This window comes from Diceros bicornis, chromosome 31 (genome assembly GCF_020826845.1).
Source record: "Diceros bicornis minor isolate mBicDic1 chromosome 31, mDicBic1.mat.cur, whole genome shotgun sequence".
In the NCBI taxonomy this organism is placed as follows: domain Eukaryota; kingdom Metazoa; phylum Chordata; class Mammalia; order Perissodactyla; family Rhinocerotidae; genus Diceros; species Diceros bicornis.
The window spans coordinates 39,701,012-39,845,190 of NC_080770.1; positions in this window are offsets into that span (position 1 = coordinate 39,701,012).

Below are 144,179 nucleotides of genomic sequence, written 5' to 3' on the forward strand. Positions count from 1 at the left end.
GTTACATGAGCAAGAATTAGTTTAAACATGTAAATAATTATTCCATTCATAAGAGCAATGAATTATTTAAGATGAGTAGTGAAAATAATTGGAACTACACATTAGTTATATGAAGAAGATTATAAAAAGATACAAAGCGTGTAAAAGCTCTGATTAAATGGAGAGATATACTATACTTGTGATTGAAAACATTGTTTCAAAGATATAAGTTTAATGTTTCCAAACATTATTCAGATTCCATATGCTTCAAATCAACTTTTAAAATGATGTAGTGTTTGTTTTATAGACTAAAAGATATCCATTTGTAAAATAAAACACTGGACCATCAACTAACATTATTCACAAGTAAATCATTCCAAATGGATTATAAGGGCTAAAATTAAAAGTAAAAATCCCCTGCGTATAACAGTAGTGGATGACAATATAGAAGAATATCCATAATCTTAAAATTAGTGAAGATATTCTTAATATATATGCTTAAAGATGTCTGGTTGAAAAGAGGAAGGAGAAAAAGTAAAATGGAACGTGATATTGTCTCTGATTTTCTTTCAGAGACTTAATCTAGAGAAGAATATTCCAGTCTACGATATTGGATAAAGAAATAGAAATCTGTGATAATTACACAAATAATGAGATGACATATATAAATGGTAGCATAATGTATCAGTTAGCTTTTGCTGTATAACAAACCATCCTAAAATTTGGTGGCTTCAAATAAGAATAGTTTACTTTTTCTCAAGATACTGTGGGTTAACTGGGCAGTTATTTTGATCTGGACCTATTGGTTGCTCAGCTAGGATTGGCTGGTCTAGGACGGCCTTACTCACATATCTGATTGTTGACTTGAAGTCACCTGGAGTGATGGAGATGTGCAGTCTATCTAGACTCATTCACATATTGATGGCCTCAGGCTTCCCAAGGGCAGCCAGAGAAGGACAAGTACCAACAATGAGCAAGTGTTTTTCAAGCCTTTGCTTATGTCATTTGTTAATGTCCCATTGGCCAAAGCAAGTTACAAGGCCAAGTTTACACAGAGTCAACGTGGGATGGTACAACCAAAGAGACAGTGGGAGAGGACTAATGTGTGGCCATTTTTGCAATCTTTAACACATAAGTTTAGAGGAGAATTAGTATGAATGTTTTTGTATTTGTTCATTTGAATGCCCGAGGAAAATTGCACAAAGCCAAAAGAAACATAAAGCAAAAAATTAAGTGGAGATGTAAGGTAAGTTTAGTTGGTACTTAAAGTAGGTCTGCACAAATGTGGTAGTTTATTTTTCAAGTGTAGGCAAGTTCTTGTGACCTATGAAAATAACTTACATTTCGATTATTTTCTCGCTGAATGTGTTTTATTCATTAACACATTTGATGTGTTTCTCTCTGGCCTTAGGAAAATAACGTAGCACTTGGGAGCAAAGATGCAGCCTAATAGCCCCACACTGGAGGCCAAGATAGAGCAGACATCCATGGCCACCATGACCTTGCCCTTGGTGCTGTGGTAGATTGGGAGGAAGGTGACCCAGACACTGCAGAACACCAGCATGCTGAACGTCAGGAACTTGGCTTCATTAAAGGTGTCAGGCAGGTTCCGTGCCAGGAAAGCCACAATGAAGCTGCCCAGGGCCAAGGAGCCCAGGTATCCCAGGACACAGTAGAAAGCAGTGACCGAGCCCTTGTTGCACACGATGAAGATGTGGCCGTGTTGAGAGTGTGCATCTGTGTCAATGAAGGGAGGAGAGGTTCCCAGCCAGATTCCACAGAGACTCAGCTGGATAAAGGAGCAGATGGGAAAGATGAAGTTAGGTTCCTCTGACACCAACCACTGCCTCATCCTTCTCCTTGGTGCAGTGACCTTGAAGGACACAGCCACAGTCATAGTTTTGGCCAAGACACTGAAAACTGCCACAGTAAATACAACTCCAAGTGTGATTTGTTGAAGACTGCAGGTGGCTGTGTTGGGACGACCAATGAAGAGTAAGGAGCAGAGGAAGCAGAGGGTGAGGGAGATGAGCAAGATGTAGCTGAGAGTCTGATTATTGGCCTTGACTATGGGAGTGTCTTGGTGCTTCACAAAGACCCCCAGCACCACAGCTGTGAGGAGAGAAAAGCACAGAGCTGTGCACCAGGGCCATCCCTAAGGAGTCCTCCTAAGCCAGAAAAGTCACAGCTTTTTTTGAGGCAGCAATCTCACCCTCTGTTGGCATACTGATGATCTGGACACTTCACACACTGATCCATGTCTGGGGAGAGATGCAAAGTGTCCTCAGCCCAGGTTCAGTCATTCTCTCTCATTCGCATGCTCCCAAAGAAGGCATGGGGTAAGCTTAGCCAATTGTCTTCCTTTGTTGCTCCAGGCACCAAATAACAGAATGCTCTGCAGAGAACCATTCCCAGTTAATACTGCCCATCTTATTTATGGTTAAGTAAAGCTATTATCCATCTCAGTATTTATCTTGCATATTCATGAAAGCACATTTTTCTCAGCTGAAAACCAAACGTCCTCCCTGTCTCTCTGAGCTATACCCCTGTAAACTATGGCCTAGATTTACTCATTCAATGAGCAAGCAGTTATTGGAAAACCTCCATGAGGCAGATAATATGCTACATACTAGGGAAACAGAGATGACCAAGTCATAGACCTCACTCCTCGGGAGTTTCAAAATGAGACCATTTCTACCATCTAAAATGATCTACAAAACATTTCATCTTAATTTCACTTCCACCACTTCTGTTAAGATTTTAGTCACTTCTCTCCTACGTTATCATAAGATCCTTTTACTCTGGTTCCCTGCCCTTGTCCTGCATCACAAGTGATACGTCTACATGTAAGTGGGATCATGTTTATCCTCCATTAAAAAATCCGACAAAATCGTAGGAAGACCAAAAAGACTGTATAACCTTGGTCATGCCTACCTCTACTACCTCTGCTCTGAATTTTAAGATTCCCAAATCTTCATGTGGTTCTGAAAGTGTTCCGTGCCCACTCATCCCTGCAGGTATGAATACATGCTTTTTCCTTCTACAGGGGCATTGCTCCTTCCTCTTTACGTCCTCTTAAATTCTCTCACTTTTCACGTTTAGAAGTACAATCTGCCTGATAACGTTTTCTGTGGATGGTGTGAGTTAGGGTTGGTGAGTCATTGCCTTCTCCATGAAGACAGCCAATTTACCCAACATGGTTTATTGAAAAGGCTTTCATTTTCCCACTCCTCTTCAGTGTTTCCTTGTAAATCAGACGTCTATACGTGAGTCCCTATATGAGCAGCTTTTATCTGAACTCACCATTTGGTTCCGTTGATTTTCTTGTTTATCCTCTTGATGAACCTCCTGTATTGTGATGATATAATACTTGATGTCAGGTAGAGTAAGTCCTCCCACTCTATTCATTGTTTGCAAGATTTTCTTAGCTAAGTTTTTCCTTTATCATTTCCATAAGAATTGTATCAATTGTAATTTCCACAGAGCAGGTCAGCATTTTAGCTGCAATTTTGTGGAAGCTGTAGATTAATTTGGAGAGTTTTGATATCTGTAGAATTTTGAGTCTGTTCAGTCACGAATTTGATTTATCCCTCCAGTTCTTTCAGTTTTCCTCCATTTATCTAAATGCTGTTCTATAAATTAATGGGCAGAAATCTTTTGAAAGTCTCATTAAAGTTATTCTAGGTACTTCATACTTTAAGATGTTGTAAATGTCATTTTTTTAAATTTAAATTTTGAATGCTTATGACGGGTAGATGGAAGCAAAACTTTCTATATTAACCTTGTATTCAGCCACCAATAAACTCAGTTAATACCTTAATTTATATGGATTTTACATTTATACCATAATATCATCTGAAGATAACATCAATTTTACTTCTTCCTTTGAAGTAAATTATTCCTTTTATTTCTTTTCCTGCCAATATTTTATCAAGCAAGACCTCCAGCATAACGGCTTATAGAGGCAGTGATGTTGAACATTCTTCTCTTATCCTTGCTTTCATCAGTGTAAGATAAAGTTCCATTCTGTGAATACTGTGTATGGGAGTAAGAGAGTTTCGTTCTGTTCCTGATTTGGTAAGTGTTTTTTTTCTGTTGTTGTTGTTTGTTTTAAAATATGAATAGGTGTTTAATTTTACTAGTTTTTCTTACAGTTATTGAGATTATTATTTCTCTTTTTTCAGAGATTAGTGTACTGAATTACATTGCATGAACCTAACTTGGTCATGATATGTTCTTCTTATAAAATATAGCTAGATTTGGAACCTTGATTTGATTTGATTTTTTTTTTTAGGATAAATGAATTTAACCCAACAAAGAATGTGGCCTGTAATTTCCTTTCCTGCAATGATTTTGTTAGATTTTGGTACCAATGTTAATCTAGTCTCTCAAAGTGAGTCAAAAAGTTTTCAGTTTTTCCTATTCTCTGGAAGAGTTTGAGTAGATGTATATTATTTTTTTCTTGAATATTTTGGCAGATTCATCAGCTTTGTACCAAATAAATAGCTTACAATAAAATTTTGTAGAAATGTTTTAAAGGATGGTCTCAATTTCTGTAATAGGTCTGGCAATATTCAGATTTTTCATTTTTTCTTGAGGCAGTTTGGTAACTTTTATTTGCCAGAAATTCGTGAATTTCCTCTAAATTTTCATTGTATCAACATGATGTTATTTATGTTTTCTTCATGTTAAATATTTTCCATGTGATCTGCACAGATTACTCCCTTTTCAACCTTGGTATTATTTTGTTGCAATTTTTCTTTTTTTGAACAATAGTACTAGGATTTTATTGAGCATATTTGTCATTTATTAGAATCTAATTAGTTTTATTTATCCTTTTGATGTTTGTCTTTTATTTTGTTAACACTTCCTCTAATATTTATCACTTTGTGTTTTCTCTTTTCCTTGTGTTTACATTTCTGCTCTTTTTCTAGTTTGTGATGAATGCTTAGAACTTAGAAATTCAACCTTTCTTTATTTAAATATACACAATAATATATAAATATATATAATCTAGGATTATACATTTCTCTTTAAGGATAGATTTAACTCCACCCCATAAGATTTGATGAATAATATTTTTAATTGGAAATACATTCTAATTTCCATCATAGTTTACTCATTAATCATCGGTTGTTTACAAGTGTATTTATTAATATCCAAGCATGTAGGAATTGAAGCTAGTGGACGTAGTGTTCTTTAGATGTGCATATGGAACATATACCCAAACTCACCACAGGCCAAATGTGCACGTGGAAGCTTTATCCAAATTGACGATATGCCAGACTATGTCATCAATCTCAGTACATTTCAAATAAATTGAAATTATACAAAAGATGTTGTGAAATTAAGCTTCATATCAATCACAAAAATAAAATTAGATAATGCCACCATTGAGGTTATTTCAACATTGCACCGTTTAATATCATAAATCTGAGTAATTCCAAGATGTTAATTATTGTATGAAAAATCTTCAGTGTTGGTTTTCTGTCCCTCTTCTATTTCATGACCCAACTCCCAAACCCACATTGTCTGTGTTCTAGTCATGTTGAACCTTTTCTAAGCTCCCTAGAATATTAAATGCAGGGCTAATTTGCCAGTTTCTGCCATTTCTAAGAATTCCACCAAGAATTTAATCTGCTTACATTAGTCTGATATAATACTAATGCTACTGCCTCTATGAAAAAGTCCATGACACTTCCCTCCCCACAAACATATATGCTATCACTTATTTCATCCCATGGGTCTCTGCATACCTATATTGCAGCCCTATGTCACCACCTGGAATTTGCATCACTGCATATTGTCTCCCCTACTCACCTGTGAACTCGAGGAGATCAGAAACCAAGCAGTTCCATAAGCTCATTGTACACCATAGAAATACTTACTTCTTAAATCAAACACAACCTTCTGAGCTCCTGTTCTGTGCCAAGAACAGCACCAGACACTGGAAAAATAAGGATTTCTTCAATGTGATCTAAATGTAGCTTTAAAGATGATGAAAAGTAAGGACTTACAATACCATGTGTTAGATTCCATGAGAGAGATTTAAGTTAGTTACTGTGGAGTGGTCATAAAGGGTTTCCTTGAGATCATAATGCCTGCAATGATGCTAAAATGAGACAAGTAAGCTAGTTCAAGGTAGAGAGAGAGGGTATCATTTTGGGAGGAAATATTATTGGCTATAAAAGTTAAATTACTAAATGGAGGAAGGCAACATTTTGACCCTGCAGTCCTCATCAGAGTTTTTCCATTTCTTTGGGAGAACGGTGCATACAAAAGAGAGGTGGAGAGCCAGCCCTGATAGCCTAGTGGTGAAAGTTCAGTGCTCACCACTTCGGTGGCCCATGTTGGTTTCCTGGTCATGGATCCACACCATCTCTCTGTGAATTGCCATGCTGTGGTGGTGGCTCACATAGAAGAACCAGAGTGATTTACAACTAGGATATAAAACTATGTACTACGGTTTTGGGGACAATAATAAAAGAGCAAGATTGGCAACAGATATTAGATAGCTCAGGACAAATATTTCCCTTCAAAAAAAAATAGAAGTGGAGAATGTCGCTGCAAGGCATATACTCACCTATTTCATTGGAAATCACATTCTCTGGGCTGGGAATGCAAGCAAAACAACAGGCAGCCTTGCTCTCTTGAGGGCTCTTCCTGAATCCCGGACTGCAACTCTCACTGCATACAGAATGTGGAGTCTGGAGAAAATCAGATAACACTTGGTAACAGTTGTGACTTTTACCTAATTTTCAAGTAGCTAGAGTGTTTAGAGTATTGGGCCTTAACAAACTTAATCTTGAAATATCTAAATCCAATTCATTGGTTGGACGCCATGCTTATTGTATGATATAAAACACTGGTACACCTCAGAAATACTGTGGGTTTGTTTCCAGAGCACTGCAATAAATCAAATATTGCAATAAAGTGAGTCACACCAATTTTTTGATTTCCTAGTGTATAAAGAAGTTATGTTTACACTATACTGTAGTGTACTAAGTGTGCAATAACATTATCTCTAAAAATCATGTACATAACTTAATTTTTTTTTAAAAATTATTCCTGAAAATTACTAACCACCTTCTGAACCTTCAGCAACTTGCAATCTTTTGCTTATGAAGGTCTTGCTTCCATCTTGGATTGTTGGTAAATGAAAAAATTACTTCAGTTGGAAGTGAATTGTTAAATTCCCATATGTGGCCCTTTATGAAGCTCTGAGGGGGCACAAAACCCAACAAGATTTTGGTTATTCATGTGTAGTGTAAGTAATTGTGATTGGGTTCAACCCACCTCAGTAATTCCCGTGTCCCACTCAATCACCTCCTCAGATAAAGACAATTCTTGACCACGTGGAGCATGTTGGGAATATTCTCCTACTTTCACCTTAAGTCCAAGACCTTCGGGAAAATTCCAAAAGTTGAGAATGGTTTACTCTGAATCTGATTTTCCTTCATCAGCCAAATTCACTGAGTCACCAGCAGGATTGTTAAATTCTATGTTCCTCAGAAAAGGGTGCAGCTAAAAGAGACACATCATCCTGTGGTGAAGTGGGCCCGGGTGTTAAAGAGAAAAACCCTGAATTGGGGACAGCCTTTCATTGTCTGTAATCTTTGCTTCATAGTGTACCTTTATTACAAGTATCCAATGAAGTAAAGCAAAGGAAATCATATGGAGAACTAAAATATCATAATGTTTCTAAAATATCAGTTAGTTTCGAGAGAAAATGACTAAAGACAAGAATATCAAGATGATCAGTGGTGATAGGATTCAGACAAATCTCGAGTACAAGGTACAATCTAGCCACCCTCATGCACTCTCTGAATTTTCCCAGACCATCAATCTGCAAAATGATGTTAGCAATACCTAAAGTTGTTACAGAATTAAATGAGATCATTTATGTAAAGTATTCACTATGATGTTCAGCACCAGATAGGCACATAAAGGACAAGTTCTCTTCTTGTCATTGAGGAGCTTCATGGGAGAAGACAGGATATTCCCTATTGAAACGTTAGGCAGGCAGGATGTTGGGATCCTTTGTAACACAAAGCATTGATATTGACTCATAGCTCACTTCCTCGTTGCCACTAGAACCTTCTTGTAGATGACTTACTACTCAGGACTAGATATACCTCCTAGAGAGTGAAACAAGTATAGAAACTCTTGTGCTTTTCTTGGAGAAAGAGTCCTAACTGCTTGGTTTGAGCACCTGTGGAACCATAAGAAAGTCACTTTTGCGAGTATACATTCTGTTAAGTCGAAGAGACTTTACCTGCCAGGGACAAAACACCAGACCTTCCCACTTCGCATTGGCTGCATTTCTGCATGTTGAAGAAGCAGCTTGTGAAGGTTCCAGGCCACAGCATACACAACATTTTACATACTGTAACTCCATTCAGTCGTGCTTGTGTCAAACATCTGCCAAGGCAGCCATCCTAAGGAGGCATTAGGTGGACAATTCTCCAGTGTTTTACAGTAAGACTCAGAAATCGTGCAAGGAATAAAGGGAAACCACAACATAGTGAAGTAAATGTCTTCTGGATATTTGGAAGGGTTAACTATCTGGATAAAATTTTCAAAGCCAGGGACCTCACTATGGTGGTGTGAAAAAATGAGAGTCCCATGGAATGAGTCAAGGATGAAATCTCTCTCACTGTGGATAAAATCCCACTGTGATGTCGTGACCCAGACTTTCCATATCACTAAATACTCCCAAGTAGAAAAGCTCAAGCTTATGAGAGAGTTGGCATCACCAGAAATGATAACCACATTCCCTTCTGTTTCCTCTACTTGCAAATCATATGGCCATGTCCTTGAGTAATATGACCTTTCAGTCACAGGAATCTTTTCCAAACAGGCTGCACAGATTCCATTCCTGTCCATCTCTCCTCTCAAGTCTGAGAGAAACACAACACCTTTCTTGTCTTCTGAGATGACCAGCCCCACTCAGCTCAAACTCAAATGAAGCAGCAAAGAGTCCATGCCAATGGCTAGAGATGTGTCCCTGGGGGCCATCTAATAGAGAGATGGAAACTGCTTATCATCATTCAGGGTAAGATCAAAAGGACCATAGGTAAGCTAAAAGGAAAAGACAACTGGAAGTAATATTAGGAAGGGGATTGGCAAAAATCACACTCTCAGTCCTGAAGGCTGTTCAGCAACACCTGCAGTGGTAGAAGAGGACAATTGCTCATTTCATTTTCTAATCATTTTGCACTCCCTGAAAGCTTTCTATAAAATAAGATCAGCCAGAGTTTCAGGAAACTGCTTTGTCTCCTTCCCCCTCAAACTTCCCTCTACTCCAAAGAAAGGAAATGTCATTCTCCATCGAGGTCCTGTACACGGATCCTTTGAGATCATATCCTTTGAGAGATGCACAAACCCAGTCTCCTCCTTTCTTCCTTTTTAGGCCCCTGAGAATGGCACCAAAGGAGACGTGGTTTCATCTCTCCCCATCCCATGCAGTCTTACCTGTGGAAATTTGTACAGTTCTAGCAGTGTTCCAATCTGGGCAGAAATTGCCCAGGTGGTTCCTGTAAGGACCGCTAGAGACTTACTCTCTCTCCTGCAGTCGTAATTAGGGATGTCCTTGCCCAACCCTGAGAGCCAAATCAGGGAACTCTCCAATGTCCTCCTTTCACTGGGTAGGGCATTATAGAGAGCAAATCCCAGAGACATGTTGGGCAATATATGAGGGTCCTTGTTGATTTCCTCAATGGCAAAAACCAAGGACAGAACATACTAGTAGTTCTTGTACTGAAACCTGCATAGAGGGATAAGGATCCTTAGGGAAAATACTCAAAATGATTTCCTTCAAATGCAATACAATGACTTTATTAAAATGAATTTGCTATTGACTCGAATGTCTGTGGCAACAGATGACACTCTTGAAGCCTTAGAATTTATAACTAAAGAAAATAACATGACTCCAGCTGTGGAACGTCCTTACTGAATTCCACACTCATGAAAGAAACTGGTTAAATACACAGAAGAAAGTACAATGAATGGAAAAACAGATCACATTCAGAGTAGACTTGTAAATGGCTCTTTGGTTCAGGATCCAAAATGCTTGTTTATATGAGCACACCATTAAATCCTTCCTAGAAGAGCAACAATATTAGCATGAGATTGGAGAAAGCCCTGGGGAGGAAGAATAATTGCAACTGGAAGATACGTGACAAGCATAGACGCGTGACATGTGCACGTTGAGAATGGTGCAACAGAAGGCTGTCAATCAAATTGCCTAAACCTCTGTCCCCTCAAACCTGTGCGTCTGCCACCATCAAAACCAGGAAACTAAGGTGAACTTCAGAGATCCAATGAAGGAGGAATCATCAACAGGCAGGAACAATTGAAAGAATCAAGAAGGACTGAAGGGACTAGAAACACTTAGGAATCTAAGAGAGAGAGCATTGTAAAGTTTAAAAAGCTTCTCATCCATTTCTTATTTTAAAAATATAAAATTAAAATTAATCATTAACATCTTTAACGGTACCTATTCCTGATAGCCCATATTGTCTTCATCTTTCCTACAGACATTCTGCACACAAATAACACCTAAGCCAAAGAAAATTCTCTGCATTTCTATTGCCTGGGATTTGTAATAGCATCAAGAATAAAATAGAGCAGTCTCTTATACTTATTTCAAGTGTTCTATTATTTGAGGATTGATTAGTACCCTAGTTCATGCTCACTGCTTATTAATGTTCCCCATGTCCCTGTGAAGAATAGGTGTTCTTCACTTGTTGGGTATAGGGTTCGATGTGTATCCATTAAATCAAACTTGCTAATTTGTTTTTCAAATACTCTATTATTAGATATGTTATTCTTTGTCTCAGAGGAAAGTTGAAATTCGTCACTATGATGATATATTATGTCTACCTCTCCTCTTCCTCTGCCTCCTTCTCTTGTACTTCCTCCTCCTCCTCCTCCGACTTTTTCTTCTTGTCTTCTCCTTCTTCTCCTTCTCCTCCACTTCCTTCTCCTCCTTCCTTTCCTAGTTGAGGCTATATTATCTTCACAGGACATCGTGTGTAGTATAACAACTATATCTTCATGATAAGTTGAACTTATATACCATTGGGGATTAACCACTTAATTCCTAATGATGCTTTGTTCCGCATCTGTTTTATCTCATATTATTATAGCTACCCTGGGTTGATTTTTGATTGATTTTGTCCTAGCATATCTTTATATCTTCTATTCTGTTTTGAATTTCTAGTTTTCCATGTTTTTTAGTTTTCACAAGTCTTGTAAACAAGATATAGCTAAATTTATCATTGTCGCATCAAATTTAACAATCTGTATTTAACTGGAGAATTTATTGCATTTACATTTGTTTTATTTATATCCTTCTTTTGCTCCCACTATCTATATGTTTTCCTATTTTTTCCACAAGTTTTATTATGTTATTTCCCTTTAAAATTTATTGATTTATACTTGTTTTCCATATTCTATTGTATCTCCTCTATTTGGGTGAGAGTTATAGTCTCTACTTCTATTTTACCACCAGCCCACATTGCCTGAAGTGGATATAGTTTCTCATCTCCTGAGAAATTTATAGACCCTTTAACTTTCAGTTTTACCCTCATGACTCACTTGTTTTTGTTGTACAGTACTTTATTTCTCCTTTTTCTTTACTCTCTCTCATCATCTCCATATCTAAATTATCTTTCATGTTTTTTAGTTCCTTGTCTTTCTATGCTGCATTCTATTTCCTTCAGAATTCAAATTTGGTTTTATATTCTCTCTTCTGTTGTAGAACCCATCTATGAAGTTTTAAAACTCAACAGTTATGTATTTTTCATCTCTTAAAGTTCTATAAGGCCCTTTGCCAAATATGTCATATCATTTCTAGAGTCTCCTGCTTGATTTTGTTATTCCATTTTTTGTCGTTCCATTTTTTATACACAGTTATTTTATATCTTGAAGTTGGTAAGTCTAATAGTGAAGGTTTTGGTGTTTAAATCTATTGTTTTATTTTTAATTTTCTTATGTCTTATGACTCTTATCGACAATGGCATGTATTCCTTATTTGTTTGGAGAACTTTGATTATGAGCTCATATTTGTCTGATTTTAATGTGTACAGAATGTAAGGCTTTAGTTTAGATTCTTTCCTCCAGAGAAGAATGTCACTGGTTTCTGCTCACAGTCATGTGGGATGACACCAAGCTAAGTGCCTTTTTTGTGTGACTCACAACTAATCTGTGAGTCCCAGATTCATTCCCTCAAATCACTGGTGACTCAAAGACAAATCCTTTCATTAGAGGATCATACTGGCCTTTGACCACTGGGTGAATCCAAATTTGTCTAGTGCTTACAATTTCCTTCTTCTGTCCTTTGAGACTTGGCTTACATCTTGTGAACTCAAGAATGCAATAACATTATATTTTATGGAAGATAGCGTTATGTGGAGGGAAACTCCTTTGAGGTATCTAGTCCTCCATACTCCTAGTATTTCATTCTTTTGGATACTTCTTTGCATTTCTTTCTTTTAATAAAAATTCTTTCTTTAACTTGAAAAGAAAATAAATTTTAAAATCAAATGTGTGAGCTTGGGAGTATAGAAATAATTTACACGCTATTCAACAAAATAAGTTTAAGATATAGATAATTTTCCAGTAATATATGTATGGATTAGGTACATTTAAGTGACACTAAGAACCTCTATTTAGAACATATTTAATCAAGTTTTAGGAGAAGAATCATTGAGATGCACACTCCAGGAACATTCTGTTTCTGTGAGGTGCACACATACTACACATATACCTGATCGTCATGTGACAAGCCATGATATGGCCAACTTTAGTTCAACTTAGTTCAGGTGTGATGTGATCAATTAAACTTGAAGAAGGGAGAGTGTCCAGAATGTCCAGAAGCCCCATGTGTTTCCAATGTTAGAGCATTAAATACTGAGAACAAGGAAGAATGGTGCAGGTGTTGTATAAATATATTACAATGTCTAAAGAACAGAGAACAACATCCACATTAAACTTATTGCTGATTGTGCCACATTTCTGAAAATAAAGCACACCTTTCAGAGGAAAAATGAAGAACGTTTTTGTGTCAGTTGGGGCCTCAAAATGCTGAGGTGGAGTTAGGAGTACAAGAAGATTATTGTGGCATAACACCTGTGAAGAATCAAAGGCTTGGGTAGGAACAGCCCGCACACTCAGATACGGATTTTACTCCCTCTGAAATGAAAAAAAATAAGGAATGTTAGGCAGAGGAGCTTTGAATCACAATGTGGAGATGCTAGTCTCCACCCGAGACCTACTGAATCAGAATGTTTGGGGTGGGGTACAGCAAACCTGTGTTTTAACAAGCCTTCCAGATAATTCAGATCCATAATCAAGTTTGAGGTTGACTGGTTTCAAAAAAAAGCACCGTACCAAAGAAGTGAACACTGAAAAATTAAAACAATTGTCTCAGTACTTTGTGTTAATGTGATTTTTAAAAAATGCAAAACACAAACTACTTTAAAGAATGTGCATAAAATTTAAAACCATCCTGAACCAAGAGCTTAATCTATACCTAGAGACACTGGATTTGGAGAAAAAGAAAAGAAGTAGAATACTAATTAATTTTTCACCTAACATTGAGGAGGCAGTGAGGCAAGACTTCAGATTCTGGGTTCTTCTTATTTCTCAAATTAAAAATATTGTAAAATAGGGGCCACCCTGGTGGCATAGTGGTTAAGTTTGCACGCTCTGCTTTGGTGGTCTAGGGTGCGTGGGTTCGGATCCCGGGTGCGGACCTCTGCACCACTCATCAAGCCATGCTGTGGTGGTGTCGCATATAAAGTAGAGGAAGATGGTCATGGATGTTAGCCCAGGGCCAGTTTTCCTCAGCAGAAAAAATAATTCTAAAATAGAATGTGAAAAAGATGTATATATCCAACATGGTGAAGAAAAGTTTAATAAGGAAAATTACTTTAAATGGTGCAAAACAAGGAAAAAAGAAAAAAAGCAAAGTACAAAATTTAAAAATAAAACCACAGAGATAATGCTACATATAGCAGTTATACTATACTGAAGTTACTTAAATCACTTTTTCAATATTGAATGTTACTCTACATTCCACAAAGACATAGGAAACTAACATTGAACATAGATGCTGAAAGAAAGGGGATTGTCAGTGATATTCCATACACGTGCTCACAAAAGTAAAGCCACAACTAATATGAAACTTTTATATATGAATGTGTATAATGGTACATATATCTGAAGGCAAAATATTTAGGGGCTAAAAGGTGGTTAGCAGTCAAAATGTATATGTTCAATTATAGTATCATATATTTTAAAAAGGATTTAATAATAGGAAGTAAAGTGAACCTAACTACAACCAAAGTAAGGGTATTCAATTAACTTCTCAGTATTTGTCCAAAAAAAGTCAATATAGCAATCATATATATTGTTAATCTTGATTTATCATTAAATATGTTTGGAGCATACACACACACGTGCCTGCATATAAATATCAAACATCCTACTTCAAAACAAAGAAAGCATATTATTATAAAATTAGGTCTATCCTTGTCCAGCAAGCAATTTCGACATAGCAATCAATTCCTGAAGCCGCCAGAAGAGAGATACATGGCCAACCATAGATATTCTGACTCAGTAGCTCATCAGAGGAACGGGCAGAATTGAAATCCAGTTCCTTAACCAACTTGCACGCAAAAATGCTCATTAACTGCCAACATATCTTAAACAAATCAGACAATTTATAAGCCAATAAACACTCTCATGCATAACTGTTTGGTCAAACAGGAAATCAAACCAATGATTAGAAAGGAGTGGTGATGGTTTGTAGTTGGTATTTGAGTGGTGAACACGATGTAATCTATGCAGAAATAGAAGCATAATGATATAAACCTAAAATTTATACAGTGTTATAAACCAATGTTACTGCAATAAACAAAAATTAAAAATAAATAAATAAATAAATGAAGGAGTAGCAAGGAGCCCTGGAGAGAGAGGAGAGAGAAAGGAAGAAGAAAAGAAAACTGTCTGTTCTGAGAGAAAATATCTCAGCAAGGGAGGGGGAGAGGGGAATCACCTCCCCCAAACCTGGAGGAGGAGAGAGAGGGGGAGGAAAGGGGGAGAGAGAATCCCCCTCTGACCGTTCCCTGCAGGATCTTAGGGCTGGCCAAATCCTTAACAAGACAGGTTGGCTGGAGAAAATCAGACCCAGCTGAAGAACATGTGTCCATGGGAGAAACCTGGGAAACTGAGTTTCTCCACACAGGGCAGAGATTCTCATCTTGCATCCTCTCCTGAGCTAATGACAAAGGTGTATGTCTTGGGTGGGCCTGGGGGATGGGAGAGGGGGAGAAGGCCATTGTCATGCAGAGGGACATGGAAAGGCTTGTCTGAACCCTTTCCCCTGCACTGGGGTCAGGTCCAGAAGGGCCAGCACGGAGGTGACCAGGAACAGGCCTGTCTGTGGTGTGGCTGGCCCCAGGGCAGGCATGGGGGTGGTGGGTGGAAGTGGGATGGCGTGTGAGTTGGCACCAGCCAGCGGTGGAGGCAGCGACTCAGAGGTCAGGGGTCTCTCTCTCTCTCCCTCTCTCTCTCTCTCCCCGCCTCGGGGACCTGAGGAGAGTAAGGTGCTGCGCCCTGCCCACCTCGCCTACCTCTCCCATGGGCCCTTCTTTCTCTGACCGCTCCAGGAGCCCTGCGGGCTTGGGTTCAACCCTCCACACCCCCGTACAGGCCAAGGGCGTGTGCGCGATCGGCGGGGCCTAGGGCTGGCCTCGGGGGTCCGCAGTGAAGGCCCCGCCCACCCGCCAGGCTCTGACCGGCTGGCGCCACCCAGCTGCAGCGGTTTCATCGCCGCCCTTCTGGACTTGGCTTCAGCTGCTGTCTCCCTCCCCTCCCCCACTCCCACTCAGCTTGAAGGCCGCTTCCCTGCCTTGAAAGCATTGCTCTGGCTCTGATGGCCAGAGGCGTACCGGGCTTCAAGCTCAAGGCTCTGCCTGGCCAGCTGCTTCGTCCCCTGGCTCATTTCTTCCTGGAAAGACAAAGCTATTGCTTCACCCCACACCTCCACTTTGCGACTGCAGCCAGGCCAGGTGTAGGAAAGGCTCTTGAAGTCAGAAGTGCCGAGACAGGCGTATGGCACTGCAGGGCTAGGGAGCCAGGGCCCTACTGGCCCTACTGGCCCTACTGGGCAATCCCTTCCCACAACAGCTCCCAGCCTCCTCTCTGGAGTCGGGAAGGTCTGGCCTTCCTAGTCCTTGGCCATGGCTCTAGGGAGAAATCCTCGCCAGAGTGTGGCATGAGGCCCTCTGACTAAGGGTGCATGTGCCACACCCAGGGCGACATGAAGGCTGGCGCAGATCGCGTGCTCTTTCCAAAGGAGGCTTGCCTATTGGCTCATCCATCTGCGCCGGGCCCCTTTCCTTGTGGGATCATGTCCGGTGGAAAGAGCCTTGGTGCCTGCTGCCAATTTTTTGGGGTGTGTTCTTGCCCCCTTCTGCGAAGGGAACCACTTGACAACTGCTGTGCCACACCTCGGGTCTTTTAGCCTCCCTCAGCTGTGTCCCCGCCATGCCCATTCCTACCTCCATGGAGAGACTACTAAGGTCTTGGCACTTGCCAAGTGGAAATAGTCATTAGAGACTTAACTTGGAGTTGTAGTAAAAGAGCATAACATAACAGCATTGAGCTTGGGCTCTGCCATTTATGAGCTGTGTAACCTGGATGAGTTTTCTAGCCACTGCACCCAGTCTCTTCATCTATATAATTGTGAAAAGACCAACATCTACTACGTCGGGATATTTTGAGGATTATGTGTGTTAATGTATCTTCAAGCACAGAATTAACATTCAGAGTGTAGTGCCTGGCTCAGTAGAAGTGTTTGCTGCTGTTATTATAATTATCATTATTTCATGTCCTTCACTTCCTCGTGAGTTCCCTGTCAAACCAACCATGGTCCATGGTGTCAACAGTTTTATTCCAGGCTCCTGCTTAATGGCCTGCAGAGGGATCCTCCCGCTCATAACCTCTTATTTTTATCCCAGTCTCTGGAACTCTTTCTTCTTGGCACTGAGGCACTGAATGGGGTCCCACACCCAACCCTGCATGTACTCCTTTTAATATCCCATGCTTTTGAAATACTGTTTAGTGTTTACTTGGTGGAATATACTCCCTGACATGAACAACACACGGGAGATAGGATTTAGGAAACATTGTTCCATGTAGGGCTCTGATTTTATCATAACACAGAGTACAGATGATCAAGGGCCAAGGTAGAGTTCCTTATTGCAAAAATCTTCAGAGATGAGGGTGTTCTAATGTGACACCACCTGAAAATAAAGCCAGCACATAAAAGCAGTTGTAGTTTTAAAAGGAAAAGCACACAACTGAAAGAATTGATCCCATTAAATACACTATTCTATTTGTTTATGTATCAAATTACTGATAGGTAATAAGCAGGTGTATAGATAGTAGAATTATCAATTTCACAGAGAATTCTTTTAACAGTTGTTCATATCTTGTGTTTTACATCATTTATTAAGGTAATATTTTCATCTTTACTTTTCCTTGTGTCTCTATCTTTCTCAACTTTTCCAAGAGATATATTTATATTATCTTCTCAAATTTTAGGGAAAGTTAAAAAAAGTTATGAAACATTTGAAGTTGTTGATTTTGTATATTGGAGGAGGACTAGATTGCAAGTGAATTAGTGATAATTAGAGTTTTAGTTTGGTAAAAGATGGTAGCTGGAATTGATACCAGGATGTTTGTAAGCTAATTTTTACTTCATTATTTGATATAGTTTCTAAAATGCCAGAACCGGTAATTTTAAATTTAACAACTTGTCTCATTTTAAAATATGTGTTCTTGGAGAGGGTGACTGAGGTAAGTAGACAATAATTTACTGTAGTGACTTGTTTTTCTCCTATTAATCTGTTATAAACCCAACAGGCATATAGCATTCTTTTGTCCAAATGACCTGATGGCACTTTCTTAACTTTTCTTGCTGTGATTCTAGCAATCTAGGGTCACACCACCTTCTCTCTCCTAGTCATGATTTCAGTTGTAAGAGTCACATTGTCAATAATATGGTGACAAATTTGCACACAGTCTACAATTTACTAAAATATATATATCAATTGCAAGCTTTGATAACATGATTGTTAAGGAATGAACAATTTGCAGTGCACTTAACAGCTGATTGCTACACATTATTGTGTAAGGACATCATGGTTAAAACCATTATTTGCAACATGGGGCCCCTTTCAATTTTATTTTAATGGAAAGTGTTCAATGACATTTTTCTTTTGAAGAAGAAAGACTTGCATTTCCATCTTAGAAAATTATGAACTTGTTTTTAGCCCTTTTTCTTGTCTTCAGCTCTTCTTTATATTGATTACTAATTCACATGTCCAGTTACTTCAGATTCATGGTGCTATCTCCTCTGCCTTTTTCATGGCTCTCACATTAATTTTTCCATAATCCATTCTGTGAAAGAGGTTTATCTCCACCTTCATATATTGAGGAAGGAACCGACCCTCCTTTATGTGAACTTGGAAAGAAAGGCCAAGGTGATGCCACGGTGTCCTTCCCCACCATTGAGCTGCAGAATGGCTGCAGAGTCCTGTGAATCTTTTGCTCACCTCCTGGCTCCCTACATACTTGGCATTGTCTGCGCGGAGAACCCCAGCTTGTTACAAGTGAATTTTTGAAGTCTTTAGAAGCCGGCTGAAGGATAAGACTGGCTAGAAAGGACATCAGCAAGCAGTGTACTCCAAAAGTTGTTGACAGAAACATTAATAAGGAAAAAACCTTTCCATTTATCTTGTTTTCTCTTTATCTTCTCTCTCTTCATTTTCCTTTACTTATATGGTATAAACCCTATCCACCCCCCATAGTGTTTTTCTTTTTTCCTCAAAGCCCCAGTACATTGCTATATATCTTAGTTGTAGGTCAACCTATGGTGGTTCTTTTTCCTGGAGTCCCATGGCATTTTATTCATATCTCTTTCAATCAAATTATTTCTATAGAGTAATTTATCTGTTTATACATATCTGTCTTCCTTGCAGACTCCCAAAATTTCAAGACCTTTGGGCACATAATATATACTTAAGTATTTGAGTGAATCAATGACGATCTCTTGTTGAATAAAATCTAAATAAATACAATACCTACTCAGCACATGAATTCAAGCATTTGAGAGAGAGTTTTGTGTCTGCTGAAGCAGGCTGTGGACCAATTTAGGGGTTCAGTGCCAAGGTTACTCAATAGTTTGAGACAAAATGAAAGAGATAATTAACTTTATTTTTAAAATTCATGGAGAACTGGAGCAGGATATCTAGGTATGAAGCAGCACTTGATCATTCTTGTTGCATCTTTGTAAAATCCAGTCCTTTATTTTTCTATGAAAATGTGACAGGCCAAGAGGTTGAACAGAGGACTGGTTTTTAGAAAGGCAATTTTGTCACAGGAAATCCTGGAGGAAAATATATGGAAGGAGAGCTGGTAGAAACATGGCAGAAACTTTTTGCGTAGAAACCCTAAAACTTGAGTTTACATGCTGGCTGAAAGATATGTAACCCAACATTTCTCCAATATAGGTTAGAGCAGATTTTAAATATCTAGGTATACAAAAGGAATACAAAGGAACATAGATCAAACTGAAAGGAGTTTAGGATAGAACAAAGAAATGAAGCTAAAGTAAACCAGCACACTAAAATGTGTTTCAGAAGGACCTGCAGTTTTTAAAGGTAGTTGGACATTTATCACTCAGGTTTAAAGTAGAAAGGGAAAGGGGAACAATTCTCTATCATTTCATGTCCATGAGATTAAAGCTACAGTCTGTCAGAAAAGCAAAACTTGTATGGACTCTAATGTCCAAAAAAGTGTTTTGAATCGTGCCTAATGAAAGAGAGTCTGTGTCATGTAATGCAAATACAGTATCATCAACTCATTTCCAAGTTTATTACAAACACTTTAGCACACGTTTAATTGAGGTAATGCAGAATTCTATTAGGGGCCAAGGAAGAGGCTGATAGTATTCTCTCTTTCAGCTTCTCACTTGACCAAGGGAGAAAATGTTCTTGAACAGATTGACCACGTCTCCTAAAGACAATGCTCATTTTCAATTTTTCTTTTTATAAACTCATCCTGCATTTCCCCTTACATATGCAAGCTAAAGCGTGTGTGTAGACATCCTTCATTGGCAATGAGGAGCAGATCCATACTATTAAATAATCAAATAAGCAGAACATACGGTTGGTGTCTTTTAGGAAAATTACAGGTTTAAGCCCACCTTCATTGGTGGGAGGACATGGCATACCCAAATTAAAATATCTACCATTTATTATGCAGCTAATCATGTCATGCTATTTAAATGAAACTTAATGAATTCTTCTTCTATAAAATTGATTATATTTTAGTCAAACTGATGTATAATTTTATATAAGTGCATTTTTACTTAAAATGTAAAACGCTTTAGAGTCTGCTTCATTCAGTTTTAGAGGCATATTTTGTATATTTTGGTGTGATTTTATTTATTATCCTTCATAGCAGAGAGGCACATCCTACTCTTTTTCTTGCTGTCCTCTCTCTACAAGATAAAACTCATCCAAGTTTATTTTGCTTCATAAGGTATAGGCTTACTTTGTGATGAAAAACAGATCATTTCTGAAACATATTTGGAACTGTAGGGAGCCCAGAATTTTAGACTATGCTCAGAATGTTGTGAGGTAACTTCAAAAAAGATGGAACATTTAAAGTTTACCAGGAAAGTTTTCTGCTACTTTGCTTAACAGTAGTTTTTATCTTTTTTAAACAGTTTAGTTTGTTAATTCTTTGGAAGGATGAGTGAAGGAGTTGGCAGGTTTAAATGTACACTTTGATAGAGCTCTCTCTGGGTTACTCTTTCAAAACAACCATCCAGTTGATGAATATTTAATGGGGACTCTGTCAGTCCCAGAGCTGAGAGAGGCAGTTCTCAAAGCTCCAGCAGGTCCTTGGAGAGGAGAGCGTTGGTAACCAGTGCCGTCCGAGTTTAGATGAGGCATGGTCTTTCTCAGGATGTTAGAACTGAGTGGAGTTCTCAGATGCAGCCCAGTGACTCTAGACCTGAGCCCTGCTCAGAAGCCAGTTGACTTGTCATTCGCTCTGAGCCTGGTGTCCTCCCTCTGCTCGTGCCCCTTTCTGCCATTTCTCATGCTTCTCCTGACTCTCTTTCCTACACCTTCTTTCTTCTTTTTTCTCTTTTTCTTAGTTTTACTCTCTATTATATTCCTTCTCCTTATCATTTTTTCTGTCTCTTATTGTTCTCATTCATTTTCTTTTTATTTTGTAGTACAGTTACTTTGTACATCATTGTCATCTTAAAATCTTGACCCTCTACAACTCCTATACTTCAGCTAGCTATGTTTTTTAAAGATTTTATCTATTTTTTATTTTTTTCCCCCAAAGCCCCAGTAGATAGTTGTATGTCACAGCTGCACATCCTTCCAGTTGCTGCACTTCGGACGCTGCCCCAGCATGACCAGTGAAGCAGTGCATCGGTGCGTGCCCGGGATCCGAACCCGGGCCGACAGCAGCGGAGCGTGTGCACTTAACCGCTAAGCCACAGTGCCGGCCCTCAGCTAGCTATTTTGAAGAGAGTATTTTGATAAATTTCTCTTAGATGTTATAACATGCTGATTCAAGGAAATAAAAACTATCACAAATGGGATGGGGATGAAGAGTGAATTCAGTTCAGGTAGCCATGGAATTAGACAGAGGGAAACTGAGAGCTTAGGTCTAGGTGTTCAAAATATTTCCTGATACATATTTGTAGTTCATTGTTGTGGTAAACTGCACAGAGTCTTATTTACTGCTGGAGCCCAGATGTTTGCTCCTTGGGGCAACTCATCAGACCTCGGCCTATAGAAAAGAAGCTAGGAAACATTGCATGCATATCTAATGTGAACATCTGTTAGTGTTCCACCAGGAGACACCTTGGGCTCTTCCCTGAACTATCTGACTACAAAAAGAGGAAGAGAAGGTTTTCTCCATCTGCACAAAACCAAGACCTTATCTTGAGTTTGAGAGGATTGGAGGTGACTGAAAACAAAAGTGTTCCCGAGTTTGGATTTGCTTTAACAAGAACTATTGGCTGGCTTTGATGTTAAAGGTCTTTATTCAAAATTGACTACCTCTAATGCTAAGTTCATAGTGGAGATTTGTCAGAAGAATCCCTTTTTGATTAAGTCACTGAAATACAGTATTTGGGAGAATGGTTATATTTGAAGGTCACTTGTTCCTATTCTGTTGCCACAGTGACATCTGTTGGTAAGTGACTACTTCATGCTATTCTCGATGATTTCTGTTTGAAAGACATACTGAGCTTGATAAATAAATGGCAAGCAATAGGATATATTGGAACACATGAGGAAGCCATTTGGGGTAAAGCTAATTCAGCCTGAATTTGTTTTTCCAAAAGGGTCTGTCGCCTGCACTGTGTATCTGCTTTGCCACGTCCCAAAGAGAAGAGTAAATGCCCTTAAGATAAGAATGTATCTTCCCCCTCATTGGCATTTCCTTAAGGATAAGCATTTCTCCCTAGGCTAGGATTTGATTGCTGCAGTCATTCTGTGACCACCCAGCTCCAGACAACAGACGTGACACCAGCCGTGACCATCGAGACAGCAGATCTGCTCCCCCGCTGTGTCCATCAATAGCTGTTCTGGCAGGGCAATCTGGCAGGGCTGATCTCATGGCTATTGTAAAAGGGACATTGCAATCACTTGCAATAAATGCTCTTTGACGGTATATAACTGCTCTGTACACCCCAATTCTTCGGTGCTCTTCCTTCCTTAGGGAAGGAAGGCCACAGGTCATGGTTCTCAAAAGTTGGCTCATAATAAACTCACCCCAATTTTGATTTATAGATTGATTATGGATTATTTACGTCGACAAGCTGATGTGCAGGAAGTAGTAAAGGCACAGTGGTACCCGTGTTGCCTGACATAAAATCTTTCCTCCCTCTTTCCCTTCCCAGGATACCCACTCTTCATGGTGGCACCTACTTCCATGGTGTCATCATTCTTCTGATCACTCCTTTCATTCCCTCTTACAATTACTCAACAAATATTTAAACACCTACTCTATGCCAGGCTTGGGATACACTAAGGAAAAAATTTTCTACAAAATCTCTGTCTTCACAGAACTTGTTTTTGTTGGTTAAGTGAGATAATGGATAAGTAGGCAGACAAGTGAATTACATAGTCTATCGTGTGATGATCTGTGTCAAGAAGAAGGTAAGTGACAGGCAATGGGGAGAGCTAGAGAGTGAGTGGGTTGCTACTTTAATTAGAGAGGCCAGGGAGGCTGGAGCAAGGCCCAGAGGGAAGGGACAGAGCAGGAGGACATGCAGATATCCCAGGGCTGCAGAGATGCTGTGGAGGAATTGTGACTCGGATGTTGTTGGGCAGCAAGAAGCCAGTGTGGCTGGAGCACAGTGAGCAAGAGGGGAAAGGCAGAGAAGGTTTGAGATGCCAGGGAGGGTGAGCAGATGAAAGAAGGCCCCTGGGCCCATCAAAACTGTGCTGTAAGTGAAATGAAAACTTTCAATGTCATTTAACTATACGTTATACAATTTAAGTAGTAAATACCTTTTGTTTTTCTATAGTCTTGTCAAGTACATAAACTAAAATGCTGCTAAAATGGGAATGTCTAAATTATCCCCAGGAGTGACTGCTGTATCTTGTCAGGCGTCTGGTCTGCACAGCAGTCGGGTGGGAGTGATGTGACAGTCAGGAGACGAACTCTAGTCTTCAGGTTGTCGCCAACTGTTTGTGTTATGTTTCATCTGTAAAATGCGGAGGACGGAAAAGATGAGTGGTTTTCAGACTCCGATCCATGGAGCGCTGGATATTCCTGAAGGCTCTTGGTTTTTGTTTGTTTGTTTTTGTGAGGAAGATCGGTCCTGAGCTAACATCTATCACTCCTCCTCTTTTTGCTGAGAAAGACTGGCCCTGGGTTAACATCCATGCACATCTTCCTCCACTTTATATGGGATGTCACCACACCATGGCCTGACAAGCGGTGCGTCGGTGCGCGCCCAGGATCCGAACCGGTGAACCCTGGGCCGCTGCAGCACCGCTTGCCCCACCCAGCTGGCCCTGAAGGCTCTTTGTTTTTTTTCTTATGTTTATAAACTTCGATGCAAGCTTCACGTAGAAGAGAGTGTCCCCTAGCTTTAAAAAGATTCCTGGACTTGGTCCTCACTTAGGTTTTCCAATATGAAGAATTTGCTGTCTCACAGACTCCCAAAGGACAGACAAAAGGAGCAAGATCCCTTTTTTCCGAGTGTCTCTTGTGACAGTGCTCATTGTCTCTCATTCAAACCAGAAGGTGATTTGTCAATAGTGAGATATAGCATTTGAGACCCCATCCTTCAAGATGGCTGAGTTGTCGTCCATCATTTTACAGACTTATTCTAAGTGAATAATATAAAAAGTGAATGTCTCAGCAGGTAGTCTCTGACACAAAATAGAAACTAGGAATTGAGAAAAGTAATTATGATTGATGTCTGTCAATAAGGGCATAGGGCTAGTCTAATTCAAAAGTAATTAAAGGCATGAGTGTTAGTCACTGTACATATTAAATATATTGAAAAGTATTCATGTTCTCATAACACAGAATTATAACTGGAAGATAAACTGGATGTTTTTGGTACTTATGGTTAAAGATATATTTTATTTAATTTTGTTTTCCGATTGAGGAAATGAGAAAATTTATTTTTTTAATATATTGACTATCTTCTTCCTTTCCAACTTAGAATCTCAATCTGCTATTTTGGAAACTCTGAAAAATATGTTCAGATGCTGTTCAACAGGTAAGAAAATCTTGTTAGGATGTCAAATCCTTTTCTCTCTTATTTATCATAAAATTGTGACAGACTCTCATTTACCTTCCTGTCTGCCCATCTGACTAGGCCACCTTGTTTCTCTAAGCCTGCAGGGGAATCCAGTCAGGTGGAAGGGGATGTTTTCTTCCACTTACACTTTGCAGAGAAAATCAGCCTTGAAGTGGAACTGAGGACATGCTTTTCAGAAGCTGCATCATTCTCTACCCAGCCAGAACATTGGGCCTGACAACAGCTGGATCCAGTAGAAAACTGGACACTCTAGGAGATGTCATGTGGAGATGTGCCTGGCTGGACTAATAGTCACATGGATATGAGTTTTAAAAAAATCTCTCAGAGCTTTTCCAAAATCCAATAATATTCTTAAGTTGCTGTAGTAGATGAAACATTAGTTAGTGTCTTTTTAATTTCAACAGAAGCTTTTTTTGGGGTTACTAAAGAAGCCAAATTTCATGTTTTTTTTCTTGTTACCAAAGTGGACTTACTATTAAAAACAAGAAATCTTCAAGAAAGGAAACACTCATATGGAATAGAAATTGTGGGTAGCAATTGCTACTTTTTTATACAAAATCATCTGTTTTATTTATTTACACTTTCTCCCAACTGCGCTTTTGAAAATACCTTAGTATTAGAAATTACCAGTAAGAAGAGGGTGTGCGCCCTTGAGTGTGGTCCAGTAGAAGTCAGGTGACTCAGACCTGAGTTCTAGGCCCAGGTCTGTTTCTGGTTAGTGTGTGACAACGTACTTAGGCTCTCTGGAATGTAGTATTCATTTCTGTAAAATTAAAGAATTTGATGATTTTTGAGAACTTTCCCAAATATTAAATGACTTCTCTTTTAAAAAGTAGAAAGATCCTTCTCAAACTTATAAATTATCAAAAATTTTTTGTGACCTTTCACTTACCAAGAACAACTGATGTCCCTTCAATTGTATTGATTGAAAATAAAGATCATAAAAGTATATATTTGGTAATCTAATAAATGAATTAGCATAAAAATGAGCCAGGAATAATTCCTGATCAATCAAGATAGTACATTATGAAACTATTACTGTTTGTTACAGTATACAAAATTATGACTGTAAAATAGTATCTTTTTGCTGTCTGTAAGTTTATATTGTTACTCATATATCACCATTAACCCTATTATGTTTTACAAGTAATAAAATGTCTTGAAAGGAAAAAACAATAAACCAACAGCCCTGTATTACACATGAAAATTGTGCTCCCTCTGGAAGGAAAATGAGGATACAACATTGGTCGAGTACTTCATTTTGTAATCCACTGGCGCCTTTCAAAAATATAGCTATTATTGTAAGAGTAAAGATATTCTTAAGAATAGTGCCACAAAACAGGTTTTCCAGCTTCTTTTTGTCAGAGCTGAGACCTACATCAGGCTGGGGCACTTGAAGAGGCATGGGGGACTCAGCTGGGGGTGGTTTAATTACTGTGAGATGATTAGCCAATAACAAATAAGACGGAGAAAGATTAAAAAGAGGTGAAGGGAAATAAAGTTGGAAATAATTAAGAAAAATAGTGCCTTCAAAATATCCTCTCATTATTTTTATAGCTTTTTATTTATTTTACTTTTTTTTTTGAGGCATGACTAGGATAGTATGTTAGATTTTTCTAAACCCTTATCTCCAGGGCATATATTACTGAGTTCTTCGTTATAAATGATAATGCCAAAGAAAACCTGGACAAAAGTATTCTGTACTATCCACAAGGACAAAACATGTACAACATTGCTCTATATATTAAGAGTCGAGCTGTAATAGTCAAGATATATATTCATGTGTGTAAAATTATAATGATTTTCTAATTTTCTCGGGCTGTGAACCGTGGTAAAATATACAGGAATAAGCAGGAGACCTGAAAAACCAGGTGATTTAAAACACCTAATATTACAGCTGGACCATCCAAGGGTGAAATCAATTTAAATTTCACACCTTCTCCTTTCCTCGTAGCCAGTGATTTGTCTGGAAGACAGAAAACACATAAAATTAATTGAGAGTTAACAGTATTTGGAGGCAGTTGAGGTTAAGCACTCAACAATGATGTCCCTTACTTCAGGAGCCATTGACTTTTTGTCATACGTTTACTTTATACACGGGTTCTCTTCTTAGATTATTTCTGTATGTTTCTTAGAAGAGAGACAGGGAAGGAGAATTAACTATCAATCTACTGTGCGCCAGTTCCTTTACTGTATTCCCTTATGCAATTCTTACAGTAATCCTTTAAAGTAACTGTTATAATTCATATTTGATAAAGAAAACCATGTTTACAAAATTGATCAAGGGTAAGAGGGAAGATCTGAACATAAGTCTGTTGGGCTTATGCCTCATATTCTCTCCACTGTGATAAAAATGGTGCTTCAACATGGGTACTCACCATCTGGCTATTTAATACCGGATCCTGCAAACAACATTGGATGAGATGAGATGAGAAGTTATTTCCAAAGATAGTCTATTATATTTAAACTGTACTATTTATGAGTCAGATGTCAAGACATGTTTTAGAGGCATAGAGAGCAACTGATTAGTTCACCTACACATTATTAGTGTTTACTATAACTTTCGTGTGCCACATCGTGTCAACTTTGTGTCAACTTTACCAACTTTAGTGCTTCACTGTTCTTTTTGAAAAAACTCAGAATGTCACTTTTCCTGTCAAACACCTTGCTGTTTTCTTCTTATTCACTAGATGACAGTTCTGTATCTCTGTAAATTACCACTGCAGCAGGAAACGAGAGGTCTTAAGCCAGTTTGCTCTGCACAAATGATGGACATAGGAGGACTTCTGCTCCATCAAGGCTGCCTGTGTTATTCCGTGGCTGTAACGGGGATGTCCAGGACTGCTTAGTCAGAGGCACGAAGCAGAGTCAGAAAGCATCCTCTAAATTCTTCTTCAGATGTGAGTTCAGGCGTCTGTCCTCTCTCCTGAGCACACTGGAGTTTATTGACTGTGTTCTGACTCTTACTCTCTCCCTGTAGTTAATAAGTCTGGGAGCTCCATACCCCTAGAAAAAACATATGACACATAAAGCCTTTTCTCAACTAAACGGAGTTGAGAGCTATGGTGTTGCCCGAGAGTCTGATGCTTAAAGAAAATACAGCTGGGGCTCATGTGAAGGGAAAGAGCGTCAGCCACTCCCGGAGGGCTTTTATTGATGCTCCCATGGAATGAGCAAGTTTAAAGTAAAACCACATTGCTTAAACCTCACTAACTGATTGTTTTATTTTCAAGTAATATGCTCTGAAATCTGCTATGTCTAAAAAACCATTTCAGGCCTGCCCCATGGCTTAGCGGTTAAGTGCACGCGCTCTGCTGCTGGCGGCCCGGGTTCAGATCCCGGGATCACACTGACGCACCACTTCTCCGGCCATGCTGAGGCCGCGTCCCATGTACAGCAACTAGAAGGATGTGGACCTATGACAGACAACTATCTACTGGGGCTTTGGGGGAAAAATAAATAAATATCTTTAAAAAAATCAATAAAAAAATAAAAAAACATTTCATAAAGCTTAACCTTCTGTTTTTCATTCTCTGGTATTTGAAAATATTATTAAGACTGTAAATCCTTTAACATTCTACAATATACAAATAGGCAAATATCAATTATATTCTCTAAAATGGTTTGCTCCCATGTTAAAGATTAATATATGGTAGTAAAACTGGTTACCATCTAGTTTTTAACTCATTTTTTGCTTTTGAAATTACATATAAAATTTGTGTTTTGAAGTATTTTCCTAAAACTCAACAACTTTCTGATATAAATCGACTAGATGGAAGGTAACTAAAATGAAATTTGATCTTTAAAACTCGAGCTTTGTGTAAGAATTTATAATATCAGGCAGCTGAAAGTTGGGTCTCTCCACATTATGATATTTATTAATTGTGAATAGCCACATCTATTACAAAGCGCTGAAAAATAAAAAGAAATTGAACAATATCAACACTCTCTTTCCCCACATGTTGTACAGTTTATATGCAAATAAATTCTCAAAGGTCAGAAAAATGTTTATGATTTCAGATAACTGTTAAAATACTATCTCATTCCAGTTTTAACCTCATTTGAAATGGACTGAAAACACTTCTCTTAGGATTTTGCTCTGATCAGTGCCCCCAGGTCCCCTCAATGCCTCATTTGATTGTAAACTTATCTGAGGAATTGAATATTCTTTTTCATTTGTTCTCTTTAAGGTATCTGTGATAGTGCTTTTTATGCAACGACCACTTGGTACAATTTATTATTAGTTTCAGAAACATGCTTATTTAGGAACAAATCAAGAAAACAAATGTGAGGGATGTGGGGTCGCCTAGCTGATGGTGTTCTAGGGATTCCTCATGTGAGTCTTGGCATAGAAACGTTCAAAGGGTAAAGCAGCATTTGTCAGGTAAAAAGTGTGGGGTGAACATAATTCTGAAGGAATAATGATGGAGACGTAAAAACAAGAAACCCCTTGAATTGTGTTGGAAGGTATTAGACACATCAAAGAGCTGGGAAAAAACATTGTTCAATGTAAGTTCTTTCTAAACTCTAAGGCAAAAAGTAACATGAATTTACATGGTAATTATAAACCACAAAACAACAATTCACAAGACAAGTAAACAACTAAAGTAGAAACCAGAGTGAGAAAAATAGAGGTTAAAGGAGAGATGGAAAGAGATGGTTGGGGTCAGAAAATATGGCTTAGTCATCCTTGAGGTCTCCCTCAGACTTTGATCATTCCTAGTGCTCAGTAAACACTTTGACCCCATGAGCCTGGGGAAGAGCAAAGTGACACGTGGTTGGGAGGGGAGATAATGCAAAGATACCCTTGTGGAGGCACTGACATTGAAAATCAGTTACATTTTGCAAAGGTGTTTACCATAATATATTAAGGATTATTCTGGAAAGATAAGGATTTTTCTGGAATGTACGTTTTCATTTTATGGAAACTCCAACAAGCCCAGTGAAAGATTTAGACATTTCAGCTTTAGAAATAAAGAGAGGGGCCATCCCCGTGGTGCAGCAGTTAAGTGAACACACTCCGGTGTGGTGGCCTCAGGTTCACAGGTTCGGATCCCGGGCACGCACAGACACACCGCTTGTCAAGCCATGTTGTGGTGGCATCCCATATAAAGTAGAGGAAGATGGGCACAGTTGTTAGCCCAGGGCTAATCTTCCTCAGCGAAAAAGGAGGATTGGCATCAAAAGTTACCTCAGGGCTGATCTTCCTCACACAAAAAAAGAAAGAAACAAAGCCAGAATGGGAAATTTTTTCTGTCAGTTTTACAATGAAAACCAGTTAGCATTTGGAAATCGGTTGCAATTTGAGATGAGAATGTGAAGAAAGAATTAGATGTCACATGTTGTTTTTCCTTTTCTCTGAGGCAGTAAGGCTTGCAGGGGGAATGAAATTCCATCTTTGCTCTATTGAGTTTGAGAAGGTGTAAAATTCATTTGTGCTGGGCAACACTGTTGACCTGTGGAGAAAAACAAATGGTTTAAGCAGCTGATCTAAAGGAATAACTGAGCTCATAAAAGTTCTTAGCTTATAAAGGTTGCTTCTACTTTGCTCAACTTTACTGGACATCCATTGACCTATATGTGTAAGGTATTTGTGGTAGGTATTGAAGGAAATACAAAGAATTATAGGGTTCCAAGCTCCTCCACATACATGACATGGTTTGCAAGATGTAATTTGACTCTGCCAAGGTATTTAGTGTATGTTGCATTACAGAACCTAAAAAAAATGGCAATGTTATTGAGAAATTGTAATTAAAGACAGCTTCTTAGGAGAGATGGACTAGATCAAGTCCTCAAAGGGACCACTTTTGGACAGGTGGAGGGAAGAAAGAGTGAGGATTTCAGATGGGGGAAGGGAGGACAGGTACAGAAGTGGAAAGAAACATGGCATTTGGGCATGGGGGTGGGGAGGCCATGACAGGCACAGTCTTCCCGTGACTGAGAGGCAGCTCAGTTTCCTCCTGCAGGAGCCCAGCACTGCTTGCCACCTCCTGGCCTCCTCCACCTGCAGACCCCACGCCTGAGCCAAGGCCTATCTTATCTGGATCGCTGCCTAGTCTCCCAACAGGTCCCTTTACTTTCAGTCTTAATTTCTTCTAATCTTTCCTCCACCTTGCCTGCAGAGTTACATTCTAGAATCCAAATTTGCTTAAATCTGATATCTGCTTCGACTCCATCAATGACTGTTCAGAGTAGCCTAGAGAACATTCAGACTCCTGAGCTGGACACGCAGGCTTTCCCTTGTTGTCCTCATCTTTACCCTCATCACCCACTCTGTCCTACATGTTTGCTTTGTTCCAGCCTTAAAAATACCACCCATTTTCGGAAAGATTTAGCATCCTTTATATCTGTCTTTTTATATGTGCTTCTTCTGTCCTCCTACCCAGTTTGTTAATCAACTTAATTCCTATTTCTTAATCTAAACTCATGTCAAATGTTCCTTTCTCTTGGAGACTTTTCCTGAGAGGTCTCCACCTAGAGACCCATTTTGATGTCCCCACCCTGGGACCATATACTTATCTACTTTTCCATAACTGTTGTTTTATTCATGTCTCATAGACAGCGAGCTCCTTAAAGCTGAGACTATCCTTCTTCTTGATAAATAAATGACCAGCAATAGGATACATTGGAGCATATGAGGAAGCCATTTGGTGTAAAACTAAGTGGGCCTGAAATTGTTTTTTTTTCCCCAAAAGGGGCCTGTAGCCTCTGTTCATCCATTGTATATCTGCCCTAAGCAATTAACATGTCCCAAAGACAAAAGCAATGCCCTTAAGTTGTAAATGCAACTTCCCCCACATTGGCATTTCCTTAAGTATAATCATTTCTCCCTAGGCTAGAGTTTGATTGCTGCACTCATCCTGTGACCACCCAACTCCAGACAACAGCCACGCCCATGGAGACAGCAGACCTGATACCCACTGTGTCCATCAATGGAGGTGCTGACAGGTCAAGGTTGCGACTATTGTAAAAGGGACATTGCAATCACATGTGGTACATGCTCTTTGATGGTATATAACCACGCTGTACACCCCACTTCTTTGGAGTGCTCCATTTCTTTGTGAAAGGACTCTCCCGGACCATATGGTCCTCAAAGGTTGGCTCATAGTAAACTCATCCCAAGTTGATTTTATAGATTTTTTATGGATTATTTGTGTCGACATTCTATTTGTCCCTCCAGTGTCTGAACACAGTACCTGACACCTTGGGGGCACTCAGAAAATGTTTGATGAGTGAATAAGTATGTGGGAGACCACACTGGCTGGAGCAGAAGGGGCGTTTTGGGGAGTGGTAGAAAATTCACTCACGTTCCTACCATAGTGGTTGAAGCTGTGGGCTTTGGACCAGTTTGTCTCGGCACCAATCCCAGTTATCCCGCTTTTAACTGGAGAACCTGTGCAAAGTATTTAGTCTCTGTGCCTTAGTTTCCTCATCTATAAAATGGGGCTACTGAGAACTCCTGTCTCATAGGGTTTTAGTGAGATTTAAATGCATTAACTTATGTAAAGTGTTTAGAAGAGCTCCTGGCGCATAGTAGGCATTAACATGTTAGCTGTGGGGTTATCATTATTGCTCTTATATCTAAACGATACTCTGGTTTTGAAAAGATGCTTTCATAATATAGTTGATCCTCATTATTTGTGGATTCCGTGTCTGCACACTTGCCTACTAGCTAAAATGTACTGGCAGCCCCCAAGTCAACACTCACAGGGCTTTCATGTCCATTTGCAGATAAGCGCAAAGTGGTGAAAATTTTGATTCACTCGAAGTGCACGTTCCCAGCTGAGGGGAACAAGGTGACGCTCTGCCCTGTTGTTTCAGCCCATGCTGTAAACAAGTGTCCTTCTTGCAGTCTATTTAGTGCCTCATTTATTATCTTTTTGTGCCTTGTGTTGGTGACTGGGCTGTTTAATATGTCCCCCATGTGTAGTGCTGCAGTGCTGCCTGGTGTTCCTCAGGGCAAGAGGCTGTGACGTGCCTTTACAGAGAAAGTATGTGTGTTTGACAAGCTTCTTTCAGACACGAGGTACAGTGCTGTTAGTCTAAGTTCAATGTTAATATATCAACAATATATATTAAATAAGGTGACTTTAAAGAGAAACACACAGAGAAAAAGGTTATGTATTGATCAGTTGAAGAAAATGTGACTAAGGTTTGCAGGAACCTAACCCTGCATTTCCTGTAGGGACAGTGGGTCATATTCACTGATTCATTGTTCACAGTGACTTTGTAGAATGTCACACTGTGCATAACGAGAACTGACTGTATCTTATGTAATCTTCACATACTCCTTTATAACAGGTAGGGTAGGGAACAGGGTGTCCACATTCTACGGGCTATTACAGACCTTATGAGCCAAGTAGAGAATTTAAAAAGTCGTGTGTTCAGCATAAGAGCCATGAGATTTTGAGCAAAGAAGATCTATGATAAACTGATGTTTAAGGAAAAATTACCTGGCAAGAGACTGTAGTTTTGAGAGGAAGAGGGAGAACTGAGCCAGAAAGAAGGACCAGTTCTTAAACTCTCCAAGTATTCCCATTGCTTGGTGAGGAGATTCGGAACTAAGGTGCTGATGTGATAAAGGAAAAGTAGCAGCCAAGGGATAAAATAATGGATTTGGTAACCATATATAGGGTGTAAGTTAGGCTGTGGTTCTCAAAGTGGGGTCCCTGGACCAGCAGCATCAGCATCACCTGGGAAGTGGGAAGAAACGCAAATTGTCAGGTGCTGCTGCAGACCTGCAGAACTGGAAATTCTGGAGTGGGGCCTGGCAATCTGGGTTTCAACAAGGCCTCCAGGTGCTTCTGGTGCCCATCAAGTTTAAGAGCCAATGAAATAGAAAAATGATCCCAACACGTCACCATGCTCAGGTAAGCCACAGGGCAGGGAGGTGGTATTTGTTTGGAGGATAAGACACATTTTAAATTTTAGGAAAAAGTAATTCAGTGTCTGTTTCATCATGAGGATTCCAGAGATGCCATTTTATCTCTCTGCATGTGAAGCTCTTTTTTCCACAATATGTTCTCCTTTAGAGAGCCCTTGGTAAGTTATTTACCAATTACCGCATGTTCTGAGAGTCCCTTATTTCTTGAAATCCCCTTTCAGACGTCAAAATATACTTTATTTTTGTGCACAATCTCCTCTATTTAAAATCTGGAATTCTCTTCCTATAGGATCATGTATCGCACATGCAGCCTTACTGTCAATTTGGAATGCCATTGGTTTCTTCCAAAAGCTTAGAATGTTTTAGAATTTAGAACCTGATGAATAGAGAATTTATATGCTTCTGTGTAGGTTTCATATTTTTCAGATGTCCAGAGGTATCCCAACTTGCCAGTAATGTGGCCTTAAGAATTAGCAGAACTTGAAAATCTGAATATAGTAGAAAATGAATTCCATCTGTAATGTTAACATTTACAAAATAAATGATCACATTGTTAACGTAGCAATAAACACTTTCTATATTCTAGGCTCTGAAAGTATCTTGCTTACACAGTAAACCTGATAAAGTTTCAAAGATGATCCAATTAACTTTTCAGCAAAAGCTTTGCTTGAGTGTATCTTGGCTTCCTTTTTGACAGTTTTAGCCTTAAAGTCACAGTAATGTTTTCTTTTTCTGGGAATCAGATAATCTTCTATTTGGTGAACACTTTAATTTTTAATGGTCACCTGTATTTTGTGATATGCACGTGTTCAAATAATCTATAAGAACTAACCATTACCACCCACATATAAGATTATACAGGAATGGAAGAGTTTTGGCTGACTTACTGTATATAATTGTTCAGCCAAAGCAGATGGTAGACTCTACCACATACAATGATTTAGGGGTTTGAAGCAGTATCTTTAAATACAAATAATCTCAAAAATGCTAATATGTAAAGTATATTACTTACAGTGTTAACTAACCAAAATAGTTAAATTTGTTATCTTTCCTCCCTTTATAAGGATGCACCCATTATATGGATTCTGTACAAATCTGCAAAGATCACTTTTTTCCTTTTCAAAATTTATTTATTTTAATTTTTAATAGTGAGAACTTTAGTGTTGGGAAAATTGCTGCACAATTACTGGAAATGCTGAGAGTCTTTTGAAAAAGTCTAGAAGTCTAAAGATAATGAAAAGTACATTTCTACAATGTCAAGTCCTTTGAGCTTCTGTCTAGTTGTACTCTGAAGAGATGGAAGATTAAGTACCAGCACAAGACACAAGGGAACAGGCTGCCAACTTGAGGGTTTCCCATGGACAACAGAGTGCCTGGCAGACACATGGAGGTTGAATCTGGGCTTCCTCCATGGCTGGGCCCTGAGAGGAGGATTTTGCTTAAATGATCAGAGAATAGACCACCTTTTTTCTTGTTAATAAGTAATATTTACCATGTAAATTTCTTTATAAATCTCTGAATAAAATAAAATTATAACCAGTATAGAAATGAACTCTTACTGACATGCCCCACAGCCTTCTTTAGAGAGCTCAACAGAAAATGTCTCCGCTGACTGTGAATTGGTCTTCTCTGAAAGCCAGCCAGCCCTTCATTGATAGCCCTGGATAAGGAAGGCCAGATACAACTCTTTGAAGATGTTGAGCTGAAATCAGAACCAAAAATCCTACCTCCAGTTGGCTCCTCTGTGAGAATGGATGGCCGGCCTTATTTCACAGGCTGGGCAGTTAAGGTTTCAGATGAGCTTAATTGCTCTGTTACACAGGGATGGAAAAGGAGGAATGTGACATTGATTCAGTGCTCAGATTTTGCAGGTAAAGATAGGGTCAGAGAAGGGAATAAAGATTTCAGCAAATTGGTTTTTTGTTCTCTACAGTGGAAGTAATTTAAGAAACAGATAGTCTCTCACTCCAACTTCTCTTCCCTGTTATCTATCTGTAATATCGCTGTAAAAATTCTTTCTTTAAAGATTTCAGTCTTGGGCCAGTCCCGTGGCTTAGTGGTTAAGTGCGTGTGGTCCGCTATTGACGGCCCGGGTTCGGATCCCAGGTGCACACGGATGCACTGCTTCTCCGGCCATGCTGAGGCCGCGTCCCACATGCAGCAACTAGAAGGATGTGCAAATATGACATACAACTATCTATTGGGGCTTTGAGGAAAAAAAGGAAGAAGATTGGCAATAGATCTTAACTCAGAGCCAGTCTTCCTCAGCAAAAAGAGGAGGATTAGCACAGATGTTAGCTCAAGGCTGATCTTCCTGACACACACACGCACACACAAATTTCAGTCTTTTTTCTTTGCAGTCTGTTTTTTATCATCTTTATGAGTGCTTTGATTTCACCATCTTCTTGGCACCACAACGGTAGCCATTGAGATGTTATTATAGATTCAGTTTTGAAATTTTATCATCTTATCTCTATTTCCTCTGCCATTTCTCAGTTTTAGTTCTTATTGCATCTTATGCTTGAAAATATTTGAAGCTTATAGTGTGTATCAGTTCTTATTTTCTCAACTTTTTATTATCTAAGTGCCCTCAACTATCGCTTTCTTAAAAAAAGAAGTGAAATACATAACAGAACAATACACTGTAATAAATTGACCAATTATAAAATTAAGTTCAACCTGAAATCCCTCCCCACTTAACAGAGACCATTTTTCATAATTCATCATGCTTTAGTTTGGGCAGGGTCAGTTTATCAATGATTTTTGGATGTTTTAAACCACACGAGATGAATACAATATGGTAAAATTGTTAATCTTGCAGAAGTTGTAGAATTTCCTGATGGTTAGAGAAGTTGATGGTGGAGAACCTGAATCATATGAAAAGTAGTTGATTAATTAGCACCTGACAGAGTTTGTTAATTTGTTAAAGATGATGATAAGACATACATGTTGAAAAGATAACTTTGCATATCAGAACATTGTCAGAGACCACTGGGAAAATTCATAATGTTCTCAAATACTACAAAAAATGACCATTTTTTCATGAAAGATGTCATACGTGATGGCATCGAATACTTATGTCAGAAAATTTGCAATGAAGAAAATTAACATTTGAGTCATTTTAATTCTAACAATTTGTTCATGCTTACTATTAGGTTAAAAACAATTTTTAGAAATAAAGTGATAAATGATGTACTTGCTTAATTTTTAATTATTTTAGGAAAAGACTTTTCCACATTTAAAAAAATGTTTATTTGTATTTATTTTATGCTGAATTTATTCCTAGGTCCAAAGACTTTTTTTAAATTAACTAACACCAATTCTTTTCAAACTCTTTAAAAAAGTTGAAGAGGATAGAATACTTCTAAAGTCATCCTATGGGGTTAGTACTACCCTGATATCAAAGCCAAAGACACTAAGAGAAAGGAAAACTACAGGTGAATACCTTTCATGAATATTGATACAAAAATCCTCAATAAAATCGTAACAAAGCAAATTCAGCAGCATATTAAAAGGATTATACATCATTTTTAAGTGGGATTTATTCCTGGAATACAAGGATGTTTCAATATATGAAAAGGAATCAATGTAATTAACCACACTAACAGAATGAAGGAAAAAAAGTGATCATCTCAATGGATGCAGAAAAGGCGTTTGACAAAACTAAACATGCTTTCATGTTAAAAACACTAAAAAACCCTCAGAGTAAAGGGAAGCTACTTCAACATAGTAAAAGCCATATACAGAAATCCACAGAGAACATCGTATTCAAGGATGAAAGACTGAAATCTTTTTATCTAAGATCAGGAGAAAGGTAAGAAGGCCCACTTTCACCACTTCTATTCAACATGGTATTAGAAGTTCTAGCCAAAGCAATTAGATAAGAAAAAGAAAGAAATAGCATTCAAATTGGAAAGGAAGAAGTAATATTATATTAGTTTACACATAATATTTTATATGTTGAAACCCCTAAAAATTCCACAAAAAAATTTTAGAACTAATAAATTATGCTAAGTAGTGGGACACAAAATTAACCTGCAAAAATTAGTTGTTCTCCTATACATTAATAACAAGTAATCTGAAAAAGAAATTTAAAAACTTTACATTTTTATTTACAATAGCATCAAAAAGAGTAAAATACTTAAGAATCAACTTACTCATGGAGGTAAAAATTCCAATGATTTTTTTGCAAAAATAGAAAAATCTATCCTAAAATTCCTATGGACTCCCAAGGGACCCTGAATAGCCATAACAATATAGAAAAAGAAGAACAAAGTTAAAGAACACACACTTCCTGATTTCAAAACTTACTACAAAGTAATCAAAACAGTGTGGTACTGGCATAAATACACACAATATACTTATGAAATATTATAGAGAGCCCTGAAATAAACCTTTGCATATATGGTCAAATGATTTTTGACAAGGGTGCAAAGATCATTCATTGGAGAAAGGATAAGTTTTTCAACAAACGGTGCTGGAAAACTGGATACCCACATACAATAGAATGATGTTGGACCCTTACCTTACACCATATACAAAAATTAACTCAAAATGGATCCAAGATATAAATGTTAGAGTTGAAGCTATAAAATCCTTAGAAGAAAACACAAGGTAAAAGCTGCATGTCATTGGGTCCAAATGCCATTGCCAACAATGATTTCTTTACTATGACACCAAAGACATAAGCAACAAAAAAAATAACAAATTGCACTTCATCAAAATGAAACGTTTTCTGTATCACAAGATACTAGCAACAGAGTAAAAAGGCAATGGTTGAAAAGATTTGCAAATCACATATCTGATAAAGGGTTAATATCTAGCATATATAAAGAACTTCTACAACTCAACAATAAAAAAACAACCCAATTTAAAAATGCACAAAGGACTTGAATAGACATTTCTCCAAACAAAATATAAAATGGCCAGTAAACACATGAAAAGATGTTCAACATCACTAACTATCAGGAAAATGCAAAATAAAACCACAATGAGATACATGTTCACACCCATTAGCATAGTTACTATCACAAAATCAGAAAATAACAAGTGTTGGCAAGGATGTTGAGAAATTAGACCGCTTGTGCAATGAAGGTGCGAACATAAAATTGGAAAACAGTATGGCAGTTCCTTCAAAAATTAAAACTAGAATTCACCACATGATCTAGCAATTCCACTTATGGGTTCTGAAATAATAGAAAATACATTTATCAGTCTCTGCCTCCAGTTCCTGGCACAAAGCTCCTAAAACTTTGTAATTTCCTAAATGATAAGAACACTAGGAGCAACTCTTATTCTAATATTTGTCTTTGACACCATCCCTGACACAGAGACCCTAAAACCCTTGTAATTTCCTTTTTTTTTTTTTTAGGAAGATCAGCCCTGAGCTAACATCCGTGATAATCCTCCTCTTTTTGCTGAGGAAGACCGGCTCTGAGCTAACATCTATTGCCAATCCTCCTCCTTTTTTCTCCCCAAAGCCACAGTAGATAGTTGTATGTCATACTTGCAGATCATTCTAGTTGCTGTATGTGGGACGTGGCCTTAGCATGGCCGGAGAAGCGGTGCATCATTGCACGCCCGGGATCCGAACCTGGGCCGCCAGTAGCGGAGCATGTGCACTTAACTGCTAAGCCACGGGGCTGACCTCCTTGTAATTTTCTAATTGATAAGAACACTAGGAGAAGCTTTTGTTCTATTGAGGCAACTCTGGATGGGCTTCTGGATGGCTCCTGGATGGGGGCTGGTCACCAGGAAGACCAAGCCCTGATTAGAAGATTCGAATTTTTAGCCCTACCCCTTATCTTGCAGAGAGGGGAGGGGGGCTGGAAACTGAGTTAATAATTAATCATGCTTACGTGACAGAGTCTCCATTAAAATCCCAATAGAAGGAGGTTCAGAGAGCTTCCAGGTTGGCAATGACAAGGAGTGCTTGGAGAGTGGTGCACTTGGATATGGCATGAAAGCTCTGTGCCCCTTCTCACATACCTTTCCCTATGCACCACTTCCATTGGCTGTTCTTGAGTCATATCCTCTTATAATAAACTGGTGATGTAGTAAATGTTTCTCTGAGTTTTGTGAGCCACTCTAGTAAATTAATCAAACCCAATGAGGAGGTTGTGGGAACCTCTGGTTTATAGCCAGTCAGTCAGAAGTACAGGTAACAGCCTGGGCTTGTAACTGGCATCTGAAGTTGAGGTGAGGTAGGGTGGGTGTGCAGTCTTATAGGACTAAGCCCTCAACCTGTGGAGTCTGATGTATCTCTGGGTTGACAGCATCAAATTGAGTTGAATTATCTGACGACTAGCTGGCATTCCAAGAATTGCTTGTTGGAGGTGTGGGGAACCCTCCCACGTGTGAAAAAATGAATCTCAGAAAACCATTTATGGGCATACACCCAAAGTGATTGAATGCAGAGGTATAAAGACATAAATAAACACCCGTGTTCTTAACAGCATTATTCAAAATAGCCAGAAGCTGGAAGCAAACCAGGTGTCCATCAACAGATGAAATAACAAAAAAAATGTGGTGTATACACAGAGTGGAATACCATTCACCCTTAAAAAGGAAGAAATTCTGACACATTTTATGACAAGGAGGAATCTTGAGGACTTTATGCTAAGTGAAATAAAGCCATCCACAAAAGGAAAAATACTGTATGATTCCACTCATATAAGGCACTTAAAGTACTCAAATTAATAGGAATAGAAAGGAGAATGGTGTTTCCCAAGGGCAAGAGGGAAGGATAACAGGGAGTTGTTGCTTAATGAGCACAGAGTTTCAGTGCAAGGTGAAAATAGTTCTGTGGATGGTTGGAGGTTATGGCTACACAACAATGTGAATGTACTGCATGTCACTGAACTGTACACTTAAAAATGGTTAAAATCGTCAATTTTAGGTTATGCATATTTTATGACCATTTAAAAAAATTAATTATTTTCAACAAATGAACAAACACTAACTACATGCAATAACATAGATGAATATCACAACCAAAATGCTGCATAAAAGAAATTATATTCAAAAGGCTATAGATTTTTTAATTCCATTTATATAAAATCTAAAAAAGAAACAAAACCAAGGTCTGGCTTCCAGTAATGGTGGAGTGGCTTGTTGAACTAACACTCTCACATATAACAATGATAAAATCTGAATACATATTATATGTATTTATATAGAATCATGTATTTATATGTAATATACATATAATAAATGTGTATATGTGTGTATGTATAAATGTCTTCCGAAAGCAAGCAGAACTGACAGGGAGCCTTCCCTTAAATGATGGGAATTGTACCAGGAGGTATTTGCAAGCTTGAGTCTTTTGCCTCAAAGCATTCCAAAATCTGTACATGGCCGAGACAGGGGAAAAACTACAGTCTTACTTGTAAAGTTAGAGGATGTATTTTGGGGCTGACAGAGTAGCTGGAAAGTTAAGGGAGAAATTCTGGAAGGGAGGGAGACACACAGAGGAAAATCTCAAAATATGTACGTAAGTCTCCCCCCCACACACACCAAATTGGCAGATCTTTGAACAACACACATGCAGGGTAGACCCCAGAGGGCTTAGTGTAAAAACAGCAATTGGTAGATGAAAGAACTGAATGAGGATTTCAGCTATGCTCACGGTAAAGGAGAGAAGATTGGAGTTTCAGTCCAGCCAAGTTAACTCCCTGCTAGAAAAATAACAACACTCTTCAAAGGAATACAATAGAATCCAGAGTCTCTATAACTATCATTCATGGTTTCCAGTACACAGTTTAATTTTTTTTTAATTTATTTTTCCCCCAAAGCCCCAGTAGATAGTTGTGTGTTATAGCTGCACGTCCTTCTAGTTGCTGTATGTGGGACGTGGCCTCAGCATGGCCGGAGAAGCAGTGACTCGGTGTGCACCCGGGATCTGAACCCAGGCCGCCAGTAGCAGAGCATGCACACTTAACTGCTAAGCCATGGGGCCGGCCCTCCAGTACACAGTTTAAAAAATCATGAGATTTGAAGAGATGGGAAAATGTAATCCATATATGACCAAAAGCAGGGAGGAGAAACTCTCCCCATGGTGTTGCAATTAGCTGACAAGGATAAGACAGCAGCTATTATAAAGATGATCATGGTGGTATGAAAAATATTCTCATAATGAATGAACATATCTGGAAACTCAGCAGAGAAGTGGAAATTACAAAAAAGAACCAAATAGGAAGATTAAATAAAAAAAATACTTTTGAGTTTACATGTACATTAGAAACAGTAGAAGAGGGCAGGCCTTGAGGCTTAGCAGTTAAGTGTGCGGGCTCCACTGCTGGCGGCCCCGGGTTCGGATCTTGGGCTCGCACGGATGCACTGCTTCTCTGGCCATACTGAGGCTGCGTTCCACATACAGCAAATAGAAGGATGTGCAGCTATGACACAGAACTATCTACTGGGGCTTTGGGGCAAAAAATAAATAAGTAAATAAAATTAAAAATAAAAAGGAACAGTAGAAGAAACATGAAGATAGAGCAATAGAAATTATCCAGTCTGAACAAAAGAATGTAATAATTTTGAAGAAAAATGAAGAGAGCCTTACCTGTGAGATGAGTGAGTCCCCAGCAGAGAGGGGAGAGACAGAAAAATTAAATGAGGCAGAAAGACAAATCAATAAGTAATAGCATAAAACTTCCAAAATTTGGCAGAAAATCTAAAATTTTAGATCCAAGGAAGTCAGCAAACCCAGAAAATAAAATACAAAATAAAACCATACCTGGGCACATGATAGTCAAGCTGCTAAAATCCAAAGATGAAAACAAAATCTTGAAAGCAGTCAGAGAAATACATATATACAGGGGAAGACATTACATACAGGGAGGAATAATGTCATTGATGGATGATATATTATCAAAAACAAAAGAGACAAATCAACAACAAAATGACATCATTCAAGTGCAGAAACAAAACCCAAAAGTCAACACGAGATTCTATATTTAGCAGATCTCACTTTCAAAAAGGAGGCAGAAGCCACAATAATATTCCGCACACCCATTAGGTGGCTGAAATAAAAAATAAAATTGCAAATATCAAGTCCTGGTGAGGACAAGGAGCAACTAGAACTGGGAATGCAACATGATAGTTGCATTCGGATAACGATTTAGCAGGTTCTTATAAAGTTAAACATACACTTATTATATGACTCAGATATCCCACTCCTAGGGATTTACTCAAGCAAATTGAAAACTAATGTTTAAACAAAATCTTTGGGTGAATATCCATAACCATGTTATTCATAATTGCCACAAGCTGAAAACAAACTAAATGTCCTTCATCAGGTGAATGGAGAAAGAAATTGTGGTGAATTGGGACATTAGAATACTACTTGGCAATAAAAAGGATAAACTCTTGATTCACACAACAACATGGATGAATCTTGGCTGCATTTCTCTAAGTGAAGGAAGCCCGATTCAAAAGGCTGTACAGTATGTGGTTTCATTTGTATGACTTTCTAGAAAAGTCAGCATTACAGAGATGAAAAATGATCAGTGGTTGCCAAGGGATGGAATGGGGGAAGGGGTTGATTACACAGGGACAGTATGAGAGAATTTTGGGGAGTGAAAAAAACAGCTCTGTATGCTACTGTGGAGGTGGATACATGACCATAAAGTTGTCAAAACCCACAGAACTGTACACTACAAAGAGTGAATTTTACTCTGCAAATTTTAAAAATCAATCAGGATGCTGGGGAACTCAGATGAAATGCAGTGACAAATGAATCTCACTGTATTACAAGCATGTGACATAGCCACACATAATGGGTGGGGATGAAAGGTCCTGACCTAAGTTACATTGGAAGACAGTGTTTTGATGGGATACTGTAAAACTAAAGTAATGTACACAAACACTCTACTCTAGGTGTTAAGTTTGTTTTTCATAAGGGTATGGATTAGCAATTCTGAAACTAGTTGACACATTAGGAAATATATTGTAGCTAACTGGAGTTAAATTTCTCACTGTTGGTCAAAGAAGTTAAAAATAAACAAAAGGAGAATGCTAGAATAAACTCTGTGGTGCTGGATAGGAGTTGGAAGTATCAGTATGAATCCATGTCACTTCTAATATATCTATCCAGATAGATGGATAGATTGATAGATGAATAGATAGATGTGTATAGCTGTGTTTATATTCCTACATACATTTCCAGGCTCTGCTGAGAGGGTCCAGAAGCACTGACACCCTAGTATCAATGAGCACACTTAGCTCCCAGATCTTGGTTTCTAAATATCATTCTCCAATAAAAAGAACCAGGTTTTCTTGGAGAAATGGCTAATTCTAGGGTGGAGATGGAAAATACAATATGAGCCTGGACCATCTTGTAGTGCCAGAAAGTAGAAAAGTGCTTTAAATAAAACACAGCAAATGATGAGATGTGTCAAAAGGAATCAATCTGAAAGACTTCTCAATGGCTCAAGCTGGAAAACTGTGAGCAACATAATAAATAATGGTAACATTGGATTATTACACAGAGAATAAAATAAATATCCATGAGTCTATACTGACATAAAATAGATTAAATAAGAAAGGAAGAAAGAAAGAGGCATAAAAAAGAATAAGAGAAAGAAAGGAAGAAGGACGGGAGAAGGAGGGAGGGAATCTTCCTCACAGAATTCCAAATAATAAATGTGGCTGGATAGCATGAAATAGAGAATCACCACTAGAACACCACAGTAATAATTATTGTGGGTAAGGCTGACTGATGAATGCAAAAACTGTGGGTGAAATTAAAAAAAAAGAATACATTTGCAGAGCCTCAAATCATCTGCCTCAAAATATATAATTTTTAATGTTAATTACTTTAAAAGACCTAGGACTATTGAAAGCAAAAATTATAACACTGTATTGTGGGATTTATAACATGAGAAGATGTAAAATTTATGATAACAATAGCACAAAGGACAGACAGAGGTAAATGGAACTGTTCTGTAGCAAGTCTTCCATATTTTACATTGATTAAACTGGTGAACTATTAAGTCTAGGTAGGCTGTGATATGTTAAAGATGCATATTGTAATCTGGACCAACCACTAAAAAATGCAAAGGTGTGTCACTTAAATGCTAATAAAGGAATTAAACAGCATACCAAAAAACGTTTGTACAAGACTGTTCACAGGAGATGACCTGCACGTCCCCAGGAGGAGATGAGCCCACTGCGGCGCATCCACAGAGCAGAACGCCCTCAGCCGTGCCGAGGAGCAAACGCTGACACACACATGCTGGGAGAGACTCATCAACCTCGTGCCGAGGGAAGCAAGCTGGACAGAAAACAAGACACGTGGGATGATTTCAGCCAAGATGACCCTATGCTGAAAAAACCAGAACAGCGGTTGCCTCGGGGGAAGGATGAAATTGCCTAGAAAGGAACAGGAAGGGGTTTTCTGGGGGTGATGGAAATATCCTGTTCTTAAAGGGGTGAAGGTTATATGGGCATGTTTATTTGCCAAAAATGTAAGGTTGAGATTTGTGCCTTTCAGTGTGCGTACTTCTTACCCCCCCCTACACACAAAGGACTAAAAGAATAATAAAGTGATGTGGGAGTGGGATGGAGTGTGGAAGAAACAAAAATGGCAGATGATTAGTAGTTGTTGAAGCTGGGTGACGAGGCTACTATGCTGTTTTGTATATTGTGTATATTGTTTAAATTGTTCTGTAATAAAACACTTGTATAAGAAGACAAACTCGATATATAGTGTTCGCTGGTAAGATGTCAGCTACCTTTGGGGAGGAAGGAGGGAGAAAGGGATTGTCGGGGCCTGAGTGAAGCTGGTGCTAGTTCTTGGTCACACAAGTGTGTTCACTTTGTAATAATTCTTTGAGGTTCACATGGATGACATCTGCGTATATTTCTATACGCATGTTATACATCAATAAACATTTTAAATCTGGCATATTTGCAAAAAGATCCTAACTCAATATCTCAGAATAACAGCAGTGTTTTGTTTTAAAGTGGAACACATTCACTCATGATATCATCAGATGGATTTAAATACTCCCAAGTATCTAGTAATGCCCTCACCCTTGAGTGGCCCCCCTGGGTGGTTCCATTTTTGCCTCAATTTGGCAAGTGGCATGGCTTTGAGTTTTTATGATGGGTATGGGCCCTTAAGGTGGGTGGGTTCCAAGGGGAGGATCTCTGCAGCGACCCTGATCACGAGGTCCAGAGGGAGGAACATGGCAGGCTGGATGGATGGAAGGGATGGTAGGACAGATGGCCTTGAAAAGGCAAATTCCAGGATCCCATGCACCTGGTATTTCCATTTTAGATATTGAATTTACATTTCAAATACTGGCCAGGGAGCTTCCACCAGGGCTGCAAGCAACCTCAGCAATAGCCAGGCTGGTGAGCCCCACCCCTACCTGAGTACTGGCCTCAAAGGATGCAGCCCAACCACACTGCACAACTCTGGGGGATTGGCAAGGCATGGAGAGATGACATTGTATAGAGAAGAGGCGGAGTAGAAGGTGGGGTGTAGAAGCAGAGGGGCGTGGGCCAGGGGTGGAGGGACAGGTGGGAGTGGGGTCCCCTAGCTGTGTATGCTTGGTGCTTTTGTCTCTTAACCATTCCCTGCTGGGAGCTTGCAGGACAGCAGGACTACAACTCCCAAGATGCTCTGGGCACGGGGCGGTGTCTAGCCCTGGGGGGAGGAGCAGGGCTGTGAAGGCTTGCCTCAGGGCCAAACCGCCATTGACTCAGGACTCTGGTCCTGCACCCGCTCCAACTGGACTGAGTCCCGGAGGGATGTGACGGGACGAGAGGGACCAAGGAGTTAGGAGGGTGTGGCAGCTGCATGGGCAGCTGCGGGCCTGCAGTGTGCAACTGCTTTTGTCCAAAATTGAAGCTGAACTCATGCCTCTTCCCCATCGCCTCCCTCCGTTGCTTGATTCCTCCTCCCCCCTGTGTGCCTGTGGGTCTTTCCACAGCCTCCTACCTAGTCCAAGGCCAGGTGCTTCTCTAAAGTGCTTATGGGAACTGGTTTGACATCCCAGAAACTTTCCACTTTGCCTGCTGCCCTCTGCCTTCTCCAGCCAAAGTGCCATCATTTCATCAGCTTTTGGGAGACATTCGCCCTTGTGGCCCCTCTTGCAAGCCCAACTGAAGAGTTTGCAGGGTGGTAACATTGGCTGTTGCTTGCCTTTTTTGCAGATGTGGAAGTTGAGGCATCTGTGGGGTTACTCACTGGTTTCCCCACAATCCACTAAGAGCAGAGGAGAACAAATCAATTCCCAGGCAAGTATCTAGTAGACCGTTTTCACCAACCCATTCCAGTGCAGAGGCCTCCGAAACAACATCCTTAAGATGAGAATAGCTTAAGTATTTTGCCCTTTAGATTGACCACCTAATCTCAGCTCAGGCCTGAGTGGCCAGTCTCTCAGGGACATGGGTGGTGATTCTGGTCCCTCAGGAAGAGACCGGTGGTCCAGCTTTGCGAGAGGGATGTTCGTGGTAGACAGCACCTGGGCAGCATTTGAAACCCATCAGCTTTAACATCTCTGTTTTGGATTCAGGCAAGTTTCCCAGATAAACACAGCTTGGGATAGTCAGATGTACCGTATTCTTTAAAAATTGATTACATCAGTGAAAAGAACAGAACATAAAATATCCTGCTCATTTGCAAAAGATAAAATGCAAGCAAGACTTTCTTGTTAATTTTTTTCTGCTCATTCTCTTGGCTGTACTGTACGCTTGAATGCAGAAACAAAAAACTTGAATTGCCGTATTCTCTTTTCCTGAGATTAGTAAATTAACTTAAAAGTCTTATGGAAACCTGTGGAGGAATGATTAGCGGTTTTTCTGATTTATGTCATCCTTACAAGTCTGGGCGTTGATTTAAATGAAAACAAGTCCTTGTTTATATCAAACACCCCAATAGGTTACATTTCCGATTCCTGAATGTGTAATATTATCAAAACAACTGGAAAAGCTGGTCATCGAAACTAGACCCTGTCACTTTGTCAAGAATTTGCCTCTTTATGAATTAATGACACATGAATTCTTCAACATTTTTGTAAAGAAAGGATGAGAATCTCTGCAGTGTCTCTGAATGTGGCAAGACGGGGAATTCTCGTTAGACCGCAACCTCGGGTTCTTCTCTCGTGTTCAACAGGCCCGGGTGGTAGTCCGTGTGGTCAGGTGCAGCACCGCTCCCCAGCCCCCAGTGTTCCATCCTACTCTGGCCTGTGACCTCTTCAGGGGGTTCTGATGACACTCGTCCACAAGTGTTGGAAGGAGACATTGTAACGTGAGGATATTCCTCATCTTGAAACAAGAATTAATTGAGAGGAAAGTCTCTGGGTCTGTGTGCTCCGATGCACTGCTGTTGGGGTGTGGCTGCAGTGACCACTGTGCTCCCAGCAGTCCCCACAATGGCTGCCTCAGACATTTGATCTCCTGGTGCAACCACAGCAGCTGTTGACAGAGCTGGGCGCTCACCATGGTTAAGTGTCTTCCATCAATTTTGTGACTCTGACCCTCCTCTGATCAGCCCCTTCCCATTCCTAACTGCTGCATTGATTGCTTTGTAGTTGTTTCCTAGGAGCCACTGTGTGTAACTGGATTTCACAGTGTCTTTAGGGACCCACCTTCACTACACGAGTCACTGTACAACAGCCACTTATCCTGGTGTAGCCCATGTTCGTCCTCTAAAGTGGAGCTGTGAAGAACCCTGCTTACTCGGAGCTCCTCTCATTCTCATGCTGCTGGGGCTGCTTATGAAGCTGGGCATCTCGTCTTTGGTCTCATCACATTATACTTTTCATCGATTATTCTGAAGTCGGATACGACTTTGTTAATAATGTGACACTGGCTGTCACAGGCACTTCTATGTATCTTCCCCAACAGCTCTGTGAAGTATGCCTGTGATTCCCATTTTACAGGGGGGACACTGAGGCTCAGAGAGGTCGAGTAGCTTCCTTCACACAGTTTCTTGGTGCATTTTGAGTCTCCGCCTGGAACTCCGCCTCTCAGGTGTGTGCACTTAGCTGGTGTTCCACTTTGTCCCTCTCTGCCAGCCTCACCAAAGGCACACGGTCCATCCTGAGTCCATTGTCTGCTAGTTGGCAGTCACCCTGCACAAACAGGCCCTGGATGGGTAGTGGACTAGCAGGGCGTGGTCGTCCGGCCTACCCTGGGCAGATTCTAGGTTTATTGCAAGAGCTGGAGCAGTGGAAAATACTGACCATCACTCACCTGCAAGGTTTCTTATGTAGAAATACTCCACTGACTTTTTAGAGATGTCATGTCTTTTTGTCTTCATTGCTCCTCTGGGCTTTCTCCTACAGTCCATGCTGTGCAGTAACATACAGTACAGAGACTGGTGAACATCATACTGTTGCCCTGCACCAAACGGTCACATCATTCATTTTTCTAATTATGAAAGAATTACATACTTTGTAAAAAAAGGCAAATTACACAGATCTATGTAGAGTAAAGTGAAACCTTCCCCTTCCATCCCCTTCCCTGCACACTCACTCCTCTACTCAGAAGGAACTATTGTTAAGAGGTGGCAGCTTATTCTTCTGGACATTTCCTATGAATTTATAAATACACATAAAGATTTTTTTAACATAAATAAATTACATAACTACATCGTTTTGCAGCTTGCTGTTTCCCAAAACATATATCATAGACGTCTCTCCTTATCAGTGCACGTCCCTCTAACTTAGCTTTTTAGAAGTTTTAGAGCTACTCCAAAGAACAGGAATACCACGATCTGTTTATTTCTTCTTTGATAGAGATGGGGTTATTTCCAGTTTCACTATTATACATAATGCTGCAGTAAGATCCTTGTATGGAATTTATTACACTGCTATTCAACTGCTCAATTTGCTTTGTTCCCTTTTAGTCAGAGACTATGATATATTTTTAACAATTTTATGGGAATTATTTTATAGGGAAATTAATTTTATCTCTGAATCAAGACATTTATGGGGAAACTGGACTTCAAGGTCATCCATCTCAGTATTGTGGAGAAAAATCATGAAACTTAGAAGATATTATGCTAGCTGCATCACATTCTAACAAGTCACGTTAACAATTTAAAGTTGAATGTTTGGGCTGGCCCGGTGGCGCAAGCGGTTAAGTGCGCGTGCTCCGCTGCGGCGGCCCGGGGTTCGCGGCGGCCCCAGGTTCGCGGGTTCGGATCCCGGGCACTCACCGACGCACTGCTTGTCAAACCATGCTGTGGCGACGTCCCATATAAATTGGAGGAAGATGGGCATGGATGTTAGCCCACGGCCAGTCTTCCTCGGCAAAAAGAGGAGGATTGGCAGATGTTAGCTCAGGGCCGATCTTCCTCACAAAGCAAAAATAAAAAACAAAATAAATAAAATTGAATGTTAGTATAGCCTCTACAGTCTTTGTTCAGAAGAAGGATGACATTTTCTTGTCTTGAAAACTTCTGACTCCAGGGGCTCTCAGTTGGGCTTCAGAGAGGATAAGATGTTGGTGTTGTATCTGTTTCTTTTCAGCTGTAGGCTGCATCTTCTAAAGATCATAGAATTGAACATGGTCCAATCTGTATATATGATTTGGGTCAAAAATTCAAAGTAATGAACCCAAGATACGAATCTATAACTTTGGTTCATTTTTAAAGTTTTTTTTTATTTATTTATTTTTTCCCCAAAATCCCCAGTAGATAGTTGTATGTTATAGCTGCACATCCTTCTAGTTGCTGTATGTGGGACGCGACCTCAGCACGGCCGGAGAAGCGGTGCGTCGGTGCGCACCCGGGATCCGAATCCGGGCTGCCAGCAGTGGAGTGCTCGCACTTAACTGCTAAGCAACTGGGCCGGCCCTATAACTTTGGTTCTTAATGAAGAATTTCCTTTGATATCCTCAAGTCTCTGTGATTACTAGTAAAAACTCACCTGTGGATGAAGAGATGTGGTTCTGCTGGCAATGTCTGGCTTGAACATCTATAGTTAAGGCTGCCACATCCCTAGGTAGATTAGACTTGACCTCTCTATGACCTCTGCCCTTGTTCTTTGACGTGGGAAAAATAAGAATTTAAAAAAACTGTTGTTACTAGCACTGAATGCTAGAAATGCCCATTAAAGAGTGAGTTTGATTTGGTAAACCAAAGGGAGTATAAGCAGAAGAAAATCTTTAATATCTATGAAATTTCAAGAAGTTCTAAATTTTTTAAATGTAACTCTATTTTTGCAACAATGCAAAATGTATATATATGAATGAAATATCCCTCTGTCCATTTCTTAACTTGTTTCCATTGATTTGATGGATTTATCCTCTAATCAGGATTCCAAGTGTGAAAGAACATCTTGGTATTTCAAAGAAAAGAAGCCATTGATATTTGATTTGCTTTTAGCTCGGCTTCCTACAGGTTTGAGGAATAAATTATCATGTAATGATACAATGATTCTGAAATCTAATTGTTAATTAGAGGAGTGTAAGGGATGATTGAATGGTGGTTCATCCCCATGGTCAGGGGTATTGTACACATGGACATGTAAACACGAATCAGGAAGCTGCTTCAGCCCCGTGACATCGCTGAGAACCACAGTGCAGGAGGATCTAGGGGCACAGCCCTTTGCCTCGATCTCCTGGGTTACATGTAGATCCAGAGGTCTTGACAGTGGCTTCAGAGCAGCTAACTTTTGTCTATTTCTCCCTTTCCTTCTCTCCAGCTTATCTCAAACAGTCCTGACTACCATGTTTTAAAGTAAGGCCAATTATAGTTATTTACATGAGCTTCTTGTTCATTATTGAAGAGTAATAATCAGGCATAACATTAAATATCATTTAATCTACCTAAATAAATTTGTTGTACCTTTTAATTGATTAGAACACTAAAGTTGGTTCAGAGTTTGATATTCACCAAGTGCGTTAATCTGCTTACAACTGCCATGTGCCTCACTCCTCTTAGAAGTGTATCATTGGCCCATCACAAGATTTTAATGACTCAAATCATCGTAAATTAAGATAATGCACTCTCTTTTTGATGACCGGGAAGCACATGGGTCCATTTTGGAAATATGCCCATCTGTCTTTTCTCCCCATGGGAAGTTTCTTGTCACTAGGTCTCCAGGTGGCTTGCACAAGCCCTAGGTCTGTAATAGCTTGGTGCCTCTCCTTCTACTTGGGGTAGAAATAAAAGAGGTCAGAGAGACTTATTAAAGTTTTGGTTGCATGAAGTCTTCTATGAAGACCATCCATACATATTGTTCTGGATAGCTCTCTGTTCCTAAGACTACTAGTTATTTTAAGGGCTTGTCAGAAACCGTGAAAGATCTGATGTTTTACCTTACCTGCAAACCAATAAGTTAGCCTACAATGGTCTTACAGGTGCTGGCAAAAGTCAAGAGACCCATGCGTCAGAGACAAAGGACTTAATGACACAACAATAGCGGTGGCCAGAGTATCAGCATTTGCACCAGTTCAATAAATCTCACTTCCTACAGGGTGATACACAGTGGGCCAGGTGACATGCAGAGAGATGCAAGATCTCAGAGCCTAAGGAACTCAAATCTTTGATAACGGGCAGGATGTCTGCTAACCTTTGCCCTGGGGGCGGGGGGTGTTGTTTTTATTATACTGGGCAGTAAGCAAGGCTGCCCTTTGCTCCAGAGGAGGCCACTATTTCTATCTTCCAAGGCTGACAGCTCTACGCACATCCTTGAAAAGACAGCCTGGTTTTACTGGCTTTCAAAGATAAGCTTGAATGAGACTTGATCATCATTCAGTTCTTCTGTTTCCTGTATTGAGATTGTGCAAATATGTTCTTTTCTCTGTAAAGTTCACTAACTTTATTCATACATAAGAGATGCTTTTGGTTCTACTTATTAAGTTGAAATTTTCTTATTAGAGAAAATGATGAAACTATTATGGGTTGGATGTGAAAGTATGTTTTTTCAGGAAAAATGTGAAAGTAGATCGGTGCTCGCAGAACTTTGCCACAAGGAGCTGATAGCAACTTAAATGATTTTAATTTGAATACTGTTTTGTACAACTTTCTTCCATCTTACATCATCCTCTCAGCTTCCTGTAATTCCCATATTGGAATGGGGCAGTTTCAGGGATTCACTGAACTCATATACAGTATTCAAATGGTTTTGTCTGTCGTGGTTTTTTAATTGAGATAAAGTTGACATACAACATTAAATTAGTTTCAGCGGTACGACATAATGATTCAATGTTTGTATATATGTTGAAATGATCACCACAATAAGTCCAGTTAACATCCGTCCCCATATAGAGTTACAAATTTTTTCTCTTGTGATGAGGACATGGCATATTTCAAGGTGCAGAAGAATCAACGATGATGTCATACTTTTCCATATACAGCTTGATGAATTTGGACTTAAGCATACACCCTTGAGACTGTCACCACCATCAAGGCCACAAACATATCCATCATCTCCCAAAGTTTTCTCTCACCTCCTTTATTACTATTATTCTGTTGTAAGAACTCTTAATATCTACTCTATTAGCAAATGTAACGTATACAATACAGTTTTGTTAGCTGTAGGCACTATGTCGTATCCTAGATTTCCAGAACTTATTTATCTTGATAACTGAAACTTTGTATCTTTGAACATCAGCTCCCCATTTCTCCATCTCCCCAGCCCCTGGCAACCACCATTCTAACCTCTGCTTGTGTGAGTTTGACTATTTTAGCTTCCACAAATAAGGGAATATTTGCCTTTCTCTGTCTGCCTTATTTCACTTAGCACAATGTCTTTTAGGTGCATTCATGTTATCAAATATAGCAACAATTCCTTCTTTTTTCAATGTTGAAGAATATGCCATTTCTTTATCCCTTCATCCATCAGTGACGTTTAGGTTACTTCCATATCTTGGCTATTGTGAATTTGCTGCAATGAACATTAGAGGGCAGATATCTCTTTGAGACCCTGATTTCAATTCCTGTGGGTGTCTACCAGAAGTGGGATTGCTGGATCATAAGCTAGTTTTCACTTTTGGAGGAAATTCCATACTGTTTTCCATAATGGCTGTACTAGTTTACATTCCCACGAGGGTTCCTTTTCTCCACATCCTCACCAACATTTGTCATCTTTAGTTTTTTTGATAATCGCCATCATAACAGGTGTGAAATGATAGCTCATTGTGGTTTTGATTTGCATTCCCTGATTTGTGATGCTGAACAACTTTTCATACACCTTCTGGCCACCTGTATGTCTTCACTGGAAAAATTTTACTCTGGTCCCTTGCCCATTCTTTAAATTGATTTGTCTTTTTGTTTTTGAGCCAAACAAAAAAAGAGAACAAAATTTCCAGGCATTATGGGTGCTTCCCAGTTGATGCAGATGGCTTTGTATTTACAGTGGTACAAAAAGATCGTGTTTCGTGCTTTTTCTTCAGCTTGTCATAAGACCAGCAGTAGCTGCGGCACGGCAGATAATCGGGATCTTCTGGGTTTGGAGGTTTACAAAATAAATGAGTGGTAAGGAATTTTTTATTTTTCCAAGGAAATTATTGTGATCATAGTCCATGGAATCCAGGATTGATAGGTGTAGGAGGAAATTAAGGTGAGAATCGTTGATCTGGCATTACTACTGATCTTGAGGGACAGGTACCTACTGTATGAATGTTTGAATAAAAATATTAGAGATCAGGCATCTGTGATGGGTGAATATGTTTTCTGAGTTATTTACTTTTGAACATAACCATTTGGATTATGTGAACATCTAGGATATGGGAGTAAGTTGTTAACGGGGTGGTTGATAACATCACTATTGATTTAACCTCTATGAACACAAAGTGGTCAATGGATTAAGCAAATGAGTAGACAGAAAACACAGAAATGGTAAGATTTGGGATTTAGTAAAGGACTGGGGGCCGACTGTCCTGAGAGGGAATGCCAGGACCTGTGCGGTTGAGAGTGACAAGGAAAAGAAGAGAATAGACTAACACTCAAACAAGGAGGGCGTGTTAACAGGATGGAGGGGGAAATGATCTGGAGGAGCCTTGAGTTTTGACCTTGAGCTTTCTGTTCTTGATGCAAGTCTGCCTGATGACATCCCAGGACACAGGTCAGATATATCCCGAGTGCGTAGAGGGAGGGTGGAAGTACAAAACAGCCAGGATAATTGTCCTAAAAAGGCAGGCCTCTTTTATCATTTGACCCAGTTTCATGGTTTGTTTTTATAGGGTAAGAGGAAAAGAAGGATGATAAGTCACGTCTTCACAGAAGAAGCAGCGTAACTGTGGGAACCAGTCCAAACCAAAGCCTGGTTTAAGCATTTCCATTCTTTTGAGGTTGTCCAGTGACATATTCAAGAGGCCAGTTACTAGAATCCCATCCCATCCTGGCAATTTCTGGTCTCTGAGAGGACAACTTGGACCAGCCCCACCAGATCTGCTGGCCCGAGAGACCGCAAGGACTCCAGGCCTGCAGCAGTGCATGACAACGCGTAAGTCCTTTCAATCTTGCCAAAACGTTGTAAAAACTTGCACCTAGTCACACAGGTGAATCCCTGCCAGGTGTGCTCGCAGGTGGTCTCCATTCCAGGTCCCATTCCCACTCCTGCTGGTCTTCAGATTTGGCAGAGATGATTCCAGGAACTGATCTGTGCATTCCACAGCTCCACTGTGGAGGTATCAGGAAGGAGGAAAGGGCAGTGAAGAGCACAGGAGCGAGACTGGTGATAGCACTGATGGCGGACACACTTGCTAGCAAGGCAGAGAAAGTGAGGGTCTAAGAAGGCCATCCTGACAGCAGATGAAATGGAGCAGGCACCTCAGTGTGGTCTCTTGGCAGCGTCCCTAATGTTTCCTTGCTTTGAGCTCTTGAAACTTTAAAATATATTGATACTTTTCTTTTATTAAACTCTGCTTCGAGACATAGAAAATATAGACAACAGTTTCTTTCTGAGGTGAGAGGTTGAGTTTCAGGGGAGGAGAGAAAGATCTTCCTTTTTCATGCTGTTCTCTCATTTTCCTTTACTATGTATATTATTTATTTGTACTTTAAAGTCAGCAGCGAATTATCAATGTCACGGGATGATTCAGTTTTTCCCCTCACAGTCACAGTAAAACCTACTAAAAATGGATTATTCTTTTTGTATAATATTCCAATAGACTCCAAAATATTATTTCAAACGCACTTTTGTGTCTATGTTCTCAAATTAGATATTTACTTCTTGGTCTCCATTTTTCTGTTCTCTGTTGCATGCCAATTCAGAGTTGCATCTAAGGAAATACCAGATTTCCCTCAGTTTTTTAGATCCATATGTGTTGGAAATTTGATTCATGGAGATGAACATGGCAGTTGGGGGATCGTGCGATTATCAAAAGAGATCTTTTCAGCATCAATAATGCGGAAAGAACCCACTGCTTGTTGGGATTTAATTGTCTATTTGAGGGATCAAGCTTTCACTGTTGGCTCTTCTCTTTCTCTTTGGAGGGAAAGTACAGCCTTCCCAGTCTTTCCGTTACCAAATCACTTTCCTGGGTGGCTGTGCCATGTCAGGAAGGGCTTGGGATGCTGGGAACCAGGATTCATTTTCAGCTTCTGGTTGTCCTGAGAAGGCTTCCCTGGCAGAGTGCAGCCTGTGTGTCTGGGTGACACTTGCAGCCATCAGAAATGAGGGGATAACTCACAAATGCCAAGCGATTCATCTGGTCCTTGTCTTACAGGGTGTTCCCAAGGGATGAGGTTCAAAATGCCACTTGGTAACCATTTGAAAGCTCCTAGTCATGGGGTGGGTTCTCGGTGCGAGCTCAGAGCAGTGTCTGTTCACCACCAGATGGGAAGCATTTCAGTATTTTAATTGGTAAGGCTGTGTTCATGCACGTCCATGGACCATCAGTTCAGTGGCATTCCCTGCTGTAGCCCCCCACACCTCTGTCGTGCGTCATCTTTGAAAGCTCCAAACAGTGTTCACACCCCAGCAGGTGGTGGTAATGTAACCACAGCACAGGACTGGGGACAAAAACACAAAAACCCAGGGGCAACACAGTTTATGGGCTCAGGCCCAATTGCCCCATTTGGACGAGTTGGTAACACCAACACTTAGTGTGTAAACTGGAGGATTGTCCAAGACCATGGACCTCAGAATGACACGGGCTCAGAAGTCACCTTGGACAGCAAGGGACAGTGTGAGGTCACTCACTGACAAGGATTATGGTCCCTTATACTGGCAAAGTAGAGCTCACCCGGGATCCATCGAGGAAGGAGGCTTGGGGCCTTCTGGGGAATTTCTGCCCTAAAGGGAATTGCTTAAGGAAGGCAGGGGTGCTGAAAATCCTAGTTCACAGGGAGCAGTCATGTTTATGGAACGAGACCCAGCAGTAGCCTTAAAAGCTGCGTCACAAATCTTTCCGCCTGGATACAAAACAAGCAGGAGAAGGAATTCAGAGTCCTGGACAAGGATCCCAGCAGGATTCAAATCCACGTCAGGGGTGAACAGGGAGCCCCTAGAGGGGCCTCAGGAGCGAGGTCCTGCCTGCCTTTAGTCCATTTGCAAATGAGCTTCCTTGGGCCTTGTCCTCTCAACGTGCACGTTTTGATCTTTTTACATTGTTTTCATCACTTAGAGCTGATGCAATTCCAGAGATTGAACTAGAAAACTACAAGTTCCTAAAATTTAGTCAAAAGAAATCTCAAAAAGAGAAGCAGAAAAAGTTCCCTGTTCCTCAAGAATGGAGAAAGGCAGCCCCTGCCTGTGGCACGACGTTGTCCTGGGTAGTGCTGTTTTAAAGACACCCACATTTCAGTGGTTGTTGCTCTGCCTGTGAAAGTACCTTCAACCTTAAAATCCCAAGAGAAAGGGCGGGGGCCATGTCTGCTCCTGGAGGAGCTGAATGATACTGAAATGAACTGATCTTTGGAATTATGGGGACTTGGGAGTGTCCCCACTAAGCAGGGAAGGGGCTGGCCCTTCTCCCTTCGCCCACAGACAATAAGCTGACGAGCCAGAAGAGTTCGTGATTCAAGGAGAAATGTGAGATTCAGTGTCTCACTTACATGCCTACAGAAAGCGACAGAACCACACCACAACTCCCAGCTTTAAAGGGAACAGGACTTTAATATAATATTCAAATATGGCATTTATTATTTACAACAAATAACTACTGTCCCTCCCCAATGGGTGAATAGGTGGTGGGGTAGAGACATCAGGGAGCTGGGGTGGGGTCGTCCCCTCTCTCTTGGGTTTCAGGGGACCTCAGAGATCAGCTTACAATGCTCCCCTTCCCGTCAGGTGGGAGGAGCTGGCCCAGTGCATCGAAAGCCTCTCAGCTGTGTCCCCGCTGCTGAGGATGGGGCTGTGATCGGCCACTGGTACAGGGCTCGGTGTTGGGACCTGGGGACTGAGTAGAAGAGTCGGGTTACCCTGGGGGGCCTCCCTCAGAATCATGGCCCCCACCCTGTCCCCACTGCACTGAGTGCTCCAGACTCTGTGCTCAGTGCTGTCAGCCACCAGTACCCCATTTGTCCCTGCCACGCAAGAGACCATTTGGTATCACCTATTTCACAGAGGAGGAAATGGAGTCTCAGGAAGCTGAAGAGAGTCACCCCAGTCACAGGACTGCTCAGTAGTGGAACTGGGATCCCAGTGCCAGCTGTCCAACTCCCCAAGGGCACGTTTAGCCCGAAGCTTTACTGAACCCCTGGGAGTCAGTCACCACGGCCCAGACACTCACTCACCCCTGACCTTAATGATGGCGGGTTCTTCTTATCCTTGAGTATTCTGCTGGCCAACTAGGTCTGGGGGGTCCACCTGGCAGGACAGGCTGTAGCTCCAGGACAGAAAGGCACCTGTAAGCCTACCAGGAGACACACCTCAGGTGTCTCCCCACTGCCTGCCCAGCAGCTGGAGTCTAGGAGTCCCAGAGGTCGCCATGCAATAAGACCTGGGGCTGAGTGGGGGGCCACGGAGACAGGCTCTCTGGACTGGCCAACAGGGAGCGTCCACCCCTGCCCTCACCCAACTCCTGCCCGGCCTCACCTATCATTCTCGTTGAGCAGCTCCATGTCCTAGAAGCAGGCCCCAAATCGCTCCTCGGGCTCTAGGTTGTAATTCCTTGCGGCCACCTGGAGCAGAAGGATCGCCCTCATGACTGGGTATTCCTGGGACCAGAGGGAAGGAGAGGATGCAGATAGGGCCTGGGTGGGGGATGCTTCATGGACCTTGTGGGTGGTGAGGAGTGGGGCAGGGGACAATCCTGGGAGCCCTCCTTCCCTCCAGTTCCATCCAGGCTCTACCTGTTCACAGAATGGGAATAATCAGCCCCTCCTCCAGGAAGTTTTCCTTGATGCCATCCTCCCCTCAACCCACCCGCCAATTGGTTGGGTCTCCCACTTCTCTGTTATCAAACTCTTCCACTAAATGTAAGATACAGGGGGTGGAGCCAGGGACTGTTCTGCCCAGAGGGTCTCTGATTTCCTCCTCCTTCCCCTCCCCTGCAGGCAGTGCGGCAGCTGTTCACTTCAGTCCTCTTCTCAGGTTGATCTCATTCCCCTGGAAGGCAGAGAGCCAGAGTCCATCAGACAGAGCCCTCTAGCCTGACTAGAGCCCTAGGCCCACCCCTTCTCATGTTGCACTATTGCCAGGTCCCCAGAGGGGGCCGGGCATGCACAGAAAACAGGACTTGGACCTAGGCTGGGATCTGGGCTCCAGAGAAGCAGGACATGGGGGAGAGGCTAAGGGACCTGGCAGCACAACCCTCTCTGATGACAGACTTGGAGGCTGAGGCCTCAGGCAGAGGGGACTGCTCAGCCACCTATGTGCTGCCTGACTTGGAGGGGTCTGACATCTCTCTCCCTCCATGGGCAGCGTGGGAGGGAGAGGCTGCGTTCAGCTCAGATAAAACCTCAAGCAGCTGTGCCGTCAGGCAGCTCTGAGCTTCCCCAGCCTGAGGAACCGGAATGGGTGTCTCAGGTGGAGCCTCTGTTCACTCATCCCTAAGATGGGCCTCATGCCCCAGCTCCCAGGGGTGGCTGAGAGGCTCTTATGACAGGAGATGTGCCAAGTGCTGAGAGCTCAGAGCTCAGTTCGGGGGCTCCCCATCCCAAGGCTCAGGATCCTGGTCCTCCCTGCCTGGTCCTCAGGTGCGCCCATCTCGAGATTATCACCCATCAACAGGTGCAGCATCAGCAGGTGACCAAGGAAAGTGCCAAGATATGGGACGACACTTTGTGACATCGGGGTGTGGGTGGGATGAGTCCTTGCTCTCAAGTCGGCCCCCTGCAGACCCTCCCCTGAAAAGTCCTCACCCTCAGCCTCCTGGCCCACCTCAGGGTTCCCACGGGAGGCAGCCAAGACCCTTAGCAGCCTCCCCTCAACTCCTCCTCCTTTCACAGCCCAAGAAAACCACACTCCTCCTCCTCACTTCCCAGGGCCGGCTTCTGGCAAATCACAGGGTGTGCGGTCCCTGGCCCTCCCCACAACAAACCCATCCTGCACCAGCTCTTCCAGGCCCTCCTCCCGGTCACTTCTACTGGGGGATTCAGGCACTGTGGCACCAAGAGGAAGGGGCCTCCTCTCTTGATTTGAGGGCCTCCAGCTGGGAGGGTAGAGCCCCTCCCCCACAGGCACACTCACCTGCTGCTGCTGCTGCTTCTCCTGCACTCTCTGGGGGCTGATCTGTGGGGGGGCAAACGTGGAGGGCCTCTGCTGCCAGGGTCAATGTGAGTGTCAGTAAGGCCATAGTCCCCTCACCCCATTTCTCTCCAACACCACTGTCCTCTGACCGTGGACATCTGACTCCAGGCATCTGGTACCAATAGCACTCCATCCTCCAAGGTGTTGTGATCCTAGAACAAGCCAAGCTCCAACTCTCACTCTGGGTGTGAGCTTGGGCTTTGGGCCAGGCCTCCCCGAGCCTGTTTCCTCATCTGGAAGGTGTGAGAATTCCAGCTACCTCACAGGTTCTCCTGAGGACTCAGTGTCACATGACACTGTTCTCGCCCTCACCTTTCCAGGTGGATCAGGCAGAAAGCTCCCACAGTCCTTTCTTCCCTCTTACCTAATCACCCCCCTGTGTGGCCTGCAACTGAGGCTCAACTTGGGGAGGACTGGCCCCCAAGTTCACTCTCAGCTTTCAGGGTTCAGTTTGGACTGAGAGCCTGAGTTTCTTTCTGTCTGTTGGCCTGGGCAATCTCGTGCTTCTCTCCTCTCTAGGAGTCCACATTGGGCAGCCCAAAAACACTGGTATTTGATTCCTCAGTTACAGGGATTCGACAGAGTGAGAGAGAGAGAGAGGCAGAGATGGAACATGAAAGAGGGAGTAAGAGGAAGTGAGAGACTTTTTTAGTTAAAATTTAGACAAGACATCCCATCACTTTGGCTGTTATTATGTTAAGAAGCCAGTTACTAACTACTTAGTGGTTCCACTGGGATGGCTATACCATGGGTGGGGCTTACTGGGTACCACTGTGGAGATTGCCCACCTCGTAGGCGAAGATGAGACACTTGGGTCACATTCTCCATTAAACAGGAAACAATTGAATGGTTTTATGCCACAGGATGGCAGTATCTAAATTTCCATTAGTTTCAACCCCCTCATGATGCTGACCTGGAAATGAGGCCAAGTTGGAAGCGACTGTTCCAATATCACATTGCTAGAACCCAGGCCTGTTTTGAGTGGTGTTCTGTGCTACCTGTCACCCCTTCTTGTTATTCTTCCATCTCTAAGTTTGTGCCTTACGTACATGTGACACCAGCCCACAGGGGTAATAGATATTATGTCATATACACCGGGTGACATCCCTAGGAAGTAGATTCTAGCCTGATCCCCATGGTGCAGGTTTAGAGACTGAGGAGGACCTGAGAGGTACAGGGACTTTCTCAGGATGAAGAACTGGTAAGAAAAAGGAGGTCTGCATTCGTCTCTGTCTCCTCAAAGCTAAGACCCGACTTAGGTTTCCAGGGAGCTGTGGCTAGGGCTGTGTAGGCTCCTTGTGTACAGTTCAGGAGATGACATGGGGGAGGAGGGTTAGCAGCCAGGGCACAGGGGGCAGCTCTGGACAAGTCTGATTGAGGGAAGGGGCCCAGGTAAAGGAATCTTGAAAAATGACCTCACTTCCTTGGTCATAAACCTCAACAGATCTTAGAACTCTGGTAACCAGGCACTCACAGCCCCCCATCCAGCTCACTTGACTGGAGACAGTCAACAGGCAAAAATATTTTGTTGTTGTATCCCAACTTTTGGAGGATCTAGGCTCAAAAAAATCCCAGAAAGAGAAACTTTTTGGTCGTTGCCGACGTTGGCTCAGCCCTCATCCCCGACGCCTCTGGACATCTGGCAGGAGGCAGTGAAGGGTAACACGGGGCAGCCCAGGAAAGGCTAGTGCAGGCCAGGACACAACTGTGATCCCACCTGATCAGCCCCACACCCCTTACACTTCATCGTGTGTGTGTGTGTCTGTGTGTGTTTGTGTGGAGGGGAGAAGGCAGGGTATGAGGGGTAGGCCATTCTTGGGCAGGAGCTGGTTGTTAGGTGTCGGAAGCATGGTGGGCCTGTCATGTTCATAGCCCAGGTCATGGCTGGCAGCATGAGAAGGTGAGCTCCTCTACTCTTAAGTTACTGAGCCATAGAGGTTTCATCTCTTTTCCTGCCTGACCACAGTTCTTTGCAGGGATGTCCCTCTGTGCCTGAACTGAGGAGCAGACTTTCTCTTGGGGGTTGACCCCAGTGGCAGTGTGCAGGCAGCCCCTGATTCCTTCTGGCCCAGCTCCAGAGCAGTCATTGCAGAACTCCAATCAGAAGGTCATCGAGGAGCTGCCCAATGGTTTCAATTTCACCAACTCACTAGGCAAGGGGAAGGTGCCTGAGGCCACAAACACCATCCAGTGCTGCTCTGAGATGAGAGCAGGACCAGAGGGTCTCCACACTCAGGACCTTGAGATAACCAGGTTGGAGCAGAACTAGGGCATGACCAGACTGGGGCTGTCCCTTTTTCAAGCTAAAGGGGATGTACATGCAGGTAACCTTGCCTGGTTCGGAGCTGAGCTACCATGACCCTCTTACCTTTGCCTGGTGTGAGCTTCTGGAGGTCACTGAGGCAGAGGCAGAGGGTAAGGGGGACTGCAGGCTGCATATTCCTGGAAGGGAAGTGGGATCTTTCCTGTGTTTAGAGGGACACATGGACAGTCAGCTATGTGGGTGAATCTTTCTCTTTATCCCACTGTAGCGCCAGCTGCAGAGCTCTAGCCAGTGGCAGAAGCAGAGCAGTGGGCAGTGGTGGAGGTAGAGCTGGCTACAGCTCCGTTGACATCACCCCTTCTAGCGTTGGAGCCAGCGTCCCCTCCATCAGCAGTGTTGGAGCTGGAGCAAGGGCCAACATCGGCTCCAGCAGGAGTGGGAGCTGCTGAGCTGGAGTCACCTGGACCATCATTTCTAGTGGGAAGTCTGTCTCCACCTGTGGCTGTTAAGGAGCGTGAGAAGAAGCCCAACCTCACGGCCTTCTCTCCTAAGCAGGTGGTAGAGCGGTTGACCGTGATGGATGCGGTGAGCAGCTGGGCTCTCAGGGCGGGGTGGAACAGGCCTTCCCTCTGCCATCGTTGTCCCAGACCTGATCCAGACTCCCATGATCTGGGCCCAAATCCCAGCTCCACCCCTTACCAACCATATGACCTGGGCAACTTCCGGAACCCCCAAGCCTTTGCTGTCCACCTGCAGATCGTAGAGGTGGACACTAACAGGACCTGCTGCACAGAGTGGCTGTGCCAGCTCCATGAGGTAGAAGAGATGGAAAGCTGGACAGGGCCTGGCCCATCAGTGGTGGAGGGGAACTCACTGTGTGCAGCCAGGTCTACGGTGGCCCTGCCGTCTCCTCAGGAGGCTCAACAGCCTCAGGACTTGACACCTGATGTGTGCTTCACTACAAGGGAGACAGACAAGGCCAGTGGTTGTAGCTGCCATGGGGGAATGTGCATCAGAATGGGGAGTGGGATTAGAGAGGAGATCAAGGTGGTGGAAGATGCCTCCTTGACATGAGCAGAGTTGAGCCACCATCTGGAGCTTGGAGTTAGCCAGGATGGGCTGGGTGCAAATGCCCCTCTCCCTTCCCTGCCGGGATTGGGTCCTGGGTCATCCTGTGCTGGGCACCCTCGGTGGACAGAGAAGAAAACCCAGGGACTCTCACAAGGCTCAGGCCACATCCTGAGCTTCCTGAGCTCCAGCTCTAAACTGTGACACCTGTGTCGGACTTTAGGGGCTGTGGACACAGAGGTGGCCTGTGGCAGGGCTGGATGACATTCCCCCTGTTCCCCAGGAGCTCTTCTGGAAGGTGGTGCCCTCTCAGTGCCTGGGATCCACCTGGCACAAGAAGAACAAGCCTGGCAGTGAGCACTAGACACCCACCATCCAGGCCACCATCGACCAGTTCAGAAGGGTGGCCAGCCTCGTCATCACCACCTGCCTCAGGGACGTGAGCATGACAGCCCAGGACAGGGCGAGGGTGGTAGAGCACTGGGTCCAGGTGGCCCAGGCGCGCCGTGGGAGGCCCAGTGGAGCCCCTCTCTGGAGACTTGGGAACTGCCTCTCCACCTTTATCAGCTCCCAGGATTGCAGTGTGTGGTCTAAGCTCCTGCAAGTCCCCAGGCCCTTCCTGCCAGGGGCCCACTGACCTTGACTCCAGGTCCCAGTGGGAGGATGCTCACTTCCTACCTGTCTAATTCCCTGGGTTGAGCTAAACTCCTCCTCCTTGTGAGTGTTACTCTCTGAGTCCTAAATGTCCTTCTGGGGCTCCCTGAGCATCTGTCTCATCCAGGAGGGGAGATTTAAATAGAAGGGACTGAAACTAGAGCAAGCGGGGCTCCAGTGCCCAACCTCACACCTCATTCTTTTCCCTTCCCCAAGAGTGCGAGATCTGGAAGAACTTCTCCTCGCCCTGCACTGTCATCTCTGCTCTGCAGAAAACTTCCACAAGCCACCTGAAGAACACATCGGGGGAAGATTCCCCGTGGGTAAGCCTCTCTCCATAGGAGGACCAGGATGGATGGGGGATCTCCTGTATGACTGCCATTGGCACCTCAGTCAGCTGGGAACTCCTGGGAGGCAGCAAATGCTGGGGACAGGGCCTGGGCATCGGCAGTTGGTCTCTAAGTCTCCTGGTGTCCTTAGTGAACCAGTTCTGCTTCAGGACTCAGTTTCCCTAAATGTCAGGTACTGGGTTGAGCCACATTGGAGATTTTCAAGTGTTTATAGCAACAGAACTCTATGGTCAGTTGAAACTCATAGTGGTCAAAACAGAGCTGCTCTGTAGAGCTGGGGAGTGGAGACCCCAGTGACCAACAGGAGAGTCCCCTCTCAGTCCCATGAGACCTTAGCGCTCAGAGGAGCCCAGTGAGAACACTCCTCCAGGCAGGTTGAATCTCTTGGGTTGTCAAAGAAAAGGGATTTGCACTCAGACTCCTCACATTATCCCTAAATTTATCCTTCCCTCTTTCCCCTCCCCTCAGGTAAAGCTCTGAAAAACTTAAGGAGCTCTATAGCCAAGACGAGTCCTTGAGCAGAGAACTGATGACCAAGATAGAGTGGAGGCTGTGGGTCTGGAAAGAGAGGAGAGGAGTGCGTGGCAGGGGGACTGAGTGGGCTGTGGTTTTGATAGTTTCTCACTTGAACTTTCTCTGAAACATTCCCATCTATCTTGTCCAGGTTAACAAGCAGAGGGATCTGTTCAGCCCATGGGCAACAGGGTGCCATTTTTGGGCAGGAGGCCCTGGTCATGGGACACAGTGGTGTTGGCTGGGCTGTTCCAGGAGGAGTTGCCGAGCTGGTGCCATCAGCAGGTCTCTGGCTTCCGTGCTCGTCTATCCTGCTGGATGTAGCTTCTTCCAGGCTGTTGCGGTGGGTTTAGCCCTCAGCCTAAACCTGTCCTCAGGAAGCCAGGCCCCTGCTGCTCCTTCTGTGTTCACCACGTCTGCGAAGACGTGACTATCATCCTTCTTATCATCTTTCTTTTCCTCTTACCCTAGATAAACCAATCATGAAAGTGGGTCAAATGATAAAGGAAGCCTGCCTTTTTAGGACAATTATCCTGGCTGTTTTGTACTTCTACCCTCCCTCGATCCCCTGGGGATAGATCTGACCTGTGTCCCAGGATGTCATCAGGCAGATTTGCATCAAGAACAGAAAGCTCAAGGTCAAAACTCAAAGCTGCTCCAGATAATTTCTCCCCCTCCATCCTGTTAACACCCCCTCCTTGTTTGAGTGTGATTCTATTCTCTTCTTGTCCTTGTCACTCTCAACCGCACAAGTCCTGGCACTCCCCCTCAGGACAGTCAGTCCCCAGTCCTTTACTAAATCCCAATTTTTACCATTTCTGTGTTTTCTGTCTACTCATTTGCTTAATCCATTGACCACTTGGTGTTCATAGAGGTTAAATCAATAGTGATATTATCAACCACCCCCTGCTAACGACTTACTCCCATATCCCAGATGTTCACATAATCCAAGTGGTTGTGTTCAAAAGTAAATAATTCAGAAAACATAGTCACCCACCACAAATTCCTGATCTCTAATATTTTTATTCAAACACTCATGCAGTAAATACCTGTCCCTCAAGATCAGAAGTAATGCCAGATCACCATTCCTGACCTTAATTTTCTCCTCCACCTATCTAATCCTGGATTCCATGGACAATGATCACAATAACTTCCTTGGAAAAATAAAAAAATCCTTACCACCCATTTATTTTGTAAACCTCCAAACCCAGAAGATCCCGATTATCTGCCATGCTGCAGCTACTGCGGGTCTTATAACAAGCCGAAGAAAAAACACGAAACATGATCTTTTGGTACCACTGTAAACACAAAACCATCTGCATCAACTGGGAAGCATCCATAATGCCTGGAAATTTTGTTCTCCTTTTTTTGTGTTGGCTCAATAACAAAAAGACAAATCAATTTATAAAATGGGCAAGGGACCACAATAGACTTTTTCCAATGAAGACATACAAGTGGCCAATAGGTCTATGAAAAGGTGTTTGGCATCGCTAATCATCAGGGAATACGAATCAAAACCACAATGAGGTATCACTTCACACCTGTTAAGATGGCGATTATCAGAAAAACTAAAAATGACGAATATTGGTGAAGATGTAAATAAAAGGAACCCTTATGGGAATGTAAACTAGTACAGCCATTATGAAAAACAGTATGGAGGTTCCTCCAAAAAAGAAAACTAGCATATGATCCAGCAATCCCACTTCTGGTATATACACACAGGAATTGAAATCAGGGTCTCAAAAAGATACCTGTACTCTAATGTTCCTTGCAGCTAATTCACAATAGCGAAGATATGGAAGTAACCTAAACGTCGCTGATGATGAATGGATAAAGAAATGGAATATTCTTCAACCTTGAAAAAAGAAGGAATTACTGCCATTTTTGACAACATGAGGGACCTAGAAGATATTATGCTAAGTGAAATAAGGTAGACAGAGAAAGACAAATACTTATATGTGGAATCTAAAATTGTGAAATTCATACAAGCAGAGGTTAGAATGGTGGTTGACAGGGGCTGGGGAGATGGAGAAATGGGGAGCTGATTGTCAAAGGATACAAAGTTTCAGTTATCAAGATAAATAAGTTCTGGAGATGTAGGATGTGGCGTAGTGCCTTCAGCTAACAAAACTCTATTGCATACGTCACATTTGCTACCAGAGTAGATACTAAGAGTTCTTACCACAGAATGATAGTAATAAAGGAGGTGAGAGAAAACTTTGGAAGGTGATGGATATGTTTGTGGCCTTGATGGTGGTGACAGTCTCAAGGGTGTATACTTATGTCCAAATTCATCAAGCTGTATATAGAAAAGTATGACACCATCGTTGAGTCTTCTGCACCTTGAAATATGCCATGTCCTCATCACAAGACAAAAACATTTGTAACTATGTATGGGGACGGATGTTAACTGGACTTATTGTGGTGATCGTTTCAATATATACTCAAACATTGAATCATTACGTTGTACCCCTAAACTGATATAATATTGTATGTCAACTTTACCTCAATAAAAAAAACACAAAAAACAAAACCATTTGAATATTGTAAATGAGTTCAGTGAATCCCTGAAAGTGCCCCATTCCCATATGAGAGTTACAGGAAGCAGAGAGGATGAAGTAAATGGAAGAAAGATGTACAAAACACTATTCAAATTAAAATAATTTAAGTTGCTGTCAGCTCCTTGTGGCAAAGTTCTGTGAGCACTGATCTTCTTTCCCATTTTTCCTGGAAAAGCATACTTTCAGATCCAACCCATAACAGTATCATCATTTCCTCTAATAAGACAATTTCAACTTAATAAATAAAACCAAAAACATCCCTTATTTATGAATAAAGTTAATGAACTTTACAGAGAAAAGAGCATATTTGCACAATCTCAATAAAGGAAACAGAAGAACTGAATGATGATCAAGTCTCATTCAAGTTTATCTTTGAAAGCCAGTAAGACCAGGTTATCTTTTCAAGGATGTGTGTAGAGCTGGGAGGCTTGGAAGATAGAAATAGTGGCCTCCTTTGGAGCAAAGGGTAGGCTTGCTTACTGCCCAGTATAATAAAAATAACACCCCCCCAGGGCAAAGGTTAGCAGACATCCTGCCCGTTATCAAAGATTTGAATTCCTTAGGCTCTGAGATCTTGCAACCCTCTGCATGTCACCTGGCCCACTGTGTATCACCCTGTAGGAAGTGGGATTTAGTGAACCAGTGCCAATGCTGATACTCTGGCCACTGCTGTTGCTGTGTCATTAAGTCCTTTGTCTCTGACCCATGGGTCTCCTGTCTTTTGCCAGCATCTGTAAAACCATTGTAGGCTAACTTATTAGCTTGCAGGAAAGGTAAAATATCAGACCTTTCACAGTTCCCGACAAGCCCTTTAAGTAACTAGCAGTCTTAGGAACAGAGAGCTATCCAGAACAATATGCATGGATGGTCTTCATAGAAGGCTTCATGCAACCAAAACTTTAATAAGTCTCTCTGATCTCTTTTATTTCTACCCCAAGTAGAAGGAGAGGCACCAAGCTATTACAGACCTAGGGCTTGTGCAAACCACCTGGAGACCTAGTAACCAGCAACTTCCCATGGGCAGCAAAGACAGATGGGCATATTTCCAAAATGGACCCATATGTCTCCCTATCATCCAAAAGACAGTACATTATCTTAATTTATGATGATTTGAGTCATTAAAATCTTGTGATGGGCCAAAGATACACTTCTACGAGGAGTCAGGCACATAGCAGTTGTAAGCAGATTAACACACTTGGTGAATATCAAACGCTCAACTAAACGTAGTGTTCTAATCAATTATAAGGTACAACAAATTTAATTAGGTCAATTAAATGATATTTGATGGTATCCTTGATTATCACTCTCTAATAATAAACAAGAATCTCACATAGATAACTATAATTGGTCTTACTTTAAAATATGGTAGTCAGGAGTGTTTGAGGTAAACTGGAGATAAGGAAGGGGAGAAATAGATAAAAGTTAGCTTCTCTGAAGCCACTGTCAAGACACCTGCATCTACATGTAACCCAGGAGATCGAGGCAGACGGCTTTGTGCCTAGATCCCCCTGCACTGTGGTTCTCAGTGATGTCACGGTGCTGAAGCAGCTTCCTGAATCGTGTTTACATGTCCATGTGTACAATACCCTTGACCATGGTGATGAACCACCATTCGATCATCTCTTACACCCCTCTAATTAACAATTAGATTTCAAAATCATTGTATCATTACACGATCATTTATTCCTCAAACCTTTGGGATGCCGAGCTACAGGAAAATTAAATCTCAATGGTTTCTTTTTTTTGAAGGACCAAGATGTCCTTTCACACTTGGAATCCGGGTTTGAAGATAAATCCATCAAATCAATGGAAATAACTTAAGAAATGGACAGAGGGATACGTCATTCATATATACACAGTTTGCAGTGTGGCAAAAACAGAGTTATATTTTTAAAAATTAGAATTTTTTGAAATTTTATAGATATTAGTGACTTTGTTCTGCTTATACTCCCTTTGGTTTACCAAACCAAACTCACTCTTTAATGGGCGTTTCTAGCATTGAGTGCTAATAACAGCAGCTTTTTTAAATTCTTATTTTTCCCAGGTCAAAGACCAAGGGCAGAGGTCATCAAGAGGTCAAGTCTAACCTACCTACAGATGTGGCAGGCTTAACTATGGATGTTCAAGCCAGACATTGTCAGCAGAACCACATCTCTTCACCCATAGGTGAGTTTTTACTAGTAATCACAGAGACTTAAGGATATCAAAGGAAATTCTTTATTAAGAACAAAAGATATAGAGTCCTATGTTGAGTTCATTACTTTGAATTTTTGAACCAAATCACATATATCGATTGGACCATGATCAATTCTATGATCTTTAGAAGACGCAGCCTACAGCTGAAGAGAAATGGATACAACACCAATATCTTACCCTCTCTGAAACCCAACTGAGAGCTCTTGGAGTCAGAAGTTTTCTAGACAAGAAAAAGTCATCGTTCATCTGAACAGAGAAAGTAGAGGCTATTCAAAGATTCAACTCACATTGTTAACATGACTTGTTAGAATGTGATGGAGCAAGCATAATACCTTCTAAGTTTCATTATTTTTCTCCAGAATACTGAGATGGATGACCTTGAAGTCCAGCTTCCGCATAAATGTCGTTATTCAGTGATAAAATTAATTTCCCTATAAAATAATTCCCGTAAAAGTGTTAAAAATATATCATAGTCTCTGACTAAAAGGAAACAAAGCATATTGAGCAGTTGAAAGCAGTGTAATAAATTCCATACAAGGATCTTATAGCAGCATTATGTATAATAGTGAAACTGGATGTAATCCCTTTGCTATCAAAGAAGATATAAACAGATCATGGTATTCCTATTCTTTGGAATACCTCTAAAACTTCTAAAAAGGTAAGTTAGAGTGATGTGCACTGATAAGGAGAGAGGTCTATGATATATGGTTTAGGAAACAGCAAATTGCAAACGATGTAGTTATGTAATTTATGTTTAAAAAAAATTTTGTGTATTTATAAATTCATAAGAAATTTCCAGAAGAATAAGCCACAACCTCTTAACAATAGTTTCTTCTGAGTAGGAGAGTGAGTTTGCAGGGAAGGGGATGAAAGGGGAATGTTTCACTTTACTCTACATAGATCAGTGCAATTTGACTTTTTTACAGTGTGTATTTGTTTCATAATTAGAAAAATGAGTGATGTGACCATTTGGTGCATGGCAACAGTATTATGTTCACCAGTCTCTGTACTCTATGTTACTGCACAGCATGGACTGTAGGAGAATGCCCAGAGGAGCAATGAAGACAAAGAAGACATGACACCTGCAAAAAGTCAGTGGAGTATTTCTACATAACAAACCTTCCAGGTGAGTGACGGTCAGTATCTTCCACTGCTCCAGCTCTCGCCATGAACCTAGTACCTGCCCAGAGTAAGCCGGAGGACCACGCCCCGCTAGTCCAATCCCTGCCCGGAGACTGTTTGTGCAGGGTGACTGCCATCAAGCAGACAATGGACTCAGGATGGGGCGTGTGCCTTTGGGGAGACTGGCAGAGAGGCATAAAGTGGAACACCACCTAAGTGCACTCACCTGAGAAGCGGAGCTCCAGGTGGAGACACAAAATATACCGAGAAATTGTGTGACGTGAAGGAAGCTACTCCATCTCTCTGAGCTTCAGTGTCCCCCCCTGTAAAATGGGGATCACAGGACTACTTCACAGAGCTGTTGGGGAAGTTACATAAAAGTTCCTGTGACAGCAAGTGTCCACATTATTAACAAAGTCATATCCGACTTCAAAATAATCGATGAAAAGAATAATGGCAATGAGACCAAAGACGGGATGCTCAACTTCATAAGCAGCCCCAGCAGCATGAGAATGAGACAGGGTACTAGTAAGCAGGGTTCTTCACAGCTCCACTGGAGATGATGAACACGGGCTACACCAGGATAAGTCACTGTTGTACAGTGACTCGTGTAGTGAAGATGGGTCTCTAAAGACACTGTGAAATCCAGTTACACACAGTGGCTCCTAGGAAACAACTACAAAGCAATCAACTCAGCAGATAGGAATGGGAAGGGGGTGAGCATAGAAGGGTCAGAGCCACAAAATCTGACGGAAGACACTGAACCACGAGCGCTCAGCTCTGTCAACAGCTGCTGTGGTTGCACCAGGAGATCAAATGTCTGAGACAGCCATTGTGGGGACTGCTGGGAGCACAGTGGTCACTGAAGCCACACCCCAACAGCAGTTGCATCGGAGCACACAGAACCCGAGACTTTCTTCTCCATTAATCGTTGTTTTAAGATGATGAATATCCTCATGTTACAATGTCTCCTTCCAACCCTTGTGGATGAGTGTCATCAGAACCCCCTGAAGAGGTCACAGGCCAGAGTAGGATGGAACACTGGGGGCTGGGGGAGCGGCGCTGCACCTGACCACAGGGACTATCACCCGGGTCTATTGAACACGAGAGAAGAACTCGAGGATGTGGTCTAAGGAGAATTCCCCGTCTTGCCACACTCAGAGACACTGCAGAGTTTCTCGTCTGTTCTTTACAAAAATGTTAAAGAATTCGAGTCATTAATTCATAAAGAGGTAAATTCTTCACATAGTGACAGGGTCCAGTTTCCATGACCAGCTTTTTTCAGTTGTTTTGATGACATCCCACATTCAGGAATCGGAAATGTAACCTATTGGGGTGTGTAATATAAACAAGGACTTTTTTTCATGTAGATCAGCACCCAGGTTTTTAGGGAGGACATGAATCATGAAAGCTGCTAACCATTCCTCCACAGGTTTCAATAAGACTTTTAAGTTAATTTACCAATCTCAGGAAAAGATAACTTGGCAATTCAAATTTTTTGTTTCTGCATTCAAGCGTATAGTACAGCCAAGAGAATGAGGAGAAAAAAATTAACAAGAAGGTCTTGCTTGCATTTCATCTTTTGCAAATAATCAGGATATTTTATGCTCTGTTCCTTTCACTACTCTAATCAATTTTTAAAGAATACGGTACATTTGACTATTCCTGGGCATGTTTATCCTGGAAACTTGCCAGAATCCCAAGCAGAGATGTTAAAGCTGACGGGTTTCAAATGCTGCCCAGGTGCTGTCTACCATGAACACGCCTCTCCCAAAGCTGGACCACCGGTCTCTTCCTGAAGGATCAGAGTCATCACTCATGTCCCTGAGAGACTGGCCACTCAGGCCTGAGCTGAGATTAGGTGATCAATCTAAAGGGCAAAATGCTTAAGCTATTCTCATCTTAAGGATGCTGTTTTGGAGGCCTCTGCACTGGAATGGGTTAGTGAAAACGGCTTACTAGATACTTGCCTGGGAATTGTGTTGTTCCCTTTTGCTCTTAGCAGATCCTGGGGAAACCAATGATTAACCCCGAGGATGCCTCAACTTCCACACCTGTGAAAAAGGCAAGCAACAGCCAATGCTACCACCCTGCAAACTCTTAAGTTGTGCTTGCAAGAGGGGCCACAAGGGCGAATGTCTCCCCAAAGCTGATGAAATGATGGCACTTTGGCTGGAGATGGCAGAGGGCAGCAGGCAAACTGGAAAGTTTCTGGGATGTCAAACCAGTTCCCATAAGCACTTTAGAGAAGCACCTGGCCTTGGACTAGGTAGGAGGCTGTGGAAAGACCCACAGGCATACAGGTGGGAGGAGGAATCAAGCAACGGAGGGAGGTGGTGGGGAAGAGGCGCCAGTCCAGCTTCAATTTTGGACAAAAGCAGTTGCACGTTGCAGGCCCGCGGCTGCCCATGCAGCCGCCACACCCTCCTAACTCCCTGGTCCCTCTCGTCCTGTCACATTCCCTCCGGGACTCAGTCCTGTTGGAGCGGGTGCAGGGCCAGAGTCCTGATTCAAAGGGGGTTTGGCCCTCGGCCAAGCTCACATTGCCCTGTTCCTCCCCCCAGAGCTAGGCACGGCCTCGTGCCCAGAGCCTCCTGGGAGTTCTAGTCCTGCAGCCCTACGGGTTGCCAGCTGGGAGCGGTTAAGAGAGAAAAGCTCCCAGCCTGCACAGCTCGTGGCCCCAACTCGTGCCTTGTCTCTCGGGCCCTGGGCTCCACGCCTCTGATTCTCCATCCAACCCTCTTCTCTATACCACGCCCATTCTCCATGCCCTGACCACCCCCCAGAGTATGCGCAGTGTGGTTGGGCTGCATCCCTTGAGGCCAGTACTCAGGTAGGGGTGGGGCTCACCAGCCTGGCTATTGCTGAGGTTGCTTGCAGCCCTGGTGGAAGCTCCCTGGCCAGTATTTGAAATGTGAATTCAATATCTAAAATGGAACTACCAGGTGCCTGGGATCCTGGAATTTGCCTTTTCAAGGCCACTGTCCTACCATCCCCCCATCCCTCCAGGCTGCCATGATCTTCGCTCTGGACCCGTGGTCAGGGTCGCTGCAGAGATCCTCCCTTTGGACCCAATCTGCCTGAAGGGCCCATACCTTGGTCAGGAGTCTTAGAAGGACTGCCCTGAGCCATGTCATAAAAAGGAGAAAACATCACATTGGACAGCCCCAATTCCTGCATTATACAGACAGGAAACTCAGGTGCACTGGTAAGTGACCCCTAAGCCACTTCAGGGGACCACACACATGTCCCTTTTCCCACGCTGCACACAGGCTGGTTCACTGGACTTCCTTATCCCAGTGTGGACCTCTTGGCCTCGTTAACATAGGCAACAACACCGAAACTTCCCTTTGGTCCTTCCCACAATGTTAGGCAAGTTTGTGCAGGAAGGTAATATGCAATTTCTGCTCTACTATAGGGCTGGCTCCTTGGGAACTAGTTTTAATATCCTTGTTTAAATATACCCTCAGAATCACAAAATAATTTGTTGCTGTGGGGGGTTATGGTGATAATTCTCTGAAGTCGTTTTTCCATTTAGCTTTTCTGATTGACTCCAAATACTACAGCACCACACACTTCTTAGACTGGTGGATGCACAGCTCCACTTCTTTGCAGGGAGGACGCACAACAGCAGAATATCTGTGGCCTGACTTTCTGGAGCATCGGTATTACTACAAGATTTGGAAGAAGAAATGTTAGGTCATTTCCAAGGTAAGGAATTAAAAACTTAACACTAAGATGAGGTGGGAAAGTCATATGCCATTAATAATTGTCAGTAATCTGTGCCTGAAATGTCAGACTTTCTCTGAGAAAGAACTCTGAGACCCTATTTCCCATTGTTTTAAATAGGAAAAATTAGAAGGCATAGCAAAGCTATCGAAAAACTCTACCAATTTCCTAAGTCACAATATGGCACCTAGACATAAGTTACGAACATCATGAGCTCCTCATTTTGTTCCTCATCCAACCCAGTCTCACAGGTCTTCAGTGCATGCTGTGAACACGGCACTGTGCTAGGTGTCGAGGCCTTGGTGAGCATCGTGGTGGGGGTGGACCTTGCTGGAGAAAGATGGCATCATAAAAACTCAAATCCATGCCACTTACAAAACTGAGGCAAAAATGGAAAGACCCAGGAGCCACGCAGGGATGAGGGCATTAATAGATACTTGGGAGTATTAAAATCCATCTAATGGTGTCATGAGTGAATGTGTTCCACTTTAAAACAAAACACTGCTGTTATTCTAAGATATTGACTTAGTATCTTTGTGCAAATATGCAGGATTTAAAATGTTTATTGATGTATAACATGCGTACAGAAATATATGCAGAAGTCATCCACGTAAATCTCAAAGAATTATTACAAAGTGAACACACTTGTGTGACCAAGAACTAACACCAGCTTTACTCAGGCCCCGACAATCCCTTTCTCCCTATTTCCTCCCCAAAGGTAACTGATATCTTACCAGTGAACACTGTATATCGAGTTTGTCTTCTTATACAAGTGTTTTATTACAGAACAATTTAAACAATATACAAAATAAGCAAAATAGCATAGTAGGCCCATCACCCAGCTTCAACAACTACTAATCATCTGCTATTTTTGTTTCATCCACACTCCATCCCATTCTCACCTCACTTTATTATTCTTTTAAGCCTTTGTGCGTGTGTGGTGAGTAAGATGTGTGCACACTGAAAGGCACAAATCTCAACCGTACAGTTTTGGCAAATAAACATGCCCATATAACTTTCATCCCTTTAAGAATAGGATAGTTCCATCACCCCCAGAAAACTCCTTCCTGTTCCTTCCCAGACAATTTTTTCCTTCCCCCGATGCAACCCCTGTTCTGGTTTTTTCAGCATAGGTTCATCTTGGCTGAAATCATCCCATGTGTGTTGGTTTCTGTCCAGCTTGCCTCCCTCAGCACGACGTTGATGAGTCTCTCTCAGCATGTGTGTGTCAGCGTTTGCTCCTTGGCACGGCTGAGGACGTTCTGCTCTGTGGATGCCCCAAAGTGCGCTCATCTTGCTCCTGGGGACGTGCAGGTCATCTCCTGTGAACAGTCTTGTACAAACGTTTTTTGGTATGCTGTTTAATTCCTTTATTAGCATTTAAGTGACACACCTTTGGATTTTTACTGGTTGGTCCAGATTACAATATGCATCTTTAACATATCACAGCCTACCTAGACTTAATAGTTCACCAGTTTAATCAATGTAAAATATGGAAGACTTGCTACAGAACGGTTCCATCTACGTCTGTCTGTCCTTTGTGCTATTGTTGTCATAAATTTTACATCCACCCATGTTATAAATCCCACAATACAGTGTTATAATTTTTGCTTTAAATAGTCATAGGTATTTTAAAGAAATAAGAGAAATAAGTTAAGTGTTTGGAAGGAAATGCTTTGAGACTCTGCAATTGTACTGTTTCTTCTTTAAGTTTCCTCCCGTTTTTGCATTCATCAGTCAATCTTTCCAACAGTAATTATTACTGTAGCGTTCTAGTGGCGATTTTCAATTTCATGCTGTCTAGCGCATTTATTATTTGGAACTCTGTGAGGAAGATTCCCCACCCTCCCTCTCCTTTCCTTCTTCCTTTCTTTCTCTCTTTCTCTCATTCTTTTTTTTCCCTTTTTTCTTTCTTCCTTCCCTTCCTTTCTTATTTAATCTTTTTTATATCAGTATAGCCTCGTGGATATTTATTTTAGTCTCTGGGTAATAATCCAATGCTACCATTATTTATTTTGTTGCTCACAGTTTTCCAGCTTGAGTCATTGGGAAGTCTTTTAGACTGATTCATTTTGACACGTCCCATCATTTTCTGTGTGTGTGTGTGTGTGTGTGTGTGTGTGTGTGTGTTTGTGTGTGTTTTAAAGCACTTTCCTACTTTCTGGCACTACAAGATGATCCAGGCTCATTTTGTATTTTCTATCTCCAGCCCTAGAATTAGCCATTTCTCCAAGAAAACCTGGTTCTTTTTATTGGAGAATGATATTTAGAAAACAAGATCTGGGAGCTAGATGTGCTCATTAATATTAGAGTGTCACTGCTTCTAGTCCCTCTCAGCAGAGCTTGGAAATATATCTATGAATATAAACTCAAGTATACGCATCTGTCTATCGATCTATCAATCTATCTATCTTTTTTGATAGATATATTAAAAGAGACATGGATTCATACTGATACTTCCAACTCCAAGCCAGCACCACTGGGTTTATTCTAGCATTCTCCTTTTGTTTATTTGTAACTTCTTTCACCAACAGTGAGAAACCTAACTCCAGTTAGCTACAATATGTTTACTGTGTCAACTAGTTTCAGAATTGCTAATCCATACTCTTATGAAAAACAAATTGACCACCTAGAGTACAGTGTTTATGTCCAGTACTTTAGTTTTACAGTATCCCGTCAAAACACTGTCTTCCAAAGTAACTTAGGTCAGGACCTTTCATCCCCACTCCTTCTGTATGGTTATGTCACATGCTTGTAATACAGTGAGATTCATTTGTCACTGCATTCCATCTGGGTTCCCCAGCATCCTGATTGATTTTTAAAATTTGCAGAGTAAAATTCACTCTTTGCTGTGTACAGTTCTATGGGTTTTGACTTTATGGTCATGCATACATGTCCACAGTACCATACAGAGCTGTGTTTTTCACTCCCAAAGTTCTCTCATGCTATCCCTTTGTATTCAACCCCTTCCCCTACTCCATCCCTTGGCAACCACTGATCATTTTCCATCCCTGTAATTCTGCCTTTTCTAGAAAGTCATATAAATGGAATCATATTCTATATAGCCTTTTGAATCTGGCTTCCTTCACTTAGAGAAATGCAGCCAAGATTCATCCATGTTGTTGTGTGAATCAAGAGTTTATCCTGGGACCGACCCATGGCTTAGCGGTTGAGTGCGTGTGCTCCCCTACTGGCGGCCTAGGTTCAGATCCATGGTGCGCACTGACACATCGCTTCTCAGGCCATGCTGAGGTCGTGTTCCACATACATCAACTAGAAGGGTGTGCAAATATGACATACAACTATCTACTGGGGCTTTGGGGGGAAAAAGGAGGAGGATTGGCACTGGATGTTAGCTCAGGGCTTATCTTCCTCACACACAAAAAAAAGAGTTTATCCTTTTTATTGCCAAGTAGTATTATAATGTACCAATGCAACACAGTTTCTTTCTCCAGTCACCTGATGAAGGACATTTAGTTTATTTCCAGCTTTTGGCAATTATGAATAAAATGGCTATAATGATTCCCACAAAGATTTTTGTTTAAACATTAGTTTTCAATTTTCTTCAGTAAATACCTAGGAGTGGGATATCTGAGTCATATAATAAGTGTATGTTTAGCTTTATAAGAACCTGCTCAACTGTTTTCTGAATGCAACTATCATGTTGCATTCCCAGTTCTAATTGCTCCTAGTCCTCACCAGCACGTCGTATTTGCAATTTTATTTTTTATTTCAGCCATTTAATAGGCGTGCAGTATCTTATTATGGCTTCTACTTCCTTTTTGAAAGTGAGTTCTGCTAAATATAGAATTTTGTGTTGACTTTTGGGTTTTCTTTCTGCACTTGAATGATGTCATTTTGTTGTTGAGTTGTCTCTTTTGTTTTTGATAGTACATCATCCATCATTCACAATATTTCTCCCTGTATGTAATGTCTTCCACTGTATGTGTGTATTTCCCTGATGCTTTTAAGAATTTCTATTTATCTTTGGATTTTAGTAGCTTGACCATCGTGTACCTAAGTATGCTTTTCTTTTATATTTTATTTTGTGGGTTTGCTGAATTTCTGGGATCTAAAATTTTAGATTTTCCAACAAATTTTGGAAGTTTTATGCTATTACTTATTGATTTGCCTTTCTGCCTCATTTCATTTTTCTGTCTCTCCCCTCTCTGCTTGGGACTTAATCATCTCACAGGTCATAAGGCTCTCTTCATTTTTCTTCAAAATTTTTACATTCTTTTCTTCAGACTGGATAATTTCTATTGCTGCATCTTCATGTTTTTTCTACTATTTCTAATCTACCGGTAAACTCAAAAGTATTTTTTTTTATTTCATCTTCCTATTTGGTTCTTTTGTGTAATTTCCACTTCTCTGCTGAGTTCCCACATCTGTTCATTCACTATGGGAATATTTTTCTTTACCATCATGATCATCTTTATAATAACTGCTTTCGTATTCTTGACTGCTAATTAGAACACATTGGGGAGAGTTTCTACTGCCTGCTTTTGGTCACATATGGATTACATTTTCCTATTTTGTCAAATCTCGTGCTTCTTTTAAATTGTGTACTGGAAATCATGAAAGATAGGTATAGAGGCTCCGGATTCTATTGTATTCCTTGGAAGAGTTTTGTTATTTTTCTAGCAGGGAATCAACTTGGCTAGACTGAAATTCCAATCCTATCTCATTTACAGTGGGCATAACTGAAATCCTAGTTTAGTTCTTTCATCTTCCAACTGCTATTTTTACACTAGGCCTTCTGGGGCCTACCCTGCATGTGTGTTGTTCAAAGATCTGCCAATTTGGAGTGTGTGGGGGAGAGACTTACATATATATTTTGCGATTTTCCTCTTTGTGTCTCCCTCCCTTCCAGAATTTCTCCCCTAACTTTCCAGCTACTCTGCCAGCCCAAAAATACATCCTCTAACATTACAAGTAAGACTGTAGTTTTTCCCCTGTCTAGGCCATGTGCAGATTTTGGAATGCTTTGAGGCAAAAGACTCAAGCTTGCAAATATCTCCTGGTGCAATTCCCATCATTTAAAGGAAGAGTCCCTCTCAGTTCTGCTTGCTTTTGGAAGTGATTTATACATACACACAAATACACATTTATTTTATGTGTATTACATATAGCCACACGAGTCTGTATAAATATATATAATATTTTGTGCAGATTTTATCATTGTTATCTGTGAGAGTGTTAATTCAACAGGCTACTCCACCATTACTAGAAGCCAGACCTCGGTTTTGTTTCTTTCTTGGATTTTATATAAATGGAATTATAAAATATATAGTCTTTTGAATATAATTTCTTTTATGCAGCATTATGGTTGTGATATTCATCCATGCTATCGCATGTAGCTAGTGTTTGTTCATTTGTTGATAATAATTAATTTTTTAATGGTCATAAAATATGCATAACATAAAATTTTCACCATTTTTAAGTGTACAGTTCAGTGTCATTCAATACATTCACATAGTTGTGTAGCCATAACCTCCAACCTTCCACAGAACTGTTTTCACATTGCACTGAAACTTTATGCCCATTAAGCAACAATTCCCTGTTATCCCTCCCTCTTGCCCCTGGGAACCACCATTCTCCTTTCTATTCCTATAAATTTGACTACTCTAAGTACCTTATATGAGTGGAATCATACAGTATTTTTCCTTTTGTGACTGGCTTTATTTCACTTAGCATAAAGTCCTCAAAGTTCATCCATGTCATAGCATGTGTCAGAATTCCTTCCTTTTTAAGGATGAAGAGTATTCCACTATGTGTATACACCACATTTTTTTGTCAGTTCGTCCATTGATGGACACCTGGCTTGATTCCAGCTTCTGGCTATTTTGAATAATGCTGTTAAGAACACGGGTGTACATATATGTCTTTATACCTCTGCGTTCAGTTCTTTTGCGTGTATACCCATAAATGGTGTTCTCAGATTCACTTTTTCACATGTAGGAGGCTTCCCCACACCTCCAACAAGCAATTCTTGGAATGCCAGCTGGTCGCCAGATAATTCAACTCAATTTGATGCTGACAACCCAGAGATACATCAGATTCCACAGGTTGATGGCTCCGTCCTATAAGTCTGCACACCCACCCAACCTCACCTCAACTTCAGATGCCAGTTACAAGCCCAGGCTGTTACCTATACTTCTGACTTACTGGCTAAAAACCAGAGGTTCCCACAACCTTCTCCTTGGGTTTGATTAATTTGCTAGAGTGGCTCACAAAACTCAGAGAAACATTTACTAGGTCACCAGTTTATTATAAGAGGATATAATTCAAGAACAGACTGTTGGAAGTGGTGCATAGGGAAAGGTATGGAGACGGTACACAGAGCTTTCATGCCATCTCCAGGTACACCAGTCTCCAAGCAGTCCTTGTCATTGCCAACCTGGAAGCTCTCTGAACCGCCTTCTCTTGGGATTTTTATGGAGGCTCTCTCACATAGGCATGATCAATTATTAACTCAATTTCCAGCTCCTCTCCTCTCTCTGGAGGATAAGGGGTAGGGCTAAAAATTCCAAGCTTCTAATCAGGGCTTGGTCTTTCTGGTGACCAGCCCCCATCCAGGAGCCATCCAGGAGCCCACCCAGAGTTGCCTCAATAGAACAAAAGATTCTCCTAGTGTTCTTATCACTGGGGAAATTACAAAGGTTTTAGGAGCTCTGTGCCAAGAACTGGACACAGAGGCTGATAAATATGATTTTTATTATTTCAGAACCCATAAGTGGAATTTCTAGATCATATAGTAATTCTATTTTTAATTTTTGAAGGAACTGCCACACAGTTTTCCACAGTTTTATATTCTCACACTCAGAGCACAAGGGTTCCAATTTCTCAACATCCTTGCCAACACTTGTTATGTTCTGATTTTGTGATAGTAACTATCCTAATGGGTGTGAAAAGGTATCTCATTGTGGTTTTATTTCACATTTTCCTGATACTTAGTGATGTTGAGCATCTTTTCATGTGTTTCCTGTTCATTTTATATCTTCTTTGGAGAAATGTCTATTCAAGTACTTTGTGCATTTTTAAATTGAGTTGTTTTTTTATTGTTGAGTTGTAGATGTTCTTTATTTATTCTAGATATTAATCCCTTATCAGATTTGTGATTTGCAAATATTTTCAATCTTTCTATGGTTTGCCTTTTTACTCTGTTGATAGTATCTTGTGATACAGAAATCTTTTTCATTTTGATGAAGTAAAATTTGTTATTTTTTTTGTTACTTATGTCTTTGGTGTCATAAAGAAATCATTGTTACAATGGCATTTGGACCCAATGACACACAGCTTTTACCATGTGTTTTCTTCTAAGGATTTTATAGCTTCAACTCTAACATTTATATCTTTGATCCATTTTGAGTTAATTTTTGTATATGGTGTAAAGTAAGGGTCCAACCTCATTCTTTTGCATGTGGGTATCCAGTTTTCCCAACAACATTTGTTGAAAAACTGATCTTTTCTCCTTTGAATGATCTTTGTACCTTTGTCAAAAATCATTGGACCATATACGCAAAGTTTTATTTCTGGGGTCTCTGTGCTATTTCATTAGTATAGTGTGTGTATTTACGCCAATACCACACTGTTTTGATTACTTTATAGTAAGTTTTGAAATCAGGAAGTGTGAGTTCTCTAACTTTGTTCTTCTTTTTCTAGATTGTTTTGGTTATTCAGGGTCCCTTGAGAGTCCATATGAATTTTAGGATAGATTTTTCTAATTTTGCAAAACCATCACTGGAATTTTTACCTCTTTGAGTAAGTTGATTCTTAAGTATTTTACTCTTTTTGATGCTATTGTAAATAAAAATGTAAAGTTTTTAAATTTCTTTTTCAGATTACTTATTATTAATGTATAGAAGAACAACTGGTTTTTGCATGTTGATTTTGTGTCCCACTGCTCTGCAGAATTTTCTAGTTCTAACAAATTTTTGGTGGAATTTTTAGGGGTTTCAGCATATAAGATATTATTTGTAAACAAATATAATATTACTTCTTCCTTTCCAATTTGGATGCTATTTCTTTCTTTTTCTTGCCTACTTGCCTTGGCTAGAACTTCTAATACCATGTTGAATAGAAGTGGTGAAAATGGGCCTTCTTGCCTTGTTCCTGATCTTAGAGAAAAAGCTTTCATTCCTTCACCCTTGAATATGATGTTCTCTGTGGATTTCTATATATGGCTTTTATTATGTTGAAGTAGTTTCCTTTTACTCTGAGGGGTTTTTTAGTGGTTTTAGCATGAAAGCATGTTTAGTTTTGTCAAACGCCTTTTCTGCATCCATTGAGATGATCATGTGTTTTTTTCCTTCATTCTGTTAATGTGGTTTATTACATTGATTCATTTTCATATGTTGAAACATCCTTTATTCCAGGAGTAAATCCCACTGAAAAATGCTGTATAATCCTTTTAATATGTTGATTAATTTAGTTTATTACTGTTTTATGGAGGATTTTTATATCAATATTCATCAAAGATATTGACCTATAGTTTTCTTTTCTCTCAGTGTCTTTGGCTTTGATATCAGGGTAGTGTTAATCCCATAGGATGACTTTAGGGGTATTCTCTCCTCTTCAACTTTTTGAAAGAGTTTGAAAAGAATTGGTGTTAGTTAATTAAAAAAAAAGTCTTTGGCCCAGGAATAAATTCAGCATAAAATAAATACAAATAAATATTTTTTAAAAATATGAAAAAGTTTTCTTACTAAAAAAAATTAAAAATTAAGCAAGTACATCACTTATCACTTTCTTTCTTTTTTTTTTTAAGATTTATTTATTTATTTATTTATTTTTCCCCCCAAAACCCCAGTAGATAGTTGTATGTCGTAGTTGCACATCCTTCTAGTTGCTGCATGTGGGACGCGGCCCCAGTGTGGCCAGAGAAGCGGTGCGTCGGTGCACGCCCGGGATCCGAACCCGGGCCACCAGCATCGGAGCGCGCGCACTTAACCGCTAAGCCACCGGGCCGGCCCTCACTTTATTTCTAAAAAGTTTTTTAACCTACTAGTAAGCATGAACAAATTGTTAGAATTAAAATGACTGAAGTGTTAATTTTCTTCATTGCAAATTTTCTGACAGAAGTATATGATGCCGTCATGTATCACATCTTTTATGAAAAAATGATCTTTTTTTGTAGTATTTGAAAATATTATGAATTTTCCCAGTGGCCTCTGACAATACTCTGATATGCAAAGTTATCTTTTCAACATGTATGTCTCATCATCATCCTTACCAAATTAACAAACTCAGGTGCTAATTAATCAACTACTTTTCATATGATTCAGGTTCTCCACCACCAACTCCCCTAAGCATCAGGAAATTCTACAACTTCTGCAAGATTAACAATTTTACCTTATATTGTATTCATCTCATGTGGTTTAAAACATCCAAAAATCATTGATAAACTGACCCTGCCCAGACTAAAGCATTGTGAATTATAAAAGATGGTCTCTGTTAAGTGAGGAGGGATTTCAGGTTGAACTTAATATTATGAGTGGTCAATTTATTACAGTGTATTGTTCTGTTATGTATTTCACTTCTTTTCTAAAAAAAAGTGATAGTTGAGGGCACTTAGATAAAAATTTGAGAAAATAAGGAACTGTTACACACTGTAAGCTTCAAATGCTTTCAAGCATAAGATAAAATAAGAACTAAAACTATGAAATGACAGAGGAAATAGAGATAAGGGGATGAAATTGCAAAACTGAATCTATAATAATATCTCAATGGCTAATGTTGTGGTGCCAGAAAGGTGGTGAAGTCAAAGAATTCGTGAAGATGATAATAAACACACTACAAAGAAAAAAGATTGAAATTTTCATAGAGAGAATTTTTACAGTGATATGACAGAGAACAGGGAAGAGAAGTTGGAGTGAGAGACTATCTGCTTCTTAAATTATTTCCACTGTTGAGAACAAAAATCCAATTTGCTGAAATCTTTATTCCCCTCTATGACCCTATCTTTACCTGCAAAGTCTCAGCATTGAATCGATGTCACAGTCCAGCTTTTCCATCCCTAGGGAACAAAGCAATTTATCTCATCTGAAACCTCAATTGCTCAGGCTGTGAAACAAGGCCGGCCATCCATTCTCACAGAGGAGCCAACTGGAGGTAGGATTTTTGGTTCTGAATTCAGTTAAACATCTTCAAAGAATTGTATCTGGCCTTCCTTATCCAGGGCTATCAGTGAAGTGCTGGCTGGCTTTCAGAGAAGAACAATTCACAGTCAGCGGAGATATTTTCTGTTGAGCTCTCTAGAGAAGGCTGTGGGGCTTGTCAGTAAGAGTTAATTTATATGCGGGTTATAAATTTTTATTTTATTCAAAGATTTATAAAGAAATTTACATGGTAAGTATTATTATCAACATAAAACGTTGTCTATTCTCTGGTCATTTAAGCAAAATTTTCCTCTCAGGGTCCACCCATGGACAAAGCCCAGATTTAATCTCCAAGAGTCAGCCAGGCACTCTGCGGTCCATGGGAAGCCCTCAAGTTTGCAGCCTGTTTCCTTGTGTGCTGTGCTGGTGTTTAATCTTCCATCTCTTCCGGGTACAACTAGACAGATGCTTATCAAATCATCAAGGGACTTGACATTCGATAAATGTACTTTTCATTATCTTTAGACTTCTACACTTTTCAAAAAGACTCTCAGCATTTCCAGTAATTGTGCAGCAGTTTACCCAACACTAAGGTTCCCACTATTAAAAGTTAAAACAAGTAAATTTTGAAAAGGAAAAAGTGATCTTTGCAATTTTGTACAGAATCTATATAATGGGTGCATCCTTATAAATGGAGGTGATGGTGCTCAGGGCAAGCTACCCCAGGAGGCACCACTCTGGTATGCAGATTATTTCGAGCTGAAGACAATAAGGACTCAGAGAACTCACGAAGAATATTTGAGTTTCCCCTCCCAAACTGCCTAAAGAATTTAAAACAAAAGATCTGTTTCAGGAAGGAGTTATTATCATGATGGCTGTAAAGATAATGTAGGATAGAGGTTACAACAGGAAAGGCACCAAGCCCCTTTTATCAAAAACTCTATCTCTCCCTGACCACATTATCTATAGATGACCCTGAGAGGAGTTGTCAGGCAAACATTTGCATTTCTATCTCCATGTGAGTTGTCTTCTTGCCCTCTGAGGTCCCAGACCACTACCCATCCCCAACACCTTCCTCGTCTTTAGCTACAATACTTAAGCAGGCAGCTTAGACAGAGGGACGAGTTGCTCATTTCTGAGTTTCTCCCATGTATACATGTTATTAAACTTGGTTTTATTTTCTCCTGCTAACCTGTCTTGTTAATTATTTGGCCAGCCATAAGAACCTTAAGAAAAGGGCAGAGGCAGATTCTCTCTCTCCCCCAACAGTTTTTGTGCCCAACGTGGGGCTACACCGGCTGGCAAGTTGCGTTCTCTGGCTGGAAGAACTGCCTTCTCCCTGGATTACTTCAGATGATGAGATATGGGAACGCCTGACGAAAGTCGGCAAAATATAAGACTTCTTACCACGTCAGCCTCCCAGAATCTCTACCTGTGGAGTCCGGTGGAAGGAAGTGGTGAGAATTTTTTTCTCTTTCTAAATTTAGATTGGCAGAAGAAAATATTTGGGAAACGAGTTTCTTGTGCTTTTAGTGACGCTGGTACATTTGGTAGAGTATTCTTGGTTTTGATCTTGATCCCTTTTCCTCCCAGAGATAGTCTCTGTTTTTCTCTTTTGTCTTTGTCTTTTGTATCGTGTGTCATAAGAAGGAAATACCATAGGGTAGGACGCAGGCATAGACCCTATAAGCCCAATGTCCGGGCCGGCCCCACAGACTGGTGAGTTTGCGGGTCTCACCAGACTGGCGTCTATTTAGACAAACTTTGCTGTGGGTTAATATGCACATGAAGTGAAGGCCATTGCCAAGGGCATCTTGGAAGCCAAAAAGGCCACAAATTTGGTGGGCACGGGTCGAGCGGTTAAGAGCCATTAGGGCAGTCGCCACTTTCAGGAAACTCCCGTGACAGGATAAGTTGGGTCACGGAACGGGGTAGATGACACAGGTCCCCCGTCAACTGCAAGAAAATGTCCATGCAATGACGAGGTACTCTGTAAAGCACACAGTCCCCAACCCCGTGACACCTCCCCACCTAGGTATTATTCTGGCTCCAGCAGACCTAAGGCGTGGCTAAAGCTGTCATTGTGCACATAAGAAAAAAACTGGATGAGGTTTTTCCTTCTGTCTTGTTCTGTGTCCTGAGACAACTTGGCTTTGTGCCAAGTGAGACTATCCTCCTTGGTCTCCACCATATGGAAGGTGCATTTACTGGGGTGCCCCTTGGTGGCCAGTCGAGTAGACTGGGGTTCTGAACTGTCTCTTTGTCTGGCTGTGCCAAGCTCTCGGGGGAGTTTGTCATAAAGGGCCCAGTCCATAAGGGCTTTTGTCGTCTTAACCTTCGTTGCTTGTTAGTGCTGGAAAAATCCCATACCAGTATCACCTGCCCGGTGTCACAGATTAGCGTAGCAGGTCTGTGACTGGAGGCGTCCCACACTATTGTGGGAGACCGGAGACACCGTTTTCACTACACCATCCTTACCGCCTGTGCAACGAAGGTCTTTACTTTCTCTGAATATCTTTGGGAGTGAATTCTGTGGATCATGGGGGCTACATCATCTGCGCCCTCACCAGGGACGCCTCTTGCGTCCACGGTAAAGATTTATTCTAAGCGTGGAAAGTTACCTCTGGGTCTTTCTTAAAAAGTCTTATTGGATCGAGTCACTATTGGAATAAATATACAAATGAAGATCCTACTCGTCAATGGCCAGATGACGGATTCTTTGAATTGGGAAAACTTCTAAATTGGGGGAAAAAAATATGTTTTGAGAGCTCTCACACAATTGTTTAATTGGTACCTAAAAAAGGGCCAGAAAAAGGAAGGGAAAAATTTAAATAGCCTTAAGAGCTTGACTCAGGTTACAATTGAATTGAGAACATGTAAAAGTGTAAGTGTTGATAAGATTATAAAGGTTGGAATGTTTGAGCTAATTTTATATAAAGAGGTTACATCAACTTTGCCTGAGTATATTTTAAAATGTCTGACTGGGAATTCTTCCCTTGTCCAAAATCAGAAGACCCAGACCTATTAATAAAAATCTTAATGATAACTATGGTTAAAGGTATAAGAGGTGATGAAATTTACATGAAGTTTTGTACAAAAAACTGACGTTATTTCTATTACAGAACTGGTTAACAAAAACAGTAATTTAAATGATGGCTAATTTTATCTAATGTCTTATGAAGTCTTATAGACAATCTAAATAATTATTGGGAACAAGTAACTAAATAGTTGTGAAAAAGATGAATGTTGGGTGAACTTTAAACAATAATTATGTGTTATGGTGGTTACAGCTTCCAAACTCTTTTTGGTGACATAAAACTTTAGAGTTTTGCTAAATTTTGTGATAAAAATTCACTGAGTATTATCATTTCCAAATAAGATAAGATATTAGACATTGATTGCTAAACTTACGTTTGTCTACTTTTGGCTTTTCATTACAGGAAAACTAAAAGGTGTTTTGGGTCTATTGGTAAACGTGTGTTTTATTAAAAGATTGTACTATAAAGGAACATATTTCTAGAAGTTATGAAGTCTTTATAAATTTTCCAAGCTACAAGATCCTAATGTAAAAGAAAGTTTATAATTGTTTACTTAGTTTTTACTTACAAATTGTGGTTTCTAAGAGTTAAAATTTCTAATTAGTATATGTGATTGAAGCTACTAAATATTAAGAAAATTATGTCTGTGTCCAAGGAAAGTAAGATGTATAAAGAAGGAACAAAGTATGGAGATATTTTATTTGATTGATTAAGAAAGATAAATTTGTCTTCAAGTACTAGGAGGGAAAAGAAAGACATGGGACAAATTCTGAATGTAAAAAGAAAGTTATAGGTTTGTGGAAGAGGAATTCTAGAAAAGCAGTTTTTGTATGGTCAAGTTGGCTAAGATTGAAATGAATTTAATTAAGTAAATGAGTTTTAATATCAGAGGGAAGCTGGTACAAAATTATAATTTGGTCTTCTTTCTCTTAAAAGGATAATTTTCATGAACTTGATAAAGAAGTTATAAAAGATTTTTCTTTACCTTTGGGTAAGTCTACCTGAAAGACAGGAAAAAAAAAATCTGTTAAAATGATTTCCTGCGTTCAAAAGACTGAGGTCTCTCTATTAAAGTTTTTGGACTGTCAATGCTCTCTTTGCTTTAACGTTTTCTATTTTTGACAAGCTCCCCAAAATTCATATAAATAAAGTCTTTTTTTTTTTACTTTTTCTCTTTGAGAATTTTCAAAGGGCCCTGGAACTTCTCAAAGAAATTTCCTCTCTTCCTACAAAGGGAAAGATACTAAATTTATTAGGCTTATTCCGTATGTTAAATTACATGGAAAGCATTGTCAAACAAGTGATGGTAAGTCTGCTTAGGTGCTGTTATGTGGGCAAATGTTATTGACATAGGTGTTTTAAAATTGTATAACATTACTGAAATTCTGATCTGTCCTGATTATCAGTCATAATTCTGGTTATTATTATTTTAAAGTGTTGTATGTCACAAAATTAACCAAATTTCTCTGTCAATTGCCATTTTGAGGTCTTGTTTACAGACTTATTTCTTTGCTCTAATGCTCTTGCAAAATGTTTCAACTTCAGAAAAATTCATGGAAAAGACTCTGACATTTACACTGGAGTACAGGGTTCTGACAAACTTTCTGATAATAAAACTGAACTTGGTAAGAAATTACAGAAAGCTGATGGAAAGACTGATAACTTCATGAAGCTGCTCACAAAAAGATTGGGATCAAGAATGGATTACACAGGACTGAATGAACTGATAAGGATGATTATAATTTTTATTATTTTTCATTTGAAGTATTGCTGAATTTTTAATGTTTTGTTTTTTTAGATTTAAGGAAAACTTTTTCTCTTTTCTCCTGAGCTAGCTATGACTTATAACAATTTGGTAAATAATATTTTTGTAAGTAAAATTGAAATATTTATCTTTCTCTCTATCTGATCCCTCGAATTTGGAAACTCTTAGTGAGTATTGTTGTTTTCATGGCAATATAGTTATTTGCATAAGTTCAATAAGAATCTCTTCTCCTTATAACAGGACACAATTGGAAACACTGGTTCTATTACCAAGGCTGTGACTGGAACATCATATTTGCGATATAACCATACAGCTTTTGAGGAATGAAGATTGGACTTTATAGAATAAAGCCACGTGGAAACATTGGCCTGGTACCTTATGTTCCAAGCAGCACTTACCAGGATAAGTAAAGAATGTCACTTATCTGGCAAGCACAAGGAACCTCGAAATATTTTGGGGGAACCTCGGAAGAGAGGAGTTCACCCAAATCGGTAGGTATTACAGGCAAAGTCTGATAACAAAATTTTGGCTTGGCTTTCCTGGCCTGGAGAGGCCTTTAAAGTTCAATCTGAGATTCCTTATAAAAAGTTCCAGCAAAGCAGATTTAAAAGAGCCTATGTGATCAATTGCCATTCTTGCTGTACTTATGTAAATAATTGGGCCAACTCTATTGGAACTAGACTTATTTTGCAAACTACTTAGTTTTAATTTGTCTTTCTTTGATAAAAATGAGGGTGATTTTAGAAAGAAAAATTATATTTCTGTAAAAACTATAGTGTAGATTTGCGGATATTAGATCCTGGTTTTGTTAATTGTCTTTTAAGGTTTTTGTTTTATATTGTTGACTTGACTGGATCCTGATTTCTTCTAGTCTCCTAAAATATCTGGCTACAGATGTCCAAACTAACGTTTTTTATTTTTTCCATCATTTTCATTTGGAATCACTGAAAACTGAACCTGCCCTTTTTCCTGAAGCCTTTCAAACTGAAGCTGATGGACTTGCTATAAACTTAAGAGATTACCCGATGACATCATCAGAGACATTTTAAACTGCAAAAGCTGCTTTGACGCTGACATCTAAAAATCTTATCTGGCTGTCCTCTAAACTCAGAAACTGCTTTACAACTTGCTCCAACCATTAACCTTGTTTTTCTTTCGTTTACATAGAAATGCTTCCATTAAATACTTGATTGCTTGCTTCCACGATATAGGTGTAACCTTGAGAGCCCACCTGCATCACCACCTTCTAAAATGTACTTAATTGAACTAGCTATTATCAGGACTAAGAAATGTGCTCAGTGAGATGAAACAATCTACCAACTCAGCTTCTGGACTATGAAACGTCTTTAATTTTCAAAAGGACTGTGAAACTTCTAGGAAAGTTTCAGAGGAGGGAACTGATGGTGCTCAGGGCAAGTTACCCCAGGAGGCACAACTCTGGTATGCAGATTATTTCGAGCTGAAGACAATAAGGACTCAGAGAGCTCAGGAAGAATATTTGAGTTTCCCCTCCCAGACTACCTAAAGAATTTAAAACAAAAGATCTGTTTCAGGAAGGAGTTATTATCATGATGGCTGTAAAGATAATGTAGGATAGCGGTTAGAACAGGAAAGACACCAAGCCCCTTATATCAAAAACTTTATCTCTCCCTCCACATTATCTATAGATGACCCTGAGAGGAGTTGTCAGGCAAACATTTGCATTTCTATCTCCATGTGAGTTGCCTCTTGCCCTCTGAGGTCCCAGACCACTACCCACCCCCAACACGTTCCTCGCCTTTAACTGCAATACTTAAGCAGGCAGCTTAGACAGAGGGATGAGTTGCTCATTTCTGAGGTTTCTCCCATGTGTACATGTTATTAAACTTGTTATTATTTTCTCCTGCTAACTTGGCTTGTTAATTATTTGGCCAGCCATAAGAACCTTAAGGGAAAGGGCAGAGGGAGATTCTCCCTCTTCCCCCAACAACAAGATTATCTGATTCCCAGAAAAAGAAAACAGTACTATAATATTAAGGCTACAACTGTCAAAATGAAGCCAATATACACTCAAGTCAAGCTTTTGCTCAAAAGTTAATTGGCTCCTCTTTGAAACTTTATCATGTTTATTATATAAGCATAATATAGAGCCTAGAATATAGAAAGTGCTTATTGGTAAGTTAACATTCTGATCATTTATTTTGTAAATGTTAGTATGAGAGATGTAATTCGTTTTCTAGTATATTCAGATTTTCAAGTTCTGCTCAAACTAAAGCCACATTACTGGCAAGTTGGGATACCTCTAGACATCTGAAAAATATGAATCCTAAACAGAAGCATATAAATTCTCTAGTCATCAGGTTCTAAGTTCTAAAACATTCTAAGGTTTTGGAACAAATCAATGGCATTCCAAATTTACAGTAAGGCTACATGTGCCACACAGGATCCTACAGGAAGAGAAATCCAGATTTTAAATAGAGGAGATTATGCACAAAAATAAAGTACGTTTTCAAGTCTGAAAGGGGATTTCAAGAAGGAAGAGACTCTCAGAACATGTGGGAAGTGGTAAATAACTTATCAAGGGCTCTCTAAAGGAGAACATATTGTGGACAAAAGAGCTTCACACCAGAGAGCTAAAATGGCATCTCTGGAATCCTTACGATGAAATAGATGCTGAACTACTATTTCCTGAAACTTAAAATGCACCTTGGGCCGGCCCCGTGGCTTATCAGTTAAGTGCACACGCTCCGCTACCTGCGGCCCGGGTTCGGATCCCGGGCGCGCACCGACGCACGGCTTCTCCGAGCACGCTGAGGCCGCATCCCACATACAGCAACTAGAAGGATGTGCAACTATGACATACAACTATCTACTGGGGCTTTGGGGGAAAATAAAAGGAGGAGGATTGGCAGTGGATGTTAGCTCAGAGCTGGTCTTCCACAGCAAAATGAGGGGGATTAGCATGGATGTTAGCTCAGGGCTGATCGTCCTCACAAAAAAAAATAAAAATAAAATGCATCTTATCCTCCAAACAAATACCACCTCCTGCCTTGCAGCTTACCTGGACATAGTGATGTGTTGGAATCGTTTTTCTAATTCATTGGTTCTTTTTTTTTTGAAGATTTTATGTATTTATTTTTCCCCCCAATGCCCCAGTAGATAGTTGTGTGTCGTAGCTGCACATCCTTCTAGTTGCTGTATGTGGGACTTGGCCACAGCATGGCAGGAGAAGCGGTACCTTGGTGCGCGCCCAGGATCCGAACCTGATCCACCAGCAGCAGAGCGTGCGCACTTAACCGCCAAGCCACGGGGCCGGCCCCTAATTCATTGGTTCTTAAACTTGATGGGCACCAGAAGCACCTGGAGGCCTTGTTGAAATCCAGATTGCCAGGCCCCACCCCAGACTTGCCAGTTCAGCAGGTCTGAAGCAGCACCTGACAATTTGCATTTCAGCCCAGTTCCCAAGTGATGCTGATGCTGCTGGTCCAAGGACTCCACTTTGAGAACCACAGCCTGATTTACACCCTATGTATGGTTACCAAATCCATTATTTTATCCTTTGGCTGCTACTTTTCCTTTATCACATCAGCACCTTAGCTCCGAATCTCCTCACCTAGCAATGGGAATACGTGGAGAGTTTAACAGCTGGTTCTCCTTTCCAGATCAGTTCTCCCTCTTCCTCTCAATACTACATTCTCTTGCCAGGTAACTGTTCCTTAAACATCAGTGCATCATAGATCTTCCTCGCTCAAAAACTCATGACTCTTATGCTGAACACAAGACATTTTAAATTCTCCACTTGGTTCACAAGGTCTTTAATAGCCTTACTTTAATAGTAAAATGTGGACACCCTGTTCCGTACCCTGCCTGCTATAAAGGAGTATGTGAGGATTACATAAGATACAGTCAGTTCTCTTTCTGCACAGTGTGACATTCTATAAGGTCATTGTGTACACTGAATCGGTGAATATGACCCACTGCTCCTACGGGAAATGCGGTGTTAGGTTTCTGTAAGCCTTAGTCACATTTTCTTCAACTCATCAGTACATTACCTTGTTCTCTGTGTGTTCTCTTTAAAGTCACCTTATTTAATATATATTGTTGATATATTAACATTGAACTCACACCAACAGCACTGTAACTCGTGTCTGATAGTAGCTTGTCGAACACACATACTTTCTCAGTAAAGGCACGTCACAGCCTCTTGCCCTGAGGAACACCAGGCAGCATTGCAGCACTACACATGGGGGACATATTAAATGGCAAGGTCACCAACATAATGCACAAAAAGATAAGAAACGAGGCACTAAGTAGACTGCAAGAAGGACACTTGTTTACAATGTGGGCTGAAACAAGAGGGCAGAGCAGCACCTTGTTCCCCCTCAGCTGGGAACGTGCACGTCGAGTGAATCAAATTTCTCACCACTTTGTGCATATCTGCAAATGGACATGAAAGCCCTGAGAGTGTTCATTTGGGGGCTGCCAGTACATTTTAGCTAGTGGGCAAGTGTGCAAACACGGAATCCACAAATAATGAGGATCAACTATATTATGAAAGCATCTTTTCAAAACCAGAATATTGCTTATATATAAGAGCAATAATGATAACATAACAGCTAACATTTAAGTGCCTACTATGTGCCAGGAGCTCTTCTAAGTACTTTACATAAGTTAATGCATGTAAATCTCACTAAAACGCTACAAGACAGGAGTTTTCAGTAGCCCCTTTTGATAGATGAGGAAACTAAGGTTCAGAGAGTAAATATTTCCACAGGTTCTCCAGTTAAAAGTGGAATAACTGGGATTGATGCGCAGACAAACTAGTCCAAAGCCCACAGCCTCAACCACTATGGTAGGAATGTGAGCGAATTTTCTACCACTCCCTAAAAAGCCCCTTCTGATCCAGCCTGTGTGGTCTCACACATACTTATTCACTCATCAAACATTTTCTGAGTGCACCAAAGGTGTCAGGTACGGTGTTTAGATACTGGAGGGACAAATAGAATATCGTCACAAATAATCCATAACCAACCAATAAATCAAAATTGGGGTGAGTTTATTATGAGCCAAGCTTTGAGGATCATATAGCCAAGGAGAGTCCTTTCACAAAGAAATGGAGCACTGCAAAGAAGTGGGGTGTATAGTGTGGTTATATACCATCAAAGAGCATGTACCACATGTGATTGCAATGTCCCTTTTACAATAGCCACGACATTGACCTGTTGGCACGTGGATTGATGGACACTGTGGGTATCAGGTGTGCTGTCTCCATGGGCGTGGCTGTTGTCTCAAGTTTGGTGGTCACGGAACGAGCACAGCAATCAAATCCTAGCCTATGGAGAAATGCTTATCCTTAAGGAAATGCTAATGTAGGGGAAGTTGCATTTACACCTTAAGGGCATTGCTTTTGTCTTTGGGACACGTTAATTGCTTAAAGCGGATATACAATGGATGAACAGAGGCTACAGGCCCCTTTTGGGGAAAAGCAAAAAAAAACAAGGTCAGGCCCAATTAGTTTTACACCAAATGGCTTCCTCATATGCTCCAATGTATCCTGTTGCTGGCCATTTATTCATCAAGAAGAAAGATCGTCTCAGATTTAAGGAGCTCACTGTCTATGAGACAAGAATAAAACAACAGTTATGGAAAAGGAAATAAGTACAGGGTCCCAGAGTGGGGACATCAAAATGGGTCTCTAGATGGAGACCTCTCAGGAAATGTCTCCAAGAGGAAGGAACATTTGATATGAGTTTAGATCAAGAAATAGGAATTAAGTTGATTAATAAAGGGGGTAGGAGTGCAGAAGAAACACATATAAAAAGACAGATATAAAGGATGCTAAAGCTTTCAGAAAATGGGGGTATTTTTAAGGCTGGAACAAAGCGAACATGTAGGACACAGTGGGTGATGAGGCTAAAGATGAGGACAGCAAGAGAAAGCCTGCGTGTCCAGCTCAGGAGTCTGAATGTTCTCTCGGATGCTCTGAGCAGTCATTGAAGGAGTCTAAGCAGATATCAGATTTAAGCAAATTTGGATTCTAGAAGGTAACTCTGGACGCATTGTGAAGGAAAGATTAGAAGAAATTAAGACTGAAGGAAAGGGACCTGTTGGAAGACTAGGCAGCGATCCAGATAAGATAGGTCTTGGCCGGCCCGGTGGCGCAAGCTGTTAAGCATGCATGGTCCGATGCGGTGGCCCGGGCTTCGCAGGTTAGGATCTCGGGTGCGCACCAACGCAGCGCTTGGCAGGCCATTCTGTGGCAGCATCCCATACAAAGTGGAGGAAGGTGGGCATTGATGTTAGCCCAGGGCCAGTCTTCCTCAGCAAAAAAGGAGGAGGATTGGCAGATGTTAGCACAGGGCTGATCTCCTCACACACACAAAAAAGATAGGCCTTGGCTCAACCACGGAGTCTGCAGGTGGAGGAGGCCAGGAGGTGGGAAGCAGTGCTGGGCTCCTGCAGGAGGAAACTGAGCTGCCTCTCAGTCACGGGAAGACTGTGCCTGTCATGGCCTCCCCACTCCCATGCCCAAATGCCATGTTCCTTTCTACTTCAGTACCTTTCCTCTCTTCTCCCATCTGAAATCCTCACTCTTTCTTCCCTCCACCTGCTCAAAAGTGGTCCCTTTGAGGACTTGATCTAGTCCACCTCTCCTAAGAAGCTGTCCTTAATTACAATTTCTCGATAACATTCTCATTTTTTTTAAGTTTCTGTAATACAACATACACTAAATACCTTGGCAGAATCAAATTATATCTTGCAAACAATTTCATGTATGTGGAGGAGCTTGGAACCGTATAATTCTTTATATTTCCTTCGATACCTACCACAAATACCTTGCACATAGAGGTCAATGGATGTCCAGTAAAGTTAAATAGAGTGGAAGCACACTTTATAAGCTAAAAACTTTTATGAGTTCAGTTATTCCTTTAGATCAGCTGCTTGAACCATTTGTTTTTCTCCACAGGTCAACAGTGTTGCCCAGCACAAATGAATTTTACACCTTCTCAAACTCAATAGAGCAAAGATGGAACTTCATTCCCCTTGCAAGCCTTACTGCCCCAGAGAAAAGCAACAACATGTGACGTCTAATTCTTTCTTCACATTCTCATCTCAAATTGTAACTGTTTCCCAGTTGCTAATTGGTTTTCATTATTGAAACTGACAAAAAAGTTTCTCATTATTTCTTTCTTTCTTTTTTTTGTTATGAGAAAGATCAAACCTGAGCTAACTTACAATGCCAATCCTCCTCTTTTTGCCGAGGAAGATTGGTCCTGGGCTAACAATTGTGCCCATCTTCCTCCACATTATATGGGATGCCGCCACAACATGGCTCGACAAGCGGTGCATTGGTGTGCGCCCGGGATCCAAACCTCTGAACCCGGGGCTGCCGTAGCGGAGCGTGCTCACTTAACTGCTGCACCACCGGGCTGGCCCCTCTCTTTATTTCTAAAGCTAAAATGTCTAAATCTTTCTCTGGGCTAGTTGGAGTTTCCATAAAATGAAAATGTACATTCCAGAAAAATCCTTAACTTTCCAGAATAATCTTGAATATGGTAAACACCTTGGCAAAAATGTCACTGATTTTCAATGTCAGTGCCTCCACAAGGGTATCCTTGCATTGTCTCCCCTCCCAACCACCTCTCACTCTGGCCCTCCCCAGGCTCATGGGGTCAAACTCTTTACTGAGCGCTAGGAATGATCAGAGTCTGAGGGAGACTTCAAGGATGACTAAGCCATGGTTTCTGACCCCAACCATCACTCTCCATCTCTGCTTTAACCTCTATTTTTCTTACTCTGGTTTCTACTTTAGTTGTTTACTTGTCTTGTGAATTGTTGTTTTGTGGTTTATAATTATCATGTAAATTCATATTACTTGTTGCCTTAGAGTTTAGAAAGAACTTACATTAAACAATGTTTTTTCCCAGCCCTTTGATGTGTCTAACACCTTTCAACGAAATTCAAGTGGCTTCTTGTTTTTACGTCTCCATCATTATTTAGAATTATGTTCACCCCACACTTTTGAACTGACTAATGCTGCTTTATTCTTTAAACTATTCTATGACAAGACTCACGTGAGGAATCCCTGAAGCACCATCAGCTAGGCATCCCCACATTTCTCACATCTGTTTCCTTGATTTGTTCCTAACTAAAGATGTTTCTGAAACTAATACTGAATTGTACCAAGTGGTCATTGCATAAAAAGCACTATCACAGATACCTTAAAGAGAAGAAATGGAAAAGAATATTCAATTCCTCAGATAAGTTTGCAATCCAATGAGGCATTGAGGGGACCAGGGGGCACTGATCAGAGCAGGAATCTAAGAGAAGAGTTTTAAGTCAATTTCAAATGAGGTTAAAACTGGAATGAGATAGTATTTTACCAGTTATCTGAAATCATAGGCATTTTTCTGACCTATGAGAATTTATTTGCATATAAACTGTACGTGTGGGGTAAGAGAGTGCTGATATTGTTTGATTTCTTTTTATTATTCACCACTTTGTAATAGAGGTGGCTATTCACAATTAATAAATATCATAACGTGGAGAGACCCAATTGCCTCTTGTTATCAATTCTTACACAAAGCTAAAGTTTTAAAGATCAAACTTCATTCTAGTTACCTTGCAACTAGTCTATTTATATCAGAAAGATGCTGAGTTTTAGGAAAATACTTAAAAACACAAATTTTATATGTAATTTCAAAAGCAAAAAATGAGTTAAAAATTGGGTGGTAACCAGTTTTGCTGCTATATACTAAACTTTAACATGGGAGCAGACATTTTTAGAGAATATAATTGATATTTGCCTATTTGTATATTGTAGAATGTTAAAGGATTTACAGTTTTAATAGTATTTCAAATACCAGAGAATAAAAAACAGAACTGTTTCAGTTTTATGAAATAGCTTTTTAGACATAGCAGATTTTCAGAGCCTATTACTTGAAAATAAAATAATCACTTAGTGAGGTTTAAGCCATGTGGTTTTATTTTGAAATTGCTCATTCCATAGGAGCATCAGTAAAAGCCCTCCAGGAGTAGCTGATGCTCTTTCCTTCCGCCTGAGCACCAGCTGTATTTTCTTTAAGCATCAGACTCTCGGGCAACACCATAGCCCTCAACTCTGTTTAGTTGAGAAAAGGCTTTATGAGTCATGTGTTTTTTCTAGGGGTATGGAGCTCCCAGACTTATTAAGTACAGGGAGAGAGTAAGAGTCTGAACACATTCAATAAACTCCAATGTGCTCAGGTGAGAAGACAGGTGCCTGAACTCACATCTGAAGAAGAACTTAAGAGGATGCTTTCTGACTCTGCTTCGTGCCTCTGACTAAGCAGTCCTGGACATCCCCGTTACAGCCATGGAATAACACAGGCAGTCTTGATGGAGCAGAAGTCCTCCTATGTCCATCATTTGTGCAGAGCAAACTGGCTTAAGATCTCTCATTTCCTGCTGCAGTGGTAATTTACAGAGATACAGAACTGCCATCTAGTGACTAAGAGAGCAGCAAAGTGCTTTACATGAAAAGTGAAATTCTGAGTTTTATAAAACAGAACAGTGAAGCACTAAAGTTGGTAAAGTTGATACAATGTGGCACACGAAAGTTATAGTAAACCTGAAAAATGTGTAGGTGGACTAATCAGTTGCTCTCTATGCCTCTAAAACATGTCTTGACATCCTACTCATAAATAGTAGAGTTTAAATATAATAGAATAACTTTGGAAACAAACTTCTCATCTCATCTCATCCAATGCTGTTGGCAGGAGCCGGTATTAAATAGCCAGATGGTGAGAACCCATGTTGAAGCACCATTTTTATCACAATGGAGAGAATATGAGGCATAACCCAACGGACTGATGTTCACATCTTCCCCCTTACCCTTGACCCAGTTTTGTAAACATGGTTTTCTTTATCAGTTAAATATGAATTATAACAGTTACTTTAAAGGATTACTGTAAGAATTGCATAAGGGAATACAGTAAAGGAACTGGCGCACAGTAGATTGATAGTTAATTCTCCTGCCCTGTCTCTCTTCTAAGAAACATACAGAAATAATCTAAGAATAGAACCCATGTATAAAGTAAACTTATGACAAACAGTCAATGGCTCCTGAAGTAAGGGACATCATTGTTGAGTGCTTAACCTCAACTGCCTCCAAATACTGTTAACTCTCAATTAATTTTATGTGTTTTCTGTCTTCCAGACACTTCACTGGCTACAAGGAAAGGAGAAGTGTGAAATTGAAATTAATTTCACCCTTGAATGGCCTAGCTGTAACAACAGGTGTTTTAAATCACCTAGTTCTTCAGGTTTTCTGCTTATTACTATATATTTTAACATGGTTCACAGCCAGAGAAAATAAGAAAATCATTATAATTTTACACACATGAATATATGTCTTGACTATTACAGCTGGACTCTTAATATATAGAGCAATGTTGTACATGTTTTGTGCTTGTTGATAGTACAGAATACTTTTGTCCAGGCTTTCTTTGGCATTATCATAAATAATGAAGATCTCAGTAATATAAGCCCAGGAGAAAAGGGTTTATAAAAATCTAACATACTATCCTAGTCATGCCTCAAAAATAAAACAAGCTATAAAAATAATGAGAGGATATTTTGAAGGCACTATTTTTCTTAATTATTTCCAACTTTATTTCCCTTTACCTCTTTTTAATCTTTCTCCGTCTTATTCGCTATTGGCTAATCATCTCACAGTAATTAAATCACCCTCAGCAGAGTCCACCATGCCTCTTCAAGTGCCCCAGCCTAATGTCTGTCTCAGCTCTGACAAAAAGTAGCTGGGAAAACCTGTTTTGTGGCACTATTCTTAAGAATATCTTTACACTTGGGCTGGCCCCGTGGCTTAGTGGTTAAGTGTGCACACTCTGCTGCTGGCGGCCCGGGTTTGGATCCCAGGCATGCACTGACATGCCAGTTCTCTGGCCATGCTGACACCGCGTCCCAAATACAGCAACTAGAAGGATGTGCAACTATGACATACAACTGTCTCCTGGGGCTTTGCGGGAAAAATAAATAAATAAATAAAATTATTAAAAAAAAAAGAACATCTTTACTCTTACAATAATAGCTATATGTTTGAAAGGCACCAGTGGATTACAAAATGAAGTACTTGACCAATGTTGTATCCTCATTTTCCCTCCAGGGAGAACACAACATTCGTGTGTAATGCAGGGCTGCTGCTTTATTGTTCTCTCCTTTCAAGACATTTTATTACTTGTAAAACATAATAGGATTAATGGTGATATATGAGTAACAATATAAACTTACAGACAGCAAAAAGATACTATTTCAGTGTCATCATTTTATGTACTGTAACAAACAGTAATATTTTCATAGTGTAATATCTTGATTGATCATAAATTTTTTCCTGGCTCATTTTTATGCTAATTCATTTATTAGATTACCAAATTTATACTTTTATGATCTTTATTTTCAATCAATATAATTGAAGGGACATCAGTTGTTCTTGGTAAGTGAAAGTTCAGAAAAAATTTTTGATAATGTATAAGTTTGAGAAGGATCTTTTTGTTTTTTAAAAGAGAAGTCAGGCCTGGCCCTGTGGCTTAGTGGTTAACTGCACGCGCTCCGCTGCTGGAGGCCCGGGTTCGGATCCCGGGCACGCACCGACGCACCACTTCTCCGGCCGTGCTGAGGCAGTGTCCCACATACATCAAGGATGTGCAGCTATGACATACAGCTATCTACTGGAGCTTTGGGGGAAAAATAAATAAATAAAATTATAAAAAATATAAAAGAGAAGTCATTTAATATTTAGAAAAGTTCTCAAAAATCATCAAACACTTTAATTTTACAGAAAGGAATACTACGTTCCAGAGAGGCTAAGTACGTTGTCACACACTAACCAGAAACAGACCTGGGCCTAGAACTCAGGTCTGAGTCACCTGACTTCTACTGGACCACACTCAAGGGAGCACACCCTCTTCTTACTGGTAATTTCTAATACTAAGTTATTTTCAAAAGCACAGTTGAGAGAAATTGTAAATAAATAAAACATGATTTTATATAAAAAAGTAGCAATTGCGACCCACAATTTCTATTCCATATGAGTGTTTCCTTTCTTGTAGGTTTCTTGTTTTTAATACCAAGTCCATTTTGGTAACAAGAAAAAAGACATAATGTTTAGTTTCTTTAGTAACATACAAAAAGCTTCTGTGGAAATTAAAAAGACACTAACTAATGTCTCGTCTACTAAAGCAACTTAAGAATATTATTTGATTTTGGGAAAGCTCTGAGAGATTTTTTTAAAAATCATATCCACGTGACTATTAGTCCAGCCAGGCACATCTCCACATGACATCTCCTAGAGTGCCCAGTTTTCTGCTGGATCCAGCTATTGTCAGGCCCAATGCTCTGGCTGAGTAGAGAATGATGCCGCTTCTGAAAAGCATGTACTCAGTTCCACTTCAAGGCTGATTGATGGAGACACTAGGAAAGGAAAAGATGAAAATATTACCCTAATCAATGATGTAAAACACAAGCTATGAGCAACCGTTAAAAGAATTCTCTATGAAATTGATCAATTCTACTATCACTACACCGGGCTATTTCCTATCAGTAATTTGACACATAAACAAATAGAATAGTGTATTTAATGATATCAATTCTTTTAGTTGTGTGCTTTTCCTTTTAAAACTACATATGCTTATATGTGTTTGCTTTATTTTCAGGTGGTGTCACTGTGTCAAGGCCTCGCGGGCAGGTGGGGCCTTCACTGAGGACCCCCAAGGCCCCCCCTAGGCCCGCTGGCTGTGCACGTGCCCTTGGCCTCATGGGTTAAACCCAAGGCCGCAGGGCTCCCATAGCGAGCGGCCAGAGAAAGAAGGGCCCATGAGAGAGGTAGGCGAGGGGCGCGGGCTCTGCCAACTTCCTCTTCTCAGGTCCCTGAGAGAGAGAGACAGAGAGAGAGAGAGAGAGTGAGAGAGCGAGAGAGATCCCTGACCTCTGCATTGCTGCCTCCACCGCTGGTGCCATGTCACACACCATCCCCCTTCCCCCAGCATCCCCATGCTACCCCTGGGAAGGCACCACCACTGGGAGGCCTGTTCCTGGTCACCTCCCTGTCGTCCCTTCAGGACCAGAGCCCAGTGCAGGGGAGTTGGTTCAGACAAACATTTACATGTCCCTCTCCATGAGAATTGTCTTCTCCAGTCTCACATCCCAAACCCCACCCCCAACATCCTCCTTTGTCTTATCTGAAGATAGTATTTAAGAGGAGCATCTCTGCCATTCTTTTGAGAGACTCCATTTCTCATGTGTCTCCCATGGATACATGTTATGAGCTCAATTTAATCAAGCATGGATTCTTTTACTTGCCTATTTGCATCAGGAACATAATTACTAGCTAGAGAATTAATTAGAGAATATTCATGGTGAATGAAAGATGTCATTTCTAATAACATAATGGAATTCCTTGAGGCTTTATTCTGGGGATATGTGTAGGATTAAGTCAGGACACACTGTGAGAGTGATAAATAAGTTCTATATATTTTTCTTCTTCAAGACCATGAATTTCAGCCACAGTTCATACCCATCTACTTTGCAACAATGAAAAACAAACAATGACCTTGAATATTTTGCCCTCAGATTCATTAGTCTTTAAAGTATTAATTGAACAATTTAAATCTAGATGAGTGAAAGACTATGGAGACTTCTAGAATGTCACGTTAGGTCCTTTAGAAGTGAAGAATTGTTTTTATAAAACATTTCTATTCCTTCTTATACCTTGACAATAATGTTACTCTGAATCTGTTTTAAAGAGGATAATGGCAGATTTACTTTAATTTGCACCCCTTTTAAAGTACATTTACCTAATATTTCTCAGTCTCTTGAAAACTTTTATCTCTAGCTCAACATTCATTTAAATCACCAGACCTATTTGATGAAGCCGACATGAACATTTACTCGAAAACTCCACAGAAAATTACTAATTTAACCTGTACTCTGGACGATCCATTGTAAAACGCAAACTGGATTTGCCAGGCCCCTCAAAACGGCTCATAACTCTGTTTGTACATTTATCTGGGCAGATACTATCTGAAGGTAATTGTTCTTCCCAAATGCTTTCTTTAATTCAATCAGCAATACTTCCAAAGTCTTAATGAAAATGTGGCCAATTTGGTGAAATCCAAGTGACTTTTTTGTTTTTGCATGCCAATGAGATTAAGAAAATAAGTGTTTTAATTATTGTTATTGATTTTAAAAATCAGAGATGAAGAAAACAAACTTCTTTGTCCAAAGACATTTCTGCAAATGAAATCGTCTGAAAAACTGACAGCTAGCCCCCTGTTTTAACCACTAAACCATAAGAAATGTAATACCGTGGGCAAACACTTGAGAGTTGTCACCTGCAGGAGTCCCCAGCACTGTTGCCCCATCAGGGCCATGGATCAGGGGAAGGAGCCAGTGGAGGGGAGTCAGCTGGGCCCTCAGCATCCTTCCTTCCTTGGTCAGAACCCGGTCCCAGCTGCTCCCTGTATCATCTTCTGGGGAAGCAGAGAATTCTTCTGGAGACACAACACATTGGGTGTTAAGGATGTCATTGTTCTTTTATAAACAGATGTTAGATCGTGTAACGGGCTTCTCAGCACAGGAGAAGCCACCTCAAGGGAAGGCAGAACTTCTCCAGGAGCTGAAGGTCATCCAGGGAGAGCAGAGTCAAGGGCTGCACAGCGTCAGCCGGCTCCTGCTCTCCATCTCATGGACACCTCGGTCCCCAATCCCCGACACCCCTCCCAGTGCCCCCCACAAGGGTTCCCATTGTATCCTCAGAGTCCCGAGCAAGCGCAGGACCGGTGCTCAGAGTGGCAGAGGGGCCGCCGAGCTGGAGAGCCCCGGGGCGCATGCACTGGGGGCGGAGTCCCTGATGCGGAAGTGGTGGCCACTGGAGTTTGTGTGGGGGGCTCGGGCAGTTTCTGGATCCTTCCTCCAGGATTTTCAGCGCGGGGAGCTCTCCTTTCTGCAGTGTGGAGGAGCGCTGGGCAGGAGCGGCGCTGAGGTAGGCGGTGGGCAGCGGGCTCGGCGTGGAGATCTCCGCCGCGTATGGCGGGAGCGCGGTGTCCGGGGCGGCGGATGGGACCGGGGCCGGGGCTGCCGGCGGGCTGTTCCAGGCGGGGGAGCCCAACCTCTGTCCCTTGGAGGAGCAGAAGAGCGCCGCTTGGCCAGCCTGTCCCTGTGCCTTGGCGGGGCCCCACCTCAGCGGGGTCACACCCATCCGTGGTGCAGGGGGCGGCAGGGAGTCGCCTGCCCTGTGCGCCCGCCCTTGAGTTCGCGCCCCCCGGGACCCCGTCTAGGCCAGGTCGCGACATCTTTGGGTGAACGCTTTCCTTCGGAAGAGGGCCTGTGGTCAGCGCTCCTCTGCCTGACTCCGCTCAGGCTATTGGGCTCCTCATTGCCTTCATTAAACAAATGAACGGTTCCTACATCCTTGGGACCACCTTTATTGAAAAGCCTGATCGCATTCATGGTTTCTGATAATTGACTCTATATTTGCAAGGTGAACTTTGAAGCCTGTGAATTGTTGTAAACTGCATTTAATGAAAGGAGCTTTAAACAGTCTTTGGTGCAAATTGTGTAGCTTCCTAATACTAACTCACCTTCTGTTAACATAGACTGATGACTGATCAATTGATGATTGACATAATGTGTATGGAATTTTGGTTTCGGTTGAAAAGATTTTCTTGGCAGTCGGTGCTAAAATTAAAATCGGATAAAGAGGAGGATTTTGGAAGTTGTATGTAGTGTCTGTTTTGTCTCCGTACTCATTTAGAATTGTAAGAATTTAGATTTGGAAAGCCCATAGAACAAGAAGTTTGAAATTTTGATTTGACTGACAAGGGGAAAGGTCAAAAGGTCAAATACGGTAGGATGTCATTTATATAATATTCTAGAAAAGATAAACCATAGGGAAAGACAACAGATCATTAGTTGTCATTAGTTTTCATATTTAGTTAATCATTTAGTTCAATAGTTTAATCATTAGTTTTAATATTTCTTATTAAAAAATACATTTTAATGATAGCATCCTAATTATGCTTTTGGGTGATACCAGAAGTTGATAACCTATTAAATTCTGCAGTAGAAAGAAATGACATGTTGGTTATTGGCGTCTTTGAAGTGTAAGTATTGGCGGTAATGAAACTTTTAAATGAGCTTTTTTGGATTCTGAACTACTGATTTTTTTACTAGATCCTGTTGGACATGGCATGTTACAAGTTTCAAAAGACTCTTTAAATTATTGTAGCAGGCTGAAGCTATTAAATTATAATGTAAGCTCTTTATAGATGAAACAGGCAAAAATACAAAAAGCCATTCATCAATTTATCTTTGTTAAAAAATCAAGTAAATCTTACCATACACATGAATGACTTTTGGCTAGACAGACCTGAACTTGACAAGATGGACTCATTGGTATGGGGAACTTCTTTTGGAATGTTAAAATGGGAGAGGATATATAAATTTTACCTGAGGGTGACCCAAGTCGATATGGCAGGTTTAGTTGCTTTTACACTCTTTCTGAGTTATGATCTTGATTAAAAACCTGGTCATAGACATTCCAAGACATTTGGACCATTTTATGTATCAATATAATAAGATGTTTTATTTCTCTGATACTTTCTGATTTCAGGGTGTCTGGGAAAAACAGTTTCTCAACATAGGTACTTTGGAATATAATTTTTGATTGTTGACTTATTGAATCATAGAATTGTTGAGGTGGAAATAATTTTAGTGGTTTAGAGCCTAACCTCTTCAATTTCCAGGAAATGGAACGTGAGGTTTCTTGAGTTAAGTCGTCCACAGTCAGACTGCTACTTTAGTGGCAGAGTTGGAACTAAATGCTCAGATGCTTGTCTCCAGATTCCTAGTACAGTGCTCTCTGTGCTGCGTACTATTAAGTAGACAAATCAATGAGTTACCTTCTCATATCATATACATAGCCAGCAGGGTCGATTATTTCCCATATGCATTTCTTTCCTTTCTTTTTTAAGTAACTACTAACCACAATTAATTTATTCCCCTGCCATGTTTAATGACCATCCTTGTGTGTGTCTCCTCGAGCACACGTGTGAACTCCCTAGAGTGGACACCTGCCTGTGATTGGATTGTTGGGCCAGAGGCTGATGTGCATCAGCCTCTTGATGAGCTGCAGCCAAATCATCCTCTGAAGTTTTAACAATTTCCATTCCCTCCAACAGTGTTTGAGTCATCCTTGCCCTGGGAATGGTCAGATTGGCATTGTCAGATTTTTAAATTTTTGCCAATCTGATGGGTGAGGAATGAAGTATTTGTTTTCCTCTTTTGACACACGCATAGAGCTGTGCAACTACCAAAATTGAGATACAGAACAGTTCCAGCACCCAGAACTCCCTTGAGCTGCTCTTTTCTAGTCAACTCTTCCCCCAACCTTAACCCCTGGTGGCTAATGATCTGTTGTCTTTCTCTATGGTTTGTCTTTTCTGGAATATCATATAAATGGAATCCTACAGTATTTGGCCTTTTGAGTCTGGTTTCTTTCATTTAGCATGATACATTTATTTGAGTGTTCATCCATGTTGTTGACTGTATCAGCAGTTCCTTCTGTTTTATTGCGGAATGTAGTATCCATTGTATGAATTTACCACAGTTTATCCATCCACCAGTTGAAGGACATTTGAGTTATTTTCAGTTTTGTCTTTTTTGACTATGAATAAAGCTGCTGTAAATCTTTATGATTTGAGAAGGCAAACAAGTTTTTGCATGAACATGTCTTCTTCTCCTGGGTAAGCACATAGAAGTGGAATTGCTGGGTCATATGGTATGTGCATGTTTAACTTTATTTTAAAAACTCTTTGTGGTAGCAAAGTCATGGCCCACAAAGATGTCCTAATCCCTGAACCTGGGAATACATTGGTTTACTTGGCAAAGGTGAATTAAATTTGCAGACGGAATTAAGGTTACTGATCAACTGACTTTAAAATAGGGAGAGGATCCTGGATTATCCAGGTGGGCCCAGTGCATCACAAAGGCCCTTAAAAGGGAAAGAGAAGCAGTAGAGTAGAAAAAGATCCAAGGGAAGCAGGGCCAGAGAGATGCCGAGTTCTTGGTTTTGAGGGTGGAGGAAGGGGGCATAGGCTAAGGAATGTGGTGGTCTCTAGAAGCTTGAAAAGGCTAGGAAATGGATTAAGCTTTAAAGTCTCCCCAAAAGAACCTAGCTCTGCCAACACCTTGATTATAGCCCAAAGAGACCCGTGTCAGACTGCTAACCTACAGTACTGTAAAACAATAAATCTGAGTTGATTTAAGCCATGAAATTTGTGCTAATTTGTTACAGCAGCATAATAAACTCCACTTTAAAACGGTTTTCCAAAGAGGCTGAACCACTTTGTGTTCCCACCAGCAATGTAAGGGTGTTCCAGTTACTTTCCATCCTCATTAACACTTGGTATGCTCAACCTCTTTAATTCTAGTCATTCCAGTATGTACATAGCAGGATCTCAATGTGGTTTTTATGTGCCTTTTTCTCATGATTAACGACCTTGAGCATCTTTTCATGTGCTTATTTGCCATCTGCGTATCTTCTTTGGTGAAGTGTCCAAATCTGTGACCATTTTCAACTTGAATTTTCTTATTGCCGAGTTTTGAGAGTTCTTTATAGTCCTGTCAGATATGTGATTTGCAAAGGTCTTCTCCCAGTCTGTGGTTTGCCTTCTCCAGCCTCCCACGAGTGTCTTTGTAACGTCTGTGTAACATAACTCGAGAGGTTTCACATGACCTTATCTTCCTTCATTGGGAAACAGAGTGAAGTTGGAGCCCTTGAGTCCAATCAGACCTTGATCAGAGTTGGGTCTGGGTCTCAGTTTTAGTAAACCCAGGCCTTCCACTTTCCCCCTGTTCCTGTTTGCGGTGCTCCCCTCCCCCGCACAGGGGTCTGGTCCCAAGTCTGGTAGATCTGTCTCCTCAGGTTTGGGAGCCCACAGAAAACTTAGCTACGCCCGTCAGACATCTCAGCGTAGCTCTCCAGCCTCCTACCTTACATTGTTCACAATATGGCAAATTCCCAAAAGGTCACACTAGCAGGATGTTTGACTTAGGCCACTTCCACCACTTCTGGAGGTTTCGCTTTGCTTTGTGGAAGCTTTTGGCCTATTTCCCCAGATTCCTGTGTGGCACCAAAACTTAACACAGGTGCTGTGAGGAAGAGCAGTTGTGTGTCTGAGAGCCTTCAGGTTTCCTCTGCCACACCAAACTAGGAGTTTGGCTAGTTTCTCTTTTCCCTAGCCGAGGCTCTGACTGAGCAAGCCAGAGTCTCGGCAAGCACCTAGAATCAGAAAATGCCTGCAGGGGAAAGAAAGATAAAAATCCCTGCTCACATAAAAGAGTTTTCTTCTTTCTGGAATTTTAGTTGGTTGGTTCTGAAGTTCTCTGATGCTCTAAAAATATATTTATAATTTATCTGGCTTTGTCCAGTTTTGCAGCAAGAGTGTTTTCCTGTCCTAGTCTCCTCTAAACCAGAAGTTCCCTTGTCGTTAGTTTTTAACTCCATCAGTTATACCCTGTCAATATTATTATTGTTTGGTAAAGTCATGCTTTCAATGATTTATTCAGACGTTTACCCTTTTTTATCCTCACGATCCATTTTTACATCTTAGCATTTCTTCTTCTATCAATTTCTTCTTAAAGTACATTCTTTTTCACTTTTTAAATTTTTTCTTTGAGGAAGATTAGCCCTGGGCTAACATCTTTTCCTATCTTCTGCTATTTTGCATGTGGGTCACCACCACGGCATGGCTGATGAGTGCTGTAGGTCCACACCTGAGATCCAAACCCATGAACCCAGGCAACCAAAGTGGTGCGTGGTGAACTTAAACCAATACACCAGGTGGCTGGCTCCCTTAAAGTACATTCCTTCGATGTTCCTTAATGAGCATTTGTTGGTGGTAATACTCTTAGTAAATGTTTGCATAAAAATATCTTTAATTCACCCCAGTTCTTGAGATATGGTTTGATTGGGTATACACTGAAAGTGATCGTCTCTCTGTACCCTGAAGAATTAATCCAACTCTCTCTTGCCTTCCGTTGTTAAGACACGTATCATGGGTCTAAATGTAAGTCTCCATAAGTGTTCTGTCCCTCTGCGGGGCTTTGAATATCTTCTTTTGTATTTGGTGTTCTTTGGTTTCCCTGGATGTATCTGACTCTAGATTTATTTTTTTAATTCTGCTTGAGATGTATTCAGCTGCCTGAAGCTAGAGTAGAAGAATTTTATCAATTCTGGAAATTTCTGTTATTATGTCTGAATATTCCTTTAAATCATATATATATTTATATTTTTTAATTAAATATATATGCACATACTTATTTATACACATTCAATATATATTCATTAAATATATATTTATATTATTTAACTCAATGTATTATATTATTCAATATAATGATTTATGTTATTCAAAAAATACATATATTATTCATATATATAGTTTCCTTTACTTGACCAAACTCAAGCCAGGCTCCTTTGAGCCCTCTTCTTCACTAGGCCTTGATCTTGGCCTATAATAACTACAGCCTCTCAGCACAAATAGTTTCACCCCACACACACACATTAAAGAATTAAACACTGACATAGTTTCTAACAGCTCAAATCCACATCCCTACGATGACCCCTGCCCCCTTATAGTGCCTGCTTGAGAAAGCTCAAGGCAGCCAAAAGAATTGACTGTTTGTTCTGGCCAACACTCGATCATTGGCCCCTGACATCCCTTTCTTAGAGCATTTACCCAAAAGTGCTTACAACTGTGAATCTTTCCTCTGTCTTTTTGAGTTGTGTATGTGTCTCCTATAACTGCATTTCTCAAGGTTCTGAGAGTCATTCCTTGAGAGGAGGACAGGGTGTCTGTCTCCCAGACTCTGTGAGAGGAGAGAAGTTAAACTTTGATCATTTCCAACTAGCAGACACAACTGGCCAGATCACACTGCACTGACCAACACTCTGTAGCTGTTCCCTCCCTGACTCTACTGAGCCCCTGCTCACCCCTCTGCCTGCTCCCTCATTCTCCCTTTCAAATGCCCCGTCACCTCTGTACAAATCAAATTGAATTCAGCCCTGTTCCCTCTTCCCTACTGCAGTGGTATATTACTGATTAAAATCTGTTTTGATCTTTTTAACTAGATTCTGGCTTTGTGTATACTCTACATTTAACACACATCCTGATAATCTCATGCATATGCATATATATGCATATACCAACACAACCATCGGCCCTCCAGGACCAGTTCAGCTGACCCCATCTTATCAACAGAGTAGTTCCGCATTTTCTTTCAGGAACTGACACCCCTCGTCCAGTTCAGGCCAGTTGAGACCACCAACCCATCAACCGGGCCTGCGCAAATGCTTGATAAGTGACCTTTTTGACATCGAGCTAAAAGCTCCATCCTCAGATCATGGTAACACTGCCAATTTGTGAACACACATCTGATGAAGAGCCATGAAGCTTGACTTTGCTTGCGCGGATCATCAATTACCTCACTTCTCCTTACTTCCAATCATCTACCTCCACACATCAGACCACCCTGCCCTTCATCCCATAAATTGTAACCCAAGCCCTGGATCAGGGAGACAGATCTGAGACAGACACGTGCCCCATCTCCTTGCAGATCAATCTCACAAAATAAAGCTACAATTCTTTCCCCAAAAGCTAATGCCAGAATAATTACCTTTTTTAATGTAGATTGGGCAAGAGAACCTCAATATTGTGCGGTAACATCAATACATATATATATACTTAATGGATGTTTTATCTTCTTTTTCTTTTTCTTTGCTGAGGAGGATTCACCCTGAGCTAATATCTGTTGCCAATCTTCTTCTTTTTCAAAGGAAGATTCACCCTGAGCTAACCTCTGTGCCAACCTTCCTCTATTTTGTATGTGGGTTGCCACCACAGCCTGGCCCACTGATGAGTGGTGTAGGTCCATGCCCAGGAACTGAACCTGGGCTGCTGAAGTGGAGTTCTCTGAATTTAACCACTAGGCCATGGGTCTGGCCCATCTCTAACTGTTTTGAAGATGTTACTAGAGATGTAATTGAAGTTTCACTATGATCTCTGGATTTCCTTGCTGCTCCTTTAGTCCCTCACTTCAGTGTATGTGTTTCTTGCTCCATCTTTCATGCTAGAGGAATACCTCAAATATCTAGTGGTCCGTGGCTACCCATTCGTATTTCTGTGATGAGGAGGAAACAGCTGAGTATGATCTCTGTGGGCCTGATGGGGCCTGTGTCTGTCTGGACTCAGTGTTTCTTCAGGGGTGTAGAGTGTTGACATAAACAAGCAAACAATGTTGGCACCCACACTGATCTCTAACAACATACTTATTCTACACATTCCCACAATGACAGACATCTTCTGAACACTTGGAAATGCTGACAACACACACACACACACACACACACACACACACACACTATTTGCAAATGACCAGCAGCATTCAGCCTGTAAACTGCACCTGATAATGCACACTGATAATCAGAACATACACACAAACTCACACACATACAGACCACTCACTGTCTCAGAGCCCACAGTGACTTGAACTCTAAACACACACAGACATCAACAAAACACACATTCACATAGATGCTATAATAGCCATGCACCCTGTGACCATACAGAATTGCTGAACACACACACATCCACACAACAAGGAACGTGGCCATGCACGTGTGGGCTTGATCAGGGGTTTTTTCACACCTCAGCATCAACATGGACACCCCGGGGCGAGAGGGAGAGGCAGAGGGAACAGGGGGAACATGGGGGGAGCAGACAGGAGGCACTTGCATAAAGCAAATATGATACCTGCAAAGCTGGTTCCTAAATGACATATGACTCAAGGGTATGAGGAGCCAAGAGGGTCTGAAATGGTACAAAGGAGGTGACTGATACAAACCCATCACAAGATATTGAAATGTAAGGGACAGTGATATTTTAAAAGGCACTGAGGAGAGTTCATCAAAGCTTAGGTATAATTCCAGACAATGAGTGACATGGAATTCTGGCCAAAGAACAGCCATTATTGCTGTTAAAATTCCTATTTAAATGTTTCTTATAAAATTATACTCATTGAAAAATGACAAATATTCATTGGTTTAAAACATTTAAAACATTTCAGGATAAAATTACTGCAGGTTCCACTTTTATTGAGTAGCTTTCCTTGGGCGGCTATAAAAGCTGGATAAAGCACACAGAACAGCTGCTTGAAGGGTCAGAGAACATGCCGTGCAGGCAGGACTTGGGGGTCTATAATCTCTGAGATGAGGGAAGCACAAGATTGTGAGCACCAGCTCCATGCAGCTTCTCCCCTAAGGCATTTGCTATTTCAACAGTGAGAGAAGAGAGTCTGAGTAGAAAGAGGAGGAAAAATGAAATGAAATTTGGTTCCAGCAAAGTCCAGTAACTTCTGCTTCCAGTCAGATGTGGTAAAGGCAGAGCAACAATTAAACATTGATTTAATAAATACAGTGTGTTTGAAAACACCAAAGGGATGTGGAAGAAACAGGACTAGATGAAATAAAATTTCAAAAAGTTAAGAGCCTTTTTAGGTGAGATTGCCAGACATACCCTCACCCGGGGGAATTTGCGTAATCTGGACTGTGGTAATCAGACTTGTGTTAGCAGAAGACAATAGTAAGTATAATCTGTCATATTGATCTATGTTAGCTTTTTAATATCACAAGTTTTGTTTCCCTGTTAAATTTTATTGCCTCCACTAGAAGACTCTGTGAAGGGAAGGACATTGTATCATTTGCCACGTGATCTCCAGAACATTCTTCAGTTGGGGCTGCATGACTACTATAGATATTTGTTAATTGTTGGTTTCATGAATGCTGTGGACTGAATGTCTATGTAACCCAATTTCATACGTTAAAATCCTAACCCCTGACGCGATGGTATTTGAAAGTGGAGCCTTTGGGAGTTAATTAGGTTAGGTGAGGCCATGAGTGTGAAGCCCCCATGATGGGATTAGTGCCCTTATAAGGAGATGGAGGGCCAGAACTCTCTCTGCCAGATGAGGGTAGAGCAACAAGCTGTCCTTCTGCAAAACAGGAAGACAGGTCTCACCAAAAACAAATCAGCTGGAACCTAGATCTTGAACATCCCAGTCTTGAGAACTCTAAGGAATGCATTTCTGTTGTTAAAAGTGCCCAGTCTAGGGACAGCCCAGTTGCGCAGTGGCTAAGTGTGTGTGCTCCACTTCGGCGGCCTGAGGGTTTGCAGGATCGGATCCCGGGTGCACACTGATGCACCGCTTGTCAAGCCGTGCTGTGGCAGCGTCCCATATAAAAAGTAGAGGAAGATGGGCACAGATGTTAACCCAGGGCCAATCTTCCTCAGCAAAGATGAGGAGGATTGGCATCAGATCTTAGCTCAGGGCTGATCTTCCTCACACACACACACACACACACACACACACACACACACACAAAAACCCAAAAGTGCCCAGTCTAGGGGCCTGCCCCACCACCTAGTGGTTAAGTTTAGTGAGCTCCTCTCTGGCAGTCTGGGTTCGGTTCCTGGACACAGACCTGCACCACTCATCAGCAGCCATGCTGTGGGGGTGACCCACATACAAAATAGAGGAAGACTGGCATGGATGTTAGCTCATGATGACTCTTCCTCAGCAAAAATATAAATAAAGAACCCAGTCTATGGTATTTTTGTTACAGCATCCCATACTGACTAGGACACTGAGTGTGTGAATAACTTCATCTAGATCGATGATCCTTCTTCCACATGACACATTATTGCCAATGATTCCTAATTTGGCGTGAGTCAAATGTCCCTTAAGGATCATAAAGACGTTAGGGACCTTCTCCGTAGTTATGTACATATTGATACGCATGAAAACGTTGCATCAAGTGCTTTATCGACGCCTTAGTCTCACACCTCATCCCATTAGCCTTCAACGAACCTCAGTGTTACAGCCAGTGCTTTGGAAAACAGAGGAAAGTCCCTGGACGGAAGAGGGGCTGGTGTCCATCGTGCAGCTCCTGTCCTCTGCCCAGCCAGCTCCAGCGCAGGGTCAATTTATAAGATGGGCTTTCCTCCAGGCAGCTCTGTCTTTCTCCCAGCCTGTTCTCATATAGGATGATCTCACCAAGAGCAATGAGTGGAAATTGGAAGGGAAGAGCTACAGAAGGCATCTGCCAGGGGAAATTCTTTGTGGTTACATGATCTAGAATATGGACACCCGGCTGCTCTAAAGGGTCCTGAAAATGGAACCCTTCCCATGTCTGCAATATCCCTCTATGTCCTCTTTCCCCACCATCTCTCTGTTCTTGGTGGCAAAATTCCCTTGGCAACGACAATATAAAAATGCAAATAGGGAATGGTCCATTTCCAGTCTCAGAATTCTGTGAAATTTTACTGCCTATCCCCAGTCTCCCAGGACTAAGGCCCTTTTTACTCTTTTAAGATTAGATCACATTTTAATCTCCTTGAATCAGAGTTTTCTCTCATCCTTGTTATGTATATACATTTTCTAACACAGAATATTGAAAACATTATTTTTGGCCCTACAATTTCCAGATTAATTCATAGCTATTTTCTGATGGATGCATGCCTTTTTAATTATGTTTATAACTCCATTAACTATAGAAATTGACTACATGCTGAGTAGTAATGTACTAATACAGGAAAATGGCCCATTTTTATTCATCATAAAGTTTCATGTTTTCATCAAGACAAATACACGAATACTTAATTATTCAGCAAAAACTCTTACTGTGTACATGTAAGCAATAATAAATCTATTGGAGTTGGTTTACCTTGTCGATTATTCCTTGTTTCTGAATTGTCCCTTCAGCATTTCCATGAACATTTTAGAATCCTGCATCCTTATCCTACCATTTTAAATACTAGGTCATTGACAAAAGTCCACATGACTTATCCAGTTGTGTGCTAGTGTGTCCTTTGTAGGGTGTCTTTCCGGGTACGTTTTCCAATGTGAACTCCAGCTGATGGCCTTGTGGCACTGACGTAAATACTGGTGTCTCCACATATCATGGGGCCAGTGGTGTGTGGTCCTTTACGGAGTCATATATAACCTAATACTTTTCATTCAATCAGTGTAAACAATGCTATGGAAAGTAGATTGGGGACAATTAATAAAAGAAGATTGATTATGAACATGCTGTTGGGGAGAAAAATTGAACCTCTGGCTATAAAGGTTTATGTTTATGCAATTAATCAGCTACCCTAACAAACCCCGTTCATAGGCAGGGCTATATACATATATATATTAGATTAAGATTATATCATCCCTTAGTTTGAATGTGCTTTTGTAAAGTATGCCTTGTTTCTCTTGCCCTTTCATACTGGGAGAAATACGGAATAGATAGAAAATGACTGGCTTACTCTGGTCCTAACTCAGATCACGTAGGGCTTGAATCGTTGAACAAATGAGCCATTAACGGCGGCTACACCACTGGGATTTCCTGATCTAACATCGGTTATACACCCTATTGTGGATATGGACTCTAGAATAGGATTGTGCTGTTAGCCTCAGGGTAACTTGTTCCGCTGATCAATATTTTGGATCAATAAGTGATAAAATATTTTGACTAGCTGGTCTAGATTTTAATCACTCGGTGGTTATTTTCTTCCCTGAGGTCACCCCAACCAAAATTCTTAGTCCATTTAAGTTTTGTTATCCCTTGATTTGGCTTACCTTTGTGTTTTTTTAATTAATTGAAGCTCCATAGGGTCTTCTCGCCTTATTTTGTCATTCCCACCTCTTCAGGGAAAGGTCAATTTCACTGTTTAAATGTAAGAGAGAGTAAAACCCTCGAGTGGCCCTTCATACAAGTTCTCATTTAGACAACAAATGATGATGTTGCCTTTGCAAGGTCTGGTCACCGCGGCTTTTACACCGTGTCACTGAGCAAGCAGTGCCTGTAACACCAGAAATGCCAGAGGAGATGCTTTTCCTAAACAGGTGTGGGCTGTGTTTGCCGATTTTCTTTTACTTTTTAAAGCTTTCCTTGAATGCCTACCTGTGTTGGGTTAACAATTAATATAATAAATAATTATTGGGTTGAATTTATTTTATTGTTAACTTTTGGTGATTATGTGTTCTGATATCAGATTATGCAAGGAGAAACAACTCTTATTCCTCATAGTAACAGTACTACTTCTATGAATTAATAGATTAATGCAGTATTAGATTAGGAGTTAGTTTCTGTGACTGAAATTAAGTATATTGTCGAACCCGAAAGCTTTCTTAATTGGTGGCTGAATTTAGGCCAACGAGGGTATTGTTTGTACTCCCTCTCTAAGGAAGGTTGTATCCTGTATCTAAAAGGCTGTACCTCTTTAGGGCTGGGTCTGGAGGAGGCAGGAGGCTGGACCAGTGTGGAGCTGGCTCTGGCCCAGAGGGATGAGCAAGAGACACAGGGCACCTGCTGCCACACACAGCCGCAGCAGACATCACTCATCAGTCACGACATGCTTGGCTGCAGAGCCAAGAGAGCCCCCAGTCCAACAAGGTGCACTCCGAAGCCACTCCCGGGCAGAGCAGGGGACTGTGATGAACCCATTTGCAGTCCCTGCTCCCCTAAGACGTGCTGTAGGCCTCCTCTCCCCACTTACCTCAGCAGCTCCTCACTGTCCTCGGGACTCAGGCCTTCAAGGCCCGCCAGCAGGCTGCTCCAGCACTTCTCCTTCCTTATCATCGTCTCCCCTCTCTGCTCCCACTCTAGTTCCAGGGCAAGTTACTTGTGGCTCCTGAGTGCTGCTCCTTGGCCTGGAAGGCCCTTCCTTCACCCCATCCACCCTGTGCACTCCTACTTACGCTTCAAGACTCGACTCCAGTGATGCCTCCTCAGGAAGCCCTCCCTGATGCTCCATCTTCCCAGGCATGCTCTGGGCCACCACTCTGCCTCCTGCCCACGTCCATCACTGCCAGGAACCTTGCTGGGCCCTTGTCTGGTCTCCACGTCCAGCCTAGTCCCTAAGGGGGGGAGGAAATGCTTAGGCTCAGGCAGTGGAGCAGACTCCTGGACCGTGGTGACACTCTCCACCCAAGGAGAGGTCATTCATTGACCCACTTCCAGCTTGGGCCCAATGCAGCTCAGGGGGAGCCAGGACACAGGGAGGCTGGCTCTGGGCTCCACAGGTCACAGGGTCAGCCTAGAGAAAGGGCACAAGGGGCCACACAAAGGGCCTCAGGACAGAACTCCAAGTCAACAATACCCTTGCCAAGGGCAGCAGGGGCCAAAGGCAGCTGCACAGGCCGCAGGAGGTTCTGGTGAGCTTTTCATCTGCTCAGAGAGGCCCAGGGCTGGATAGAAGGAACTCAGGAGGCCCGTCTGAGGTGGAGGCCACCTCGGGGGCATGTAAGCAGAAGCTGAGCTTCCCACAGTAAGTGGAATCTGAAGAGGTGACCCTCAGACCCCTGGCAGCTCTAACGTCTCCGAGTTGGAAGTCAGTCCCCTCAGTCACAGCCTCTAGCTGCCCCCTCATAGGGCTGTGCCTCTCAAACACAGCTCCCAAGGTGAGTGGAGGCTGAGGGTGAATCAAACTTCCTACCCGTGGGAACCTCTGTGATCCCGGCCTCCCACAAGGGGCCAAGGATGATGAGCAAGGGACAGAGGGACTGACCCACACGACTTCCCCACGGATTCTGAACATGCTTGTGATTCACGGGGCCAATTAGTATCTGTCCTCATCTCCACTCCTCTCTCCCCAAAAGGACATGTCAGTGTTTACTATGACATCCACAGACACATCAAGGGCATCTGGGAAGAGTCATGTGTACATCTGGAGAGAAAGGAACTGTGAAAACCAGTAATATCTGCATCCATGTGTGCAGATACTGACATCCACATACAGCTGTCACATTCCTCCAGCAGCCCTGGAATACTCCGCAATCACGCTGACAGGTTTTGGCACATGGGAGCCAAACCAACTGGTGCTGTCCCCGAATGCCACCACTGCTGGGGCCTACCTTGAGATTGGGGGGAGCCTGGGTGCCATGCCCCATCTCACAAAATTCTGGCTGTTGTCCAGGAGGGTCTCACAGCCTTTGAGGATCATGCACTCCATGGCTATGTTTTCCTGGATGCTCTCTGTCTCATTTACTTCATTGTTCATTATCCTGTGGGGACAGAAAATAAGCCAGAGACAGGCTGTCCCCACCTCTCAGGGAGAAGGGAATGCCGGGCCTCTGGCCAGACGTAGGAAGAAGGCCTGGCACCCAGGATGCTCAGGTGGAGCCTGTGGTCATGAAGGGGGAGAGAGCATGCATATTGAATACCTGCTGTGCTGGGCACTCTATGGGCATGATCTCACATCATCCTTCTGACAGCCCAAGGTGACAGATGGCCTTATTTCAGAGAGACGGAAATGGAGATTAATAGCTAGAAAGCAGGTCTGATCTAAAAGTCTGAACCATGTCCTTGAGGGCACATGCCTGGGGAGCCCACTCGGGGGCCATGGCTTTGAGGGCCCCAGCTGGGAGGAAGCCACCCCTAGGAGCACCAGGGGCCCATGGCCGGGAGGGCCCAGGCCCTAACAGGCCCCAGCTCTGGGCTGCGTGGAGAATGCGGTTAGAGCCAGCCCCTGACCCAGCGGACCACACAGGCTGTCCAGCTCCGCAGAGCAGGCAGTGTGGGAAGGTGAGGGGGAGCTCTGGGTCCTAAGCCCACCTCCAGGCCCTTCTTCCTGTCGGCTTAGAGCCTCAAGCGTTGGGCTCTTGCTCCAGACAAGACCTTGGAAGAGGCTCCACATTAGAGTCTGAGATCAGAAGTGCTGTGGGTGTCCGTCCTCAGCCCTGCTCGTGGGAGTGCTGGGAGCTGAGAGAACCAGTCTCCATCTGCTTTGTCTCTCTCTCTCCCCCTCTCTATGTTGCTGCTCTCTCTCTGACTTGCTTCATCACTGTCTCTCTCCTTCCCCATCTTTGCCTCTGTTCTTCTCCCCCTACCTCTCCCTGCTGCAGATTCCCAGGCACATTCTGACACTGCATGAGCTCCTGGCCCACTTTTCATGAGCACATCGAGCCAACAGCCTGGACGATGTCAGGGCTAAAATGGAGGAGCTGTCTGGGTGAGCCCGGCTTCCGGGTGCCCCCGCCAGTGGACAAGCCAGGGCTAAGGATGCTCCCCAGTGGGAGTTTGCTGACCCCCAGATGGTAAAAGCTCATGTTCAGGTTAGGATCCCAAGTGGTGAGGGTTGGGGGACCCCCAGCTTGCCCCACCTGCAAGCAGGGCCCCCGGAACAATCTGAGGAGTTCACAGCTGAAGCCCAGTGGGCACTTGGTGGGATGGTGTAGGTGCTGTGCTGTCCTTGGCACAGATGGGGTTCGAGGAAGGGCCCTGGGTACTCACGTGAGCCCACCTGCCAAAATGGGGAACCGCCCAGGGACTCACAGGTACTCTGCCAACTTCTTCTGTTCTCCAGTGTCAGTGTGTCACAATCTGTGGTTTAGGAGCCCCAGAGGGGGTCCTGGGTGATGGGTCTTCATGTGCTCAAGGCTGCAGTCAACAGCAGGCAGTGTCATGGGTGGAGAAGCCCATGACTAGTCCAGTGTCAGAGGCCCCAGCCCTCTGGTCAAGGTCCCTCCCCTGCCCCTCTTTCAGTCACCAAAGTACGGGGCAACCTTCCTCTGCCGGGGCAGAAGCAGAGGGGCCAGGAGCAAGGCGCCTACAACAACCCAGGCAGCAGTTGATGGTGGCCTGTACCAGGTGGTGGTAGTGGAGGCGAGGAGGAGGTTCAGATTCTGGGTGTGTTTTGAAGATGGAACCAACAGGAGTTTCTGATGCATTAGATGTGAGGAGAGAGAAGACGGGAGTCAAGGGTGAGTCCAGCGTTTTTGGCTGAGCAAGCAGAAGGTTGGAGTTGCTGCTAACCGGGATAGAGAAAGGTGCAGGAAGGGCAGGTGTGGAGGGGCAGTCTTTCTTGCTTCACTGGAGCTTTACTGGGGGCATGTTGAACTTGAGATGGACAACAGTGGTGGAGAGGACAAGAAGGGAGGAGGGTGTTTGAGTCTGGGGTTTCAGGGTGGGAGCCATTCAGGAACCATCAGCTCGGAGATGGTATTTAAAGTCACAAGACTAGTGAGATCACCAGGGGAGTGAGTTTAGGCAGGAACGAGATGCGCACCAAGAGCTGAGCCCTGGTTTCTCCACCTTATGAAGGCCAAGAGATGATGAGCAGCCTCGTAGTCAGTGTTGAGTTACCACAAACTGCAAAGGATTGTTGGTGTGCAGTATGTGAGGTCCAGTACCCAGCCCTGCCAAACACTCAGTGCCCTAAATGGCTTCCCGAATCCAGCAAAAGGCAGCCAGTAGGGCCACGGATCCCAGCTGGGTAGAGGGAGGACAAGGCTGGACCAGGGCAGGGCACAGGCTCCGGAGTGGAGGTTCATTCAGGGAGAAAATGTAATCAGAGCGTGATTGCAGACTAACAAAAACCATTGTGGGGTGGGGACCCCAGTCTTCTCATGCCCCAAGGAGCCAAATCCTGCACACTTCCCCAAGGAGAACACCTGGGGCTCCTGCTAGGCTCCTCGTCACTGTGGGTTGCCCTGTTCCCGGTCGGGCAGGAGTGAAGAAGGCACATGAGTGCCAAGCCCTTTGTCCCAAGACCCTGATCCACTTTCCTGAAGCCTGTCTCCTTGGGCTGTCAGAAGGATGATGTGAGATCATGCCCATAGAGTGCCCAGCACAGCAGGTATTCAATATGCATGCTCTCTCCCCCTTCATGACCACAGGCTCCACCTGAGCATCCTGGGTGCCAGGCCTTCTTCCTACGTCTGGCCAGAGGCCCGGCATTCCCTTCTCCCTGAGAGGTGGGGACAGCCTGTCTCTGGCTTATTTTCTGTCCCCACAGGATAATGAACAATGAAGTAAATGAGACAGAGAGCATCCAGGAAAACATAGCCATGGAGTGCATGATCCTCAAAGGCTGTGAGACCCTCCTGGACAACAGCCAGAATTTTGTGAGATGGGGCATGGCACCCAGGCTCCCCCCAATCTCAAGGTAGGCCCCAGCAGTGGTGGCATTCGGGGACAGCACCAGTTGGTTTGGCTCCCATGTGCCAAAACCTGTCAGCGTGATTGCGGAGTATTCCAGGGCTGCTGGAGGAATGTGACAGCTGTATGTGGATGTCAGTATCTGCACACATGGATGCAGATATTACTGGTTTTCACAGTTCCTTTCTCTCCAGATGTACACATGACTCTTCCCAGATGCCCTTGATGTGTCTGTGGATGTCATAGTAAACACTGACATGTCCTTTTGGGGAGAGAGGAGTGGAGATGAGGACAGATACTAATTGGCCCCGTGAATCACAAGCATGTTCAGAATCCGTGGGGAAGTCGTGTGGGTCAGTCCCTCTGTCCCTTGCTCATCATCCTTGGCCCCTTGTGGGAGGCCGGGATCACAGAGGTTCCCACGGGTAGGAAGTTTGATTCACCCTCAGCCTCCACTCACCTTGGGAGCTGTGTTTGAGAGGCACAGCCCTATGAGGGGGCAGCTAGAGGCTGTGACTGAGGGGACTGACTTCCAACTCGGAGACGTTAGAGCTGCCAGGGGTCTGAGGGTCACCTCTTCAGATTCCACTTACTGTGGGAAGCTCAGCTTCTGCTTACATGCCCCCGAGGTGGCCTCCACCTCAGACGGGCCTCCTGAGTTCCTTCTATCCAGCCCTGGGCCTCTCTGAGCAGATGAAAAGCTCACCAGAACCTCCTGCGGCCTGTGCAGCTGCCTTTGGCCCCTGCTGCCCTTGGCAAGGGTATTGTTGACTTGGAGTTCTGTCCTGAGGCCCTTTGTGTGGCCCCTTGTGCCCTTTCTCTAGGCTGACCCTGTGACCTGTGGAGCCCAGAGCCAGCCTCCCTGTGTCCTGGCTCCCCCTGAGCTGCATTGGGCCCAAGCTGGAAGTGGGTCAATGAATGACCTCTCCTTGGGTGGAGAGTGTCACCACGGTCCAGGAGTCTGCTCCACTGCCTGAGCCTAAGCATTTCCTCCCCCCCTTAGGGACTAGGCTGGACGTGGAGACCAGACAAGGGCCCAGCAAGGTTCCTGGCAGTGATGGACGTGGGCAGGAGGCAGAGTGGTGGCCCAGAGCATGCCTGGGAAGATGGAGCATCAGGGAGGGCTTCCTGAGGAGGCATCACTGGAGTCGAGTCTTGAAGCGTAAGTAGGAGTGCACAGGGTGGATGGGGTGAAGGAAGGGCCTTCCAGGCCAAGGAGCAGCACTCAGGAGCCACAAGTAACTTGCCCTGGAACTAGAGTGGGAGCAGAGAGGGGAGACGATGATAAGGAAGGAGAAGTGCTGGAGCAGCCTGCTGGCGGGCCTTGAAGGCCTGAGTCCCGAGGACAGTGAGGAGCTGCTGAGGTAAGTGGGGAGAGGAGGCCTACAGCACGTCTTAGGGGAGCAGGGACTGCAAATGGGTTCATCACAGTCCCCTGCTCTGCCCGGGAGTGGCTTCGGAGTGCACCTTGTTGGACTGGGGGCTCTCTTGGCTCTGCAGCCAAGCATGTCGTGACTGATGAGTGATGTCTGCTGCGGCTGTGTGTGGCAGCAGGTGCCCTGTGTCTCTTGCTCATCCCTCTGGGCCAGAGCCAGCTCCACACTGGTCCAGCCTCCTGCCTCCTCCAGACCCAGCCCTAAAGAGGTACAGCCTTTTAGATACAGGATACAACCTTCCTTAGAGAGGGAGTACAAACAATACCCTCGTTGGCCTAAATTCAGCCACCAATTAAGAAAGCTTTCGGGTTCGACAATATACTTAATTTCAGTCACAGAAACTAACTCCTAATCTAATACTGCATTAATCTATTAATTCATAGAAGTAGTACTGTTACTATGAGGAATAAGAGTTGTTTCTCCTTGCATAATCTGATATCAGAACACATAATCACCAAAAGTTAACAATAAAATAAATTCAACCCAATAATTATTTATTATATTAATTGTTAACCCAACACAGGTAGGCATTCAAGGAAAGCTTTAAAAAGTAAAAGAAAATCGGCAAACACAGCCCACACCTGTTTAGGAAAAGCATCTCCTCTGGCATTTCTGGTGTTACAGGCACTGCTTGCTCAGTGACACGGTGTAAAAGCCGCGGTGACCAGACCTTGCAAAGGCAACATCATCATTTGTTGTCTAAATGAGAACTTGTATGAAGGGCCACTCGAGGGTTTTACTCTCTCTTACATTTAAACAGTGAAATTGACCTTTCCCTGAAGAGGTGGGAATGACAAAATAAGGCGAGAAGACCCTATGGAGCTTCAATTAATTAAAAAAACACAAAGGTAAGCCAAATCAAGGGATAACAAAACTTAAATGGACTAAGAATTTTGGTTGGGGTGACCTCAGGGAAGAAAATAACCACCGAGTGATTAAAATCTAGACCAGCTAGTCAAAATATTTTATCACTTATTGATCCAAAATATTGATCAGCGGAACAAGTTACCCTGAGGCTAACAGCACAATCCTATTCTAGAGTCCATATCCACAATAGGGTGTATAACCGATGTTAGATCAGGAAATCCCAGTGGTGTAGCCGCCGTTAATGGCTCATTTGTTCAACGATTCAAGCCCTACGTGATCTGAGTTAGGACCAGAGTAAGCCAGTCATTTTCTATCTATTCCGTATTTCTCCCAGTATGAAAGGGCAAGAGAAACAAGGCATACTTTACAAAAGCACATTCAAACTAAGGGATGATATAATCTTAATCTAATATATATATGTATATAGCCCTGCCTATGAACGGGGTTTGTTAGGGTAGCTGATTAATTGCATAAACATAAACCTTTATAGCCAGAGGTTCAATTTTTCTCCCCAACAGCATGTTCATAATCAATCTTCTTTTATTAATTGTCCCCAATCTACTTTCCATAGCATTGTTTACACTGATTGAATGAAAAGTATTAGGTTATATATGACTCCGTAAAGGACCACACACCACTGGCCCCATGATATGTGGAGACACCAGTATTTACGTCAGTGCCACAAGGCCATCAGCTGGAGTTCACATTGGAAAACGTACCCGGAAAGACACCCTACAAAGGACACACTAGCACACAACTGGATAAGTCATGTGGACTTTTGTCAATGACCTAGTATTTAAAATGGTAGGATAAGGATGCAGGATTCTAAAATGTTCATGGAAATGCTGAAGGGACAATTCAGAAACAAGGAATAATCGACAAGGTAAACCAACTCCAATAGATTTATTATTGCTTACATGTACACAGTAAGAGTTTTTGCTGAATAATTAAGTATTCGTGTATTTGTCTTGATGAAAACATGAAACTTTATGATGAATAAAAATGGGCCATTTTCCTGTATTAGTACATTACTACTCAGCATGTAGTCAATTTCTATAGTTAATGGAGTTATAAACATAATTAAAAAGGCATGCATCCATCAGAAAATAGCTATGAATTAATCTGGAAATTGTAGGGCCAAAAATAATGTTTTCAATATTCTGTGTTAGAAAATGTATATACATAACAAGGATGAGAGAAAACTCTGATTCAAGGAGATTAAAATGTGATCTAATCTTAAAAGAGTAAAAAGGGCCTTAGTCCTGGGAGACTGGGGATAGGCAGTAAAATTTCACAGAATTCTGAGACTGGAAATGGACCATTCCCTATTTGCATTTTTATATTGTCGTTGCCAAGGGAATTTTGCCACCAAGAACAGAGAGATGGTGGGGAAAGAGGACATAGAGGGATATTGCAGACATGGGAAGGGTTCCATTTTCAGGACCCTTTAGAGCAGCCGGGTGTCCATATTCTAGATCATGTAACCACAAAGAATTTCCCCTGGCAGATGCCTTCTGTAGCTCTTCCCTTCCAATTTCCACTCATTGCTCTTGGTGAGATCATCCTATATGAGAACAGGCTGGGAGAAAGACAGAGCTGCCTGGAGGAAAGCCCATCTTATAAATTGACCCTGCGCTGGAGCTGGCTGGGCAGAGGACAGGAGCTGCACGATGGACACCAGCCCCTCTTCCGTCCAGGGACTTTCCTCTGTTTTCCAAAGCACTGGCTGTAACACTGAGGTTCGTTGAAGGCTAATGGGATGAGGTGTGAGACTAAGGCGTCGATAAAGCACTTGATGCAACGTTTTCATGCGTATCAATATGTACATAACTACGGAGAAGGTCCCTAACGTCTTTATGATCCTTAAGGGACATTTGACTCACGCCAAATTAGGAATCATTGGCAATAATGTGTCATGTGGAAGAAGGATCATCGATCTAGATGAAGTTATTCACACACTCAGTGTCCTAGTCAGTATGGGATGCTGTAACAAAAATACCATAGACTGGGTTCTTTATTTATATTTTTGCTGAGGAAGAGTCATCATGAGCTAACATCCATGCCAGTCTTCCTCTATTTTGTATGTGGGTCACCCCCACAGCATGGCTGCTGATGAGTGGTGCAGGTCTGTGTCCAGGAACCGAACCCAGACTGCCAGAGAGGAGCTCACTAAACTTAACCACTAGGTGGTGGGGCAGGCCCCTAGACTGGGCACTTTTGGGTTTTTGTGTGTGTGTGTGTGTGTGTGTGTGTGTGTGTGTGTGTGAGGAAGATCAGCCCTGAGCTAAGATCTGATGCCAATCCTCCTCATCTTTGCTGAGGAAGATTGGCCCTGGGTTAACATCTGTGCCCATCTTCCTCTACTTTTTATATGGGACGCTGCCACAGCACGGCTTGACAAGCGGTGCATCAGTGTGCACCCGGGATCCGATCCTGCAAACCCTCAGGCCGCCGAAGTGGAGCACACACACTTAGCCACTGCGCAACTGGGCTGTCCCTAGACTGGGCACTTTTAACAACAGAAATGCATTCCTTAGAGTTCTCAAGACTGGGATGTTCAAGATCTAGGTTCCAGCTGATTTGTTTTTGGTGAGACCTGTCTTCCTGTTTTGCAGAAGGACAGCTTGTTGCTCTACCCTCATCTGGCAGAGAGAGTTCTGGCCCTCCATCTCCTTATAAGGGCACTAATCCCATCATGGGGGCTTCACACTCATGGCCTCACCTAACCTAATTAACTCCCAAAGGCTCCACTTTCAAATACCATCGCGTCAGGGGTTAGGATTTTAACGTATGAAATTGGGTTACATAGACATTCAGTCCACAGCATTCATGAAACCAACAATTAACAAATATCTATAGTAGTCATGCAGCCCCAACTGAAGAATGTTCTGGAGATCACGTGGCAAATGATACAATGTCCTTCCCTTCACAGAGTCTTCTAGTGGAGGCAATAAAATTTAACAGGGAAACAAAACTTGTGATATTAAAAAGCTAACATAGATCAATATGACAGATTATACTTACTATTGTCTTCTGCTAACACAAGTCTGATTACCACAGTCCAGATTACGCAAATTCCCCCGGGTGAGGGTATGTCTGGCAATCTCACCTAAAAAGGCTCTTAACTTTTTGAAATTTTATTTCATCTAGTCCTGTTTCTTCCACATCCCTTTGGTGTTTTCAAACACACTGTATTTATTAAATCAATGTTTAATTGTTGCTCTGCCTTTACCACATCTGACTGGAAGCAGAAGTTACTGGACTTTGCTGGAACCAAATTTCATTTCATTTTTCCTCCTCTTTCTACTCAGACTCTCTTCTCTCACTGTTGAAATAGCAAATGCCTTAGGGGAGAAGCTGCATGGAGCTGGTGCTCACAATCTTGTGCTTCCCTCATCTCAGAGATTATAGACCCCCAAGTCCTGCCTGCACGGCATGTTCTCTGACCCTTCAAGCAGCTGTTCTGTGTGCTTTATCCAGCTTTTATAGCCGCCCAAGGAAAGCTACTCAATAAAAGTGGAACCTGCAGTAATTTTATCCTGAAATGTTTTAAATGTTTTAAACCAATGAATATTTGTCATTTTTCAATGAGTATAATTTTATAAGAAACATTTAAATAGGAATTTTAACAGCAATAATGGCTGTTCTTTGGCCAGAATTCCATGTCACTCATTGTCTGGAATTATACCTAAGCTTTGATGAACTCTCCTCAGTGCCTTTTAAAATATCACTGTCCCTTACATTTCAATATCTTGTGATGGGTTTGTATCAGTCACCTCCTTTGTACCATTTCAGACCCTCTTGGCTCCTCATACCCTTGAGTCATATGTCATTTAGGAACCAGCTTTGCAGGTATCATATTTGCTTTATGCAAGTGCCTCCTGTCTGCTCCCCCCATGTTCCCCCTGTTCCCTCTGCCTCTCCCTCTCGCCCCGGGGTGTCCATGTTGATGCTGAGGTGTGAAAAAACCCCTGATCAAGCCCACACGTGCATGGCCACGTTCCTTGTTGTGTGGATGTGTGTGTGTTCAGCAATTCTGTATGGTCACAGGGTGCATGGCTATTATAGCATCTATGTGAATGTGTGTTTTGTTGATGTCTGTGTGTGTTTAGAGTTCAAGTCACTGTGGGCTCTGAGACAGTGAGTGGTCTGTATGTGTGTGAGTTTGTGTGTATGTTCTGATTATCAGTGTGCATTATCAGGTGCAGTTTACAGGCTGAATGCTGCTGGTCATTTGCAAATAGTGTGTGTGTGTGTGTGTGTGTGTGTGTGTGTGTTGTCAGCATTTCCAAGTGTTCAGAAGATGTCTGTCATTGTGGGAATGTGTAGAATAAGTATGTTGTTAGAGATCAGTGTGGGTGCCAACATTGTTTGCTTGTTTATGTCAACACTCTACACCCCTGAAGAAACACTGAGTCCAGACAGACACAGGCCCCATCAGGCCCACAGAGATCATACTCAGCTGTTTCCTCCTCATCACAGAAATACGAATGGGTAGCCACGGACCACTAGATATTTGAGGTATTCCTCTAGCATGAAAGATGGAGCAAGAAACACATACACTGAAGTGAGGGACTAAAGGAGCAGCAAGGAAATCCAGAGATCATAGTGAAACTTCAATTACATCTCTAGTAACATCTTCAAAACAGTTAGAGATGGGCCAGACCCATGGCCTAGTGGTTAAATTCAGAGAACTCCACTTCAGCAGCCCAGGTTCAGTTCCTGGGCATGGACCTACACCACTCATCAGTGGGCCAGGCTGTGGTGGCAACCCACATACAAAATAGAGGAAGGTTGGCACAGAGGTTAGCTCAGGGTGAATCTTCCTTTGAAAAAGAAGAAGATTGGCAACAGATATTAGCTCAGGGTGAATCCTCCTCAGCAAAGAAAAAGAAAAAGAAGATAAAACATCCATTAAGTATATATATATGTATTGATGTTACCGCACAATATTGAGGTTCTCTTGCCCAATCTACATTAAAAAAGGTAATTATTCTGGCATTAGCTTTTGGGGAAAGAATTGTAGCTTTATTTTGTGAGATTGATCTGCAAGGAGATGGGGCACGTGTCTGTCTCAGATCTGTCTCCCTGATCCAGGGCTTGGGTTACAATTTATGGGATGAAGGGCAGGGTGGTCTGATGTGTGGAGGTAGATGATTGGAAGTAAGGAGAAGTGAGGTAATTGATGATCCGCGCAAGCAAAGTCAAGCTTCATGGCTCTTCATCAGATGTGTGTTCACAAATTGGCAGTGTTACCATGATCTGAGGATGGAGCTTTTAGCTCGATGTCAAAAAGGTCACTTATCAAGCATTTGCGCAGGCCCGGTTGATGGGTTGGTGGTCTCAACTGGCCTGAACTGGACGAGGGGTGTCAGTTCCTGAAAGAAAATGCGGAACTACTCTGTTGATAAGATGGGGTCAGCTGAACTGGTCCTGGAGGGCCGATGGTTGTGTTGGTATATGCATATATATGCATATGCATGAGATTATCAGGATGTGTGTTAAATGTAGAGTATACACAAAGCCAGAATCTAGTTAAAAAGATCAAAACAGATTTTAATCAGTAATATACCACTGCAGTAGGGAAGAGGGAACAGGGCTGAATTCAATTTGATTTGTACAGAGGTGACGGGGCATTTGAAAGGGAGAATGAGGGAGCAGGCAGAGGGGTGAGCAGGGGCTCAGTAGAGTCAGGGAGGGAACAGCTACAGAGTGTTGGTCAGTGCAGTGTGATCTGGCCAGTTGTGTCTGCTAGTTGGAAATGATCAAAGTTTAACTTCTCTCCTCTCACAGAGTCTGGGAGACAGACACCCTGTCCTCCTCTCAAGGAATGACTCTCAGAACCTTGAGAAATGCAGTTATAGGAGACACATACACAACTCAAAAAGACAGAGGAAAGATTCACAGTTGTAAGCACTTTTGGGTAAATGCTCTAAGAAAGGGATGTCAGGGGCCAATGATCGAGTGTTGGCCAGAACAAACAGTCAATTCTTTTGGCTGCCTTGAGCTTTCTCAAGCAGGCACTATAAGGGGGCAGGGGTCATCGTAGGGATGTGGATTTGAGCTGTTAGAAACTATGTCAGTGTTTAATTCTTTAATGTGTGTGTGTGGGGTGAAACTATTTGTGCTGAGAGGCTGTAGTTATTATAGGCCAAGATCAAGGCCTAGTGAAGAAGAGGGCTCAAAGGAGCCTGGCTTGAGTTTGGTCAAGTAAAGGAAACTATATATATGAATAATATATGTATTTTTTGAATAACATAAATCATTATATTGAATAATATAATACATTGAGTTAAATAATATAAATATATATTTAATGAATATATATTGAATGTGTATAAATAAGTATGTGCATATATATTTAATTAAAAAATATAAATATATATATGATTTAAAGGAATATTCAGACATAATAACAGAAATTTCCAGAATTGATAAAATTCTTCTACTCTAGCTTCAGGCAGCTGAATACATCTCAAGCAGAATTAAAAAAATAAATCTAGAGTCAGATACATCCAGGGAAACCAAAGAACACCAAATACAAAAGAAGATATTCAAAGCCCCGCAGAGGGACAGAACACTTATGGAGACTTACATTTAGACCCATGATACGTGTCTTAACAACGGAAGGCAAGAGAGAGTTGGATTAATTCTTCAGGGTACAGAGAGACGATCACTTTCAGTGTATACCCAATCAAACCATATCTCAAGAACTGGGGTGAATTAAAGATATTTTTATGCAAACATTTACTAAGAGTATTACCACCAACAAATGCTCATTAAGGAACATCGAAGGAATGTACTTTAAGGGAGCCAGCCACCTGGTGTATTGGTTTAAGTTCACCACGCACCACTTTGGTTGCCTGGGTTCATGGGTTTGGATCTCAGGTGTGGACCTACAGCACTCATCAGCCATGCCGTGGTGGTGACCCACATGCAAAATAGCAGAAGATAGGAAAAGATGTTAGCCCAGGGCTAATCTTCCTCAAAGAAAAAATTTAAAAAGTGAAAAAGAATGTACTTTAAGAAGAAATTGATAGAAGAAGAAATGCTAAGATGTAAAAATGGATCGTGAGGATAAAAAAGGGTAAACGTCTGAATAAATCATTGAAAGCATGACTTTACCAAACAATAATAATATTGACAGGGTATAACTGATGGAGTTAAAAACTAACGACAAGGGAACTTCTGGTTTAGAGGAGACTAGGACAGGAAAACACTCTTGCTGCAAAACTGGACAAAGCCAGATAAATTATAAATATATTTTTAGAGCATCAGAGAACTTCAGAACCAACCAACTAAAATTCCAGAAAGAAGAAAACTCTTTTATGTGAGCAGGGATTTTTATCTTTCTTTCCCCTGCAGGCATTTTCTGATTCTAGGTGCTTGCCGAGACTCTGGCTTGCTCAGTCAGAGCCTCGGCTAGGGAAAAGAGAAACTAGCCAAACTCCTAGTTTGGTGTGGCAGAGGAAACCTGAAGGCTCTCAGACACACAACTGCTCTTCCTCACAGCACCTGTGTTAAGTTTTGGTGCCACACAGGAATCTGGGGAAATAGGCCAAAAGCTTCCACAAAGCAAAGCGAAACCTCCAGAAGTGGTGGAAGTGGCCTAAGTCAAACATCCTGCTAGTGTGACCTTTTGGGAATTTGCCATATTGTGAACAATGTAAGGTAGGAGGCTGGAGAGCTACGCTGAGATGTCTGACGGGCGTAGCTAAGTTTTCTGTGGGCTCCCAAACCTGAGGAGACAGATCTACCAGACTTGGGACCAGACCCCTGTGCGGGGGAGGGGAGCACCGCAAACAGGAACAGGGGGAAAGTGGAAGGCCTGGGTTTACTAAAACTGAGACCCAGACCCAACTCTGATCAAGGTCTGATTGGACTCAAGGGCTCCAACTTCACTCTGTTTCCCAATGAAGGAAGATAAGGTCATGTGAAACCTCTCGAGTTATGTTACACAGACGTTACAAAGACACTCGTGGGAGGCTGGAGAAGGCAAACCACAGACTGGGAGAAGACCTTTGCAAATCACATATCTGACAGGACTATAAAGAACTCTCAAAACTCGGCAATAAGAAAATTCAAGTTGAAAATGGTCACAGATTTGGACACTTCACCAAAGAAGATACGCAGATGGCAAATAAGCACATGAAAAGATGCTCAAGGTCGTTAATCATGAGAAAAAGGCACATAAAAACCACATTGAGATCCTGCTATGTACATACTGGAATGACTAGAATTAAAGAGGTTGAGCATACCAAGTGTTAATGAGGATGGAAAGTAACTGGAACACCCTTACATTGCTGGTGGGAACACAAAGTGGTTCAGCCTCTTTGGAAAACCGTTTTAAAGTGGAGTTTATTATGCTGCTGTAACAAATTAGCACAAATTTCATGGCTTAAATCAACTCAGATTTATTGTTTTACAGTACTGTAGGTTAGCAGTCTGACACGGGTCTCTTTGGGCTATAATCAAGGTGTTGGCAGAGCTAGGTTCTTTTGGGGAGACTTTAAAGCTTAATCCATTTCCTAGCCTTTTCAAGCTTCTAGAGACCACCACATTCCTTAGCCTATGCCCCCTTCCTCCACCCTCAAAACCAAGAACTCGGCATCTCTCTGGCCCTGCTTCCCTTGGATCTTTTTCTACTCTACTGCTTCTCTTTCCCTTTTAAGGGCCTTTGTGATGCACTGGGCCCACCTGGATAATCCAGGATCCTCTCCCTATTTTAAAGTCAGTTGATCAGTAACCTTAATTCCGTCTGCAAATTTAATTCACCTTTGCCAAGTAAACCAATGTATTCCCAGGTTCAGGGATTAGGACATCTTTGTGGGCCATGACTTTGCTACCACAAAGAGTTTTTAAAATAAAGTTAAACATGCACATACCATATGACCCAGCAATTCCACTTCTATGTGCTTACCCAGGAGAAGAAGACATGTTCATGCAAAAACTTGTTTGCCTTCTCAAATCATAAAGATTTACAGCAGCTTTATTCATAGTCAAAAAAGACAAAACTGAAAATAACTCAAATGTCCTTCAACTGGTGGATGGATAAACTGTGGTAAATTCATACAATGGATACTACATTCCGCAATAAAACAGAAGGAACTGCTGATACAGTCAACAACATGGATGAACACTCAAATAAATGTATCATGCTAAATGAAAGAAACCAGACTCAAAAGGCCAAATACTGTAGGATTCCATTTATATGATATTCCAGAAAAGACAAACCATAGAGAAAGACAACAGATCATTAGCCACCAGGGGTTAAGGTTGGGGGAAGAGTTGACTAGAAAAGAGCAGCTCAAGGGAGTTCTGGGTGCTGGAACTGTTCTGTATCTCAATTTTGGTAGTTGCACAGCTCTATGCGTGTGTCAAAAGAGGAAAACAAATACTTCATTCCTCACCCATCAGATTGGCAAAAATTTAAAAATCTGACAATGCCAATCTGACCATTCCCAGGGCAAGGATGACTCAAACACTGTTGGAGGGAATGGAAATTGTTAAAACTTCAGAGGATGATTTGGCTGCAGCTCATCAAGAGGCTGATGCACATCAGCCTCTGGCCCAACAATCCAATCACAGGCAGGTGTCCACTCTAGGGAGTTCACACGTGTGCTCGAGGAGACACACACAAGGATGGTCATTAAACATGGCAGGGGAATAAATTAATTGTGGTTAGTAGTTACTTAAAAAAGAAAGGAAAGAAATGCATATGGGAAATAATCGACCCTGCTGGCTATGTATATGATATGAGAAGGTAACTCATTGATTTGTCTACTTAATAGTACGCAGCACAGAGAGCACTGTACTAGGAATCTGGAGACAAGCATCTGAGCATTTAGTTCCAACTCTGCCACTAAAGTAGCAGTCTGACTGTGGACGACTTAACTCAAGAAACCTCACGTTCCATTTCCTGGAAATTGAAGAGGTTAGGCTCTAAACCACTAAAATTATTTCCACCTCAACAATTCTATGATTCAATAAGTCAACAATCAAAAATTATATTCCAAAGTACCTATGTTGAGAAACTGTTTTTCCCAGACACCCTGAAATCAGAAAGTATCAGAGAAATAAAACATCTTATTATATTGATACATAAAATGGTCCAAATGTCTTGGAATGTCTATGACCAGGTTTTTAATCAAGATCATAACTCAGAAAGAGTGTAAAAGCAACTAAACCTGCCATATCGACTTGGGTCACCCTCAGGTAAAATTTATATATCCTCTCCCATTTTAACATTCCAAAAGAAGTTCCCCATACCAATGAGTCCATCTTGTCAAGTTCAGGTCTGTCTAGCCAAAAGTCATTCATGTGTATGGTAAGATTTACTTGATTTTTTAACAAAGATAAATTGATGAATGGCTTTTTGTATTTTTGCCTGTTTCATCTATAAAGAGCTTACATTATAATTTAATAGCTTCAGCCTGCTACAATAATTTAAAGAGTCTTTTGAAACTTGTAACATGCCATGTCCAACAGGATCTAGTAAAAAAATCAGTAGTTCAGAATCCAAAAAAGCTCATTTAAAAGTTTCATTACCGCCAATACTTACACTTCAAAGACGCCAATAACCAACATGTCATTTCTTTCTACTGCAGAATTTAATAGGTTATCAACTTCTGGTATCACCCAAAAGCATAATTAGGATGCTATCATTAAAATGTATTTTTTAATAAGAAATATTAAAACTAATGATTAAACTATTGAACTAAATGATTAACTAAATATGAAAACTAATGACAACTAATGATCTGTTGTCTTTCCCTATGGTTTATCTTTTCTAGAATATTATATAAATGACATCCTACCGTATTTGACCTTTTGACCTTTCCCCTTGTCAGTCAAATCAAAATTTCAAACTTCTTGTTCTATGGGCTTTCCAAATCTAAATTCTTACAATTCTAAATGAGTACGGAGACAAAACAGACACTACATACAACTTCCAAAATCCTCCTCTTTATCCGATTTTAATTTTAGCACCGACTGCCAAGAAAATCTTTTCAACCGAAACCAAAATTCCATACACATTATGTCAATCATCAATTGATCAGTCATCAGTCTATGTTAACAGAAGGTGAGTTAGTATTAGGAAGCTACACAATTTGCACCAAAGACTGTTTAAAGCTCCTTTCATTAAATGCAGTTTACAACAATTCACAGGCTTCAAAGTTCACCTTGCAAATATAGAGTCAATTATCAGAAACCATGAATGCGATCAGGCTTTTCAATAAAGGTGGTCCCAAGGATGTAGGAACCGTTCATTTGTTTAATGAAGGCAATGAGGAGCCCAATAGCCTGAGCGGAGTCAGGCAGAGGAGCGCTGACCACAGGCCCTCTTCCGAAGGAAAGCGTTCACCCAAAGATGTCGCGACCTGGCCTAGACGGGGTCCCGGGGGGCGCGAACTCAAGGGCGGGCGCACAGGGCAGGCGACTCCCTGCCGCCCCCTGCACCACGGATGGGTGTGACCCCGCTGAGGTGGGGCCCCGCCAAGGCACAGGGACAGGCTGGCCAAGCGGCGCTCTTCTGCTCCTCCAAGGGACAGAGGTTGGGCTCCCCCGCCTGGAACAGCCCGCCGGCAGCCCCGGCCCCGGTCCCATCCGCCGCCCCGGACACCGCGCTCCCGCCATACGCGGCGGAGATCTCCACGCCGAGCCCGCTGCCCACCGCCTACCTCAGCGCCGCTCCTGCCCAGCGCTCCTCCACACTGCAGAAAGGAGAGCTCCCCGCGCTGAAAATCCTGGAGGAAGGATCCAGAAACTGCCCGAGCCCCCCACACAAACTCCAGTGGCCACCACTTCCGCATCAGGGACTCCGCCCCCAGTGCATGCGCCCCGGGGCTCTCCAGCTCGGCGGCCCCTCTGCCACTCTGAGCACCGGTCCTGCGCTTGCTCGGGACTCTGAGGATACAATGGGAACCCTTGTGGGGGGCACTGGGAGGGGTGTCGGGGATTGGGGACCGAGGTGTCCATGAGATGGAGAGCAGGAGCCGGCTGACGCTGTGCAGCCCTTGACTCTGCTCTCCCTGGATGACCTTCAGCTCCTGGAGAAGTTCTGCCTTCCCTTGAGGTGGCTTCTCCTGTGCTGAGAAGCCCGTTACACGATCTAACATCTGTTTATAAAAGAACAATGACATCCTTAACACCCAATGTGTTGTGTCTCCAGAAGAATTCTCTGCTTCCCCAGAAGATGATACAGGGAGCAGCTGGGACCGGGTTCTGACCAAGGAAGGAAGGATGCTGAGGGCCCAGCTGACTCCCCTCCACTGGCTCCTTCCCCTGATCCATGGCCCTGATGGGGCAACAGTGCTGGGGACTCCTGCAGGTGACAACTCTCAAGTGTTTGCCCACGGTATTACATTTCTTATGGTTTAGTGGTTAAAACAGGGGGCTAGCTGTCAGTTTTTCAGACGATTTCATTTGCAGAAATGTCTTTGGACAAAGAAGTTTGTTTTCTTCATCTCTGATTTTTAAAATCAATAACAATAATTAAAACACTTATTTTCTTAATCTCATTGGCATGCAAAAACAAAAAAGTCACTTGGATTTCACCAAATTGGCCACATTTTCATTAAGACTTTGGAAGTATTGCTGATTGAATTAAAGAAAGCATTTGGGAAGAACAATTACCTTCAGATAGTATCTGCCCAGATAAATGTACAAACAGAGTTATGAGCCGTTTTGAGGGGCCTGGCAAATCCAGTTTGCGTTTTACAATGGATCGTCCAGAGTACAGGTTAAATTAGTAATTTTCTGTGGAGTTTTCGAGTAAATGTTCATGTCGGCTTCATCAAATAGGTCTGGTGATTTAAATGAATGTTGAGCTAGAGATAAAAGTTTTCAAGAGACTGAGAAATATTAGGTAAATGTACTTTAAAAGGGGTGCAAATTAAAGTAAATCTGCCATTATCCTCTTTAAAACAGATTCAGAGTAACATTATTGTCAAGGTATAAGAAGGAATAGAAATGTTTTATAAAAACAATTCTTCACTTCTAAAGGACCTAACGTGACATTCTAGAAGTCTCCATAGTCTTTCACTCATCTAGATTTAAATTGTTCAATTAATACTTTAAAGACTAATGAATCTGAGGGCAAAATATTCAAGGTCATTGTTTGTTTTTCATTGTTGCAAAGTAGATGGGTATGAACTGTGGCTGAAATTCATGGTCTTGAAGAAGAAAAATATATAGAACTTATTTATCACTCTCACAGTGTGTCCTGACTTAATCCTACACATATCCCCAGAATAAAGCCTCAAGGAATTCCATTATGTTATTAGAAATGACATCTTTCATTCACCATGAATATTCTCTAATTAATTCTCTAGCTAGTAATTATGTTCCTGATGCAAATAGGCAAGTAAAAGAATCCATGCTTGATTAAATTGAGCTCATAACATGTATCCATGGGAGACACATGAGAAATGGAGTCTCTCAAAAGAATGGCAGAGATGCTCCTCTTAAATACTATCTTCAGATAAGACAAAGGAGGATGTTGGGGGTGGGGTTTGGGATGTGAGACTGGAGAAGACAATTCTCATGGAGAGGGACATGTAAATGTTTGTCTGAACCAACTCCCCTGCACTGGGCTCTGGTCCTGAAGGGACGACAGGGAGGTGACCAGGAACAGGCCTCCCAGTGGTGGTGCCTTCCCAGGGGTAGCATGGGGATGCTGGGGGAAGGGGGATGGTGTGTGACATGGCACCAGCGGTGGAGGCAGCAATGCAGAGGTCAGGGATCTCTCTCGCTCTCTCACTCTCTCTCTCTCTCTCTGTCTCTCTCTCTCAGGGACCTGAGAAGAGGAAGTTGGCAGAGCCCGCGCCCCTCGCCTACCTCTCTCATGGGCCCTTCTTTCTCTGGCCGCTCGCTATGGGAGCCCTGCGGCCTTGGGTTTAACCCATGAGGCCAAGGGCACGTGCACAGCCAGCGGGCCTAGGGGGGGCCTTGGGGGTCCTCAGTGAAGGCCCCACCTGCCCGCGAGGCCTTGACACAGTGACACCACCTGAAAATAAAGCAAACACATATAAGCATATGTAGTTTTAAAAGGAAAAGCACACAACTAAAAGAATTGATATCATTAAATACACTATTCTATTTGTTTATGTGTCAAATTACTGATAGGAAATAGCCCGGTGTAGTGATAGTAGAATTGATCAATTTCATAGAGAATTCTTTTAACGGTTGCTCATAGCTTGTGTTTTACATCATTGATTAGGGTAATATTTTCATCTTTTCCTTTCCTAGTGTCTCCATCAATCAGCCTTGAAGTGGAACTGAGTACATGCTTTTCAGAAGCGGCATCATTCTCTACTCAGCCAGAGCATTGGGCCTGACAATAGCTGGATCCAGCAGAAAACTGGGCACTCTAGGAGATGTCATGTGGAGATGTGCCTGGCTGGACTAATAGTCACGTGGATATGATTTTTAAAAAAATCTCTCAGAGCTTTCCCAAAATCAAATAATATTCTTAAGTTGCTTTAGTAGACGAGACATTAGTTAGTGTCTTTTTAATTTCCACAGAAGCTTTTTGTATGTTACTAAAGAAACTAAACATTATGTCTTTTTTCTTGTTACCAAAATGGACTTGGTATTAAAAACAAGAAACCTACAAGAAAGGAAACACTCATATGGAATAGAAATTGTGGGTCGCAATTGCTACTTTTTTATATAAAATCATGTTTTATTTATTTACAATTTCTCTCAACTGTGCTTTTGAAAATAACTTAGTATTAGAAATTACCAGTAAGAAGAGGGTGTGCTCCCTTGAGTGTGGTCCAGTAGAAGTCAGGTGACTCAGACCTGAGTTCTAGGCCCAGGTCTGTTTCTGGTTAGTGTGTGACAACGTACTTAGCCTCTCTGGAACGTAGTATTCCTTTCTGTAAAATTAAAGTGTTTGATGATTTTTGAGAACTTTTCTAAATATTAAATGACTTCTCTTTTATATTTTTTATAATTTTATTTATTTATTTTTCCCCCAAAGCTCCAGTAGATAGCTGTATGTCATAGCTGCACATCCTTGATGTATGTGGGACACTGCCTCAGCACGGCCGGAGAAGTGGTGCGTCGGTGCGTGCCCGGGATCCGAACCCGGGCCTCCAGCAGCGGAGCGCGTGCAGTTAACCACTAAGCCACAGGGCCAGGCCTGACTTCTCTTTTAAAAAACAAAAAGATCCTTCTCAAACTTATACATTATCAAAAATTTTTTCTGAACTTTCACTTACCAAGAACAACTGATGTCCCTTCAATTATATTGATTGAAAATAAAGATCATAAAAGTATAAATTTGGTAATCTAATAAATGAATTAGCATAAAAATGAGCCAGGAAAAAATTTATGATCAATCAAGATATTACACTATGAAAATATTACTGTTTGTTACAGTACATAAAATGATGACACTGAAATAGTATCTTTTTGCTGTCTGTAAGTTTATATTGTTACTCATATATCACCATTAATCCTATTATGTTTTACAAGTAATAAAATGTCTTGAAAGGAGAGAACAATAAAGCAGCAGCCCTGCATTACACACGAATGTTGTGTTCTCCCTGGAGGGAAAATGAGGATACAACATTGGTCAAGTACTTCATTTTGTAATCCACTGGTGCCTTTCAAACATATAGCTATTATTGTAAGAGTAAAGATGTTCTTTTTTTTTTAATAATTTTATTTATTTATTTATTTTTCCCGCAAAGCCCCAGGAGACAGTTGTATGTCATAGTTGCACATCCTTCTAGTTGCTGTATTTGGGACGCGGTGTCAGCATGGCCAGAGAACTGGCATGTCAGTGCATGCCTGGGATCCAAACCCGGGCCGCCAGCAGCAGAGTGTGCACACTTAACCACTAAGCCACGGGGCCAGCCCAAGTGTAAAGATATTCTTAAGAATAGTGCCACAAAACAGGTTTTCCCAGCTACTTTTTGTCAGAGCTGAGACAGACATTAGGCTGGGGCACTTGAAGAGGCATGGTGGACTCTGCTGAGGGTGATTTAATTACTGTGAGATGATTAGCCAATAGCGAATAAGACGGAGAAAGATTAAAAAGAGGTAAAGGGAAATAAAGTTGGAAATAATTAAGAAAAATAGTGCCTTCAAAATATCCTCTCATTATTTTTATAGCTTGTTTTATTTTTGAGGCATGACTAGGATAGTATGTTAGATTTTTATAAACCCTTTTCTCCTGGGCTTATATTACTGAGATCTTCATTATTTATGATAATGCCAAAGAAAGCCTGGACAAAAGTATTCTGTACTATCAACAAGCACAAAACATGTACAACATTGCTCTATATATTAAGAGTCCAGCTGTAATAGTCAAGACATATATTCATGTGTGTAAAATTATAATGATTTTCTTATTTTCTCTGGCTGTGAACCATGTTAAAATATATAGTAATAAGCAGAAAACCTGAAGAACTAGGTGATTTAAAACACCTGTTGTTACAGCTAGGCCATTCAAGGGTGAAATTAATTTCAATTTCACACTTCTCCTTTCCTTGTAGCCAGTGAAGTGTCTGGAAGACAGAAAACACATAAAATTAATTGAGAGTTAACAGTATTTGGAGGCAGTTGAGGTTAAGCACTCAACAATGATGTCCCTTACTTCAGGAGCCATTGACTGTTTGTCATAAGTTTACTTTATACATGGGTTCTATTCTTAGATTATTTCTGTATGTTTCTTAGAAGAGAGACAGGGCAGGAGAATTAACTATCAATCTACTGTGCGCCAGTTCCTTTACTGTATTCCCTTATGCAATTCTTACAGTAATCCTTTAAAGTAACTGTTATAATTCATATTTAACTGATAAAGAAAACCATGTTTACAAAACTGGGTCAAGGGTAAGGGGGAAGATGTGAACATCAGTCCGTTGGGTTATGCCTCATATTCTCTCCATTGTGATAAAAATGGTGCTTCAACATGGGTTCTCACCATCTGGCTATTTAATACCGGCTCCTGCCAACAGCATTGGATGAGATGAGATGAGAAGTTTGTTTCCAAAGTTATTCTATTATATTTAAACTCTACTATTTATGAGTAGGATGTCAAGACATGTTTTAGAGGCATAGAGAGCAACTGATTAGTCCACCTACACATTTTTCAGGTTTACTATAACTTTCGTGTGCCACATTGTATCAACTTTACCAACTTTAGTGCTTCACTGTTCTGTTTTATAAAACTCAGAATTTCACTTTTCATGTAAAGCACTTTGCTGCTCTCTTAGTCACTAGATGGCAGTTCTGTATCTCTGTAAATTACCACTGCAGCAGGAAATGAGAGATCTTAAGCCAGTTTGCTCTGCACAAATGATGGACATAGGAGGACTTCTGCTCCATCAAGACTGCCTGTGTTATTCCATGGCTGTAACGGGGATGTCCAGGACTGCTTAGTCAGAGGCACGAAGCAGAGTCAGAAAGCATCCTCTTAAGTTCTTCTTCAGATGTGAGTTCAGGCACCTGTCTTCTCACCTGAGCACATTGGAGTTTATTGAATGTGTTCAGACTCTTACTCTCTCCCTGTACTTAATAAGTCTGGGAGCTCCATACCCCTAGAAAAAACACATGACTCATAAAGCCTTTTCTCAACTAAACAGAGTTGAGGGCTATGGTGTTGCCCGAGAGTCTGATGCTTAAAGAAAATACAGCTGGTGCTCAGGCGGAAGGAAAGAGCATCAGCTACTCCTGGAGGGCTTTTACTGATGCTCCTATGGAATGAGCAATTTCAAAATAAAACCACATGGCTTAAACCTCACTAAGTGATTATTTTATTTTCAAGTAATAGGCTCTGAAAATCTGCTATGTCTAAAAAGCTATTTCATAAAACTGAAACAGTTCTGTTTTTTATTCTCTGGTATTTGAAATACTATTAAAACTGTAAATCCTTTAACATTCTACAATATACAAATAGGCAAATATCAATTATATTCTCTAAAAATGTCTGCTCCCATGTTAAAGTTTAGTATATAGCAGCAAAACTGGTTACCACCCAATTTTTAACTCATTTTTTGCTTTTGAAATTACATATAAAATTTGTGTTTTTAAGTATTTTCCTAAAACTCAGCATCTTTCTGATATAAATAGACTAGTTGCAAGGTAACTAGAATGAAGTTTGATCTTTAAAACTTTAGCTTTGTGTAAGAATTGATAACAAGAGGCAATTGGGTCTCTCCACGTTATGATATTTATTAATTGTGAATAGCCACCTCTATTACAAAGTGGTGAATAATAAAAAGAAATCAAACAATATCAGCACTCTCTTACCCCACACGTACAGTTTATATGCAAATAAATTCTCATAGGTCAGAAAAATGCCTATGATTTCAGATAACTGGTAAAATACTATCTCATTCCAGTTTTAACCTCATTTGAAATTGACTTAAAACTCTTCTCTTAGATTCCTGCTCTGATCAGTGCCCCCTGGTCCCCTCAATGCCTCATTGGATTGCAAACTTATCTGAGGAATTGAATATTCTTTTCCATTTCTTCTCTTTAAGGTATCTGTGATAGTGCTTTTTATGCAATGACCACTTGGTACAATTCAGTATTAGTTTCAGAAACATCTTTAGTTAGGAACAAATCAAGGAAACAGATGTGAGGAATGTGGGGATGCCTAGCTGATGGTGCTTCAGGGATTCCTCACGTGAGTCTTGTCATAGAATAGTTTAAAGAATAAAGCAGCATTAGTCAGTTCAAAAGTGTGGGGTGAACATAATTCTAAATAATGATGGAGACGTAAAAACAAGAAGCCACTTGAATTTCGTTGAAAGGTGTTAGACACATCAAAGGGCTGGGAAAAAACATTGTTTAATGTAAGTTCTTTCTAAACTCTAAGGCAACAAGTAATATGAATTTACATGATAATTATAAACCACAAAACAACAATTCACAAGACAAGTAAACAACTAAAGTAGAAACCAGAGTAAGAAAAATAGAGGTTAAAGCAGAGATGGAGAGTGATGGTTGGGGTCAGAAACCATGGCTTAGTCATCCTTGAAGTCTCCCTCAGACTCTGATCATTCCTAGCGCTCAGTAAAGAGTTTGACCCCATGAGCCTGGGGAGGGCCAGAGTGAGAGGTGGTTGGGAGGGGAGACAATGCAAGGATACCCTTGTGGAGGCACTGACATTGAAAATCAGTGACATTTTTGCCAAGGTGTTTACCATATTCAAGATTATTCTGGAAAGTTAAGGATTTTTCTGGAATGTACATTTTCATTTTATGGAAACTCCAACTAGCCCAGAGAAAGATTTAGACATTTTAGCTTTAGAAATAAAGAGAGGGGCCAGCCCGGTGGTGCAGCAGTTAAGTGAGCACGCTCCGCTACGGCAGCCCCGGGTTCAGAGGTTTGGATCCCGGGCGCACACCAATGCACCGCTTGTCGAGCCATGTTGTGGCGGCATCCCATATAATGTGGAGGAAGATGGGCACAATTGTTAGCCCAGGACCAATCTTCCTCGGCAAAAAGAGGAGGATTGGCATTGTAAGTTAGCTCAGGTTTGATCTTTCTCATAACAAAAAAAAGAAAGAAAGAAATAATGAGAAACTTTTTTGTCAGTTTCAATAATGAAAACCAATTAGCAACTGGGAAACAGTTACAATTTGAGATGAGAATGTGAAGAAAGAATTAGACGTCACATGTTGTTGCTTTTCTCTGGGGCAGTAAGGCTTGCAAGGGGAATGAAGTTCCATCTTTGCTCTATTGAGTTTGAGAAGGTGTAAAATTCATTTGTGCTGGGCAACACTGTTGACCTGTGGAGAAAAACAAATGGTTCAAGCAGCTGATCTAAAGGAATAACTGAACTCATAAAAGTTTTTAGCTTATAAAGTGTGCTTCCACTCTATTTAACTTTACTGGACATCCATTGACCTCTATGTGCAAGGTATTTGTGGTAGGTATCGAAGGAAATATAAAGAATTATACGGTTCCAAGCTCCTCCACATACATGAAATTGTTTGCAAGATATAATTTGATTCTGCCAAGGTATTTAGTGTATGTTGTATTACAGAAACTTAAAAAAAATGAGAATGTTATCGAGAAATTGTAATTAAGGACAGCTTCTTAGGAGAGGTGGACTAGATCAAGTCCTCAAAGGGACCACTTTTGAGCAGGTGGAGGGAAGAAAGAGTGAGGATTTCAGAT